Source organism: Papio anubis, chromosome 9 (assembly GCF_008728515.1).
Source record: "Papio anubis isolate 15944 chromosome 9, Panubis1.0, whole genome shotgun sequence".
NCBI classification, from domain to species: domain Eukaryota; kingdom Metazoa; phylum Chordata; class Mammalia; order Primates; family Cercopithecidae; genus Papio; species Papio anubis.
The window spans coordinates 42,562,166-42,704,996 of record NC_044984.1 but is presented as its reverse complement, the minus strand read 5'-3'; the positions used below and the strand labels follow the sequence as shown (position 1 = coordinate 42,704,996).

The 142,831-nt window shown below is 48.3% G+C and overlaps 1 protein-coding gene and 1 long non-coding RNA gene across 9 annotated transcripts; one reads left to right on the top strand and one right to left on the bottom strand.

Annotated features, from left to right (window-relative positions):
* Nucleotides 1-59,323: 59,323 nt before the first annotated feature.
* Nucleotides 59,324-123,533, top strand: VDR (vitamin D receptor). Of its 6 annotated transcripts, XM_003906268.3 has the most exons (11): nucleotides 59,346-59,385; nucleotides 64,699-64,820; nucleotides 81,619-81,699; nucleotides 85,303-85,450; nucleotides 98,669-98,799; nucleotides 106,231-106,415; nucleotides 106,671-106,791; nucleotides 109,464-109,635; nucleotides 118,202-118,353; nucleotides 118,554-118,670; nucleotides 120,007-122,378. In XM_003906268.3, exons 3-11 carry the CDS (start codon nucleotides 81,681-81,683, stop codon nucleotides 120,264-120,266), a joined length of 1,305 nt encoding a protein of 434 aa, XP_003906317.1. In that variant the 5' UTR covers nucleotides 59,346-59,385; nucleotides 64,699-64,820; nucleotides 81,619-81,680; the 3' UTR covers nucleotides 120,267-122,378. The 6 variants fall into 6 exon arrangements, with proteins under 6 accessions (XP_003906315.1, XP_003906317.1, XP_009178864.1 ...); XM_003906266.2 differs by lacking the exon at nucleotides 64,699-64,820 and having other exon boundaries at nucleotides 59,324-59,385; nucleotides 120,007-123,533; XM_031650438.1 differs by lacking the exons at nucleotides 59,346-59,385; nucleotides 64,699-64,820 and adding an exon at nucleotides 59,446-59,787 and having other exon boundaries at nucleotides 120,007-123,533.
* LOC103875734 lies at nucleotides 109,580-118,278 on the bottom strand. 3 transcript variants are annotated; one of them, XR_004176056.1, is made up of 3 exons: nucleotides 118,211-118,278; nucleotides 117,867-118,122; nucleotides 109,580-109,655 (listed from the first exon to the last, which is right to left on the bottom strand). It is a non-coding gene; the product is annotated as an uncharacterized LOC103875734 (long non-coding RNA). The 3 variants fall into 3 exon arrangements; XR_004176057.1 differs by lacking the exon at nucleotides 109,580-109,655 and adding an exon at nucleotides 112,328-112,830; XR_634657.4 differs by lacking the exon at nucleotides 109,580-109,655 and adding an exon at nucleotides 113,922-113,956.
* Nucleotides 123,534-142,831: the final 19,298 nt, after the last annotated feature.

The following is a 142,831-nucleotide window of genomic DNA, read 5'->3' as shown; positions in this document are numbered from 1 at the left end:
AGTAAGCCTAGATCGTGCCACTGCACTCCAGCCTGGGCAACAGAGCAAGACTCCGTCTCAAAAAAAAAGAACTGCCTGAGACTGCGTAATTATGAAGAAAAGAGGTTTAATTGAATCACAGTTCCACAGGCTGTACAGGAAGCATGGGTGGGAGGCCTCAGGAAACTTACAATCATGGCAGAAGGTACATGGGAAGCAAACACATCTTAGCATGGCAGAGCCGCAGAGAGTGAAGGGAAAAGTGCCACACACTTCTAAACCATCAGATCTTGTGAGAACTCACTCACTATCACGAGAACAGCCCCCATGATCCAATCACCTCCCATGAGTCCCCTCCTCCAATTCAACATGAGATTTGGGCAGGGATACAAATCCGAGCCATATCATTCTACTCTGACCCCTCCCAAATCTCATGTCTTTCTCACATTGCAAAATACAATTATCCCTTCTCAGCAGTCCCCCAAAGTCTTAACTCATCCCAGCATTAACTGAAAAGTCCAAGTCCAAAGTTGTTACAGGAAAGGGGTCCGTCCCGATCCAGACCCCAAGAGAGGGTTCTTGGATCTCGCTCAAGAAAGAATTCAGGGTGAGTCTGCAGTGCAAAGTGAAAGCAAGTTTATTAGGAAAGTAAAGGAATAAAAGAATGGCTACTTCATAGACAGGGCAGCCACGAGGGCTGCTGATTGCCCATTTTTATGGTTATTTCTTGATGATATGCTGAACAAGGGGTGGATTATTCATGTTTCCCCTTTTTAGACCATATAGGGTAACTTCCTGACATTGCCATGGCATTTGTAAACTATCAGGGCACTGGTGGGAGTGTAGCAGTGAGGACGACCAGAGGTCACTCTTGTGGCCATTTTGGTTTTGGTATGATTTAGCTGGCTTCTTTCCTGAAGCCTGTTATATCAGCAAGGTCTTTATGACCTGTATCTTGTGCCGACCTCCCATCTCATCCTGTGACTTAGAATGCCTTAACTGTCTGGGAATGCAACCCAGTAGGTTTCAGCCTCATTGTACCCAGCTCCTATTCAAGATGGAGTTGTTCTGGTTCAGATGCCTCTGACAGAGTCTCATTTGAGACTTCTGCCTATGAGCCTGTAAATTCAAAAACAATTTAGTTACTTGCAAGATACAATGGAGGTACTGGCATTGAATAAATGCTCCCATTCCAAATGGGAGAAATTGGCCAAAACAAAGGGGCTACAAGCCTCATGCAAGTTTGAAACACAATAGGGCAGTCATTAAATCTTTTTATTTTTTTGAGACAGGGTCTGGCTCCATTGCCCAGGCTGGAGTGCAGGGTTATGATCTCAGCTCACTGCATCCTCTGTCTCCTGGGCTCAAACCACCCTCCCTCCTCAGCCTCCCAAGTAGCTGGGACTACAGGAATGTACCACCATGCCTGGCTAATTTGTATGTGTGTATTTTTTTCCTTTTTGGTAGAAATGGTGTTTTGCCATGTTACCCAGGCTGGTCTCAAACTCCTGGCCTCAAGCAATCCTTATGTCTCGGCCTCCCAAAGTGCTAGGATTACAGGTGTGAGCTACCACACCCAGCCAAATTTTTTTTTTTTTTTTTTTTTTAAGACGGAGTCTGGCTCTGTGGCCCAGGCTGGAGTGCAGTGGCCGGACCTCAGCTCACTGCAAGCTCCGCCTCCCAGGTTTACGCCATTCTCCTGCCTCAGCCTCCCGAGTAGCTGGGACTACGGGCACCCGCCACCTCGCCCGGCTAGTTTTTTTGTATTTTTTAGTAGAGACGGGGTTTCACCGTATTAGCCAGGATAGTCTCGATCTCCTGACCTCGTGATCCGCCCGTCTCGGCCTCCCAAAGTGCTGGGATTACAGGCTTGAGCCACCGTGCCCGGCCACCAGCCAAATTTTAAAGCTCCAAAATAATCTCCTTTGACTCCATGTGTCACATTCAGAGCATGCTGATACAAGTGGTGGGCTCCTAAGGCTTTGGACAGCTCTGCCCTTAGGGCTCTGCGGGGTACAGCCCCTTTGGCTGCTTTCATGGGCTGGTGTTGAGTGCCTACTACTTTTCCAGGTGCACAGTGCAAGCTGTCAGTGGATCTACTATTCTAGGGTCTGGAGGATGGTGGCATTCTTCTCACAGCTCTACCAGGCAGTGCCCCAGTGGGGACTCTGTGGGGGCTCCAACCCCATATTTCCCCTCACAATGCCCTAGTAGAGGTTTTTCATGAGGGCTCTGCCCATGGAGCAGACTTCTGCCTGGACATCCAGGTATTTCCATACATCCTCTAAAATCTAGGTGAAGGCTTCCAAGCCTCAGCTCTTGCCTTCTGCACACCTGCAGACCCAACACCACATGGAAGCCACCAAGACTTGGGGCTTGAACCCTCTGAAGCAACAGCCTGAGCTGTACCTTGGCCCCTTTTAGCCACAGCTGGAGCTGGAGTGACTGGGAGGCAGGGTGCCATATCCTGATGCCGCCCAGAGCAGCAGGGGCCCTGGGCCTGGCACATAAGACCATTTTTCCCTCCAAGGCCTCCATGCCTATGATGGGAGGTGCTGCCACAAAGATCTCTGACATGCCCTGGAGACATTTTCCCCATTGTCTTGGTTATTAACATTCATCTCCTCTTTACTCATGTAGATTTCTGCAGCTGGTTTGAATTTTTTCCCTCCCAGCCCCCATGCCCTCACCAAATCAGATTCTCACTCTTGTTGCCCAGGCTGGAGTGCAGTGGAGCAATCGCGGCTCACTGCAACCTCTGCCTCCCAGGTTCAAGCAATTCTCCTGTCTCAGTCGCCTGAGTAGCTGGGATTACAGGTGCCCACCACCACGTCCAGCTAATTTTTGTATTATTAGTAGAGATAGGGTTTTGCCATGTTGTCCAGGCTGGTCTTGAACTCCTGACCTCAGGTGATCCACCCTCCTAAACCTCCCAAAGTGCTGGGATTACAGGCATGAGCCACCGTGCCTGGCATCCAGCTTGAATTTCTTCCCAGAAAATAGGTTTTTCTTTTCTACCACACGGTCAGGCTGCAAATTTTCCAAACGTGTATGTGCTGCTTCCCTTTTAAACAAAAGTTCTGATTTCAGATCATCACTTTGTGAACACATATGACTGTACACTGTTAGGAGCAGCCAGGTCAGGTCACCTCTTGAATGCTTTGCTGCTTACAAATGTCTTCCACCAGATACCCTCAATCATCTCTCTCAAGTTCAAAGTGCCACAGATCTCTAGGGCTGGGGCAAAATGCTGTTAGTCTGTTTGCTAAAGCATAGCAAGAATGACCTTTACTCCAGTTCCCAATAAGTTCCTCATCTCCATCTGAGACCACCTCAGCCTGGACTTCATTGTCCGTATCACTATCAGCATCTTGGTCAAAACCATTCAACAAGTCTCTAGGAAGTTCCAAATTTTCCCACATTTTCCTGTCTTCTTCTGAGCCATCCAAACTGTTCCAACCTCTGCCCATTACCCAGTTCCAAAATTGATTCCACATTTTCAGGTATCTTTATAGCAATGCCCCACTCCTGGCATCAGTTTTCTGTATTAATCCATTCTCACACTGCTATGAAGAACTACCTGAAACTGGTAATTATGAAGAATAGAGGTTTAATTGACTTACAGTTTTGCAGGCTGTGCAGGAAGCATGGGTAGGAGGCCTCAGGAGATTAGAATCATGGCAGAAGGTGAAGGGAAAGCAAGCACACCTAACCATGGTGAAGCAGGAGAGAGAGAGTGAAGGGAAAGTGCTACATGCTTTTAAACCATCAGATCTCGTGAGAACTCACTCACAATCATGAGAACAGCCCCCATGATCCAATCACTTCCCACCAGGCCCCTCCATCAATTCAACATGAGATTTGGGCAGGGACACAAATCCAAATCATATCGAGGGTGTATAAGCTTTTATACCGCATTGCAGGGTTGAGCTAATCACTCTATGATTCCCTCTTCCCCCACTCCCCTTCCATGCATATGAATAAAACTTGTATGCCTTTTCTTCTATTAATCTGCCTTTTTTCAGTTGGTTTTCAGCAAACTTCCCCTACAGTTTTGGCACTGTGAACAGCACATCAATGCAGCTCTGCTCCTCTGGAAGCTTCCGTGAAAAGAACTCAGGACCTCACAAGTCAGTAGAAGGGTAAGAAATTTTCACCAGCCAGGCTTTCAATCTCTCTTTCTGTGGAATCTGGTTGAGCAAATGGTAAAAATCACTGCCTTTTTCTCTCCCAAATCTTGATTAATGGGAGAAAAGCATTTGTGTGACTAGTCTTGGGTATGGCAACTCTGGTATACTTTTTGAATGAATATTCATGTTATCTGATCCTTTTTCCTCCCAGAAATCCTGTTTTCCTTTGTCTTTGTCTTTCTGTATTCTTATGCCATAAAGTGGGTACCATAAGGTAGAACATACACCTAAACCCCCAAAACCCTGCTGTTCAATTCAGTCTTGCAGACTGGTCAGTTTTGTGGTTCTGACCAGTCCAGTGTCTACTTAGAAAAACCACTGAGTCCCCAAAATAAAAACTGGACGAGGTCCCCCTCTCGTCTTGTCTTATGTCATTGAGAGTCTGACTTGTGACCAAGTGGGAGCCCCTTCACAGGAAAAGGGGGCAGTTTTCCCTTTGCTCCTACACATCTCTCTGCTTACAAGTTCTATACCAGTTTTTATTCCTCATTTAGCCAAATCTGATGTTGTTGGTGGCAGCAAATGATCAACTAAAAACACATTTCTCAGCCTCTATTTCTTGCAAATAGAGGTGGCTGTGTGACACAGTTCTGGCCGATGGGGTGTAAGAACTTGTGTGGAACTTCCAGGAAAGCTCCTTAAAAGGGATGGAGACTCAACTGATCCTTTGATCTTCATCTTCCTGCTTGGAATTTGAACTTGATGTTGGAGATGGGGCAGCCATCTTGTGACGATAAGAAGTACGTGCTAAGGGAGACTGGGTAGAAGGGTAAAAGGAGCCTGGAGCCCTGATGGCATTGGAGCTATGGTCAGAGCCTGACTGCCTAACCTCTGAGCTCTCATTAAATGAGACAAATAGCCCCTCAAAATCATGTAATCCTGGTCTTTGGGGTGTCTCTTTTTCCTGGTGGGATGCAATCCTAACATGCAGATATAGAGCTAGTAAAGATAAAAGACGATCTTATAACAAGAAGAATGACTGCTTTGACCACATACCATGCAGGCCATGCTGAGGTTTCTAACCTCTTCCAACTTCAGCCCTCAGGGCACATGCCCTTTGAGAGGGAGGCCCGTTGCCTAACTGAGGCCTATCTTCCAAGTTAGGCTTTCCTGCCTGAGGACCTGCCTCTATAGGTAATTAACCTGAAGAGCACCTCTAGTGAGAGCCCATCCTCTAGACACATGGGTGTTGCCTCACTTTATGGCCTCTCTTGGACACCCTGCCAAGGACAGGAAGCAATAAACCTAATGTCTGCGGATGGACAGTGGGTGGTTCAGACTGTCCCAGAAGCAGGAAAATGAGGAGGCAGCAGCCTGATTCATACAGCTTAAGATGAAGAGGAGCCTAGAAGGAGATTGAGAACTGTGGGTGCTTTGAAAAGAGAGGGAAACAAGTTAAGGGCTTGCAGCTGTGGTCAGGAAGTGGGAGGGCTTTGGGTTGATGGAGGTCTGGGGGCTTCACCAGTAGAGCTCTTAAGGCTCTCTGACAATCTGTCTCCGAAAGTGTGTCTGGGACAGACAGACTGTACTCTCCAGTGTGGCTTTTATTCCTCCTTGTTATGCCTGATGCATAGTAGGCCCTCAATAAATGCTCACCGAATGACTCAGCCTGGAGGCTGGCCAGCACCGCCCTGGGGGAGTAGTCCTAGCCTCCGCAGGAGCCATCTGGGAGGCAGTGTTAATTGGGCAGCACATTCCTGAGGAGACAGCCATCACTTCTCACCTGGGCTTGGCTTCCCAGGCGTGTCTCACCGTCGCAGTTATGAGAAGTGAGGTTACTGCAGACGTGAGCTCACTGGGGCTCTCCGGGTGGGCCTGGGCAGAGGGGGCCAGCTGTGTACTCCTGTGCTCCCAGCCTCCTCAATCTCTCCATGTGCGTGTACTCTTGGCCCTATAGGCCCAGGGCAGTGCAGGCTGGAAAGGGCTGCTGGTCCTAAAAGGCCCTGTGGGGCCAGGGGCAGGTCAGCGACTAGCTCTACCCAGCTCTGCATCCCTTCCTGGACTCGTGGGCAGGAACGGGATGAGGCAGGAGGATCTTCAGGGCTGTCTTGACCTGCCTTTGCACTGGTGGGGTGACTGAGGAATTCGAGTTGGAGGTGCTCTTCATGGTCTTCATTCTGTCCCCACTTTCTTGATTCCACGCTTGAGAAAGCTTGCTTGAGGTTAAATGACACCCAGTGAGTGAAAGAATCAGGACCGGAACCAAGTCAGTTGTTTCCTCATTGGGTGCACTTTCCCAAAAGATCGGGACTTGCTAAAGCTTGGAGAGTTGGAGGCTGAGCCAGGTCATAACCCCGTTGCTGCAGCCACTGTAGTACCTGAGTGGACTTAAGAGGCACACAGACCTTATTTAATGGATTCTGTGTTTATTCTTATGTGAATCAGCGATCTTAGAGCCCAAAGCTCTGGCTCATATGTCTAGAGTGAGGAAACAGTCTCACCCTCTGAAGTTCCGGGTTCACTTCTCTAAATGAATAGGGTCCCTTGCTTTTAAAAACTCCTTACAACCTTAGAGCATTTTACCACTTACATGGCACTTCCTTTGATGTGAGGCAGCTGTTACTCCCATTTTATGGGTGGAAAAACTGAGACGGAAGCTGATTTGTCTTAACTACTGTGGTGGGGTCCAAACTGGATCATTGGGATTTCTGCTCCCAAGTTGTCTCTTTTTTCCTTACCATGCTAATTTGTGTGAAGAATGGACACAGAAAGAGAGCTTACTGACTTTTTCTTGGAGGAGTAGCACATAGAGTGTCTATGTAGAGAAGGTCCCAGGCAGGGGTCTGCACCTGTGGGTGCAGTTGGAGGCAGAGAGCACTGCTCGGACAGGTTAGACACAGTGAGGGCGCAGGGAGCTTATGTGTTCAAGTGTATGGTAGACACACCTGAGAGTGATAACTCAAGCCTACCCTGAGAGTGATCCTGTACAGCAGATGCACCTGAAAGCAGTTCAGAAGTCTGAGCTAAAGATTCTGGGAGTGGCCGACCTGGAGACTAATTTCTTATCTATGAGAATGTCCGAGTTTCCCTGCTGTCCAGTGGGACATGGCCGTACAGGGGATCGAGCCCCTTTCTTTTGGATTAAGTGAAGGCTGCCAGGTGGAGGCTGTTAGGGGCAGGGTGAGAAGTGAAAATGCTGTATAAACTGCATGTTTTTCACAAGTGGCTGTGGTTCTTCTGCCCAGCGCGCCACCATGGGAACATCCCCATGTATAAGTTTCCCACTAATAACGCCCCTGGTCTCGTATGCTGGCTCGGGGTCTCTTCTTCGGTCTCTTGAACCTGGTGCCCTCCCTACTGAAGTTAATAGGGGTCTGGCACAACATCAAGGAACTGACAGTTCACCACGACCTTGTGAAGGGGACCCAGAAGCCAGTCAACCAAGGTGGTCCCCAAAACCACATTCTCAGCTCTTCCTTTGAGGGACCTGACGAGGCTGCCTGTGGGACCAGGGAAGGAGGGTCTCGCTTGCATTAGGCCCACATTCACCTGGCTCACAGATGCACCTGGAACAGCCAATAAGTGTCCTGGCTGCAGTTGGAGGGATGAATCTTCCTCCACAAATCCTGGAGGGCAAAAGAGGTCCTATTTTTAAAAAATTTAAACCAACCTAAATCTAACTCAGAGCCCCATCCTGACTGGCCCCAGGGGATTTAATCTCCTCCATTACTGAGGCTACCTCCCCCTCCCCATGGTCGCTCAGGAGTCCTGGAGAATTGCTTCTTGGAGCCCAGGAGGCAGGGTATGCAAGGGCCTCTCACCATGTCATGCTGATCTCCCCCTTGTCCCTTGTCCCACAGACCTCTGTGTGGGTCATGTTACTGCTCCTTGTGACCTGGGAAGCTTGGCCCAGGCTGGTAAAGCTGGTGTGCAGGGTCCAACATGCCCACGCAGCCATGCCCCTTAGTGACCCTGACCCTTCTCCACGGTGATGCCAGGGCAGGGTTCAGCTTCCTCTCCCCTCACCCTGCTCGCTCCTTGCTGTCCTCGCTCAACAGCATCTTGAACACCGATATCATCTCTTGAGTAAGCCCAGGAATTCATGAGAGACAGTTCAAGAGGTTGTCTTTGAATGATTTTTTAAAAAATTTCTACCCCAAAGAAATCTAAAGGGCTGAGTTATCCCTTTGGAACAGGGGACAGGTATTGGGGAAAAACCAAAACACAAACTAACATCTTGAAATGAACATAATCAAACTATCTTGGAGGGGGACCTGCAGACCACAGAGACTAACAGCTGCCTCTGACACTATTAACAACTGCCCCAGGCTCAGTACGGCCTGGAGAGGGTGACAACACCATGAGATGGCTTTGGGGGTCTTAGCCCTTCACAATTGCTGCAAGTCCCTCCGCCACTGGCAACCTCACATGAACACAGTCTAAGTAGGTTAAACAGTGATCCAGCTACACACACACAAACTGCTTGCCCTTTTTTGCCCTTCCTCTAGAGGGGCTGGAGCAGCCCCCGAATGATACCTGTGGTACTTATGTTAAGAGCTGGCACCCTGGAGGCAGGTGTGGAGGAAGGCTGCCTGGCTGGGGAGCTGGGGGAGCTGTGCCTGAGGGGTAGGCTGGAGATGGGCTTCCTAGATTTTCACTCTGCAATGCGTGTTTGATGAAACCCAGGCGCCAGCCAGCCAATCTCCATGGTCAACTTTCCCCGCACTTCCTTTCTCAATCTTAGCTTCCAGGATGAACGTGGTGGCTGGACAGATCCTCATCTGATTGTCATCCAAAACCTCCATGAATCTGTCCACTGCTGCCTGAGACATCCCTACCTAGAGGCTCAGCCAGCAGGGCCTTTGCCTGAACTCCAGGCATCCTGTGCCTGAGCCAGACAAACTGCAAATTGGACAAGCCTTGAACAAGCATATGTACACCTAATATAAAGCGAGCAGTAAAAAATGCGGGAAGGTGATGAAGTATGCAGGAGTCACGGATCAGTGCCTGAGGACAAAAGGCTGAGATGAACTCTGGGATGTTTTTAGAAAGACAAGATCCGTATCCAACCCCTTCCCAAAGGGCAACTGTCTGAAACAGCTCTTGACGTCCCCTTCTTCTCACCTTCCACAATGGTTGAATTCAGGTTCTCTGCATCTCTTGCCTAGGCAATTGCAATAGCCTTCTTGGTAGGCTCTCTGACATTATATATATATATACACACACACACATATATATAGTATACATATATATAGTATATACATATATATGTGTGTATATATATACACACACATGTATATGTATATAATTTACTGTGTGTCTATTATGTGTCAGATACCATAGTAGGCACTTCTGCATATTATCTCATTTACTCCTCTTAACAAGTCTATAGACTGAGTATCATCACCCCCATTTGACAGATGCACCCCCATTTAACAGATGAGGCCTCTGTGGCTCAAATAAGTGATGTGGCTTGCCTGATGTCACACAGCTGGGGTACAAGCACCATGCCATTTCCGGCCACTTGCCTTCCCAGCCCCGCTCCACACTCCACTGGTCTAGTGGTCTTTTTCTGAAAGCAGAAGCGTTTGTATCATTCTGTCTCTTAAAGCCTTCGGGGAGTCCTCACAGCTCCAGGATCAGACCCAAGGCCCTTATACAACTTGTGAGGCTTCTTCCACCCTCTTGCTGCCTCCTTGCCACTGACCACACACTTGTACCACAGCAAACTATTTGTAGCTTCCTAAACATGCTGGGACTTTGTGCCCTTCCTCTCTCTGTCCTCTTGGTGTGGGAAGTTCTTTCCGCCCTGCCCCACCCCATACCCTGTTTCCTGCACCTGGAGGGATCCTATACAGCTACTCGAGCCCAGCCCTGACGTGGCTCTGCCATCTCTGCAAATCCGTCTCCCACCATCCCGCAGCATGCACACACATGTACACGCATGCGCACCCACACCCTCTTCTGCTCCTCCAGCCCCCTGCTTGGTGTGAGGGCCGCTGTTGGTGCATCTGTCATGTCTCCTCTCGGCCTCTTCTCTGGCACCTGTGGCTCATCTACTGTATGATGATTGTTTGTTTAGCAGGCGATAGATCCTGTTAGACTAAACTCTGTGAGGGCAGGATGGTGTCCTTGCGGCCTTGAGATGAGCCTGGCAGAGAAGAGGAGCTCCATAAATATTTATTGAATGAATTGAACAGAGTTGAGTGAACAGAGAGGACCTTGGGACAGGGACAATTTCAGTCACTTCCATGCCCCATCTCGTGGCATGTGCCTGGCACCCAGAGCTTGTGCAGTTAAGGGTGAATGAATAAGGTCAGAGGAAAAGACCGGAGGGGTGGGAGGAGAGTGGTGGGAAGGTTGGCCACAGATTCCAGTGCAGGTCTGGACACAGCTCTGTTCCTTCCGCCAGGGGGCGTGGGAGGCCCAGCCCAGGCCTCCAGACTCCAGTAATTCTTTCCTTTCTTAAAATCCACAGGAGGATCCAGGCGTGCCTGTCCTCCCAGCTACTTGGCAGGCTGAGGCAGGAGGACGGCTTGAGCCCAGGAGTTCGAGGCTGCAGTGCACTATGACCGTACCCATGCATAGCCACTGCGTTCTGGCCTGGGCAACACAGAGAAACCCCATCTCTGAAAAAAAAAAAACAAACCCAAATCCACAAGAGGTTGGAGGTTGCTTCCCTCCACTGAAGGGATCAGGAGGCAGCCAGGATCAAAGGGAAGGAACCCACCCAAGGCTGGATTACCCAAAACAGTGGGCTGGGGTCTGGCCTGACCTGCTCTTGCCTGGTGGGACAGGAAGGGATCAGGACGCACCTTGGAACAGGTAGATGCCTGCAGTTGGAGGCTATGATTGGAGCTGTCGGTCTAGAGCCGGGAAAGGGCTCATATTTCTTCATCATCACATCTGAGAGAACTGAGGCCCAGAGATGTCAAATGACCTGGCATCTCAGCCAAGTACAGGCCGGACAGGGAGAGGCAGAGTCTGCCCACACACCCACCAGCCTATCTCCTGAGGCTTCAGGCCACTTGGCTCTGTGGCCACTCTACTGGACCCAACTGTCCAAATAAGACAGCTGGGTGATTTTTGTCTAAATTAGATGCCACCAAATATTTGTATTATAAGGAGTTTTTCAAGTGTTGTAGTTTTGTCTTTCACTCTCCCCATGAACAGGTTTGCAAGGGGACCCAGATGAGTGGTGAGAGTGAGAGAATGGAGCAGATAGGAGGTGCAGGGAGATGATACAGGCCAAGGGTGCTGGAGAGCTGGAGCACGAATCTGAATTGCTCTTCCACTGTGGCTGAGCCTGGCCTGCCTGGACATCTTCCTCTGGCCAGTGTCCCTTCTGGGCACTGGGCTGCCATGAGGACAGGCTTTTGGGTGGTGCTGTACACCAGCAGCTGACCTCTCAGGTGCTGTCTCTGCTCCTGCTTTAGTGATCTCTGCTGTAGACCTTCCGTCCCTGCCCCTGAGTACAGGCTCAGAAGCCCCACTATCCTTCCAAAGGCTGCTCTATGTTACTTCCTCCAGGGAGCACTCCTTGATTCTGACCCTCTGCCGGGGACAGACTCTGCCTTCTTTGAGTTCTTATGTTAATTTGTTTATGCTTCTTTCATGGGGTTTTGCCTCTCCCCTTGCGTGACTGTACAGAAGTGGCATAGCATAGCCGCTAAGATGGATTCAGGACAGATTCCCTGGGCCCAGATCCTGACTCCACTGTTTACTAGTTGTATTGTGGTGTGACAGTTTCTTGGCTGGGTGCGGTGGCTCACGCCTGTAATCCCAGCACTTTGGGAGGCTGATGTGGGCAGATCACTTGAACCCAGTGTTCGAGACCAGCCTGAACAACATGGTTAAACCCTGCCTGTACAAAAATAAAACATAAGTAAAAATTAGCCAGGCTTGGTGATGTGCACCTGTAGACCCAGCTACTTGGGAGTCTGAGGTGGAAGGATCGCCTGAGCCCAGGAGGTTGTGGCTGCAACAAGCTATGATTGCGCCACTGCACTTCAACCTGGGCAACAGAGTGCAACTCTTGTCTTTTTTTTTTTTTTAAAGAGTTTCTTACCTTCTGTGTGCCTCAGTTACCTCCTCTATAAGATGGGAATAATAAGAGTACCTTTCTTACAGGGCTGATGAGGGTTTTTAATGAATTACTACATGTAAAGTGCTTAGGTCAGGACCTTGTACATGGCAAACACCCTGTAAGTGCATGCTATGATTGCCACTGGAGTGTTTGTGTCTGTGCCTTACCTCCTTATTAAGCCTGTAACTTCTTGAGAATGGGGTCGGCCCCTTTTCCTTAAGGCGGTTTGTGTCCCTCAGGGTCCTGGCGCAGGGCCTGGTGCGCAGCTGGTTCTCGCTGACTGTTTGTAGAATGATGACGGTGCTCGGTGCCCTCTCCCTGCATCTGTGTCCCTGCTGCAAGCCCCTGCAGAGTGAGCCCGTCTCCGTGGCTCAGGCCCTTCCTCCCACAGCCTGAGCCCCAGCAATTTTCCCTGGCAGCTCCCACGTTCCGGACTAACTTTAGGGTTGGTTTCCAGCTGTGGTTGGATTTTTCTGTTTGAAAAATATTTTAAGCAGCTGGTGGGGAAGGGGTGGAGAGGTGGGAAAAGAATAATAAATAAACTTGTGAAAGGAAGATTGTCTAAACAGCCAGGAGCTGCCACTGCCAACAGCTTGGTCTCTGGGCCGTACCAAGGACTGGGGAGCTATCAGGTGGTTGGCGGTGGGGACAGGACACTGTGGTGGCTTCGCAGGCCAAGGAGAAAGACTCTCTGCCTTCACAAGCACTCCGGCGCTTCCTTTCACATTATGCCCCGCATGACTTTCCAGGATGCAAGAGCTACACGTGGAGAAAGCTAGTTCTGCCGCAGGCAGGACTGAAGTTAGACACTGAAAAGAACTTCTTAGTATCGGAGCCCATCCCTGTAATCCAACTTTATTTCCCCTAAGATCTTGTTTTTCTCCAGAACTCAACTCCTTTTCAGCTCTGATTATGTAACACCTCGGCCACCCCCACCTGCCTCCAATGCGCCCATTCAACTAACAGCGCACTTCCTTTCGCCCTTCCACGGCCTGTCCTCCAGCGCCCTGCTTTCATCAGCTGCTTCTTTCCTTTCAGCCCGGCTCTGCCACCGAGGCCCTCGGCTTCTTTCTTCACCTCAGCCACCTCCCTCGGTGGGGCTGGGGAGCCCGCCCGGACAGAGCGGACCTTGGCGCAGGCAGACTGCCAGGCCCAGAGGCCCAGGGTCCCCCCACACGCAGACGGAGGAAAGGCTCACGCTGCCCTTGTGCAGGCTGGGGACTGCGAAGACAGAGACCCACAGAAAATCAAGGATGGGAGAGAAACTAAATCACAGCGTCAAACAGAAGCTGAGTCAGAGGGACACGGAGCAAGTCAGATGTGAGGGGGGAGGGCGTTGATGACCACTGGGCAGCTCCCTGGCCAGGCCCTCATGGACATTCCTGTGGCCTCCGATGGCAGGGTGGGCTCAGTCCTGAGGGCTGCCCTGTGCCCAGGGTCCAGGGCCTGGGTGGGCAGGAGGCCCCGCCTCTGTCCTGGCTTCTCCTGAGAGCTCCCTCCACCTTCACTGTGGGGAGATTGCCGAGTCAGCGGGCCGATGAAAGGGGGTGATGCCTGTGCTCAGTGGCAGGGTGTTCCTCAAAGTCTAGGGGAACCCATAGCAGGGGAGGAAGGGCTGGGGATGTGGGGGGTTTGGGAGGCCGGGGAAGGCAGGGATCTTTGTCTGGGGCCAGCAAGGTGGGGTGCCGAGGCCCAAGGAAGGGGCTATGTTGAAGAGTAGGGTGGTGGGTAGTCGTGGAAAGGGGCCTGTCTGGGGTCCCCCTAGCTTTGCAGGGGTGAGGACCACCCCGGGCAGGAATTCAAAAGTGGAGAGATGAGGCCGCTGTCCTCAACAGTCTGTGGGGGAGAGAGACCACGGGAGGTCGGGCTGTTTGGAGTGGACTGACAGCCTCTCAGAAAGTCATCTGCCCTCCTGGGCACCCCCCAGCAAGGAAAACGACATTGGTCTGAATTTATAACTGGAATCTCTACTCATTAGCTGATCCTTGCCATCCAGCAAACTCAGCCACAGCCCTACCACTCTCTACCTGTTTTCAATTCCCTGGGAAACCAGGCGAAATTGAGAGTCCCAGATGCTCCTCTGAGGGTATGAAGATGGGAATTTGCACTTCCTATTACTACTTTTACATTTCTACTGAGTAGGAAAATGTCCAAAGTATTTACTTTTTTTTTTCTCACTGTGAAGCATAGCTTATGTATATTAAATATATATGTACAGATTAATAAATAATTATAAATCAAACATCTAGGTTTCCACTGCCTAGGTCAAGTCATAGCATACTGCTGGCACTCTAGAAGCCTTGTGTTCTTCCCTGATCACAACCCCTGCCCCACCCTGAGGGAACTGGGATCCTGAAGTTTGTGTCATCATTTCCTTGTTTGTCTTCTAAAGACTGTAGTTTCTTAGATATTATCATCTTGGAGTTTCACAATCACCTTATTATTCCCATTTTACTGTTGAGGAAACTGATGCTGAGGAAGGTTAAATAACTAGTCCAACACCAGAGAAGAAATGAGTGGCAGAACCAGGATCATGTTTTGGATTGACTGGGTGTTTCCCAGGGTGTTCCTTGGTCAAACTAGAATCCACAGGAAACTCTGGGACAGCCCAGCATTGCAGATAGCACCCCAGTGCCCTAGAGAAGAGGGAGGCCATCTTCATAGCCAGGAGGGGTGCTGTTCACCAGCAATTTTTGACTCTCCTGCCTTTATCAATAGGATCCTGGTTCCTGAGTACCTGGCAAGAAACGGCAAGGCTCCCAGGGAGATGAGTTGGAGGCTGGGGAAGCTAGAGGAGCTAAGCGGACCTGAGATAGGATCAGTGACTTGAGAGAGCCTTGGGCCCTTCCTGACACATGCCAAGGGAACCCAGGATTGTGGGTATGTGCCTGAGCCAAGTGCTGCCCAAGTTTTGCCAGATTCACTAGGTGTGCCCTCCTTGGTGGGCCAGGTGTGCTTGGTGTGTGTGTGCGTGTGTGGGAGTGCATGTGTGTGGATGTGGGGGTGTGTGCATGTGTGTGCACGTGTATGCATGTGTGTACATGTGTGTGCATATATGCATGTGTGTGAATGTATGTGCATGTAGGTGTGAATGTGTGTGCAGGTGTGTGTGCACATGTGTATGTATGTGCATGTGTGTGCATGTGTGTGTGCATGTGTACCTGGCATGTCCACATCTATCCACTGACTTGGATTGTTCCGAACCATTTTCTCTGCCCTCACCTTCTTTCTTTCTTATAAAATCATACATGCTTATTATAAAAATTCATATACAGATGTCTCTCTAAGTCTAAATTATCTCAGATATAATTTCTTTTAACTATTTCATATTTATCTTTGTATACTTCTTTCAAGTACATTCAAATATATAGTTACTTACATGATTTAGATACACATATCCAAATGTAGTAGTATTAGGTTTATTGTTAACAAAATGGTATCATAATCTACATATCATTTTTCACCTTTTTTTCCCACTTAATAAACCTTGGTCATTTTCTCCGCCAGCATCAATGGGTTTATGTCACTTTTAACAGCTGAAGAGTACTCCATTAAACAGATGTATCATCATCTGTTTACCTGGGTGGACTCATCACTACGTGCCTATCTCCCCCAGAAGCTGCGAGAATAGGGTGCCAGAGGGGTGGGAGGACAAGGAGACTAGTCAATGTCAGCCATACCTTGGGAAGCAGCCCAGTCTCAGCTGCCCTTTGACATCTTGCAAACGGATTCCAGAACTCTGCTCCCTTACCACCTCTACAACCCCACCCACCCCCAAGTCCATACCTCCAGTCCTCTGTCTGCTGTCCCCCTGCCCTTCTCCCTCTGACCATTGACCTCTGTACAGTGCTACGGGTTTGGGGGTCTCCTGGGTGGGCTCCCTGCTTCCCAGCTCTTGGCCTCTGAGGCTGGCTGATCTCCCAGAAATGGGAGGAACTGGGGCTTGAGGGACCCTGAATTCAGGAGACTCTGCGGAGACAGCCTGGCCTGGCCAACACAGCCACCCAGGCTGACCCAGGGGAGGCGCCATGCTAATGGAGAGGCTGGCACTGCCCACGCCCACATGGCAGTTTCCTGCTTCCCAGAGTGCATGGGGAATGGGGACTGTGCCAGGTAGGCATGGTGTCCCCGCCCCTGCACCAATGTCATGGAAAATGTGAAGCCTTGATCTTTGTTCTTGATTGTTCCTCCAACTTTTACAACTGGAAACTGGCGGCGTCTTTGTTCCCACCGGCTTAGGAAGGAGATGTTGAGGGCTGGGGACGGGAGGCAGCTGAGTCAGCAGCTGGAGGTGTTGAACTGGTTGCTTCCTCAGACCAACCATGACCCCTTCTCTCTCACTTACACGCACTCAGTTTACCCATCAAAGGACCGTACCTTAACAGCGCCAGTGGGAGAGGGGATGGGAACAGCCTTCACCGTCCTTCCTGGGGAAGCCATCTCCCCTTGCCCAGGATGGACGGCCAGGCTGTCTACAGCCCTGACCCCCACCCCCTGCTCCAGATACCTCTGGCTCCTCTAATGCCCGTGGTGGCAAGCAGTTCCCAACCTGCCTCCTTCCTCAGGGCAGGTCCGGTGTGTCTGTTTACCTCAAGATTCAATTAGAAATTGATGGTAGGGAAACCACTTTGCCAGGTGGCTCCCTCCGGCTGTGTGGGGCCCAGCCTCCTGGTCCTCCCCTGTTCCCTCATGGCCAGAGTTCATGGAAACTTCTCAGGTCACTGACTCTCACCTTCCTTTCCTCCTCAGGAGGGCAGGCCCAGCCCCACTCCCTACAGCCTGGCCCCTCCTTTCCCTGAAGGCCCTGCTGTCCTGGCGCAGTGTGGAGAAGGGCAGGCCTGGGGACTGGACAGCAGCAGGGCCAGGGTGGTCTGCTGCAGGGGGAGACGCACCTCTGCTTCCTGCGACCTTGGCGGTGAGCCTGGGGACAGGGGTGAGGCCAGAGAGGGACGCAGGGGCCCTGCCCAAAGCAAGGGAGGACAGAGGGACTGAGGCAGAAAGAGGGCAGTGTGTTCACCTGCAGCCCAACCTGTCACTCAGGGACTCCTAGACGCTGGTAAAGAAACTCCACCTCTGGGGAGCCTGCCATCTGATCATGGGTAAAGGTGTGGGGGTTTGCAGGGTGTGCAGGTGCACAGGTGCGGGGAGTCATGGAGTGCCTAGGGGTGCACAGGTGTGTGGGTGCACAGGTCATGAGGGGTGCTGGGTGTGTGGGGTGCAGATGGGGGTATTACAGGTGTGCATGGGTGTGTGCAGGTGTGAGGGTGCACAGGCGTGAGGGGTGCACAGGTGTGGGGGTGCACAGGTGTGTGGGGTGCTTGGAACCAGAGGGGTGCATAGGTGTGGGAGTGCACAGGTGTGAGGGTGTGAGCAGGTGCTTGGGGATGTGCAGGTGAGGGTCTGCGGAAGGTGTGAGGGATCACTTGGAGTGTATGTGGGAGTCTTGCAGGTGTGAGGGGTGCACTTGGGTGTGTCAGGAGTGCACAGGGTGTGAGAGGTGGAAACAGGTGTGAGGGTCCTTGGAGTCAGAGGGGTGCACAGGTGTGGCTGTGGAGTGCACACAGGAAGGTGTCAAGTGCATGGTGTGTGGGATCTTAAATGTCTGGGGAGTGCACTTGGAGTGTGTATGGGGTGTGCAGGTGTCAGGGGGTGCACAGGTTTGTGGGGTGCACAGGTGTGAGGGAGTGCACAGGTGTGTGGGGTGCACAGGTGGGGGTGCGCAGGTGTGTGTGTGGGTGCACAGGTGTGAAGTGCGCTTAAGATGTGTCCAATGGAGTGTGCATGAGTGTGAGGAGTGCTTGCCAGGTGTAGAGGGAGTGCGCGCCAGGTGTTAGGGGAGTGCACGCTGAGTGCGTGAGTCGCAGGTGTAGAAGTCACGCAGGGCAGCTAGGAGGTGTACACCGGGTGTGAGGGTGAGCAGAGTGTTTGTAAGGTGCTGCACTTGGGTGTAGGGTGTATGCAGAGTGTGTGTGGGTGCACTGGAGTGTGAGGTGGTAATGCAGAGTGTGGTGCTTAGTGTGAGGGGTGCACAGATGTGGGGTCGCATAAGGTGTGAGGGTGCAGGTGTGGGGTGTGGTGCAGGTGTGAGGGGTCGCGCCAGGTGTGTAAGAGTCTCTTGGAGTGTTTGGGGATTGCATGGAGTGTGAGGGTGTGCAGGTGTGAGGGTGTGCAGGTGTGTGGGGTGCAGGGGTGTGAGGGGGCAGGTGTGGGTGCTCAGGTGTGTGAGGTGCACAGGTGTGTGTGGGTGCACAGGGTGTGAGGGGTGCGCAGGTGTGTGGGTCGCAGGTGTGTGGGGCGCGCAGGTGTGTGGGGGTGCACGGGTGCGTGGGGTGCACAGGTGTGAGAGGTGTGCAGGTGTGTGGGGTGCACAGGTGTGTGGGGTGCGCAGATGTGTAGCCCGCGCTTTGGGGCCGCAGGTGAGGGAGGTTTGAGAGAGGATGGCAGTAAAGGCTGCCCCCTGCGGGTGGGAGGGGTGTGGGAGGGGAGATGGGATCCGGCCCTGCCGCGGTCAGTGAAGGGTGGGCGGTGGTTGGAGGGAGGCAGGGCATTGGCCTTGCTGGATCCCGCGCGCAGGCCTTCTCTGCTGGCGGAGGCTGCGAGGCCAGCCTCTGTCTGTCTGTCCGTCTGTCTGTTCGTCCGGGTGGTGCGCCAGGCTGCAGTCGGAGCAGGCAGTGGCGGTGGGTAGAGGAAATGGGACTTGACGGCCTGGGGCTGAGCGCCTGATCTTTTCTTGGCGATGCTCTGCCTCCCAGGAACCATCGCTTTTGGCAGGCAGGACTGGGAAGAGCCCTGTGGCCCCTGCAGGTCAGGCCGCTGCACCCCCTACATCCGATCCACCTCGCTGCCCAAGCGGGACAGCTTATTTGTGTTCCTTCAGATTTTGCCAGTGCCTTTGCACCCCTCTCCGAGAGTTACTCAGTTACCAGTGTTGGTTTTCTATTTCCAGAGCAAAGGCAGGTCCTCCCCTCCACGGCTTTCTCCACCCTTGCGGGGGCTGGGCCTCTGCCTTCCATCCAAGCCTGGGTCCAGGTCCCAGGGCCATGGCTCCCTCGCCTTTGTGGAGGGAGGAAGGCGGGCGGGGGGTGGGGGGGAGAGGGGGCACCTGACGGGGAGGGTGCCTCAGCTGTCCTTCATATCTTCTCCTGACCTCCAACCCCACCCTGCTTTCTCCTGGACCGTTCCCATCAGCATGCTCTACCTCTCATCTCTAAAAGTATCCCTCTCCAGGATCCATCTTTGCCAGTCCATCGCACTGACGCTTCCACAGCCGTCCTCCTCACAAGAGCAGGGCCACTTGCTGCCTCTACTTCCTCCCTCAGCCCCAGCCACTGCTCCACTGCAGCTCTTCACATGAAACTCGGCCTGAGGAGCCATTCTGTGCCTCCCACGTCCTCTCCCAGCAGCCTGGACTCAACTGACTCCCCTCCCGAGGCCTTCTCTTTTCCCTTCTGCTCCCCCCATGTGGCGCTGTCCTTCTGGTTCCTTCTTGACTTGTCTGTGATTCCTTCTCAGGCCTCTTGGCAGGTTTCTCTTCGAAGTGACTGGAAAGCCAGTACTGCATGGACTTGGTACTGCCATCCCCTCTGCCGTATTTCTGTGGTTTAGACACCATCTGTATGGTGGCAAACCCCATTCTTCCTCTGCGTTCTGACTCCCAGAAGCAGTTTCCCTGGACACTTCTGTTGGGGGCCTCGCAGACATTTCAACGTAATGCATCCAGATGACAACCCTTGATTCCCCTCTGTCACCCCCAATCTAACCTGCCTCACCTTCATCTTTCTAGTTGCTGAAGACTGTGGTCCTTGGTGCTGCCTTACCTTTCACATCCAATATACCGTCCAGTCCACCAGATTCCACACAAAATGCACTTGCTTTTCCACCATTCATCTCAATGGCCACCATGGCCCTGGTTTTTCTAAGCCACCATCCTCTCTTACCTGGACTCCACAGTGGCCTCATGACTGGCGTGCCTGCTGCCAACCCTCAGCTCCTCCATTTCAATTTCCAGAAAGTATGAAGAATTGTCTTTTGGGGAAGATCACTTGAGGCCAGGACTTTCAGACCAGCCTGGGCAACATAGCTTGACCTCACTTATTAAAAAAAAAAAAAAAAAATCAGCCAGGTGTGGTAGCGTGCACCTGTCGTCTCAGGTACTCAGGAGGCTGAGGTGGGTGGATCACTTAAGCCTGAGAGGTCCAAGCTGCAGTGAGCTGAGATTGCACCGCTGCACTCCAGCCTGGGTGACAGAGTAAGACCCTGTCTCAAGCAAACAAACAAACAACCAGAACTGTATTTTAATAGCATTCAGTTCATGATCTCTTTTCTCCTGAAGCTTTCAGTGTGCCCATGCCTATGTGTTGTGTGTGTGCACATGTGCACGTGCATGTGTGTGTGTTTGGAATGTTACCATAGCCTGTGAGGCCCTGAGTAATTCTGCACTTTTCCCATTTTCCCAGTCTTATCTTATACCCTTTATCATTGGCCAGGTGCTTGAGTCTTTCATTTCCCACTAGTCGAACTTCTTTCCCTACCATAGGGCCTAGAATCCCATCCTCCCCCAGCGTGCGCACGCACGCGCGCACACACACACACACTCACACACACACACACTGAACTGGCCCCATTTTCATTCTTCACATCCACCTGTGTGTCATCTCGGCAGAGAAGTTTTCCTCACTGCCCTGTCCAAACCAGCCCTCCTCTTCTAATTTCTATTTCAGTCCTCTATTTAGTTTCTTTTCATAATAGCATGGATTGTACTTAGTAGTAATTGTATTTATTTGTTTCTTCACTTTCACCTTTGCTGTTCACTCCAGAATGTAAACTCCACAGGGCAGGGGCTACGTCTGATGTTTCCGTCATGGTAACCCCAATGCTTAGTAGATGGCTTGGCGCTTGGTAGGTGTGCAATAAAAATGTGTTGGATGAGTGAATGAATAAATTAGTGAATGGTCCCAGCTGCTAAGGTCATTTAGGATCTGGTGAGACTGGAAGACAGGTATGGAGGAAGGGAAGACTGTGGTTGGTAGAAAGGCACTGCCTAAGTAGCCTTTCCAGACTTCGCAAATAAAACTACGGGATACCCGTTACATTTTAATTTCAGATAAACAATAATTTCTTTTAGTATAGGTACATCTGACATTCAAATTTAATTGGGCATCCTATATTTTATCTGGAGACTAGGTGAGTGAGGAGGGTGTGGTGGGAGGGGGTCCAGGCCTGATGGAGTAATGGGGCCCAGGGAGTGTGCAAAGCCCTGGGTTCAGGTGGAGCAGTTGTGGAAGCTAATCGGGCAAGAGCAGGACACATCATCACAGCACACCCGTATGGGACACTCCCAGGGTGATCCTTGGCCCAAGAGAGAAATGAGGGGAAGAGGAAGCGCTGAGAGACGCTGAGAGCTGGGTGGGACTGGGGGGAGGTGGGTCCTGGGGTGGGGGTGGGGACTCAGGTCCTTGCCCTTTGAAGGTGACAGACAGAACCTGTCAGATGCTTCCTTCTCCATGACCTTCTGACTTGCCAAATTTAGCTCAACACATGCATATGGGATACCATAGAATGAGCTTGGCATTGTGCCAGGTACCGAGGGCACAGAGATAAGTGAGACTTGTCCCTGCCCTCAAGTGCTTAGTGCTTGAGCACTGGGCAACATGATGTGGCCCTGGAGGAAGCCATAACCGGTTCCACTGTCCCCCAAACCAAAGTCAGGTACCCTCTATTTCATCCTAAAACAACCCCACAAAGTAGTCATTATTACTGCCATTCCCTAAACAAGGAAATGGGTGCTCAGGTGATTCTGCAACTTAGCAAAGGTTACACAAGAAGTCAGGGATGGAGCTGGGATGCAGTCTCCGTTTCTCGTTCCTTGAAGAACTCATCCCACTCGGAGGGGCACGGCTCTTCAAGCCAGGTCAGGATCTAGTGGGGCTGGAGGAGGTAAGTAGAGGGAGGATTCTCCTGGGCTTGGCAGTGCTGCCCTGCAACAAGGGCAGAGCACAGGCTTCAAGGGCCTCTTTATGCTGAGGCCCAGCAGGGCTGCCTGGACGTACAATAGGGAAGGCCATTAGCACATGTCCACTGACGTTCTGGTCTTGCCTACATCTCCATGTAACACGTGTGACATTGAACATATTGTCTACAGCCCTCACTCCTCTGGAGGCTCTAAACCCTGGGGAACATAAGCAGTGTGAGAGAAGGAGCTGGTGAAATGCTAACTCCATCAGGTGCAGTGATTTGCACTTGTAATCCCAGCATTTTGAGAGGGCGAGGCAGGAGGATCATTTAATCCCATGAATTTGAGACCAGCCTGGGCAATGGAGGGAGACCCCGTCTCGACAAAACATAAAAAAAAAAAAGTAGTCAGGCATGTTGGGGAGTGCTGCCCGTAGTCTCAGTTATTTGGGAGGCTAAGGCGCGAGGATTTCTTGAGCCCAGCTGGTTGAGACTGCAGTGAGTCGTAATTGTGCCACTCCACTCCTGCGTGGTGACAGAGCAAGAATCTGTCTCAAAATAAACAAACAAACAAACAAACAAATAAATAAAGCTAACCCCATCCTGTTCCCCGAACCTTCAAGAAGCCAATCCTTCTAACTCTGGGGGTGCAGCTGGGCTCATGTTCCTTTGCTTGGAAATCTCTTAAACTAGGTTTGGCTTTGAGAGCTCATCCTTGCCCTCCTTCTCCCTCCAGGAAGGCCAGGACCTGGCTCCATTTTTACTGGTGGACTATCTTGGGCCTCAGAGATCTCTGGGGAGGGAGAGGCTATATAGCTCACCTTGCTCCTCCTCCCCACGGTCTTCCATGCCCAAGAAGTAGAAACTCCTACCTAACTTTGTCCCTCCCAGTGGCATGTGTGGCAAGTCACTGTAGCCCAGGTCTCTGAGAATCAAGATGACCTTGGAACTTGCTGTTCAATGAATTCTTTTTCTGTCTTTCCAGTTCCCCGTGGCTCTCTCTCTTTATTTTCCTTTGCATCATCTCTATGTCATTTCACAATTAGCAGATGCAGTTTGGGTATAGAGAATCCTCTCCTTGGGACCCTCATAAGACTGACATGTGGGATTTCCTAGCTCTGGATCCAACACCTAACGAGTGAGTCTAAACATCTACTTTGTGCCTTTTCCCAATAACATTTGATCTAGTTCTTAGGGCTCTCCCTGTATGTGCACACACACAGTCACACGTGCACACACACAGTCACACATACACACACTTGTACATACATATGCTCTCACCCATGCTTGCACATACATTCACATGTACACACTAGCACACGGACTGCTGTCTGTAACACAAGGTGTTGGTGTGTTGGGAAAGGAGCCTCTGTCACTGACAGGGAAAATTCTTCCTCAAGCACTTTGTTGAACAAACACCATGATGGGCCATTTGGGTTGTGGAAGGCAGTCTTTGCATGGAATGAGCTTTGACTGAGACAGAGATAACCAACATAGGAATTTGTGGGTGAGGGATGGTTAGTTTAGAAGGAGACTGGAGAGGAAGGAGCCACAACATGGTAGGAGGCTTGAGTCCAAGTAGAATACAATTCCCCATGGTGGGAATATGGGGAGGGGAAATAGCTGAAAGACTTTTAAGGACAAAGCTTATAGTAATCAACATTATGACTGATTCTGTTATGCAGCAAAGAACTGCCCCTCAGTTACTTTCAGTTCTACGGTAGTCCACATGCAGTAGGCACCGCCTGGTCTTTGTGGTAACATCTTAGAGAAATTAAGAAATATGGGCTGAATTACATGTTTGAATCAATGGAGGTGGAGGTGGAAATGTCCACAAGAGGTAAGACATTAAAAAAAGAGATAAAATTCCATACAAGCAGGAACTTAGAGCCAGAAGTGACTGAAAGAAACATAAGCCCAACTCCATTCCCACCTCAAACATTCCTAGAGATATTAGGATTAGATACCCAGATTTCACACCATTTTTGGGATGAATGTCTGAGTACGTATTATCTCATTTCAACAAAGCTGAGTTACATGTAAATACACATATTAAATCACATGTGCGTTCACACTCACATGAGCATTACTTTTCTCTTCATAGAGCATGAATGAAGCTGTGATTTGGCAAGTATCAGGTTAATTTTACAAATGAAAACAGCCAAACCAGAATATTTAGGTTCAAAAATCACCACTGGCCTGAATGATCTGGTTTGGCCATCTGTATTTAGCAAGTTAACCAGAAAAGTGCCAAAGTCCTGCACTTGTGCTCGCCAGGTGCACTTTTAATCAGGTGGCCTAAATCCTTGCAGATACATAGGTATCTCTCCGCACGTTATTATTAAGTAGATCTCTCCACATATTATTACATCTAATGTATATTTGTAAGCAACTCCGTGATTGTCCCAGATTATCTAGGACTGATCTTTCATACTAGGCTGGTTTTCTGCAGCTACCTATCATGTGACTGACCCTAAAAAGGAGGTCATGCTAGAAAAGGCCATTATTGCTTCTGTTCGTGTTTATTGTTTCATTCTCTATTAATGCGTGCTCAGAAAATGCAATGAAATTTACTATTAGCCTAAATTGTACATAACTGGCCCGCCAGTTACAGAAAGAAAAAAATAAACACAATCCCAAATATAAAGCAATAAATGTGAAAATAAAGACAAACAAATAGGAAGAGAACAGTTACAATGGAAGCCTTTTGAGTCAAAAGAGAGATTTGGGGTTTTACCTTCGTTCTGCTAGGGACTTGTTTTTCAAATGTGTCAGTGTCATTATTTGTCCTACGACAGGGTGGGCCTAAGAGCTTTTGAGAATTGCCTTCCAGCTCTAAAATGCTAAGATGCCCTAAGAGTGTATGACCCAGGCAGATCATCCGGTACTTATGAGGAGTGGTCTGATATGGTAGAAACAATGCTTCTCAGGCTTTCATGTGCATGTAAAATGCGAATTGCCAGGGGATCTTGTTGAAATGTAGGCTCTGATTCATGAGGTCCAGGTTTGCAATTCCGTATTTCTAACAAGCTTCTAGGGTGGGCCAGTGCTGCTGGTCTGTGGATCACACATTGAAAAGCAAAGGCATGAAACATATTAGGTCTGGAGTTAGAAGTCCCAGGCCTGTCCCTAGTTTCTTATCTTTGCTGAGCCTCAATTTCCTCTTTTACAAAATAAAATAAAAAATTAAAATAAAATAAAATAAAAAAGTCTTAAATACATACATTCCAGAGGATGTTGTGAGACTCAAGGGAGATAACGCATTTGAAAGAACTTTATATCATAAAGTGCCTTACAAATGTTTGTTAGGATTGTTTTGAGGTTGCTGGGCTTTGCCGTCAAAGCCTCCTGGTGGCTGGGTGCTGCTGACATGGCGAGTGGGGCTGATGGAGTGATAGCAGCTCACAACCTTGCATCCGTTCCATAGTGCACTCACGTGAAGCTGTTTCTCTGGAAGCTGTTATTTACTGAGCCAGATGCTATGTGTCTCTCCCTCCACTCTCTGATTGCTAGTCTGCTTGTGCTCCTGGCCCTGACCCAGAGAGGCCACATGGCTTCCAGCTGTGCTGGGGCATCCAGAATGCATTCCTGCTTGTGGGCTCTCCCTTCAGCTGACCACATGCTCAGGGCTGGCCCTGGGTGGGACTCTACATTAGGCAGTTTTCCCTGCCAGTTTTTTCCCTCAGGCAGCCAATGCCTTCATGCCTTCCTGCCCCTGTGCCCTCAGCTCACTCCACCCAACCTGCCCCCATCAAATGCTCATGTCAGGAAATCATCTGATATATGGATTCACACCCAGTTAGCAATGCCTGATAAGACTTGAGGTGAACTCTCCACAGGGTACAAAGTCAAGATGGCAGTCAGAACCACAAGGGAATGGCTCAGGGCTAGGTGCCTGGAAAGGGTCACATTTTTGGAGATCCTAGTCTTCAGTGTCCTGGCTCTGTATGCCTTACCATTTTCCATTTGCATCCAGAAACACTCAGACTTTGCTGTGTTCCTGATCTTGCTCCTGACCCGTATGAGTGTATCTGTGAAAGCCAAGATTAAGTCCTTTGATTTTGTAGACTGATGTGAGAATCTGGCAGGTCCGACTTTCTTAGCCATGAAGATGCTTGGGCACAGCTACCATGATTGATCTGCTTTCTGCATGTGATAGTCATGGCAGCTGAAACTCATATGTGGGACCTGTGTGTCCTGGCACTGAACACCCTCCCTGGCAGCTATAACACTACCCCTTCCTTTCTTGTTCAAGCGAATTTCATCTAAGTAAATGAGAGTATTATTATAAAGATAATTTTGATTTGCTCTGATTATTATTTTTCAAGTTTTCTTAAACTTCGGTCCTTTTCTTTTTTTGAGACAGAGTCTCAATCTGTCACCCAAGCTAGAGTTCAGTAGTGAGACCTCGGCTCACTGCAACTTCTGCCTCCTGGGTTCAAGCCTCCTGGGTTCGAGCGCTTCTCATGTCACAGCCTCTCTAGTAGCTGGGATTACAGGTGTGTGTGCCACCATGCCCAGCTAATTCTTTTCTTTGTATTGTTGGTAGAGATGGAGTTTTGCCATATTGGCCAGGCTGGTCTGGAACTCCTGACCTCAGATGATCTGCCTGCCTCAGCTTCCCAAAGTCCTGGGATTACAGGTGTGAGCCACCGCGCCCAGCCAACTTTTGTTCTTTTCTTAATGTCAGTAACAAATAGCAGCATTTAATTCTTGACTCTCTGTTCACTCCAATATTGGGGCCATAGACAACCTACTCAAGAAGGGGATTTGATTCCATACACCAATCCCACTGAATACCTATTATGTACCAGGCTGCCAACCTTTGAAGATACAAAGATAATTAAGACATGGGCACCACATTGCCAACAGGAAAGGGAGAGGGGGACTTGCCTTCTATGGACATAATATCCTCTAGGCTTTTATCATATCAACAGTACCTCTAGGCCAGGCACAGTGGGTCACGCCTATAATCCCAGCACTTTGGGAGACCAAGGCAGGAGAATTGCTTGAGCACGGGAATTTGAGATCAGCTAGGCAGCATAGTGAGACTCTGTCTCTACAAAAACTTTAAAAATTAGCCGGATGTGGTGGCATGTGCCTGTGATCCCAGCTACTCGGGAGGCTGAGGCAGGATCATTGACTGAGCCCAGGAGGTTGAGGTTACAGTAAGCCATGATTACACCACTGCACTCCAGCCTGGGTGACAAAGCAAGATCCTATCTCAAAAAACAAAACAGAAAAATAGTACCTCTACTTGCCTTTAAGGCTCTTTCTGCCCATCTTTCATTCCTTTTCCTTCCTAGATAAATCTTGCTTTTTGCTTTTTTTAAGTTTGTCAGGTTTATTAATTCTCTCAGAACCCAACTTTCGAGTTTGTCATTATTGTTTCCTGATTCATTGTTTTGCTTTTTTGTTTCTTTCTACTTTCTTTGAACGTTCTCAGTTTTTGAATTGAATATGTAGCTCACTAACATTCAATCCTATTTTCTAATCACATTTAAAACCATACATTTTCCTATAAAAACTATTTTCAGCCTGGCGTGGTGGCTCATGCCTGTGATCCCAGCACTTTGGGAGGCCAAGGCGGGCAGATCACGTGGTCAGGAGATCCAGACTATCCTGGCTAATACAGTGAAACCCTATCTCTAGTAAAAATACAACAAATTAGCTGGACATGGTGATGCGTGCCTGTAGTCCCAGCTACTTGGGAGGCTGAGGCAGGAGAATTGCTTGAACCTGGGAGGCAGAGGTTGCAGTGAGCTGAGATTGCACCACTGCACTCCAGCCTGGGCGACACAGCGAGACTCCATCTCAAAATTTTAAAATAACACTATTTTCATGCATCCACAAATTTTGATGTGTATTGTTTTCATTATTATTTGGTTGTAACAATTTTGTAACCATAATTATATTTCTTTGGTTTAAATCATTTAGGGGAGCACTAGAAGTTTTCCAAATAAATACTTTATCTTCTTGAAATTGAATTTTTATTTCACTTTATTATGGTCACAGAACATATAAACTTTTTTGGGTGTTTTTTGAGAAGTGCTTTAGGATTTACTTTTATAAATATTTTGTCATCTGTTCTTAAAAAAAGTGTGTCTTGTCCATTTTGGGGAGTAAGATTCTATATACATCTAACAACTCAGGACTTAATAAGTTTTGTTCAAATTATTTCTATTCTTATTCGATTTTTAGCTTCTTAAGCTTCTTATTTCTAAAATGATAAATAGAAATCTCCTACTCCGTGTATTTGTTAATTTCTCCTTGTAATTATCTCAATTTTTGCTTAATATATTTCAAGCCTATATTGCTAAATGCATGCAGATTTAGTCTTATTGTATCTTCCTGATATAATATCTTTAAGTAATGATCTTCTTTATCCCTATAATGCTTGTGGGGTATTTTTTTGTTTGTTTTGCTTTAGACTCTGTTCTGGTATTAATATTGCTACAGCAACCTTTTTTTAAATATCATTTCCGCTAAGAACATTTTTGTGTTGTTACGGATTGTGAACAAAATAGATGGACTTTTTTAATCCAGTCTGAAAATCTCTATCCTTTAGCAGATACGTTATACACACAGTGACTCTCTTAGTATGCCTGGGTTTTAAGCCGGAAGTATCCAGAGGAACTGAAGATGTCATTGCCATTCCCAGGAAAATGAACATGAATTATTCTCTCATAATTCTCCTGAGAGAATTGCCTGGGAATTGTCAAATTCCCTGGCCTTGGAACTGACCTCATCTTGCACTTATTTTACCGTTCTCTTCCACTTCAAGTGCAGTCATCCAGTATGCCACCAGCATCTATTAGCCCTGGACGTGTCCCAGGTACTTCTATCGCCCACTGCTTGGCTCACACAATCCAAAGGAGGATTTTTTATTTATTTTTTTTTGAGACAGAGTCTTGCTCCATTGCCCAGGCTGAAGTACAGTGGCGTGATCTCGGCTCACTGCAACCTCCGCCTTCTGGGTTCAAGCGATTCTCGTGCCTTAGCCTCCCGAGTAGCTGGGATTACTGCCATGCCTGGCTAATTTTTGTAATTTTAGTAGAGACGGGGTTTCACTGTGTTGACCAGACTGGTCTTGAACTCCTGGCCTCAAGCGATCTGCCCACCTTGGCCTCCCAAAGTGTTGGGATTACAGGCATGGGCCACTGCGCACGGCCATAGGAGAATAATTTACTTGGGGTGTCCATGTCCTTCAGCATGTGGGAGGGATGGACAAAAGAGTTGACTCAGTTCAGTAGTCAACACCCAACTGGTTACTGAACCCCACTCAGTTCAGTAAGCAAAAGTAAGCCCTCTTGGCATCTACAAGTCTGAGCCAACCCTTTGCTCTCCCAGGCTTTGTCCACCTGAATCTTCCTCTGTCCTCTTCTCCCTGAGTTGCTGTGGTTTCTCTCATCCCATAGTTTCCTCCACAACCCTCCCTCCTTGCATGCACAGGCAAACATACACACACGTGTGCAGATTCCTATGCTGGCTTCAGTATAACTGGGTAGGGAGGAATTTGCTTTGAAGAGTCTCATTGGCAGGAATGTCTCTGCTTTTCTTTGAAGTCAGAAAAGCAAATATTTTTGTTTGGGGAGTAGGTAAGTGGGGAAAGGTGTAGTAAGTGGGGAAAGGTGAAGTGTAGGTAGATACCCTGATCAGGTGAGCTAATGGTGTGAGTGGGAGAGGTTCAAGCAGCACCATAGTTACTCCGTTGTGAGTCCTATGTTTCCTGCCCATAGCAGGGTTGCGTTTAGAGTCTCCAGCTCTCTTCCCAACCAACCTGAACTTGGACCTCAGAAGAGTAAGCTTGGACTTGACTGGGGAGGTGATATCGCTTCTCACATTCCCACCTTAGTGGCTTAGGAGCTTGAAACTGTGGAGGAGGCGTAAGAATCTGTGGTCTGGGGAAGATTGAGGCTGAAAGCCCTGAATGGTAGGAGGCAAGGGCCCTGGCGTTCGTGTAGCACCTGAGGAGTGTGCAGGGAGTGCAATACAGCTACATCAACAGAGGCCTGAGAGACCTTGGGAACAGAAGAGCACACACCTGTTCTCAATGCTGTACTACCTGTTAGCCCAGCAAGAGCTCTCTTAGGGCCTAATCAGATGCCAGGTGAAGTGCAGGGACCCAGGGAAACAGGAGTGACAGAGCCTGCATGTGGGAGTGATTTGAAGGGTGTAATGAAGGGGACTTTTTAGTATCATTAGGGCCATCACCATCACTCAACCACCACTGAACTGTTAGACTCCAAAGACCAGCTCATCAGAGACTCTCCTTGGGACCGTGGTTGGTTTCCATTCCTTCCTTTCCATTCCATGCCTTTCTGTTGGTGAGAAATGATGGAAAGGATCAGATTTACTTGATAAAAAGAGGGTTCTCAGAAACTATAACCTGTGCTTAGGAACCAGACAACCTCATTAAAAATACATGTTCACAAATCATTGACTGAAAATGATACCCTAAACAATGCTCTGTGGCCAATCATCCTAGTTTTCAGTACTCAAGGATAGGGTAAAAGGCAGTACTGGTGTGGGTGGGCGCATCTGTACAGCACTTTCCACTGCTTAAGCTGAGACCAAAGCTTCCACATGTGCTGTTACCTGGAGCAGGAACTCGTTAGCCTTCTCACCTAAAATGGGAACTGGGGCATCTTTTCACTTGGTAATGTCCTCCTTCACTTTGGTTCATCCCCAAGCATGCTGCGGTATAACCAAGCCACCTAGCACTACCTGGTTAAGGCTGGCCGGGATGGACAGAACCAGATAAGGATAGCATTCTTGGCCCTGGGAGCAGGGCAACAAGAACTCCAGGCGGGGGGCAGCAGCCCACAGCACAGAGTGGCATGCGTCTTGATTCCAGGATCCTTTTATCCCCCTGGATCTCAGGTTTTCCCCAGGCACCTAGAACACAAACCCAGATCTCCTGATGAACTCTGTGCAGACATCACCCTTGTGTTACCCACTTGCTCAGCTGAGAACAGACTCGAGGTTTGTCTGCAGCATCTTGGAGATGTGGAAGTGCTTTCTGTCCCCCCTTGACTTGCCTTGGGCCCTATCTCCTCTGGTGGGGATGGAAAGGCAAGTTGTCGGGAGCAGAAGGTACATTGAGTTCTCAGAGAGCACCTAGATATCAGTCCCACTCAAAGTAGGCAAACAGAGCTCTGGAAGAAAGCATCTCAGCAGCAGTGTGTGGGTGGGTCTCTTCCTCCTCAGCACCCGGTGGTTAGAGTAATTGGCACAATTACTGATTACCACCATGGCAGGTGAGATTGTAATTGGGCTTGGGCTGGCGGTGGGTGGGCAGACCTGAACCTAATGAAGGGGGTTTAGGAAACTGAAAGCTGGCTTGTTGATAGGGAAAGCTCCTGCACCTGGCACCTCCAGGCAGCAGAATCTGCTCCAGGGAACACCTTGGGGCTTGGAGTTAGGGGCTAGGGCAAGGATGGAGGGGTTGATGGTGGGCAGAGATCCTCAGCTTTTGGTCGCCTGTAGACAGTGCTTTGTCTTGCTGACAATGATACTAATAAACGCTAAGTCACATCTGGCCCTTGGTTTGTCTTTGGACATCAAACCTGGGAGGCTCTGATGATGGCTACCCATCGTCATTCAGGCCCCAGGCCCCTACCCACCTCTCCTGCCTTCACTAACGGGTCCAGAGGTCTCGCTGCAGGCTTTGTGCCAAGCTCAAAGGTCTGAGAGCCCTGGGGAGCCATGGAGGAAGTGGTTGGCCTGGGCAATGATGCCTATGTGTGCGTCTCGCCTGTGGTCTCAGGCAGGCTGCAGAGGCCACAGGGCAGCATGGTCTTGGGCTCAGCTCCCCCCCTCCCTGCTGGCCACACTGACCTGGGCCTCCCAATCCCATCTTGGTCTAGTGTCCCTGTGTCTGGAGACCCAATGAAGAGGGTCTGATTGTGAAAGTTTGGGGCCAGACTTCTATTGCGGGGGTTTCTTTGGGCTCAAGAGAGAATTTGGGCCACAGGGTAAACAAGTTGAGTTCCTGGGAAGAAGTGCCCTGAACCAGCTGTTTGAGGTTGAAGGAGAGGTCCCATTGTTCTGGGCCAGGCCACACAGAATTATCTGCAGGAAGCAGAGACTGCACTTTCGCCATAGGATATGTACTCCTTTTGCGGCTAACACGTCCTCTGGCTCTTTATTGAGGACTTCAGTCTGCCTCATCTCTGCCCCCAGTCATAGACCTGGTCCTTAATGTCCCACAGGGCTGAAGAAACACCACCTCAGTGAGCCCAGTGGCTGAGGCCAGCTATGGAGTTGAGCAAGAGATGAGAGATAATATGTAACCTTTTAGAGCCAAAAGGTTGAGAGGAGGCAGGGGGTTGTCCGAGTTGGACAAGGAAGCCTCGTGGTGTCTGTAGCAGGATTTGGGTCACTGAAGGGCTCCATCTGCCCTAATAGCACTAACTGCAGCTCTTCACCAAAATTAATTTTTAAGTGTCCATATGTGACCCAGGTCATGGCAAAGTCAACATCATGCCTAGGCCAATGAGCCTCTTGGTTCCCTTACCTCAGGTTATTCTCTGTTCCTCACTCCCATCTCCCTCTCGGATCCATTCTCACCTTTCTCTGTCCTGTTCTGTGTTCCAGGAGGCTGACTCTCTGGACTACGTCTGGGTTGGTCAGAACCTTTCCTAGGATCCTTCTAAGCCTAAGGAAGATATTTTGGGAAAAGAATGTCCTTATTTAAAGCTGGAAAAAAACCCAGTGTGATTCTTGCTGTTCTAGTAAATTTATCAATCCCCTATAATTTTCTTGACCCCAAAGATAACAAGCTGTGCTCTTAAAGAAGGGCTTAACCACATCCTTCCCTTTTGTGATCTCTTTGCTGCCCTTCTCCCTCCAAAATGCAGGCTTACAGACCTGGCAGAAATAGTCAGTCCAGCCCACAATTCCAAGCATGGTTTCCCACCACTCTGAACATGTAGATCCTAAATAGTTCAGACTCCGATCTCTGGGAAGCCCCTAATGTCCCTTGGCCAGAGGCTCCCACAATGACATATGATACCCTCGTTTATTCCTCCAAACCTTCTCCTGTTATGGGAGGTGGCTGTACTCACAGAGGGTCCCTAAATATAAAGGGCCAAGATATGAGCTTTGCTGTCGTGGGAGCCTTTCCTCTTTCAGATCATTCCTTTTTTGGGTACCACTGGCAAGGGTATAGCCATAGCAATGGTGCCAGCATCAAAAGTGGTCTTGGTTGAGTTCATACATGGCCCAGGTCATGGCAAAGTCAACATCATGGCAAGGCCAATGAGCCTGTTGGTTCCCTTACCTCAGGTTATTCTGTGTTCCTCACTCCCACCTCCCACTCGGATCCATTCTCATCTTTCTCTGTTCTGTTCTGTGTCCCAGAAGGCTGGCTCTCTGGACTATGCCTCTATGGACTCCCTCACTGAATGGCTTCGGATGGGGTCCAGCAGGGGAGGCACTTTCAGGGGATTCAAGGGCCAGAGAAAAGGGAGGCCAAGTATTCCTTCCTCCTTCTCCTTGCTGCAGGGCCAAGTCTCTGTGCAGTGACTGCAGTTCCTGCCAGGCATCCCATTCTCCATGGTTCCAGCTCTCTCTGGGCTCTGGTTGCTATTTCTTTCTTCATCCCTTGGGCCATTGAGATCAAGGTGGTAATGATTTCCTGACATTCCTACAGTCCATTTTCATTCCCTTAACCTTGCCTATGCCTCTGTCAATTGACTTTTCTTCAAGGTTTCTTCATTTGACCCCTCTGGGGTGAATTGTATTTTCTGTTAGGGCCTTGATGGATACATCTCACCTCCTTCATTTTCCAAACAGATAGCACTTGCATGACCACTGGGATCCTTGTGTCAGTGCTCAGAGCTTCACTACCATTGCTGTCTAAATGAAACATCCAGGCTCTGGTCCACTCCATTCCTCCCATTTGTAGACGTCGATTCCACTCTCTCTCCTCATCAGCCTCTCCTGTGGAGAGGAGAGCTGGTGGTGGATGCTGGTGGACTTGGGCAGGAGGACGTTGCCTTTGCCATGACTGCACAGCTGTCTTCCCACCATAGCTGTCTCGCCACATTGGCAGGCAGGGCTCCTGGGGATTCTCTTACCTCAAGGGGAAAAGTGCAAATAGTGAAGGGCAAGATGATACAGATAGATAAAAACAGAAATGAAAAAAAGAGAAAAGAAAGACAGATGATATTTCCATGCCAGGCAGGAGGTGATGTAACTTCCAAGGGGAAGGGGAGGTAGAACATGGTGCTCAAGGATAAAGCCCAAACTCCCTAACACACATGAAAATAAATGACTTCCCACTCTGACTCAAACAGCTTTGTAGACTCTCCATGCCACTCCTTTCCCACTAATACACTGATATGCCTGAAGATACTGAGCCCCTTGCTCTCCCCTAAAGTCTCTGAGTGCTCCATATCGTCATGCTCATGCTCTTCCCTCTGAATAGAAAACCGTTTGCATTTGTTTTCTAGTGCTGTATAATAAGTACCACAGCCTAATGATAAATAGCATCCATGTATTAAGTCACTGCTCTATAGGCCAGAAGTCCAGGTGGCCCCTGCTAGGTTATCTGCTTGGAGTCTCATAAGGCCAAAATTCATGTTGCCTGGGTAGGCTCTTTCTGGAGGCTGTGGGGAAGAATCTGCTTCCAAGTTCATTCAGGCTGTTGGCAGAATTCAGTTTCAGTGGCTGCAGGACTGAGGTTCTTGTTTCTCGGCTGGCTGTCACTGGGGTCTCCCTCGAGTCTGTAAAGCCATCCGCATTGCTTCTCCTGTGGTTCCTCCATCTTCAAATCAGCAATGGTATATCAAGCCCTTCTCATGCCTCAAGTCTCTCACTTATTCTTCTATCACCAGCCAGATACAATGCCTGCTTTCACAGGGCTCATGTGATTAGATAAGACCCACCTGGATAATCTCCATTTGCCATATAATCATGGGAGTTAGACCATGGGGTGAAGGTCATGGGGCCATCCTAAAATCTACTTATCTCACTTTCTCTCCTTAGTTCAAATGTTAACCCCTCCATGAAGCCTTCTTGGTCTCTTCACTCAGAATTAACAGCTCTCCTAGAGCTTCACTGACTCTTGACTAGACCTCTTATGATGTATTAATGAGGTACTTGAGAGTAGGAACTGTATGTTTCTCATCTTTGTATCTTCTATTGCACCAATGCCCATCACTTAGTAGGTATTCAATAAACATCTATTGAAAGAAAGGAAGGAAGGAAGGAGGGAGGGAAGGAATGAAGGAGTCAAGGAAGGAGTCAAGGAAGGAAGGGAAGAGAAAGAGGCTACCGAGACCCAAGACATAATGATAAGGACCTGAAAGGTCATCTGGTTTGAAGGGTCACATTTCTGTAAAGATATTGAGGGTACTTGAGGTCAATCCATTTTCTCCTTCCTTCCTTCCTTCCTTCCTTCCTTCCTTCCTTCCTTCCTTCCTTCCCTCCCTCCCTCCCTCCCTCCCTCTTTCTTTCTTCCTTCCTTTCTTTCTTTCTTTCTTTTTTTTTTTTTTTTGAGACAGAGTCTCGCTCTGTCGCCCAGGCTGGAGTGCAGTGGTGCGATCTCGGCTCACTGCAAGCTCCGCCTCCCGCCATTCTCCTGCCTCAACCTCCCGTGCTAGAGACTACTCCATTCCCTCCCCCCATGGCTGGCTTCATTTTGTATTTTAATGAGAACAGGGTTTCCCCGTGGTCTCGATCTCTAACACCAGATCCACTCGGCCTCCCAAAGTGCTAGGATTACAGGCATGCTCACTATGCCCGGCCTCTTCCTTCCTTCCCCTTCCCTTCTTCTTCCCTTCCTTCCTCCTTCTCGCTTCCCTTCCTTCCTCTCTTTCTCTTTCTCTCTCTTTCTCTCTTCTCTCTTTCTCTCTTTCTCTCTTTCCTCTTTCTTTCTCTCTCTCTCTCTTTCTTTCTTTCTTTCTGTCTTTCTCTCTCTCTCTCCTTTCTTTCTTTCTTTTTGACAGAGTCTCTCTCTGTCACTCAGGCTGGAGTGCAATGGTGCCATCTCAGCTCACTGTAACCTCTGCCTCCCGGGTTCAAGCAATTCTCCTGCCTCAGCCTCCCAAGTACCTGTGATTACAGGCACCCGCCCCCATGCCAGGCTAATTTTTTTTATTTAGTGGAGACAGGCAATCTTTCACCATGTTGGCCAGGCTGGTCTTGAACTCCTCACCTCAGGTGATTACCTGCCTCGGCCTCCCAAAGTGCTGGGATTACAGGCGTGAACCACTGCACCCGGCCTCAATCCATTTTCTTAAGCTGCTTCCTCCTCCTCCTCCTTCTCCTCTTTCTTCCTCTTCAAACTTGATTTGAAAAAGTTTCAGACTTGGCACTTATTGCTTACCACTCTCAGAGGCAGTACTACGCCCAAGAACTAATGTTTTATAACTTTGTTTCCCAGCAAAGTGCATGATCAGTTCAAAAGAGCCAATTCAAGAGGTTTGTCCTCAATAGGTAAGCCCAGTGGTCATTCCTTCTCTCGCAGGGCAGATGACAATAGGACAGGCCATGAAGGACAAATTCTGGAGGTATGGGAATGTTTTCAGTTTCAGGCAGATATGAACCAGGCGAGATCCCTGAGTTTAGCACCAAGGTTTTGAGGGGGATGAGAAGAGTCCAACCCTTTTCTATTTGGAAAAATCATACATTTTGATAATAGGTTGTTAGATTTCTTGCCTTTATGCCATCAACTGAGGAGTCGGAGCAATGATCCTATTAATACAATCCTTCTCTTTCTTTAGTAATAAGGCATGGCTAGACGCACTCCTTCAGATAAGGCAAGTAGCACCAATCAAGTGGCCCAGCTGGGCCCCATATGCAGCCCCTCTTGGAGGAGTTCTGAGCTGACCCTTGCTGGTTCTTTTCTCATGTTTCCAGTTTCTGCTTCTTCCTACCCCAGATCCAGGTACGAAAATGGAGATGGGTGACCTAGATAGGGAAGTACATTCTTTTCATGCATCAATATTTTTTAAAAAGTAATATGTGTATATGGTAAAAAGCCAAGTGAAACAGAAAGATGAGATGAAAAGTAAAAATCTCCCTCAACACATCCCTCACCTGACCCATGTTTCTCTCTCTAAAGCCCATCAGTGTTGATAGTTTCTTACATCTTTTTCTTTAAAAAAAAAAAAAATGTATCGTGCCTGCATTTTAAACTCAATCATAATACCTCTGCAGCTAGTACATGGTTTAATTGGAGGCTTATTTCCGCAAAGATCATGTTCTCTCCTCTGAACTATTAAGTCAATTTAGAAGCATTTAGAAAAGCTATTTTTCAAGCAAATTAAAGTATTGAACCTGTTTACAGTTCATCCAAGACAAAGACGAAATGTTATTTTAACTCCCCCAAGATAGCAGCTTCCTCTCCCTCCAGCCCATGAGCCTTTCTCAATTCCCAGTTCACCTTTCTCCTGCCCAGGTAAAAGCAGTTAAGACATTTAAAAAGACATATTTGCAAAGGCATATCAGTATCTCCCCCACAGAAGATAAAGTGGACGCAAAAATCTCCTCAGCACGTTCTCAGTCTGTCCTGATTTCAGTCCCTGTTGAGGGTGATAAGTTTTCTGTTTATAAATAAAACTTCAGCAGAAGCAAATGGGTCTAATGCCAGGTACAACTGGACTGAGAAAGACCTTAATTCAAAGACATATCTTTTTTTTTTTTTTTTTTGAGACAGGGTCTTGCTCTGTTGTCCAGGCTGGAGTACAGTGGTGTGAACACAACTCACTGCAGCCTCCACCCCTTGGGCTCAAGTGATCCTCCTACCTCAGCCTCCTGGGTAGCTGGGAGTACAGGTGTGCACCACCATGCCCGGCTAATTTCTGTATTTTTTGTAGAGATGGGATCCCACTATATTGTCCAGGCTGGTCTCGAACTCCTGGGTTCAAGCAACCCACCTGCCTTGGCCTCCCAAAGTCCTGGGGTTACAGGTGTGAGCCACTGTGCCCAGCCTCAGAGACATATCCCAAGAGAGATCTACTCATCTAGATATTGGGGCAATCTTGGGCAAAATTCTCCATCTACTTATTACTACTTACTTCCAGGATCTTTTCCATTCCCAGTCTCATTATCTATACATCTTTGCTCTGTTTATAGCCTCATGAGTCCTCCCAACTCTCTTATTCTCTAAACTAGCTTTCAGGCAGAATCTAAAATTCATTTAGCTACAAAGTCATGTATAAAACCTAAAGCAGTGTCTCCAAAAGTATGAGCAATGGAAAAATTTCCCACTTGATGCTTCAAGGTATACTTCCAATAGGTTTGGAAAACCCCACACACTATGTCTCTTGCTTGAAGTGTTCCGATACAGATTTGCTCATGGAAGACCCTGAGAAGTCCTGTATTGAAGAAATCTACTTAATATTGGTTCATCCATTCCTTCAAATATTTACAGAGTTCCTACAGAGTGCCGGGGTTATTCTAGACACCAGACTGACGGCAATAAATGAGATCTATATGGTTTTTAATTTAAATTGGAAGAGCAGATAATGCACAATTACAACTCATAGTTTCAAATAGTGTTAAAGACTGCCATAAAGAGTGATGTGGTAAGGGTGTCTACCTTAGATGGAGTGGGCAGGAAAGACCCTCTCTGGGATGTGACATCTGAGCAGAAACCTGAATGACAAGAAAAGGCCAGTTATGTGAAGATCTGGGAAGAGCATCCCAGGTGGAGGGACTGGCATATGCAAAGGTGCTGAAGCTCAAGTAAACTTTTGCATGTTTGGTGAGACCTGAGAGGTAGGAAGGGGTGAGATCAAACAGGGCTTTGTGGGCTACCGCAAGGTATTTACTTTCTCTATAATAAAATTTCCCAATCTTTTTGATCATGTAACTTTATTTCTGTTATGAAAGTATTTATTAACATCCCATAGAGCTAGTATGCTGTGGAACACAGTTTGCCAAACCAGAGTCAGCAGTATTATCCCTCTCCAAATGTTCGTATCCTCTTGAAGGAATTTGTGCTCTAACGGAGTCAAGCTCTGAAGCTAAATTGCAGACTTCATCTAGCAGATGGGAGAGTATTGGCTTTTCTTTCTTTCTTTCTTTCTTTTTTTTTTTTGATTTTTTAAATTCTGAATCACAAAACATGCCTGGGTGGGTCAAAGTTTATTTTAAAACTTTATAAAAGGCTATTTATGTAGATAACTGTTTTCGTAAGTTTTAAATATTTTAATGCCAATTTGCTTCTTGACTGTTGGCTTTTTTTATTACATAAGTTCGCAAGTCACTATGGCTGAATGACAGAAAAAGAGAAAGAAGGACAAACAAATTAAGAGTCCTCTGTGTGGGTAAAAGAAGAGCAGGGGAGACTGAAAGTTTTCAGCCATTATCATGGAGTTAAAGATAAAGGCCAGTTATTCCTTATGCTCACTGAAGGACCTAAGTGAACAGGGATGGGCATCCTAAAAGGAATTGAAATAAGCAAATGGGAAGACCCTCAGGACTAGCAGAAGAATGTGGGACTGTGAGGAATCACTGAAAAAGGGTATCGAAAATTCTGACCCTTCAGCAGCCTTTCAGGATGTGGACGGGCTTCTCATCTGCCTGGGTAGATTTTAGGTTAACTTCCTAGACTCTCATTTTTTATTCAAACCAGTGGAAGTGACAGTATAAGGGTAGGAATCTGGGTGAAGGACCATTTCAGGCTAGGAAAGTTAACAAGAAATCATTTCACTATGAGAGATAACTCAACTCCTGAAGCAAATTAAGATTTTAAAAAGTAGTAACTAACATATTGAGTGCTTTCCATGTTTCAGGCAACCTTCTAGGTGCTTTTTGTGCATTAATTAATTTAATCTTTATGACACCTCTATGAGGTAGAAAAATATTATCTCTATTATACAGAGGTAAAGTTGGGGATTCAAGTGGTTTAATAACTAGCTCAAGTTCTATAGTTGTTAATTGGCAGGCCTGAGATTTAAACCTAGGTCAGTTTGAGTCCAGAATCATAGATCTTCATTATTATCTTATACTTCCAAAAATGTGGAGGCAAAACGTTGATACTTAACTTGTTGAATTTGAAGATGATGAAGGGAAAAGGAATCTTTATCCTAGGTCTGGATGTAGACTTCTGAACTGAATTTTTTTCTTGTCTTGAGATGAAAAGAACACAAACAGCAGAGCAATAAGAAGACTTGGGTGCTTGTGAGTGGGCAAGATTCCCACAAGAGAAGGCGACCAGGAGTTCACATGAAACATGGAGAGCTTTAGCCTTGGATGACAGGACAGATATGAAAAATAGAGCCCGAGGCCTGGGAACCCAGAGAGAGGTCCAGGCATCAGCAAATGCAGTCCGGGTAGGGACACAGCAGAGCACATCTGATTGTGCAGCCTCCTCTGGAGCTTCCTCCTCTGGAGGAAGCATGAGTCTAGGAATGGCCAGGAAGGTCAGCGCATGACAACACAAAGGCCCATGCAGACAATTACCTGGAATAACTGGATGAAAAGTGAAAAGATCTTTAAATAAGAACTTAAAACGACAAGTTGGGTGGACTGGACAATAAAGTCAACCTTAGTGAGAAGAAACGGGAAAGGGATACTGCATATTAATTGTTCCCAGTTCACATCCGCCACAGCTATCTGTCTATATGGCTGGCTCCTCAGTATACCTTTTATTTAGCAAGTTCATTATCATTGAATATTGAGGCACACACATGATACACAAACAGGTATACTATGATTGCACACACAGTTAAATATGAATACGAATACTGCAATGAAAATCCATGTACCTAGATTAAGAAAGGGAGCACACCAGTACAGCAGAAGCACCCTGCATTTTCTCCTCCAACAGCTCACCATTATCCTAAGCTTTGTATTAATCATCCTCTTTATACTTTTGCCATCTGTGTGATTGAGTTTTAGACTAGTAAATTTCCTCAGTGTCTTTGAACTTGTACTTTTCCAGCCCTAAAACTGTCTATGGTCTCTGGGGATGCATGTGAAGAGTAGTGAAATCATGTTTAAGAATATTTGGAAATCATTACTTTCTTATAGCACTGAACACTATTTTGGCTCAGGAGAATTTGTATCCCTAAATACTAGACTCTCTAATCTTTCCTGTTTTTAACATTAAATAAATGAAACCATTCTGTGTATATTCCATCACTTGCCTCTTTTCTCAGTTTTATGTTTGTGAGATTCACCCATGTGGATGTGAGTTGTTGTAGTTCTTTCATTTTCCACTGCCATATAGTATTCCATTTCGGAACACACCACAACTTATCTATTCATTATTCCATTGACGAATATATTTTTAAGTTTTTTGGCTATTACAAACAATTTTTAAGTGAATGTTTTGTGCCTGTCTCTTGGTGCATGTGAACAACAGGTTTCTCCAGAGTACATAACTAGGAGTGAAATTTTTGGGTTATAAGGTCTGAGCACACTAAACTTCACTAGGCAGAGATAAGCTGTTCTTTATGGTGGGTCCAATTGACCTACCAGATGAGAGTTACGACTGCCCCACATCTCTGCTAAAACTTGAGTTGACTGACCTTTCAACTTGGGAGATGTGAAATGATATCTTGTTGTGGTTTTAATTTGCATTTCCCTGATTACTAATGAGGACTTTTGCCCCTCATATGTTTATGGACCATTTGTTTTTCCTTTACTGTGAAATGCCTACTCAAATCTTCTGCTCATCTTTTTATGTAATAGTTTATATTTTTATGATTGACTCATAGCCATCCTTTATATATCTTTGGTATTGATCTGTTGTTGGCTAACCATGTGGCAATTATCTTGTTTCACTCTTTGGCTTATCTTTTCACTTTTTTTTTTTTTTTTTTTTTTTGAGACAAAGTCTCACTCCACTCACTCTGTCAGCCAGGCTGGAGTGCAGTGTCACAGTGACGATCTCAGCTCACTGAAACCTCTGCCTCCCAGTTCAAATGGTTCTCTTGCCTCAGCCTCCTGAATAGCTAGGATTTACAGGTGCCCGCTACCATGCCAGGCTTATTTTTGTATTTTTAATAAAGCTGGGATTTCACCATGTTGGCCAGGCTGGTCTCAAACTCCTGACCTCAAGTGATCTGCCTGCCCCGGCCTCCCAAACTGTTGGGATTACAGGTGTGAGCCACTGCGCCTGGCCATTGTCTTTTTATAGCAGAGATTCTCCACTGTGATATAGTCAAATTGGTTAGTCTTTCGGTTTACTCCTTTTCTTTCTTGCTTAAGAAATCCCCCTTTTAAAACATTCAATAAATTTTTATTTTAGAATAGTTTAAGATTCATAGACAAGTTGAGGCCATGCCTCAACTGCTGGCTCATGCCTGGAATCCCAACACTTTGGGAGGCTGAAGTGGGTGGACTGTGTGAGCCCAGGAATTTGAGATCAGCCTGGGCAACATAGAAAGACACTGTTTCTGAAAAAAAAAAAAAAAGTTGCAAGAGTATTAAAGATAGTTCTTATATACACTTCACACCTAGTTTCCCCTGTTGTTACATCTTACATCATGATGGTGTATTTGTGACAACTAGTGACCAAATATTGCTATATGATTATTATCTGAAGTCCCTGCTTTATTTGCATTTCTTTAGCTTTCCTGTTTTAGGATCCCATCCAGGACACCACATTGTATTAACCATCATGTCTCCTTCGGCTCCTCTAGACTGTGACGGTTTCTCAAACTTTCCATGTTTTTTATGATCTTGGCAGTTTTGAGGAGGACTGGTCAGGTATTTTTTAGAATGTCCTTCGACTTGGGTTTGTCTGATCTCTTTTTCTCATAGTTACACAGGAAGTATGTGTTTTAGGGAAGAAGACTACAGAGGTAAATTGTCATTTTCATCATATCATATCAAAGGTATATGCTATTAATGTTAACTTATCACCAATAATGTTCACCTTGACCACCTGGCTGAGGTAGTGTTTGCTACTTCTCCTCGCTATAAAGTTACATTTCTCACCCTTGTCCATACTGTGCTTGTAAAAGGAAATAACAGCATGCACACCACACTTTCAGAGTAGGAAATGATGCTCCATCTCCTTGAGTGGGTTGGTATCTATGTAAGCTGTTTGAAATTCTCCTATAGAGGGGATTTATCTAATCTCCCCTACTCATTTGCTCATTCAGTCACTAACTGATATTTATTTGGGTTTATCATGAATATTGATTTATGAAACATGGGTGGTAGAAGCAAGTTTTCACTATTGGAGAGGAAGGTTACAGAAAAGCAAGAAAACAAGGCTAGAATGAACCTTGGGGTTCTGGATGACAGTTAAAAACATTAATACGCACTCATGAACTATGTTGCCCAGGTTGGTCTCAAAATCCTGAGTTCAAGTGATCCTTCCACTTTTGCCTCCCAAAGTGCTGGGATTACAGGTATGAGGCACCAAGCACAACCCTTTAACTTTTTCTTTTTTTCTGAGACAGAGTCTCACTCTGTCATGCAAGCTGTAGTGCAGTGGCATGATTTTGGCTTACTGCAGCCTCAACCTCCCAAGCTCAAGTTATCCTCCCACCTCAGCCTCCCAAGTAGCTGGGACCACAGGCGTGCACCACCACACCTGGCTAATTTTTGTATGTTTTGTAAAGATGGAGTTTCACCATGTTGCCCAGGCTGGTCTCGAAATCCTGGGCTCAAGCGATCCACCTGCCTCAGCCTCCCACAGTGCTAGGTTTATAGGCATGAGCCACTGCACCTGGCCCTAACTTTTAAAAATAGGATGCTTAGCATATTAATTTTGAACTTTAAAAAAAATTAATGTAAACATTCGCAACTGTAGCACGTGGACTCTAAAGCCTGATTTCCTGAGTCCAATTCCTAGCTCTGCTACTTCTAGCTGTGTGACTTCAGTTAGCTTTTTTGTGCTTCAGTTTCCTCATGTATACCTGCCTCAAGGGTTGTTATGAAAATTAAGGCTGGGTGTGGTGGCTCATGCCAGTGGTCCCAGCGCTTTTGGAGGCTTAGGTGGGTGGATCACTTGAGCTCAGAATTTCGAGACTAGCCTGGGCAACATGGCAAAACTCTGTTCTACAAAAATACAAAAATTAGCCAGGCATGGTGGCACATGCCTGTAGAGGCTGAGGTGGGAAGATCGTTTGAGCCCGGGGGATTTTAGGTTGCAATGAGCTATGATCAGTGCACTCCAGCCCAGGTAACAGAGTGAGACCCCATTTCAAAAAAGAAAACTTAAATGAGTAAAACATGGAGAGTACATAAAACAATGTCCGCCACATAGTAAATGCTAAGCAAGTGTTAGTATTATACACATCCCTCTAAGTACTATTTTAGTTGCATCCATAAATTTCAATATATAGTATTATTATTATTATATTCTGAGTATTTTCTCTTTTACTCTATAGTTTATTCTTCAGAAATACATTTAAAATTTCTGGTTGGAAAGGGTTTTTCCTGGACTCTTTATTATTGATTATTGTGATGTTCATCAGTATTTCCAGTTCTCCTCCCTTCCTGGACCTATGAAAGGATTACTCACTGACCCCTGAAGTTAGTTATGGCTAAGCGACTTACTCTGATCAATTAAATACATACAATTAAATGCTTTCACTACAGCATGTGATCTTCCATGCTCTTTCCCTTTCCACAGGGATTGGGGAAATACATGTTGACATGCAAGTGCCAGCAGTTCAGACTAGGCTAGAACACTGAGAACCAGGTGGAGAGCAGCTGCCCTGGAGGGCTGTCTGCATGTTGAGCAACGTATAAACCTCTGTTGTGTCAATCAAGCTACGCAAGTTTTGATGTTATTACCACAGCATCACCTGACCTATCCTGTTTGACATTATTTCTTTTTAGGTAAATTGGGGTCTAAGGATACAGTTAGGATGAAAGCAATCCTTTAAATTTGTTGAGAATAGCTTTATGGCAGAACATGTGGCCAATTTTCCTAAACATTTACACACATTCTATGTAGAGTTTGAAAAGAATGTTCTCTAATTTTTGTATGTTATGTTCCTTACATGAATATTAAATCAAGCTTGTTAATTGTCTTTTCTATCCTCACTCATTTTTTGTTCCCTTAATCTGTCACTTCTCTAGAGTTGTGTGTTAAAATCACTCATTATAATATTGAATTTCTCCTGTTATCATACTGTCACTTTGCCCCATACTTTTAATACTGTGTTATTAAACGTATACAAATTTAGAATTATTTTAGCTTCCTGGTTAATTGACTTAATAACATGTATTTGAACTTTAAAAAACCCAATCTATCTTCATTCTTTAATAGAACATTTACTTAATTATAATTTATTACATTTATTGACATATTTTGATTTATTGCTACCACCATCTTAAGTGCTTTGTCTTTTCTATTTTTCTTTAAATATACCTTCATTGACCTCTTTTTTTCCCCTTTACTTGGTTTGAAATTATATACTCTACATGTATTTGTTTGTTTCTTTGTTTGTTTGTTTGAGACTGAGTCTTGCTCTATCCCCCAGGCTGGAGTGCAGTGGCATGATCTTGGCTCACTGCAACCTCCACCTCAGCCTCCCAAGTTGTTGGGATTACAGGCACGAACCACCACACCTGGCTAATTTTTGTATTTTTCAGTAGAGATAGGATTTTGCAATATTGGCCAGGCTGGTCTCAAACTCCTGGCCTCAAGTAATCCACCTGCCTCGGCCTCCCAAAGTGTTGGGATTATAGACGTTAGCCATCGTGTCCGGCCTCTGTATCTATTTGTGATGATTTTCCTAGTTATTTTTATATTCATTCTTACCCTAATAAGGTCTGTAATTAATCAATACCTGCACCTGCCTCCTAAACACTACAAAGATTTTGGAATACTTTAACACCAATCTGTACAACCCAGATGATTTTAATATCTATTCTTTTAGTTCTAGCCTTTCCTTACCACACATAAATATTGGTTAGGTAAATGCTAACCAATATTAACCATTTAAAACAGTAATTATGACTTTTAAGCAGAAGGAAGATGATCTTAGAATAAAGATATTCGTCATTCCTTCTTGCATGTCAGATGGCCAATCTAAGATCATTTTCCTTCTGCTTAAATTATTTAGAATTTTCTTTAATAAAAACTCCAAAAATTCTTGAGAATTTTCTTTAATATCTGTTAGTTGTAAATGCTCTCAATTTTTATTAGAACATATTTTTGTTAAGCTCTTATTTTTAAAATATAGTCCCCCTAGATATAAAATTCTAAGTTCACAGTCATTTTCTTTTAGCACCTTGAAGATACTGCTATATCCTTCTCTCATGTGGCCCCATTATTGCTGTTGAGAAGTCAATCATAGTCTATTCACCATTCCTTTGTAGATGATCTTTCTCCTTAGTAGCTTGCTTTTTTTTTTTTTTTTTTTTTTTTGAGACAAAGTCTTGCTCTGTCACCAGGCCAGAGTGCAGTGGTGTGATCTCGGCTCACTGCAACCTCCGCCTCCCAGGTTCAAGTGATTCTCCTGCCTGGGACTATAGGCATGCACCACCACGCCCAGCTAATTTTTGTATTTTTAGTAGAGACGGGGTTTCATCATGTTGGCCAGGATGGCCTCAATCCCTTGACCTTGTGATCCACATGCCTCAGCCTCCCAAAGTGCTGGGATTACAGGCATGAGCCACCGCACCTGGCTCTCCTTAGTAGCTTTCAGTCTTCTCTTTTTTTCTTTGGTGTTTTGTTTCTCATGATGTTCCCAGATTTGAATTTCTCTTTATTCATTTTGTTGGATTCACTGTGCTTCCTAAAGCTAAAGATTCATGTTTTCCACAATTTCAGAAATACCTGAGTTATTGTCTTTTTTAATATTACCTCTTCCTCATTTTTCTATTTCCTTCTGGAACTCTATTTAGGAACAATTCAATTTTCTTACTTTCTCCTCTGTACTCCTTAACCTTTCATATTTCTATGGCTTTGTCTTTTTGGTCTACATTCTAGACAATTTTTTCTGCTCTAGCTTCCAGCTTACTAATTTTTTCCTCAGCTATGTCTAATCTGCTGTTTAATCTACCCACTGAGTTTTAAGATTCAACCCTGGCTGGGCATGGTGGCTCAAGCCTGTAATCCTAACACTTTGGGAGGCCAAGACAGGCGGATCATGAGGTCAGGAGATCGAGACCATTCTGGCTAAACAGTGAAACCCTTTCTCTACTAAAAATACAAAAAATTAGCCGGGTGTGGTGGCGGGTGCCTGTAGTCCTGGCTACTCGGGAGGCTGAGGCAGGAGAATGGTGTGAATCCGGGAGGTGGAGGTTGCAGTGAGCCGAGATCGCACCACCGCACTCCAGCCTGGGTGACAGATGGAGACTCTGTCTCAAACAAAACAAAACAAAACAAAAAGATTCAACCCTTATTACTTTTTATTTCTAGAAATCCTTTTTGGTTCTTTTCCAAGTCTTCTTGGTGATCTATATAATCTCTTGTTATCTGCCCATTTTGGGGACTTCTCTTTTATTTCTTTAAACCTATTAAAATTAATTATATTATACCTGAGAATTTAAATATCTGAATCTTTTGTGGGCTTGTTTCTGCTGAATCTTACTCATTGTGCTTTATTTTCATGTGTTTTGTGACTTTGACTGTGAGCTGTAATTATCTGCGAAATTTCATCTGTGGCAAATCTTTGAATACTGGGGTGATGTCCTGCAGAGATTTATTTTTGTATTTATTTTGTAGAGATGGAGTCTCACCTTATTTCCTAGGCTGGTCTTGAACTCCTAGGCTCAAGCAGTCCTCCCACCTCAGCCTCCTAAAGTGCTGGAACTACAGGCATGAGCTACTGTGCCTGGCCAGAGAAGATTTATATTTGATTCCACTAGTTATCTGAGTAGTAATAACCTGGGATCATTTTAAATTAAATTTTATGTTTGAGAGTGTTTTTTTTCTTTAATCACATAGCATATAAATTTGGACTGCAAATCCGGATAGACACCTTGTGGCTGTGAATTTTAAGGGGACATTTATTAGTTTTTCAACCATCCGGAATGGCCCAGCCCAGTTTCCCTGCTGTCCTCTTCTTTGTGCAGGTTTATTTCTCATTCTCCTTACACAGAGAGTCCTGGAGCCCAGCTTATGCAGATTGATCTTTATCTCCTGTCCCCATGCCCTGCAAAGCCATTAAAGTGAAAGAAAGCTCAAGGTTCCCAGGGTTCTACAGGAACTCACCAGGTGAAGGTGAACTTTGGTCCTGGATTACCGACCTGTCTTCCTGTTTTCGCTTCATTTTGAGCTCTGCAGATTTCTTTCTTTGGTGCCAGCCTGGTGATAAATTTAAGCTTTTAGAAAATTATTGCTTCAATTGGGAGGATCACTCAGGGTACCTAATCCACTCTACTATTAGAAATGAAACATCTTCTTCAAAGCTGAGTTTAAGATGAAGGTAATGCTATCTTGACACATCTTTGTCAGTTGTTCTGGTTCCAACACCATTTGACCCTAAATGCCCTCTACTTAAAGGGTGTATGCTGTTTGGGAGAAAGAAACATGGCAATAAATCCTTAATTACTACAGATTAAATGTCAACGGATCATCTAATGCAGTAAGATAACAAGAGATTAGAGGGAGACTACTAGTAACCACAAAGCAAGAATTGTGTCTCCTCACATTCAGAGCTTTGATAAGGAAGTAAACCAGCTGTAAGCACCAAATCAGCCTTTCTATTGGCCCAGATTGCACTGCTACAACCGACAGTGTAGACCGTATCAGTCCAAAGTTTAAGACTCCTGGAATTGGGGGAAAGATCGGTAAGGGAAAGGTGATGTCAAGACTCTTGATTCTCTAGGGCTTCAGCCCTAAATATGGCAGAAATGATTGAATTTCTTCAATTGTCTCCAAGAAGCAACAGTGGGAATTTTGACATTGCCTCTGGGATTCACTTGTAATTCCTATCAAGATTAAGCATAAGATTCCTGGGAAGAAGAAAAGAGGACAGGGAACTGGGATATCATTGAGATTACTTCAAAGATATAGAAAAAAGTTTCAGAGGCCAGGCGCGGTGGCTCATGCCTGTAATCCCAGCACTTTGGAAGGCCAAGGCAGGAGGATCGCTTGAGCTCAGGGGTTTGAGAACAACCTGGGCAACATGGTGAAACTCTGTCTCTACAAATAAATACAAAAAGTTAGCTGAGTGTGGTGATGCACACCTGTAGTCCCAGCTACTTGGGAGGCTGAGCTGGGAGGATTGCTTGAGTCTGGGAAGTAGAGGCTGCAGTGAGCTGAGATCACACCACTGTACTCAGCCTGGGAGACAGAGTGGGACCCTGTCTTGAAAAGAAAGAGAAAAGATTCAGTTGTTGTGATGCATTGTTCTAGGTCCAGCACATGACCCAGAATCTCCATCCTAGCGCTGCCAGGAACCAACAGTGGGTGTTTTCATGTCTGGGCACCTGAACTACTTGTTTAAATGTTCTTTCTCACCCCTCTTCACCTAGGTTTTAGGTTTCACTGCAGGGAAAGAAAGGGAGAATGTCAGGGACAGTACTGGAAACTGGGATGTTGACTTCTTACCTGAGCAGGTCCAAGTCATAGACTCATTGACCATCAGCTCTCCATGGCCCTTAAGCTCCACCACTCAACAGACAAGGATCATGCTGATGAATAAGGAGCAGAGGTAAAGGAGGTGAACGGGGGAGCAGAGGGAGGATGGAAGAGGGCTCTAAGAGGGAGAACTTGGCTTGTCTGCATAGAGCAGAACGATGGGGAGAGGCAGTTAAAAGGGTAAAATGGTCAACTGAGGTGAGGCCCGTGAAGAAGGGATGAAAACCCTCTTCATCACGTTCTTTGGCCTCTTCAACACATTCTTTCTGGACTTGGTAGTGGCCACTCAGAGTTCTGCCTGCTGAGGTTCCAGGAACCCCAACTGAGGGGCAGCTCTCCTGGAAATAGGGGTTGGCGGGAGGTCTATGGTGGTGGCCAGGTGAAGAATTGAAAGGCTCCTCTCCTAATGACCCAAAAGTGGCCAACACATCCTCTCCTGCAGATACCATGGCCAGGAGAGCCTGTCCTGTTTGTATGTCTGGTTTAATCTGATCAAAGACCTGTGGCATTAGACCCTTGGTAATCCCAGACCCAGAGCACCATTTGAATTCTACTTGGATCTTGTCTTAGATTCTACTTAAATAAGCTAGGTAGGTCAAAGAATTTAGCTTCTCAGCCTTCAGTTTCTTCAGCTGTCCTGAAAAGGATCTTGACCACCAAATAGTGTATGGAGCCCTTGTTACACAGACAGCACTGTCTTAGGCACTGGTGGATACAAAGACACAGTGCTCACCCTAAAGGAGCTTCTGACCCAGCTGTCGCTATGCCATCCATCACCCAGGGGTCATCTTTGCAGGGGACGGCCCAGCTCCTCATGCTGCCCCTGTGGGGAGGGTCACTCTGAACATCACTTTCCCCATTCTGTAAAATGAGAGGAATAAAATTCCTCTCCACATTGTGGAGTCAGTCTCTCGAGAATACTTCATAGACTAGATTATTTTAAGTGAGCTTTTAATGGAACTATCACACACAGAGAGAAAAGTGCACAAATGCTAAGTGTAGAACACGGTGGTGAATTATCATAAAGTCAACACATGTAGGTGTCCACTACAGCTCAACAAATGGAACATGGTAGAATGTGACCACTGCTGTGGAATCCCCCTCCTATTCTCTCCTAGTCATTATCTCCGGCCTCCTTCCCAGAAGTAAGCACTCTTCTGGCTTCTAACCCCCGAGATTCAGAGACTAGATTTTAACCGAACAACCTGTAAAACAATATGAGTTGGTAGATGCCAAGTAGGGCACTGTCACAGAGAATTGTGATGCTAATTTCCTGAGATCCTCTTTACTCTGGGGCTGCAGATCCATGGCAGATGTTTCTGGGAGCACTTTGGGAAGTTGTGAGGCATCCTCCCAAATAATTTGAGCATCTATTGCAAGAGCCGGAAGGCCAGACTGCAGCGTGGAGAGTTGATCCAGGTGTACGGCATTGTGGATATCAGCATCCTGCCTTCCACGATAATCCACAAATGCTACCTGGATCTGCTCACGCCACCAGGGCATCGTCAGGCCCTCCTCACGTCCCTGGTGTGCTCATTAGCTTGCTGCATGGAGCTGCTTAAAGAATTGATGTACCTTTTGGTGGAAGTGGACAATAGAAGTGTAGACGTCTTCACTATGATAGGTGTAAGCTGTAGCAAACTGGCCAGCAAACTGGCTCTGGTACCAAACAGGAGGACTCCTGGAGCTGCCTGAGAGGGGCCTTCTTAAGAAGGAAGCAGCCTGGACCTTTGCTAACTGCATTGATCCTAGCAGCCTCCTCACGTGATTTTTAAAGTACCAATTGCTGCTTATAAATGGCTTTCAAAAAGCAATCTGAATACAATCTTTAGTTGAAAGAAAACACAATTTTTCTGCAGTACAAACCACATTTCACATATCCTCAAGCCTTCACCTTCATCTTTGCCCTCAAAAAGGGACTATAAATCCCATGCATAACCCAGGCGTGGTGGCTCATGCTGGTAATCCCAGGACTTTGGGAGGCCAAAGCAGGTGGATTGCTTGAGCCCAGGAGTTCGAGACCAGCCTGTGCAACATAGTGAGACTCCATCTCTCTAAACAACAACAAAAACGCCATTCACCTTTTGTAATCAAGAGATAAGGCCCCCAAAGGACAGAGTTCTTCCTGGATATGGAATACAGTTGGCATAAAGCACAAAACATTATCTTAAATGCTTTACTCTAAAAATTTCAAATACTCCTGACTGGGTAGCCCTGGTGCAAACAGCTCCCACTGTTGGGTCTGACTCTGTGCCCCCACACAGCAATGGGCAACCCAGATCTCAGAGAGTTTGCAGACCTCCTGAGATACACAGTAGCTATACCCTTGGCAATTCTTTCCAGTTAATTCTCTTCTAGATCTTGTGAGATGGATTTGCCTCCCTTTTCCTACTTATCAAAAGAGGAAGTGGCCTGTTGGAGGCAATCAGTAAAGGCTTCATGATGCCAATATCTCAAGACCCTAGGGTCTGGAGGTCACCGGTTCTCTCAGCTGATCAGAGCCGCCCACCTCAAGTCAAGGACCTCCAAGAAATTAGGCTACGTCTAAAATATTTTGGGCAAAGGGCAAAAATAAATTGGGTCTGTGTATCAGAGGCAAAGCCATTTTAAGAATAGGTGACAGTATAGCAGATAGACCTACAGATATTTAAAAACATCACAGTCAGGCCAAGCACTCCCTTTCCTTTTACCTCTCATATCCCCTTCCTTTGCTCCCTCCTTCCACCCTAATCAGAGAGATGTGAAGTAATATATTGTTGAAACTCCAGGGGCCATGACAGTTTTAAGGGACTTTGCTAATTATTACGTAGAATACTTACTATGCACCAGCACAGTGCTAAAGGCTTTATATAGGCTATTTCACTTAATCTCTTCAACAACCTTAGGAAGTCAGCAACTCTATGACTATTTTTATCCCCATTTTACTGATGGCAAAACTGATGTTCAGAGAGATCAAATAATTTGCCCAACATCATTCAACCAATCAGAAGCAGTCCAAGCCCAAGCTCTTTACCACTACACTATAAACTTGACTTGCTGCCCCCACTCTCCCTGTAGTTTAAATCCCTGGAGCCTTGCAGAAATGTGATAGGGAAGGCTGGGTGTGGTGTCTCACACCTGTAATCCCAGCACTTTGGGAGGCCGAGGCAGGTGGATCATTTGATGTCAGGAGTTTGAGATCAGCCTGGCCAACATGATGAAACTCCATCTCTACTAAAAATACAAAAAAAAAAAAAAAAAAATTACCTGAGTGTGGTGGCACATGTCTGTAATCCCAGCTACTAGGGGAGGCTGAGGCAGGAGAATCGCCTGAACCTGGAGACAGAAGTTGTAGTGAGCTGAGATCATGCCACCGCGCTCCAGCCTGGGCAACAGAACGAGACTCTGTCTCAAAAAAAAAAAAAAAAACGGTGGACAGAGACATTGTCAGGTACATGGAGATTACCAATCCAATTCCTTTCTATTTCAAATGTAGGGATATTTCAAACCCAAGTGTAGATAGGCCCAGCTAAAGACAAGGCCCCTAGCCAGACTATACTAAATACAGAAGCTACAGCTCCTAGAATGAGACTTTCCAGAGAGGAAGAGAATGCAATGTGGTGTCTCTGAGCCAGTCTGTCTAGTTCCTGTTCCTAAGATGAATGTTTCCATGGAATTGAAGCCACTCATTACTGTTGATGATGAATCTCACCCTGTGTAGTGTGACTTCAGATATTAACTAATGATAGTACTTTGAAAATAATATTCATATATGGGATCACATTTTTTTTTTTGCAATAGGGTTTTTAAATTAAAAACATTTACAGACAACTTCTTGGCTGTTGGACACATGGATGATAACAAAGCAACACACCACCACTATCATGCAGTCCAGAGCAAATCCAGCTGGAAGTGGAGGTGGGCACCCGAAACAACAGTTTTAACAATGGCAACATTTTTAACGACACAGGACAATGAGGCAAACACAACCAAAAGGGCAGCCATGTTTGGTAGTACGTTTGTCTCAGGCCAGAGGTCAAAGGCAAAGGAGAAGGTCTGTCAACAGCCACATCTTTCTGGAGTTGGGGCCCCAGGGGAGAGTTGTTTAACGCATTCCTGGGCTGCTTACGGAATGTCCTTCCTGTTCTTCTGGAGAAACAAGCAGGCATGCCCAAGATGAGGCTTGTGGGGCTTCTGCTCATTGCTGTGAAGGAGGTCATTGCCCAATCGTCTTCCCCGAAAACTGTCCTCTGGGGATGGGGAGCTTCTTTCAAAAATAATCAGCTTTTCTCTACTGACCTATTCAACTGCAATGTGACACTAACTCCATTTTCACCTGCTCCCAAGATACTGACTCCCATGCCATGGAGCCCCTCCATTTATCTCCACCCCTGGGGTCCTCCACAAGACACTCTTCCCCAGAAGAGCAGAATAAGAATTCCCCAAAGGCCTTGGGAATGAGGCTTGCTTCATCTCCCTACAAGAGTAATCTTGGTGGTTGCAAAACCCACAGCCATAGTTAATCATAGATGGGAAAGGACCCTGAGCCTCTAGTCTATTTTGCTGGTCTCTATGGCTGGGGTTGGGGCTTGGAGAAGAGTCATCATTGTTTGCTTGGATTTGGACAGGAGCCCAGCAAATACCTAGGAGCCTGGGAGAGAGTTCTGAGCTGTGTTTGGTTGGAGGTGCAGGTGGGAGTTTAAACCTTTCTCTGTTCGGCCTCTAGGCTCTACTTTACCATGCCAGCAGACACTGTGTGCGGGCCAGCAGGCTGGCAGCCTGGGGCTCGAAGATGTGGGAGCAGGTGGGAAAGACAAATGCCAAAAGCCCCGAGGAAGAAGACATGAGCTGGGCTACTGGGAATGGAGCCCTGGAGCCAGATGGATTTGGAGTGAATAACTGGCGGTGCCCTACTCTTTCTAGGGCAGGCTGGGTCTGTGTGCATTCACTTCTCATGGCATTGCACAGGACTCCTTGGAGCTGTTCTGTTCTGCTCTGTTCTGGAGCAGTCAAGATTTCTGAGGTGCCATAGGCATCTTGAGGCTAAATGAACTCCCCAAACCTGGAAAATACTTGAGAGTGGTAATATATCAGTTGAGTAAAGGCCACAAAAGCAAACATTGGGTGGATACATTCTGCCTCAGTGACCTAACCCTGACCATATACTCTTGGAGGTAGAATCACCAGAATCATCATGTATCCCCTGCAGGGTTCTGAGGGTGCTACATGTAAGCCATTGATGGTCTCTCAAATGTATTTCTGTGAATTTTGTGTTCCAGGCTCTAAATGAGGGGGTCCTATGGTGAGAGGGACTTGTTCTGCCATTCAGAAAGGCAAGATTCCATCAATTCCCTGGATGGAGTCTTCTGTCGGTTGGCTACTCAAACAATAAAGTCAGCCTAGCCCATGATCTAGGGCAGGATTTTTTTTTTTTTTTTTTTTTAGATAAGGTCTCACTCTGCTGCCCAGGCCTCAAGCATAGTGGCATGATCATAGCTCACTGCAGCCTTGACCTCCCAGGCTCAAGCGATCCTCCCACTTCAGCCTCTCAAGCAGCTTGGACTACAAGCACACACCACCACGCCTGGATAATTTTTAAAGTTTTTGTAGAGATAGGGTCTCACTATGTTGCTCAGGCTGGTCTCAAACTCCTGGCCTCAAAGTAATCCTTCCACCTCAACCTCCTAAAGTACCGGGATTACAGGCCTGAACCACTGTGCAGGGTAGGATTTTTAATACTATATTTTGGGTCACAACCCATTAATGCGTGGTGAAGTAAATTTGGTGGATCCCAAAAGGAAGGAAGGAAGGAAGGAAGGAAGGAAGGAAGGAAGGAAGGAAGGAAGGAAGGAAGGAAGGAAGGAAGGAAGGAAGGAAGAGGAATGAAAGAGGGAAAGAGGGAGGGAGGAAGGAAGGAAAAGAGGATAGAGAAAATAATAGAAAACATTGTAGAACATCTTTTGTAGCGGGAAACTTATATATATTCCTGAGTAAACTAGGTCACAATAAAAACCTATTCTTATTATGGGTTGCAGTTAAAAATTTGAAAACACTGTCCTGGGAAGACCCCTTGGTTTGCTTTCATTGCTACAGCTTCTTACATTTATTCATTCTATTTTTACCATCTGGAACATAAATAAGGAGAGTCATCCTTGATCCTTTTCGTCTTAACAAGGGTTAGGAAATATAAAAGAATTAATCTTTCTGAATTTAATGTGTGTTTTTTAAAAATCTCTAAAACAAGGGAACAAACTGAAAAGATGGCCTGGTCCCTTCTGTCTTTCTAACTCCATGCCCATGTCTCTCAGAATGTTCTCTGGGTGTTTACTGAAGAGAGGCTTCCCTTCAGTCCCACTGTGCCCATAACCATAAAATATTTAAGGGGGAAAAATGGCCCTAAAAAGGGAAAAACAAACAGTTAGATGGGAGTGTTCCAGAGAGAGCTCAAAGGGCACATTTTTACCTGCAGAGCAGTCTTTAGGCAGCTCAAAAAACCTCTGTCCATGGGGACAGGGTCTCTGGGAGCCTCACAGGGACAAAGTGACCCACTCAAGCTCTGACACAACAGCAAGAGGTGCAGAGAGCATCAGCCAGCCTCGAGGACAGTGGCCAGGCTGCAGAAAAGGGAAGCCCAGAGATGAGGACAGGCTGCAGTCCTATGGCCTGACTGTAGCCACAACTGCCCAGGCCATCCCCAGGTACCTAGAGCCTGGCAGAGAGGTCAAGAGACCAGGCCCTGCCTTTCTTTGGAGTCTGTGGAATGAAATGCACAGGAATGAAATGAATGAAATGAAATCCTCAGCCTAGCGCCTCTGGAATCTTTCCATCAAAGTCAGATGCACCTGGAAGGACTCTTTTGTTTTTACACAGATTTTTGAGTCTATAGCACTATAGCAGGGTATCTAGCACACCACCAGACTTGGCTAATATTAGCCAAGCAAGTGCTTACTAGATATTCCCTGATGTAATTTGGCAGAGATGAGTACTGACAAAAAACAATCTGTACATCCCAATAAAGACCACTACCCATCCCAGGGATAAGTGAGAATATGAGAAATGTTAACTTCAGGGAAAAGAAAAATTAACGTCTTCTGCACAGGTTCTGGTACGTGGTTTATAGAGAAGTCAAGATAGAGGAATTTAAAACTATTAACTCTGTAGTGCAGGAATGGTGCTCGTCATCAAGGCATCAAGAGAACATGGTGTGGGACAGCAACCTCCCTTTCCAGTTGTATACCTGGCTAGGGAGAAGTAGGGTCCAGAGACGATTATGGATTACCACAGAACACAGGAGAAGTGAATCTCATATGATCTTGCTTTTCTACTTTCACAAAATAACCTTCCTTCTAAGAACAAAACAGGCAAAAAAAATCTATCTTTGTTCAATGTAAATACCAGATGGTTCATTATCAGGTGCAGAATCATGCAATATAGACAATGCATGCGCTACAAAGACCAGAGAATTGACAGTTCCTTTCAGCCTGGAGATGTTGGAAAAGCCTGATGGAACAGGCATGACCTGAAAGAGGAGAGGATCTGGAGAGGTGGATGAGAGAGAACAGTTAAGGTATTGGGGGAATATGAGAAGAGCATGGTTAGAGACAAGGTGATGGGGCTGATGACGGCATGTGCTGGGGACCGTGATGACATCTATAATCTTGCCAATCTGCCAAACGCAGAACCTCTGAGTTCTCCAACTCTGTGAAAAGTGCATGCATGGAAACATTTTTTTGTTTTTTAGAGGCAGCATGAAACAGTGGGATGTGCAGAGAGAAGACCTGGGTCCAGTAGCTCTGATACTCCTCAGCTGTAAAAACCTTGACAACTCTGCACATCAGTTGTACAATGGAACATTATTTTTTACTCTTCATGTCTGAAAAGGCTGTGATAAAGATCAAGTAAGATATTCCAAAGAATTCTTTTTATACTATAAAGCAGTTTACACATATGAATTACAAGTACCTCTCCTCCAACAAAGAGCTGTGAAAAAAGACTAACTGTCAATTACTATGGAACACTTAGTAAGCATCCACCATCTTTTGATAAGGTTTATTTGCAAGATGTCAGACCAATCAAGCACCACAAAAGTGACTTCTGAGTGCTCAACCTCTTTCAGAGGCTCATGGGACTTCCAGAGAATGTCCCAAGGTATTAGCAGTTGGAAATTTCCTCTTACGCTTTTCTTCCCACAAGAATCACCACTAGCTTTCCCACGATTTTTTGGGCAAGGGAATTCTTCCTATTACTTTCATTACGGGTAGAGAATCCATCCATCAGACTGGCAGGACCTCTAAAGGGGCACTTCATCTGTTTCTCAGAATAAATGGTCCATTCCCAAGTTCAGTCAAAGACTGTGCCTCTCTTCTGTCTTTTAAGTCTTCTCAGAAAGTTTCCATGATACCTCCATAATGAACTGTTTCAGCGCTTAACAAACTTCACTGTTGGAGGTTCTTCCTTCTGTTTAATCTCAGTCTATTTCTTTTAACCCCATTATTGAGTTGTGAGGGGCTGGTTATCATGTAGTCCAGCATGGCTGTCTCAGAAATGGTTCAGAGACCATTGCACCGGCAGATTTGCTGGGCTCTAGCACTAGTCCTTCATTGATTAGCTGAGTCATGTTGGGCATATTACTTAACCTTTCTATGCCTCAATTTTCCACCCTTTCATCTTGTCCCTCTGAGCCACGGTTTCCTCCTCTGTAAGAGGCGAATAGCAATATCTTCCCTGGCTAAAAGAGGTCATCCACTGCTGGATGATTTTGTGGGCATTTCTATTCCAGAAGATTATGTTGTGATTGCTATTTATTTATACACTCTCCCACTGCACAGCGAGTTCTTAGAAGAGGGAACCCCAGCTTTTTCAGCTCTCCTCTAGTAGCTAGAGCTGTGCCTATCACGTAGTCAAGGGAAGCAGAGAATAACTTTTAGCCAAAATTTTCTGTGGTGAATTTTCCACAGTCATCCACAATTCCAGGTCTCAGGACGTACTCTTTATCTTTTCCCTTCACGCCGATGCCATGGGAAGGAAGGGGGAACTGGGGACCAGGGACCAGGGAAGCTGAGACTCAGCTCCCTTGGGTGAGATTCGCGACAGACCGGGAACGTGGTAAGCCGCGGTCGCTACCAAGGTAATATCGGGTGGGAGCGATGATGCAACTCCGGTTTCCACTTCGGCCCCTAGGGGTCTTTTACCCTAATCTGTGGGAGCAGGCTGAGCTTCCTGGCGTTCTGCAGCAGTAACAGGATAGCGAGCGGAGCCCGGGATTTCCTACCCGTGCGGAGCTAGCCGCCGGTGCCAGTTGGCAGGCGCCCCCCAGCGTCCCGCGGACGACGAAGTCCTGGCCGGGTCAGCCCAGGAGGAGGGGACGCACCTGGCCCAGGCGTCCGCAGCAGGCTGGGTAGAACCACGGCAGGAAGGGTCGGGGGCTGCATCCCCGATTAACGCAGGCTGAAGCGGGAATCCGCACCTATAAACATCGACAACTCTGTCCCACAGAGGGCAGAAGCGTGCCTTGCACTATGGACGACAGTCGATGAAAGTTTCACGGGGTACAGTCTCTAAGGCTACAGCGTGCCCTGTAGGGTGGTTGATTCCAAGTCAAGATGGTTGCAGCGCCAACCGAGCTCCTGGCAGGAGAAGACTGGACCTGTGGGCGGGGCGGAGGGCCGGGCCGGGGCCGGGGCGGGGCCTGATCGAGAGGCGGGGCCAGGTGCTGGGCTGTCTCTGCTTGTCAAAAGGCGGCAGCCGAGCCGTGGGCGCCGGGAGCGCGGAACAGCTTGTCCAACCCGCGGCCGGACCAGGTGCGGACCCGGGAGCAGCGGGGAAGGGGGTTTCAGGATAGGGACTCGGTGTCGGGGCGTCGGGGATACCGGGGCCTGAGAGCCCGGGTGCGAGCATTAGAGTCTAAGTGCCAGCGGTAAACTTAGCCACTGAGGTCGGGGCTGTCGTGCCATGAGGCTGGGACACTAAGGGGCACTGAGGTTTGAGAAAGGTGAAGTTCGTGCCAGGCTGGCGAGGGGAGCGGCGACATCCTCGGTGCTTGGGCAGCTTAAAGGAGAAACGCTCCGCTAGCACAGTGCTCAGCCCTTGGGCAACAAGAAGCATTTGTTTCCTTCCTCTGTCCGGGCGCCTTGGCATGGAGTGGGGGAATAAGAAAAGGAGCGATTGGCTGTCGATGGTGTTCAAAACTGCTGGAGTGGAGGGCGTGTAGCCTTATTTATTTTCTTACAGGACTCAGGTATGTTCCACCTGTGATGGTGGAGTTGGGTCTTTTAAGTAATTTTTTTTTTTTTTAACTTTTCTTTGAACTACCAATGAGTTTAGACCTAATTGGCCCTAGTTTTTCAGGACAGCCTGTCAATAGATGTTCAGAGGAACTCAGGGGCAAGCATTTAAATGAGGAAGAGGCTCAAGGAGTAGTTTCTGTTTGGAAAGTGAGGTGCCCTGCATCTGTGGTGGTGGTGAGGAAGATTCAGAAGTATCTAGGAGGGAACAGCCTGTGATCTCCAGGGCCAGTGGACAACTGCCCCTTCTCTTCACCCAGGGACCAGAGTCTGAGACCCAGCCTGGGCTGGGGGAGCCTTGGGTCTCCAAGTCCAGGCCCTTCTCACAGCTCCTCCTCCTCCTCCTCCTCCTCCTCCTCCTCCTCTTGTTCCTCCTCCTTCTCTGTGCGTGCGGTGAGTGAGTCAGCCTCCTGTCTGGGCTCAGTTGAAGCCAAAGGGGCCAGAGCCCAGGCAAGCAGTTGGGCAGGCATTTTCTGAGCATTGCAGAAACTCCTGGGCAGAGTTTGGCTCTGCTCCAGCTACCTACTGGAAGGTGGTCTTCCTCATGGGCAGGGGCTCAGATACCCAACACAGCAGTGGTTATGGAATGGCTATGGGATGATTCTAGCAGGAGGTGACTGTGAAGGGATGGTGGCTTTATGATAAATCTACGTCTCATCTTTCTCCTAGGATCAGGAGGTACATCCCAGCACTGCAGGCTTTTCCAGCCCTTCATTCCATTTCTGCCTAGTGGTCTCATTAGCGGCCTGTCTCTGCTAGTGAAAGGGGTGAGCAAAAGAAATCGGGAAAGTCTGGGGCCAGAGAAGTCATGGTGTTGGCAAAGAAGGCTTTAACCCAGGCTGGGGATTGGGGGTGGTTTGCTGAGGTAGAGATGGGTTATCTGAACACTGGAGCCTGAATTCTATGAACTGAGAGTGTTGTGTGTTGAGAGACCTTCTGCCGTCCCTTCCCTGTCCAAGTGCTGGAGGGAACTGTGGGTCTTTCTGAAACAGTTTCAGGACTGGCATGCAGCCAGACCAGGAGGTAGTAAGACTGTACATTTCTCCCTGGCTTTTGTTTTGGGTGCTAGAAATCGTTGAGCAGAAGTAGCCCTCCCTGCAGAGTCCATGGCCCCCACTCAGTAGCCTCTCTGGACCCATTTGAGAAGAGTGCTGGGAGGCCAGTCCGGCTGTGGGGCTGACTCAAACTGCAAAAAGCTGGGGAATTCACAGTCTGTGCTCTGGCTGGGTCCCATGGCTTCGGGTTTGGCTGGTCCTGATCAGCTGTGACTTGGACCCTTACCAAGCTAAAGGAGGAACTAGAAAATGGGGTAAGAAAGGAGGGAAAAAAATGAGAGTTAGAAAGCCTTTCCAACCCTTTGCTCCTCTTCAGCAGAGGCCATCAGACTTTGTTTGTACAAACATTACGGAAGGTCGGGTGCTGTTTGGGGTCCCCTGATAATTTACGTTTATGATTTCTTTTTTTTTTTTTTTTTTTTTTTTTTTTTTTGAGACGGAGTCTTGCTCTGTCGCCCAGGCTGGAGTGCAGTGGCCGGATCTCAGCTCACTGCAAGCTCCGCCTCCCGGGTTCCCGCCATTCTCCTGCCTCAGCCTCCCGAGTGGCTGGGACTACAGGCGCCCGCCGCCTCGCCCGGCTAGTTTTTTGTATTTTTTAGTAGAAACGGGGTTTCACCGTGTTAGCCAGGATGGTCTCGATCTCCTGACCTCGTGATCCGCCCGTCTCGGCCTCCCAAAGTGCTGGGATTACAGGCTTGAGCCACCGCGCCCGGCATTTACGTTTATGATTTCTAAGTAGTATCACCTATTTGACCTCAGAACTGATCTCTTTTGTAACTAAGTCCCAGAGGAAACTCCAAGAGGACCTCCTGGACCCCTACACTCTACCGCCAGAACAGATAGCAGGTGTCCAAAGCCCAGGCTGTGAATGGAGAAAGGCCTGGGGCCGAGTGGGCTGTATCAGGTGGCTACTACATCAGGTGGTTATCTAAGACAGGAGAGGGAGTTCCCATTGTTTGATTCCTTACCCCACATCCTAAGGAGGCACCACTGTCCTGGCTGGGATGGGCATCTGGAATCTCTGCTAGAAACTCGCTGTTGCCTCTGCAGCAGTCAGGTCCTAGAAGCCAGAGAGCCAGAGACAGGAGGAGCACCTAGATGACATTTGGTGTGTTGCTGAATAAAGAATTACAGCGCTCCAGCTTCCATTTTTTCCTGCTGCAATTCTGTTTTGGATGCAGGTAGAGGAAAGTAAGGAATTGACGAGATTTGATTAAGAGCCTCTTGTGTGCCCAGCATGACTCCAGGCCCTCTGAGGGATGGCAGAAAGCAGAACCCACCAGACTAGGCCCCTGACTCCAAGACAATTTGAACCCCAGTGTGGGAAGCAGTTCTCAGGCTCCCCTTCCACTATTGTCCAGTTCTGAGAGGATCCAGCTCGGCTGAAGCCAGCCTGGCTGCCACTCTGGGTCACCAAGGCCTCGCTTGTTGTTCTGCTTCCCTCTGATTTGTCCCTAACCTTTTCCTGTGTCAGTGCCCTCCTGGATATGCTAGAAAGAGGTCCTGTGTAATGTATCTTGCAAACTGGGATACTTATGAGAGTGAAAGGGAATGCCATGCATGGTTATACCAGGACAATGGACATAAACCCAAACTCTCCAGGGAAAAATGGAATATTAATCATCCTGGTGATCATCACTCCAAACTCAGCAGAGGTCACAGCAGTGATGAGGGGATGATGAGGTTGGGGGAGGCTTAATGCTCAAGGGAAAGCAGGGGTAGCTTAATTCTGAGGACAGACCCCAACACCCTAGACTGCTGCCTGGTGTTATCAGCCAATTCTCGTCTTTTCCCTGAGGGCAGCACTGCTCGCAGCCACCCTGTCCTGAGACCCAGCCCACCACTCGTGTGACTTCCCTTCACCCTTGACTTGTGACTGGCCTCACCTTCGGTTTTCCTGCCCCACCCCGACCTCAGATAGGGAGAGGAAGGTCTGCCAGCTCCTCTTCAGCTTCCCCTGGGGAAACTGGGGTTCATAGTGGAGCCAAGACTGGGCCTCATGTTTCCTCTTCCTTCTTCCTCCATATCTGCAGCCTCCTTGTTTTGCTCATCCAGCTTCCCAGACCTCTCGGGACCACACTATCCCACAGAAAGTCTGGCTGTAAAGCAGGTAAGCAGCCAGGAAGGCAAGGGTAGGCAAACCTTGCCCACTCTGATAAAGGACATAGGTCGCCTGTAATCAGGTTCCGGGGAAACGATAAGCAAAGTGGAGGCCAAAGCCAGGGAGAAGCTGCGTTGCAGGAGACATTGTCAGTGCCCCAGGACGCTAGAGTTTGCCTCTTTGGTCTGGTCTGACTATTGGGGAAATGGTCCAGGGTGAGGACAGGTTGTTCTTGCTCAATTCAAGTGACAGGCATTGATGGCAGTGCCTGTATCCTGCTGTGGCGACATGTGGAAGAGAAACTGTCCTGCCTTCTGGGTCCTGGGTCCTCATGGCTCAGGTGCAAAGGATAGGCTCCCCAGAGGTCCAGCCTGTGGGTGATCAGGCATAGGAGTGGAGGGAGCAGAGCCACCACGATGACTCTCAGTTACTCTGCCAGGAAGGAAGTCATTCTCATTGTCAACAAATGAAAAGGGCAAGTGAAGATCTCTTGGGAAGTCATGTCTTTGAAGTGACTTGGGGGGAAGGGAGGTGGTGAGACCCCCACCCCAAGGCTGGCTGGGGGAGGATGGGGGTGTCTCGTCGACAAATAGCAGGAGTGGAAGGCAGAAGCAGTCAGTACTCTGTGAGTCGGAATGTGTGTCATGCTTTTGCAAACCTGCCCTGCAGGTCCTGTGCCAAGGAATAGACTAAGCAGTGTTCCCAGAACCAGATGCCATACAAAGTCCTCATTCTGCACAGGGGAGAGTCCTGGTCCTGAGCAGGGTGTGGGCAGCTGCAACTCGCGGGAAAGTGTAGTCTGGGCAGACTCGGTGGTTGGTTCCTGAGAAACTGCTGCCTCTCACTGGCCTTCTGATGACAACCTGAAGCTTGGAGGTGTTACGCAAGGTGGGACATTCCAGGCACTGTGGAATACCCATGAGGCCCAAGGCTTTGCTGATGACACATCCAGTGTGTGCCATCTGCTGGTGCTGGAGTTGTAGCTTCAGCTACTTACTGAGCAATCACTCGGTAACAGGTGCTGTGCTACGTGCCTCCCAGACCTACCACTAGGTCTTGTGAGGTAGGAACAAGTTATGTTCTCTTTACAAATGAGGAAATGGAGTCTCCGTGAGGTTAGTCAACATGCCAAGCTGTCATAGCCTGTGAGGAGGAAAGCCAGGACTCCCTCTCAGGTTTGCAGAAGCCCACGCTCTTCACCTGCATGGAACTCTCCCACCTCTGCCTTCATGGGATGGCCACAGGGCACTAGTGCCCTGCCTTGCACATTATAGGCCTGCAATAAATGTTTGTGAGCTGCGGGGTTAGATGTACTAACTAGTTTGAACAAGTTGACCTGAGAGCAAGCTTGGACTGCCCAAAGGTTACTCTGGGGACAGTGGCCTCTCAGAAGGAGGCTCCCTCTGCCAGCACTTTTAGATCTTGGTGCCTCTCTGGCAGTCTCGGTCACCTTACTTAGGTTAAGAATAGCAAACAAGAACCCAAGGGAGGTAGGACTGTGCAGAGAAATTGTATGGAATCAAATATGACTCTAATAGTCTGGAAGGCAAATAAGAAACAATCTTTCAAACAAGTCTCTTTATGGAAAACCTACTATGTGCTGATTGTCCCACTGGCCAATGGGGAGCTATTCTCACTTTGCCTACCTTTTCCCTCTCCTGGCTATCCCTTAAGGACTCCTGAACCTAGCCCAGCTGGAAGGAGAAACGGACTCTAGCCTCCTCTGATAGCCTCATGCCAGGCCCCGTGCTGATTGCTTTACTTGTCTCCTTCAATCCTCATAGCTTCTCTCTGGGGTAAGTACAGTTATCCTCTCCAGCACGCATAGTGGGGAAACCAAGGTCTAAAGAGATATAGTCACCTGCCCAGGGCTGCAGAGTCAGCCTGTAACCACTGCTTCACACGGCTTGCCAGCCCTGGGCCTGGCCATACAGACTGCTCTGTCAGAGCCTGGAGACAGAGGTCACAGGAAGAGAAAATGCTCAGCCTGCCCCACCCGCTGTGGGTCCCAGGGTTCCTTGGTAGATAACTAAAATTTTAGGTAGTGCTGTTAGAAGCTAGCAGCCTGGCAGAACAGGAGAAACCCAGGGTCTGAGTTAGACTCTTAGGTTCAAATCTTGGCATGATCACTTTGTAGCCTGTGACCTTGGGCAAGTTTCTTAATATCCCCAAATCTCAGTGTCCTTACCTGTAAATCGGGTATAATAATAGCTCCCTTGTAGGGCTGTGTGAGGATTAGGTGATGTAAGTCAAGTGCCTGGCACACAGTAGGCCCTTGAAAGGCATGTGTATTCAGTACCCATGGGCCAAGAGCCTACTGTGTGCCAGGTACTACTCAAGACACTGGGAATTTACAAGTGGGGAAAAAAAGACTCTTGCACTTCTTTTCAACATTTCTAGACCAGAAGCCTGTCCTTGTGAGGCCCGTTTAGAACTCAGGAATGGCTGTCCTGGCACCTGATTAAACTCAGATTTGGCAAATTGATTTCTCTGTCATTTGTTAGCTGATGAGCTTGTGAAAGTTACTTAGCTTCTCTGCAACTTGGGTTCTTCAATTCTTTTTTGTTCATTTTAAAAACTGTGATATATCATATACACAAGATTATATGTTTATGTATATATTAAAGAATCCTATACCCTGAACCTACCACCCAAGTTAAGAGTGGAGCATTCGCAGCACCTTAAAAGCCCCCTCTGCCTCTCCCCATTTGCGTTCCCCCTCCTTACTCCCCAACCCAAAGTGAATTTCGGTTAATTGTCTCCTTGCTTTCTTTGTAAGTTATCATTTATGTATGTTTTACAAAACACTATATTGTTTCATTTTACATGGCTTTGGAGTTCACATACATGTGTATTCTCTGTGATGCACTTCTTTGAGTCAATATGAGTTTTCTGAGGTTCATCCATGTCGATGCACACCACTGCAGTTCATTAGTTTGCACTGCTGTATAGTATTCCATTGGAAAAATACACCACGATTTGTACATCCTCCTCTCACTGCTGGACATTTGGGTTGTTTCCAGTTGAGCTATTACGATAGGACAGTACTGCTAGGGGTGTACATGTTATACTTGTCTTCTGGTGCATGAGAAACTCACAAGAATTTCTGTAGGGCACATACCTAGGGTTGGAATTGCTGCCTCCCATGGAATTCTATGTTCAGCATTGCTATAGGGTGCCAAACAGCTTTCCATAGTGGTTGTTCCAAAAAACACTTTCAGCAGTGGTTGAAAGTTTCCATTGTTCTCCATCCTTTCCAACACTTGATATAGGCTTCATTTCTAAAATGAAAAGGTTGTATTAGATGAGTTTCTACAGTTATAATGATTAGCTATAAGAGTTGTATTATTCATGACCTAGGGACCCAATTTCTGGCTCACGTGTGTGCCTGTCTGCTGCAGTGTGCACAGGTGACCACATACATGCCACAGCCTGACTCTGAGAGCTCTGTGCTGGGCCTCTATGTACAGTTGAAGCCCTTCCTCTCTGGGCTTCCATCAGCAGTGCTTGAGGTATCCCACGGTTCTACATCCTCCCCAACACTTGGTGGTCTCCTCAGTTCAACCAAGAGCCTGGTGTCAGCAGTGAGCCAATACTATGTGCTCAATTAATACCTACTGAATTGCATTTTCATAAGTGGATTAGGAGGAATATATATTTTGAGAAAAGGCAGTGAGATGGAGTGAAGTTTAGTAATCTCTACTGGCCATCTCTTCAGAGTCTGCCCTTGTTCTTTGGCCTTTTGACTTGTTTAACCTGAGAAGCAAGGGGTAGCTGGAGGGTTGGGGTGGAGGCAATAGAGGCGATGCCACGGGAAAAGGAGCCAAATGCCTGTAGCGAGTCCCTTTCCCTTTGAAGGTCGAATACCCTGCTGGGGCTACTGGGGAAAAGTGTTGACCACACTCACCATCCTGGTAGCCACATAAACAGCCAGATACTCACCACCCAGCCACCCATAGGACAAAGGAATGTGACTGGCTGGACAGTTGCATGGGCCACCCCAGCCCTCAACTTTGTAATTACCTATCCAGTCTGTGCCTGTCGGCTCCCGGCAGGCAGGTGCTTCTGGCCTGGGCCTCGCCTTGGCTCCCAGACCTGTGCTGGGATCAGGGACAGGGTTCTACCTTCTTCAGCCATCCCTCCACCCCAACTCCACCCAGCGTCTCTTTCTATACCAACCTTTGGCCTTTGTGGTTACCATATTATGTAATAGCTGACAATCGTAATAACCAATGGTTATGATAACTCACTATGTTCCAGGTACTGTGTTCAGTGCTTTTCATGCATTTTCTCATTTATGCCTCTCAATAATCCTGTGAGGCTGGTAATATTATACCCATTTTACAGAAGAGGAAACCAAGGTTCACAGAGATTAAGAGGCTAAATTCCCTGCCCGAAAACATTGAACTACTAAATCAGAACCAGAATTTAAATTCAGGCTTAAGTCCAGAATGCATGTTCTCTTCCTCACTTGCGCATTGCCTTTCCTGCAGTGTCCTGGTCATTCAGCTCAGTCTTCCCTCCTCTCCTTCCTGTCTAGGAGGGCTGGAAAAAACGCAGCAGGTGGTACGAGGGTGAATGGGGCAGTTCCAGTCTGGTCAGGGAGATGCTGGAAAACACCTTCGGGGCAGAGTTCTTTGTTCCAAACAGCTCTGAATTTCCAGACTTCTGCCAGGGGCAGGAAGTGACTTCTGCCCAGCCTCTTTGGCAAGCACACCCATATCTTGGGTGCCATGATGTTAAGAAGTGGGGGAGGGGCTGCCTCAGGTAAAATTCCATTATAATGAACTCCATTTGAGACCTGACCGACTTTGTTGAAATCACGTGCACAGTCTGGGAAACTGGAAATGGAGTGGAATTAATTCGAGGTTGGGTGTCCTTTAGCGAAGCCCCCCAAAAGGTTTGGAGCCTAGAAAGAGAAAAGAATCAGATCCACCCCCAGGTCCTCCTGAATGCCAAGCTCCTGTGTGGTCCTGGGCAGGGCTTGTGGGGAGAGCTCTGTGCGTAACTCCACCTGTCAGTGCTGTGAGTGTTCCATCGTCCATTCCCCCCACTCTACTGCGAGCCCCAGGAACAGGTCTGAATCCTATCTCTGAAGTGCCCCTGCTCCACATAATAACTAACATGTCACGGATATACTTACTAGATGGTTTTTGTCTGTAGACCGGGTCCCTGAGCAAGAAAGGAGGGTTGAAGGGCAAATTGTTTTGTGTTGTTAAATCATCTTCAAAAACTGGGCTGCAACTCAGATGGATTCTCCTTAAGTCATTACAGCAATTGTGCGCAATAATAAGCACTAACGTTTACTGAGCAGGTACTACGTGCCAGGCACTGTACTGAGCACTTGATGTGATTCTCTCATGGACTCCTCACAGACTATGCAGTAGGTGGTGTTATTTTTCTCATTTCACAGGTGAGGAAGCAGAGGCTTAGAGAGTGCATTTCATTGGTTCTGGTTGCACAGCTAGTGGTAGGGAGAATCCAGCGTTGGGCACACCCAGGCCAGCTGCCTCCAGAGCCTGCACTTCCAACCGTGAGCTCCGCTGTCACTGTGGGCTGGTCACGGGGCCAGGGCCAGGTAGGTCATGAGCAAGGCTGGAGGGATGCAGACCCTATGAGATGGACTGGAGGACACATGCTGGTTGATAGGAACAGCCCCTTTTGGCCCAGCAGGCTTCCAGCAGGAGCTTCGGCCTGGTGTGGTCAGATTACCCAACTTTTTCATAGAAAGCTGGACATTCAGAACTTTTTTTCAAAAATGTAACCTCTTGATTTATAAAACATTGGCAGCCAATTAAAAAAATGTGTAATCACTGTTGGTGATGGGGGAGGATGGGTGGCAAACAGCACACATCACAGTCAGGTCTGCCCTGCGGGCTCCACTGCATCCTCTGGTAGTTTCTTTTCACAGGTGACTGTTACACAGTGGGATGGGAAAAACCCTGTTCATGTAGAATTCCTTACTAATGTACTAGAAGGTACCCCTCCCAGTGTATGATAACAGCTTTATAATACAGAGTGTTTCTTCCTTGTGAGTTAGAAAGAAACCTTTCAGAATAAGACATTCCAAGAATACATTCCCCTCCTTTCCTTTCTCCCCTCCTCCTTCTCTGCCTCCCAAACTCTGTCTTCTCAGGAAGGTATTTCCCTGTAGGTATTAGAAGAAAAGTTGTGTGAGAAAAAATTAAAAGGAAACTAACAGAGGATAAAGTCTTAAGGCAAAAAATAAAAAATAAAAAAATAAAAAGTAGAAAGTTTGGGGGTGGGCTTGGTAGACAATGGATGAATGGATCATGCTCCATGCAATCGTTCACGGTGTTTTTTCACAGCCTTCCCCTTTTTACCTGAATTTATTCCTCCTCCTTTCCTATTCTTAAATACCTGGAAAAATAATAGTAAGGCAATAGCTAATATTTTTATAGAGTGTAATTTTACAGTGTAACAATTTTTATAACATATTTAAAATATTTATCTCAGCTGACACAAGAGTCTTATAGAACCTCCTTTTGGAGGCTTGGTAAAGTAGCAGTGTTTTCTTCTTCTTGCTTGCATTCTGTAAGAGCTGTAGCCATGGAGGATGGAAACCCCTGACTCCTGTGGGCCTTCCCTATCCTGCCACCCTCATGCCCCATGTGGATCCACAGGTGGAGGCAGGTGTGGCAGGCAGTTACCTCTATAAAATCTGGTGCCAGCAAGAGTGCGGGAGTGTACATGGGAAGGGCCCTAAATGGATAGTGGCCCTAGTTAGTGACCCGAGGCCAGCCTCCCCTGCCCCACTGTGCCTGTCACTCTGAGCTATGTTCCGAAAGCTGGGCAGAAAATAGCTCACTGGGGGAATTATTTTCATCTCTGTTAAAATTCAATCCTGGGCTACAGACCAGCCTAGCTACAGAGTTACTTTTCAGGTCAGGGGGAATTCTGGGAAAAGTAAGGGCGGGGGAGTGAAGGGAAGCAGTGGGCATCTCCCCCCGGGACGGAGATGGACCTTGGCCACTGACGTCCTCGCTAGGATGCTACCTGTCTGCAGCTCACCTGGCAGCAACTCCAACTGACCTAGTGGGGCCCAGCCCAGTCAGAGGAAATGGGGTTTCACCCACAAGTCCTTTAACTGAACCTAGGTTCTGAGTAACATCAAATTCCTTCTTGAGGGGTGTTTGCTCTGCCAGAAACAGTGTTGAGTGCAGGGAGTGGAACTTCTGCAGGCCGGGCTCAGGGCAACTCGGGGGCTGCAGAGAGCTGACCACCTGGAGGGAAAGAAGTTGCTCCTCTAGGGAAAGAAGTTGTTCCTCTAGGGACCCTGAGTTTAGCTCTTTCGCTGTCCTGGGGCAGCATTTATGGAAAGTACTCTGTGGTTTAAATCTGTTCTGTCTTTGCCCCCTGGCTACCAAAGAAAAACAAAGAAGAGGGAGATGACCAATGGGTAGGGCTGGGGAAGGGGAATCCTAACTTGGTTAGGGTTCAAGGGTTAGAACAGAGGCAGCTGTTTCCTACCACTTTGTGGCCCTGGGGAAGAATACTCCAGACAGATTCTGATATTTGATCTGAAACATTGAACCAAGAGGATTATCTTCAATTATAGCTCTGAGGGTAAGACAAGGCTTGTGTCATGTTGGCCAGCAGTGAATTTGGACAGCCAGACTCAGGATATGGACTGGCATGTGCCTATCTGCATATGAGATGTTCCACACCCGTCGGTGGTGCGTGTTTTCTGTGAGCATCATGTATTTTGCCTGATGCCCTTCCTTAGACAAATTCCTGGCAACGAGCAATTAACCTTGTTGACCAGAACAGAGTGGGCTGAGTGGACTGGTGGAGGCAGGTTTGAGGATCCTGCAGCTGTGGGCAACTCACCTCTCTCTGTGCCCATCAACCATATCTGGCCACCCTGGACAGACTGAGGAATTAAGTAAGGATTGCACTGGTGATATGGCAGCTGAGTCGTTCACTAACCTTCCTTCCATCTGCCCTTATTGAATCATTTGTTCTTTCTTTTGATTTTCTCCCACAAAACCTTTTTTTTTTTTTTTTTTTTTTTTTTAAATTCAGCTAGGCTGAATTTTTCAGGTCTCTCTCCTTTACCTCTCCCTTCTAGCTCAACTACTGATGGTCCTATTCTTCTCAGGGTTAAGGATCTCCCTGAAGGGCTATGGGGGACAGTGGCTTTGTGTGTACCCTGGCTGGGACTTCAGCTGTGCTGCAGAAGAGGCCTATGCATAGCTAACCTCTCAATGAAACAATGAGAGAGGCCCTGTTGTTATTTTCTTCACAACCCTCCAGGTGGATTCAGGTTGGAATGGGGATCTGAATGGGATCTGAAAGTCTTCAGTTTCAATAAATCATGGCAATAATTTAAAATTTCTGATATTCAAGACTCACTGGGTTTAACTTGAAGAAGCAAAGAAAAGAGTGGAATGTACTTCCTACAGGCCTTTGACATGAGCGTGGTCAGTTGGGGCATTTCTTCCTGGCACCCTCTCCCTCTCTCCAGCCATATTGAATGAGTTTCTCTGTCCCAAACACGTTCTTTCCCTTTCATTCTCAGCCTTTGCATGTGCAGTATCCTCTGCCTGGAGTGCTCCTTACGCCTCTTACGACTACCACATTAAACTCCTCTGCTCCTTCCTGTCTCCGTGGAGAGGTTGAGAGGGGACCGCCTCCAAAGAGCCTTCTCTTCTCTTCTCTCACTAAGATGAGGCAGAGGCTTTCGCATATGCTCCCTTTAGACCTGGCACTTACCTGGATTGTAGGACGTGTCATACTGAATTGGACGTTCCTGTTTGTCCCCCATCCCCACCCCCTAATCCACAGTAGACTGTAAGCTCCCAGAAGACAGGGTCTATGTCTTGCTCACCACTGCATCTCTCACTTCCAGTACAGGCCTTTCCGTGTGGCCGGCACTTAAACATAGGCAGCGTCCCCATCAGAGATAAGGCAGCAGAGGCCAGCACAGGCCAAGAAGAAATGCTGCCACATCCCATCCCTGGCCCTCCAGGGGTGTCCCCAAGAGGGACCCTACCCAGAAGGATGGCCAGAAGCCTGACCAAACCGCTCTGGAGAAGCTCTTTAGGGGGAGTCATTCAGATCAGAAATGGAGGAGCGGCCGATGTCACCTTGGGGTGCCTGCTGCTGCCCTTGAAAGTGAGTGGGAACTTCCCACATGGCCCAGGTCCCGAGAAGCTGCATGAACGCTGTACGGGGAAAGTATCCACCCCTCCCTAATAACCCAGAAGTTGGAGAGGATATGTTTGGGCAAATCAGCCCTGTACGGGACCGGAGCTGCCTGGTGGAGAGTTAACCCAGCCCTGCCCATCTCAGAGGACCCTGAGGATCCTTTCCTGATTCTGACACAGGCTTCAGAATCTATCCCAGGATAAGTGAATGGCCTTCCCAGGGCTTTAAGAGCTGGGGCAGCCAGGAGTCCAGGCCCACTGAGCCAGAGCCCACCCCATGTCTAGGTGAAGTGGAATGGTGGGGCCATTCTTCTGCCAGGGCTTCCACAGTTCTCACTGCCAGCTCCTGACTCCAGCCCCTCGGCACCCACCTCAGCCTTCTCCTGAGTTCTGCTTTCTGCTGCAGGTGGTGGTGGGTGGGAATGGGTGGTGGTAGTGCCGCTGCCCTGGTAACAGTCAGAGGGGCATCCTGTAGGTAGTCAAGCTTCAGGTCCCACTACAGTGATAACAGATGCAGGTACAGGACCAGCACTTGATAATGGGGGAGGTGGGGGATGGAGGTGACACTGGGTGAGAAGCGACAGGAAGGACGATGGGTATAAGGGTTGGTAATCAGTGACAACTTGGAAGCCACAGGCTTTATCTTTTACTTGGAGGAAAAGTCTAGATTTGTACCTCAGCTTCTCTGATTCCAAGAAGTTTTGGAAGAGTTTTAGAAGCCACAGACAGTGGGTGGGGTGGTCAGTTTTTTTCCCAGCTCAGCAAAATTGTGGCTTTCTGGGCAATGTTTGTTTGGGGTAGAGCTTTTGGGACTGAGAAGCAGGCATCCTGCCCTTCACAGCACCTCTATGGGGCCTGAAGATCTTCTCATTTTCCTGGATTCTCCAGTGATTATACTAAAGCCAGGTACAGTTCCAATAAAGTTAACATATAAAGCTTATGGTGTGCCAGGCACCCTTCTGAGGGCTACTCAGAGATCAGCTCATTTGATCCCACACAAGACCTGAGACTCGGGTATTATCATGTCCCTATTTGTAGATGAGGAGACAGGAATGGGCTCTGGGGGCATCTGAACAGTGGTCAGGTGGCCAGGGGCATAGGCTGGCCCAGGTGGCTGGACAAAGGCAAGGGGTCTGATCCCAAGGATCCCAAATATCTCAGAGCTGGTAGGACCTGGAGTTTGGATACTGACCTTTGACACAATGCAGGAAGAGTCTGAGTGATTCAGAGATCATGTTGGTCCCAGAAGGAAAATAAGGAGAATAAGCCTGGCCACCCTGGATAGGGGTAGGTGGTTGGGCCTCAAAGAGGTTTGCCTGAGCAAGAGTGGCTCAGACCTGGGCAGGCTACTGTCCCCAGGAGCACCCTCCCTGCCCGTCGGGTCCCTCTGCCCCTCCCTCCTGCACATGTCACACTGACCACATCTGTAGACATCTTGAGTTGTAGCTGCAGATGGGGACCAGTGGCTTCCATTTTCATTTTAGCCATTTTGTCTCCTGCACCCTCTCCCTTCATACAGTCTAGTCAGAATAGCACTTCTAGGGCACAGGTTCTCAGTCCAAGCTGTGGGAAAGCTCCCCTTATCCAAGAGAGTTTAAAAGTAGTGACTTGGGTTTTTGCGAGTGTTTTGTTTAGTAAGGGCTTGTGGGGAGGAACCATGCTAAGCCATAACCAATGAGGAGAAGCAAGACAGCCTGTCTGCCCCCAGGAGCCGGTCCTCTGCTCTTCTGCAGTCAGGTCACTGACTGGACGCTCTGGTCATTCCAGTGGAAGAAGAATGTAACCTGCATGGTAATGTGACAACTGTTTCCTCCCTGACCCCAAAGGAGCTGGCTCTAGAAGGTTGGGATCAGTCCTGAATATACTTTATGTGTTAGATTTACATATATATATATATAAAATACAAAACAATAACCCTTCCAGGGTTTCTCGTGGCAGTTGAAATAGTCCCACATGTGGTCATCAGAAAATAAGCCATTCCTCATACCAATATGGGGTAAGCTCCTTGACCTCTGAGGGGCAGGAGTGCTTCCTGCTGTGTGTTTTAGAATCCCTCCCTGCTCTGTTTCGTGGCAGTGAAATGCCTCGTGGCCCTGTCTAAGTGTGTCTTTCACGGATTTTTGAATCATGTTCTAGTTGCTTGGACCTGCCACATGGGCCCAGTGTTCATTTGAGCATAACTGTACTAAATCCTTTTTCCAGATCAGCATAATAAAGGAGTGATGTACAATTAAAAAAAAAAAAAAAAAGAGTGGTTCAGGCCGATGTGGACTCAGGCTGAGGGTCCCAGCATTAAGACAGATGCTTAGCCTGGAGGGACGCACGCAGCCACACTGGAAGCTGGGCTTGGGAATGGCTTGGAAGCAGCCCTCTTCTGCTGTCTTGAGTTGCTTTTTTGTTTTTGCTTTTATTTTTAGAGAAAATCCCATTGAGCCATCAGCTGCACTAACACTAGCAGTAGTTCGGGTCTCCCCAAAGAAGGGCTGGACCTATTCTCTCTCTTTGGGTCTGCCCAGTTTCTATTTCTTGGTCTTTAAGTCACTGAACAAATAGCCTCCTTGTCTCATCAACTTTTCCCTGTAGCAGATATCCTTGGGAAGTACTCCCATGCTAGTGTCCCAGGAAAATTCACTCAGAGTAGAGAAAGCTCAGGCCAGGCATATCCCACTTCCCTCTAAAGTACTCTCTGTCTTGAGTCCTTGTTCATGTCTCTGGCCATGGGAGCTGAAGCCAGGAGCTGGAGTTGGTCAGGGAGGAGCACGTAGGTGATCCTAGCGACTTTTTTGTTTCTCTGTGTTGATTGTAAGGATGTAGTCAGTGCTGGTGGTCCTGCTGCAGTCTGCATCAGGCCTCCTACAGGGAACTCTCAGCCCCAAAGGGAGAGTACACACCTGTTTCCATGGCCCATTCCTACCCCACACCACACTCTCGCCCTGAAGCTACTCAGGCAGGTGATTGGGGCTCCTGGACTAAGCCAGGCTGGAGATGAGAAAGTACACTTCCTTACTGTGTGGCCTTGGATATGTCACTTCCTCTCTGATTACCTCAGAGGAGACTGAGAAGAGACTGAGGCCATCAGAGAGGAAGTGACATGTCCAAGGCCACACAGTAAGGGAGTGTACTTCTCTTCTCTTGCTTTTATTGACTTTCTTAGAATTTTTTCTTTTTATTTGTAGTTGACACATAATAATTGTACATATGGAATACAGAGTGATATTTCAATATGGGTACACAATGTGCAGTGATCAAATCAGGGCAATTAGCTTATCTATTACCCCAAACATTTATCATTTCTTTGTGTTGTGAACATTCAAAATCCTCTGTCCTAGCTTTTGGGGAATATAAGGTAAGTTATAGTTAACCACAGTCACCCTGCAGTGTTGCAGAAAACCAGAATCTATTCTTCCTGTCCAGCTTTAATTTTGTATTTGTTAACCAACCTCTCCCCATTTTCCCCTCCATGCTACCCTTCCCAGCCTCTAAATACCCATGGTTCTACTTGTGTGGCCTCCATTTCTTCAGCTATAAAACCAGAGAGATTGGACTGTAGCTTCTAAATGGGCCAGTCCCCTATGCGTCACCGGCCACTCTCCAGCATAGCCTGCCTGTTACCTGGAGAGCAGTAATCAGCCCAGAAATCTTGTTGACAAAGCTGAGGGCAGAGTTTCCACTGGAAAAAAGCAGCTTGCGGGAAAAATTGTTGATAAGAAGTGGAAATCTATCTAAGTAAGCCGTGTATCTCCTGCCCCACTGCCTGAGGCCTCATGGGCTCCCTGCTCTGAGTCCTGCCACGCTCCAAGAAGCTGCTAGAGCTCCCCAGAGCGGCATTGGTGAATGAGTGTGTGTAGCCTGGTTTCCATGGAGTGACCCACGAGCCCTGTGATATGGTTTGGCTGTGTCCCCACCGAATCTCAACTTGAATTGTATCTCAGAATTCCCACGTGTTGTGGGAGGGACCCAGCAGGAGGTAATTAAATCATGGGGGCCCCTCTTCCCACGCTATTCTCGTGATAGTGAATAAACCTTACGAGATCTGATGGGTTTATCCGGGGTTTCCACTTTTGCTTCTTCCTCATTTTTCCCTTGCCACCGCCATGTAAGAAGTACCTTTCACCGTATTAATGAGGCCTTCCCAGCCATGTGGAACTATAATTCCATTTAAACCTCTTTTTCTTCCCAGTCCACATATGTCTTTATCAGCAGCTTGAAAATGGACTAATATATCCTGATACCGTAGGGGGTGTCAGTCCATGGCTTTTAGCAGATTCTCAAAGGTGATGCATAGTCCCAAAAGGGTTAATGAAGAACAAGCTTCAGGGGTAAACTCCTTCCTGCAACTCCGGTGTCATCAGCCACTGAATTTCCCATCATTCAGTCAGTCATGACTGGTGAGCCTCTTAAACGTTCTTAGAGGTGTTTAGAGCTGTGTTTCTGGGACCCAGCCTCCTCTGGAAAGAGCCAAGTGGCAGACAGAGGAGGCGGCAGCCCTGCTGGGAGCACATCCAGCACTCACGCTGCTCCACGGGCGCTTTCCGTGGAACAGACGCTGTTCTCTCCAGGTGCAGGCCACAAAGGCAGACGCTGTCTGTGCTACCACCTTACTCACTCTTCTTATGGGGATCATGATCAAACCTGGGAAGTTGACGGGGTCTAAATCAAAATTAAGTGTAACCCAGGCTATCTTCTGCAGCTTCTCCCCTGCAACCTCACTCAAGACATAAGCATTGTAGAGTGTTCTATTTTTATGATAATTTTCTGACTGATGGAAGTGAAGTGTCTTAGGGCTTAGTGCCTTAGAAAAGTCTAAGAGTCTTAGAAAAAGGGATCCTTTTTCTTTTTAATTTTTCTTTTCTTCTTCTTTTTTTTTTTTTTTTTTTTGAGATGGAGTTTCACTTTTGTCACCTAGGCTGGAGTGCAACGGTGCGATCTCGGCTCACTGCAACCTCTGCCTCCCTGGTTCAAGAGATTCTCCCGCCTCAGCCTCCTGAGTAGCTGGGATTACAGGCACACACCACCATCGCTGGCTAGTTTTTGTATTTTTTTTTTTTAGTAGAGATGGGGTTTTGCCATGTTAGCCAGGCTGGTCTCGAACTCCTGACCTCAAGAGATCCACCAGCCTGGGCCTCCCGAAGTGCTGGGATTACAGGCATGAGCCACCGCGCCTGGCCAGGGCTCATTTTGCTAATGTGCATATGGCACCATATGGTGACCCCCTAATCCCTCCTAGAGCTCCTGTGTGAATGGCCTAGTAGGTTTGTCTAACATGGCTGCAAAGAGCTGTCTAGGAGCAGCCATTGAAAGCTATGGGGGCTGTTCCATCTGTGCATGATACAGAGCTTTCTAAGCATAGAGTCATCCAAAGAGAGTGGATTGCCATGGGAGATCGTTCTCCACTAGGAAAATTATTCAAACGTGGGCTAGAAAGCCATTTGGCTAGAATATTATAGAAGAAATTTAAGATGATTGGACTAGGTGGTGCTGTTGCCTTCCAATCTTGAGATTTTCTGAGCTGAATGTTATCTATTGGGTTTTACTGTGGACATTGTGGTCTGTAGAAAATAATTCTAACTATTCTTACCCATGTTTAAAATGTGTGTGTATGAAGGAGCTGGGGAGACAGTCGGGGCAGGAAGTAGTTTGGATATGTTCTATTTACACAGTAAACCCTCTCCTCTCCCCCCTTATTATCACTCTGTTCCCTGTCAGCTTCTTCTGGGAGATACTGAGACTGTTCTGGACAAAGAAAATGGGTACATGTTGGGGATGGTGGAGAAGGAAGAGAGGGTATCACCTTAGCTGGCCATGATATTGCTGTGCCTGAGTTATGCACCAGGCAAAAAGAGATGACAAATAAAAAGTCAGGTAGGTCATGCAGTGCTCAGCACTCGATGGGGCAGAGTTTAAGGGATGATGAAATGAAAAATAGCAAGACAAGGGTGTGTGCGCACAAGTACATGTGCAGTTGTGGCTGGCGGACACACAGGTATATCTTCTCCTAGAAAAGCCCAACACGTGGTTGACTGTGTGTGTGGCAACTTTAGGAAGAAGAAGAATTGTCTCCCACTCTGTGGGGAAATAGCTTAGCTTTCCATTTCTTTCTAGAAGGAGTGGGAACTTTGAAACAATGTCAACAATTAGAAGGCCCAGTTTAGATCACCCCAGTCCCAAACTGGCAGAGAGAGAACCCCTCTCCTGGGGTTGATTAGGGGCCATATCTTTTGTGCCCTTCCTGCTCATTGGCATCTGAGGATGAGTGAGTCTCACTCACTGAGGCATGAATGTTGGGGTTCATCTGGCTAATGAGGGATTAGGGAGAAAGCTTCATCTCATTTAAGGCCTTCTTGCCTGGCGTGGCTTACACCTGTCACCCCAGCTACTGGAGAGTCTGAGGTGGAAGATTGCTTGAGCCTAGGAATTAGAGGCTGCAGTGAGCTGTGATTGTGCAACTGCACTCTAGCTTGGGTAACAGAGGAGACCTTGTCTCTTAAAAAGAAAAAAAAAAAAATAGTGCTTCTCATGATGGGAATTCCAGTCTTGGAGTTGCATGCTCTCAGAGCTAGAAAAGACATTAGTGGTCAGACTTCTTGTCCACTCCACGGTCCTTCTCAGAGTCACAGCTTTACCACCCTTAGGAGGGTCCAGTCAATGCGGTGTTAAACTGAGCCATGAGGGACTTTGATTTTTGCCTTCCCAGGGCTCTGCCCAGGACACCTGGCAGTCATCACCCTGCAAGACTGCCGTAGGCGAGACTGCCCTGGGGATGCCCATTTAACAGAAGCTGTCGTAAGATGGGGCCGCCTGTGGTGTGGGCTGACAGGCAGATGTGTAGGAGAGGCAATGGTTGTGGCTTCAGTGACTGGAAGGAAATATGTTATCTTCTCATTTCTTGCTAAGGCAAGGTCAGGCCTGGGGTCAGGGTCAGGCAGGGTTTTGATGTGGGATGCAGGCCCTGGAGGGATGGAAGCCAGGGGCTTTCTACACAGTCGAGCTCCTCCCGCTCTGCTTCTCTGAGGCTCAGTGCTGGGGGTTTCGTATTTCTAAAGCAGGGTCAGGAGAGGGTTGCTCTGGGGACGGTCCCAGCAAAAGCAGTGGGATGTTCTGTGTACTCAGAACATGAATTGCTGGTGGGGTGGGCGTGTGACGTGGCAGAGAGCAGGTATTAAGCAGTTTTTCCACCTGTCCTCTTTTCCACCTTGTGTCTTTGCCCCACTTTCCTATAGGTTTGCACTTGGACTCAGAGGCCGAATCTAGGATATCTCTCCTAAAAGGACCATCCAGTACTGGAAAGTCGACTGAGGAGGAGAGGCTCATCTATTGGATGGGATTTTCCCAGATGAGAGGGGCTGGGTGACAGAAAGTGGATGGATCCTGGCTGAGGCCTGCCGTCCCTTGGCCTGGGATCCTTGGAAGGACAAGAACCTAATCCCCGGGTTCTTCCCTCGTGACCTGGGGATTGTTCTCTGCATTGCTCCCGACTTAGTGGAAGTGAAAGGTGTCCAGGGCTTAGGGATGCAGAAATGACTCAGAGCTAAGCTACCTAGATTCAAATCCAGCTCCAAAGACGATCACCTTCCCTGCACCTCAGTTTCCACCCCTAACCTGGGCAGTAAAGTATCCACTGGAGGAGGCTGTTGTGAGAGTGAAGTAAGTGAGTATACAGAAAAGCCGTGGAGCAGGGCCCAGTGCGGAGCAGTAGGCATCTGCTCTGATGATTGTCATTGGAAAAGGACCCAGTTGGGCACTACAATCAGCCGTCCTTGTTTGGCCCCAGGCACCACCGCCTGCCTGGCTGTGGGACCCTGGGCAAGTCACTCAGAGTGCTCTGAACTTTGGCTTTGCTACCTGTAAAGTAGGACTGCTCTCTGCCTCACAGAACTGTTGTGAGGGCTAAATGAAACAATATTTGCAGAGCTTAGCAGGCCTGGCATGTAGTAAATACTCCAGAAACATTTTTTTAAGTTCCAGGATGGTGGTCTACCTGGATGTCACCTCTGATCTCTGAAAACCACAGGGATTGAGGATAGGAAAGCAGTGCTCCTTTCTGCGTCCACCTTGTCCCCACCTCACCTTCCTGCGCACCAGGAAAGGAGCCTGAGGAGTCAATAAGGCCAGAGGGGGAACCCCGCAGAGCGTGGTCAGCTGGGAAGGACTTGGGCAGTAGGAGCAGTGCAGGCAAAGGAGGGCCTGGCTCGGGAGTACGTGGCAGCACGCCTGTCCTCAGCAGACACCTCCCACTGCCTATGCCCCTGGTGGGGGCCAGCCCAGCTTAGGTTATCTCGGCTCATTGTCCACTGGTGTTTTCCTCGATGCTCCCTGGGAACTGGTAGTACTGGAAGGGGTGGCAAGTGGCCTCAGCCAGCTCACAGTTCTGGGACTGGGCCCAGGTCTTGAAAGCCCCTTGAGCTCTCCTCCTTCCCTGCTTAGGCTACTGGAAGACAGAGGTCTCCAAAGAAAAACAAAAGCTGGGGTCTAGACATACGCCATCTGGGGTCTGACTTAAAGGCCTTTGCCAGGGTCACCTTCTGTTGGCGTCAGAGAAGGAAACTCTGTGTGTGTGTGTGTGTGTGTGTGTCTGTCTGTCTGTCTGTCTGTCTGTCTACGTCTGCAGGTGGACAAGCAGGGCTGGGTGTGAGTGGAAGTGGAAAGGGTACAATTCTGCCCGTCCCTCGTTGCTGGCCCCCCCTGCCAGCTGCTCAGATCCAGAGTCTGGGCACCAGAGTCAGCCCTACTGCAGCTGGGGGTGTTGAGCGTGTCTGGGGAAGAGCTAAAAGTGGCAGAAAACATCCTGTTTGAAAGCAATACATTGCTGTATTTAACCCCTGCAGCACCTGCTCCGCCTACACCCAGTCTCCACAGACAGGAGATCTCAGACACCTGCCTTTGAAGCTGTCCCAAGAGGCCAAGGCTGTGGGCTGCCATCCAAACCCGCCCCATTCCCAGCTCCTGTGCGGCTCCTCCACTGCCCTGCCTCGGGCAGCTGTCTTCCCGCTCTTAGCAGTGGGCCACGTGGCCCAGTTGCTCTGCTTCCTGAGCTGCCTACAATCTGGAGATGGAGGGGGTAGTGTGGGTCTCCCTAAGGAAAGGCCCTTCTTCCCTCCTGACAGCCTGGGCTGTGAGAGGAGGAGGAGTGCCTAGGCGGGAGGTTGTTTCCTTCTGCCCGGGGCTGGTTGCCGCCACCCCTTCCCACGGCTCCTGCTACTCCCTGCCTCGAGGGAGGGCCATCCTGGCTGCTGCCCAGCCTCCACCCCCACACCCCTGCCAGCGATGACATGGCATGCCTGCCCCCAACAAGCCACTTCTGTTTGTAGTCCCTGATCTGGGGACTAAAGTCCCTGGAAAGATCCTCTCGTGCCCACTTCCTTAGAGACTGGTGAGGCGGTCCGTGCTCCGCTTTAGATAAAAGGTTTCCCCTTCTTCATTTCAGAAGGCTTTGGGTCTGAAGTATCTGTGAGACCTCATAGAAGAGCACCCCTGGGCTCCACTTACATGCCCTGTGCTCCTTCAGGTAGGTGTTTCCTCATCAGCCACAACTTCCCTGGCTTTCTGTTTTCAAGGGGCAAGGGTGGACCATAAGAAGGTGGTGGGCAGGGGAAGGAAGGGATACCACCCAGGATCTTGCAAGGTGGGTCCCGGACCAGCAGAGTCTGCAGCTGAGATGCATGAGTGTGTGGGGTGCGGGTGGGAGTTCAGAGAAAGGCTCAGGAGATGGGGCTTGCTGACTCCGGCTATGACCCTGGCTGGGCTCTCCTGTGCGTCTATTTCCTATTCAGCCCCATCTCCTCTTTCTCTTTCCTGCCTTCTGTAGTCTCTGCCTGTCATTCCTGGGACTTTCAGCTTTCAAGCCGCAGAGGCTTGGGCATCTTCTCCACATGTGGACTCTGGTCCTGGGCGCTGGCTTCTTGATAGCAGCAAATAACCTTAAGCAGGGTTGGGTCCTCTGTCAGCTCCCCTGAAATGGGCCTCTGGCTGCTCAATCCAGTCTTTCCAGCCTTCACCCCCAGCATGGAGACTTCCTGATGTCAGGGCAGCACCCCACCCCATTGCAGGACTGCCCTGTTGCTGTGCTGTGGTAGTATGTTGTTCCAACTCGCTTGTATCATAGCATGTGATGCTGAACATGTGTTGGACTGATTTAACAGATATTCCTTCCTACCCCCCATTTGATTTCTCTGTTTTCCACGAAATCCACCGGATACTTGGGAGCCTGGATGACCCAGACTCTGTAGCAACACCATGATGACTCGGAGCTGCAGCATCTCAGCTGACCCGGGGTTAAGCCACAAGCATCCTGGATGGTTTCCCCCTATTACTCCACAATGATATTGGGCCTCCGGGATGCTGGCAACATCTTGACTGTGTGCTATGTTCTAAACCCTGCAGGCGTCAGCTTGGACTTGGGATGGTCTTTGGGGACAATGTTGATAGACCCACAAGCACTTTTCTATTTCTAATTGTTTTTAAATTATGAAATGTTTATATATTCAGAAGGGCATGCAAACACAGATGTACAAAACATAGATGTAGTGTTTTGATAATAGTAATAATAAGAAGATACCATATGCTCACTACTCAAAGAAATAGAATATGGCTACTACATAACGCATACCCCTCCCCAATCTTATCTCTCCAAAGGTTTCTGTTAATCATTCCTTTGTTCTTTTTTTCTGAAATTTTCTTATAGGTTAAGGGGGTGCCTGTGCAGGTTTGTTACAAAGGTATATTGCATGATACTGAGATTTTGAGTATGAATGAATTGTCTCCCAGGTTGAGAGCATAGTACCCAATAGGTTGTTTTTCAGCCCCTGCCCCTGTCCACTTGTATTCCCAGTGTCCATTGTTCTCATCTTTATGTCCATATGTACATGATGTTTAGCTCCCACTTATAAGTGAGAACATGGGCTATTTGGTTTTCTGTTTCTGGCTTAGTTTCCTTAGGATAATGGTCTCCAGCTGTATCCATGTTGCTGCAAAGGACAAAGGACTCGATTTTGTTCTTTTTTATGGTTGCATAGCATTTCAGTGTGTGTGTGGGTATGTGTGTATACATGTATATGTGTGTGTATGTGTATATATACGCACATATATATACATATATTACATATACATATATATGTACATATACATATATACACACACACATATACACACACACACACACACACACATATATACTGCATTTTCTTTATCAGTCCAGAGTTGATGGGCACCTGGGTTGATTCCATGTCTTTGCTATCACTACAATGATCTTTGTTCTTTTTCTGAAAGTGCTTCTCTCTTTATATGTAGGTATATATTTATACTTGCTAAACTTTAATGTATATATACTTGCTAAACTGTATATAAAAGTATGTATTAATGTATATTTAATATGTACTTAATGTTTATATTATATATACATTAGAGTTTAACAAGTATAAGTCTAGCTGTGAATGAAATTAGCAATAGTGTCACTATTATTATTAGGATGGTTCAAAAGTAATTACGATCTTTGCCATTATTTTCAATGGCCAAAACCACAATTACTTTTGCACCAACCTGATACATTAAGGTTTCCAGAAAAAGAAAAGCTAAATGAGGTTAGGGAATCTCCGAGGTCTGTCTGTGACCGGGATTCCCTCTGTCCCTTTGGGACTGGCGATACTATATTCTTGCTTATCTGCACCACTTGTTTCCCTTGGTGTGAAGCTCTTTGGGGAATTTTTAGATAGTATTTGTTTTATTCATTTGTCAGTAGTAGTTTCTAGACATATCTTAAAGTCTGGGCTTCTCTGGGCCTCATTTGTAAAGGGGATGATGATAATAGCATCTACACCATGGAGTGGTATGAAGGTGAAATAAGACTTAATGAGCTTCGATATTCCACACCCTCGATCAGAGATCATGGGCCTAGTCATTGAAAAGTAGCTCAGAGCCTCCCAAGGGCCCCCAGAATCTGCCTCTGTCACCCAGGGGCAGGAGGAAATGGTACCCTGGGATGGAGTGGATTCTTGTTTCTTCTTTCCTGGCTTGCTTTCTTATTTTTCTTCTGACATGAAGGACCCTTTGCCTTGGGTCAAAGGGGTCACTGAAACCTGTAATGACCCTTTTGAGGATTCGGATAAAGTTGGGAGAACTGGGAGGCAGTGGGGTCTGAAAGCATTTTAGGGCAGTCTGAGGTATTCCAGAATCATCTCTGAGCCTAACAGTAGACAGGATTAGACGCAGCAGGCAAAGCCGAGGGCCCAGTTTTGGCTAATGAAAGAGTCACGCCAGCTGCTTCCTGAGAAGGCCCTCTCAAAGCTGTGGCCTTTTGTTTCTTCTGTCTCTTCTCCTTTTCCTCAAGTGTGAAATCCGTCTCTAGATGATAATGCCTATTTATAAAAACCATCTCTGAAAACACAGTTAATTGTATAGGACTCACATGACTCAGAAGAACATTCAAAATAATGTTTTAAGTATTATTGCCCAAAAAAGGGGGGATGTATCTTGAAATTTTGATCATCTTGGTACCAGAACAAAAGGGGCATAAGCCTATTAGCCCTGAGCTTTATGGTTGCAAGGAGCTGGGGCTGGAATGACCAGGGCACCTAAACCACCAAAATCACTCCTCACCCTCAAGAGGAGGAGGCCTAAGGGTTTCTCTTCACATGTAGGTGCTGAGGCTGAGGGAGGACTCTCGTTTTCCCTTGGAGAGGGCATTGGGCAGGATAGAAGCCCCCGACCTGGTTCAGGTCTGTGCCTGAGGCAGAGCTAGTGCCAGTAGTATGCATGGGTTCATTCATATGATCCTTGCACCCTGGAAGTAAAACACCTTTTCCAATGCAGACAGTGGGGGCATGCAGAGATGAACCACTAAACCCAAGTTAGCCTGACAGATGCAACATCTGAAACCAGGCAGCTGATTCCAAGCCATGCTCTGAGCCAGCTTTGTAGGGAGAATCATATATGAGGGCTCAAAAGGCACTGTGCTCAGGCCTGGGCCCTGGGGAGATGCCCACCCTGGCTGAGCTCCCTGGGGGTGGGAGATGGGGGCGGTGGGATGAGGCTAGGGGGTGGGTGGCACCAAGGATGCCAGCTGGCCCTGACACTGATTCTGGCTCTGACCGTGGCCTGCTTGCTGTTCTTACAGGGATGGAGGCAATGGCAGCCAGCACTTCCCTGCCTGACCCTGGAGACTTCGACCGGAATGTGCCCCGGATCTGTGGGGTGTGTGGAGATCGAGCCACGGGCTTTCACTTCAATGCTATGACCTGTGAAGGCTGCAAAGGCTTCTTCAGGTGAGGCTTCTTCCCAGGCTCTCCCCAAGGGAAAGGGAGGGAGAAGAAGCAAGGTGTTTCCATGAAGGGAGCCCTTGAATTTTTCACGTCTCCTTCCTTGTAATGTCCATGGAACATGCGGCGCTCACAGCCATAGGAGCAGGAAGGTCTTGGTGAGTGCTTTCTTCTTTTCCCTCCTCTCAGCTCCAGATGTGTCCCCTGACTCACTTGGAAGTTGCTTTCCTGAGGTTGCTGTGTGGGTCTCTGTCTTTCCATTACACCTGTGACCCACAGCCCCCTGCACCAACCCATGTGTCCGTCCTTCCAGAGTGAACCTCCTCCCTGTTGATGATCATAGCTTCCTCACTCAAGACACAGGCATGTCTTTGGCAAGAACATGGCTTCAGAGCTTGCCTTTCCATCCAATCCAAACTGTTCCTTGGAACATAGGAAATGGCACCTCTTGTCGGGTCATCATGATCTGTACCCGTGTCTTCACCCAAGGATTGTTTGTCCTGGTCTGAAAGTCAACCTTGGAACACCCAGGCAGTGTCAGGAATATACCTGCATTCCTGTATCAGGGCCAGTTTCTTTATCAACACACTCCCCTTACATGAGCCCAGGATTACAGGTGTGATAGGTGTGGGAAAAGCACTGGAGGTTCCCATCCAAAGCCAGGGTGGGAAGGTGGGAAAGGGGTGAATTGGAGCAGGAACTGGGAATCATGAGAAATTAGCGTTTGGCATGTATTGGAGAGACAGAGACAGTAGCCTGAAAGAAGGCAGCCAAAACAGAGCTTCTGTCTAGCAGTCTAGACTGGAGGTGACTATGGCAGGGCTCTAACCATCAAATGAGGAAAGCACAAATCAAGTCCAGAGGAGGATGCTGAGGTCGGCTTGGTTGTCTAAACTGGAGTGCTCTCCTCGCCTTGGGAGCACAGTGAATTCAAGTCCAGGTGCTTGTGTGGGACTCTTACTCAAGGACTTGGGGGCTCTCTGTCAACACAAGCTCCCAATTCACCTGCCCTCTGCCCCAGGAATCAGCAGGCCCAGAGTTTCATGGCCTTGAGCAATTGCTGGGCAGCGGGATTTCTGTGGGTGCTAATTGCCTGTTTGGCCTGGCACTAACTGCCCGCTTGGCTTCCTGGCAACCTACTCCCCAGCTCGGGGAACCAGACAAGCAGCATCGCTGGCTCTAAGTCCTGTTGCTACATTTGCCAATCCTCGGGCCAGAGGTCCACACATCCTGCAGGGTGGGCCTTCTAGAGCCCTGATTGTGTGTCCCAGGTGACACATGAACCCTTTTCTGCCAGGTCCTGGGACTTGGGGGGCTGCCTTGAGTGCTAAGGAAGGGGGAATCTAATGCACACCTCAGAGCCGGCTTACTACCATGAAACCTATCAGAAAGGCGTGGTCTGGGGTGCTGGCCATGGCAATAATTTTGGGGATATCCTTGCTCAAATGGATGTCCTTGACATCTCTAGGCTTTAATTAACTCAACTAATGTCATGCATGTATTGATATCCAGCCCCTCTGCTACATAGTGTTAATCTGAGGATTAATGAGATGACATGTAAAAAAGTGCTTTGAAAAACACTTTTTCAGTCTGATGAAAAAAGCTGAGATTTTTTAGCCTGATGGGCCACTACTACTGCCCTTCATGGAACCATGCTCTCATAAAATAAACAAAAGTCGCGCAGCCAGCCAGCAAGCCAGTCACTTTCCTCGTGTGTGTGTGTGTGTGTGTGTGTGTGTTTAATTTTTTTATAGTGATGGGGCCTCCCTATGTTGCCCAGGCTGGTCTCAAACTCCTGGGCCCAAACGATCCTTCCATCTTGGCCTCCCAAAGTTCTACGATTAATGGCATGAGCCACCATGTCTGGCCTTGTGTTTCTTTCACTCATTCCCTCACCAGACTTGAATCAGCATTTATGATCTGGCATTGGGCTAGGAGCTGTCAATATGGAGTTTCTCACCGAAAGTCATATCTTGTCAATCTGCAACCAAAACATTTGGTTATGGAGTCTCTACCCTCAAATCCACTCTCTCCTCCTAGGCCTCCTTCCCCCTGAGATCCAGTTCTAGGAAATGAGAATCTTAGATGGCAGCTGGTTGAGTGGTGACATATTGAATGCCAGTTCCTCACTGGAGTGGCTCTGACTGCTATGCATCTGTAGTTGCTTCCCTTGGACACACCACTAGGCTGGGAATCCTCAGGACAGGAATGTGTGAGGCATCTGGGTGGAGGGAGGACAGGTCCTGTCATGCCCCGGGCTGAGTGTGGAAGATGGCAGAATGAACAAGGATGGTATGTTTGTAGTCTGTGTCACCACAGACTGACAGAGTGACTGTGTTGCTTGTGGGCACATGATGCCACCTTAACCCACCATCAATCCACCTCCACAAGAGCCCTTAGAGTCTGTTGCTGGCTGTTGGTCACAACCACTGCCTGCAATACCTGGCACTATGGGCTGCAGACTGGTTTTGTCTTGTTACCCTGTCCTCAGTCTACCTTACTTAGATCTTTACTGTCCCTGTCTTGATGACTAAGTCAGGCTGCTACATTCTAAAGGGCCAACATGTCTGTCACTTGCTTGAGGATGTGGATGAAAGAGAATGAGTGGGGTTGTCTATGGATTGTCCAAGAGTAATGTTCAGAAACTTGAGGGAAGGTCACTGAAGCTGTCAAGAAAGACAGCTGCAAGGTTCTGAATTTTGTTTGATATGTAAATAAACACACGTGCACACACACACACACACACACACACGCAGACAGTCAATCTTCATTATTCATGGATTCTGTATTTGCAAATCTGCCCTCTTGCTAAAATTTACCGAAATCAATACTTGCAGCCCCTTTGTGGTCATTTGTGAACATGTGCAGAGCAGTGAAAAACTCGCGTGGCTTGGCACCTATCTTCCCAGCCAGGGTCTTCACAATCTATTTAGTGCTACTTTTTTTGCCTTTTTGTGATTTTTGTTGGTGACTTTGCTGTTTAAAACAGTTCCCAAGTGTAGTGCTGCACTGCTGTCTGGTGTTCCTAAGTGCAAGGCTGTGATGTGCCTTACAGGGAAACTAGGTGTGTTAGACAAGCTTCCTGCAGACAACATTGCTGCTGGCTGTTTGTTCAATGTTAACAAATCAACAGTATCTATTGAATAAGATGTCGTTAAACAGAAAACTCACATAAGACAAGGTGATGTGTTGATCAGTTGATGAAAATTTTGTGACCAGAGACTTGCAGAAACCTCACCCTGTGTTTCCCCCAAGAACAATGTTTCAATATTCACTAATCCAGTGTCCACAGTGACTTTATAGACCATTACTACCATGAATAATGAGAATCAGCTATACATACATCATTTCTCCTCTTCTTCCACCCTTGATGCCTGCTTCTCCTTCTTTGCTTCATCCAAATTTTATTTGGAAGTTTTCCATTTTGGTCTGGTCTACATAGTTGCTTGAGAACCCTGTGGTCGCTTACATCTGTTTGTGAAACTCTGATCCCAGGAAGCAAGGACAATATCAGTGGTCTGTACCTTCTCTATGGTGGGCGCTGCATCCTTGCATCCTTGGGAACACAGAGATGACAGCAACTAAGTCCTTGCTCTCAAGGAGCTTGCTTGGCCCTTTCCTGTTAATTATTGATAGACAGCATTGCTTGAATGTTGGGTCACCAGCTGTTTTCCAAGCCCTGGAAACCAGGAATTCAATCCCATTTGACCATCTAGTACTTGGTTTGGCTTCTAAGATAGTTAACTAAACTGCTCTAGGAGCTAGTTGTTATCATCAAAACTAGTCTAAGACTCATAATCTAGCTGAAGTGTGATGATGGTTAGAAGATTAGAGAGGGATCACACTTCTATTGATCTATGATCGGGCATTAGAGGCCATTGCTGGTCAATTCCTTCGGCCAGCTCTTTCATGTTGCTTGTGCTTCTTGATATTCTGGAATACAGGGACATCCTCAGAGAAAGATTATATTTCCAGTGTGAATATAAGGTTGGCACAGGCAGGCTTGTAGATGGCCAGACACCTCTTGGCTATATGTTAACAACTAAAGCATAAGTAAGAGCCAGAGGAGGAAAAACATTTGGAATAGGTCTATTCCAAATGATATATATAGTGGATAATCCATATATGTATATGCATGTGGATGAATATGGTCATGGATGGCTTTGTCCGGGATCTGATATAAAGGAAAGGTGTAATGGACAGAGAAGAAAATCAGAGGAACCCCTTTGATGAAGAGAATGAAGGTGGATGGTGAGGTTTAAGAGCTGATCCTGGAAGGCAGGATGAGAAACAGGTCATCGTTTGCCTGCTTATCTTGTCTTCTTCCTCCCTGTTGGGATGCTTTAATCAGGACGCTGTGCAGCTGTGTGCTACAAGCTACAAGCTAACAAAGACAGTACAGAGAAGTGCGTTTTCGCTTCCTAGCTCCATGAAGACTTTGTTAATTATGGGTCATGCAGAGTGCAGGGGGCAAAAGGTAGGCTGGCGAGGATCCAGGAACATGAGGAATGTTCTGGCATTCAGGAAGGTCACCCCACTGAAATTTGTGGCTCTTCTAGCAACCTGATGTGAAGGGAAGCAGAGAAATAGGGCAGATGTCCAGGAATTTAAAACCTAAACTGCTTAAAGGAGAGAAAATAGAGAAAAAAGGGAGGAACAGCCACACGGGATATTCTATGGGCACAAGTAAATGAGTGACCAAGAAGTCAGTGTTGCTGGAGAGACTTTGTCCAGGTCCAGTTTGGCAGCCAGCCTCCATTCACAGATGTTCATGGATGTGAATGAAAGAGAATGAGTGGGGTGATCTATGGATGGTCCAAGAGTAATGGTTCAGAAGCTTGGGTCGAGGAGGCCAGAATATTTGGAGAGGGAAGGTCACTGAAGCTATCAAGAAAGACAACTGCAAGGATAGGATTTAACATTACCTTTTTGTCATTCTTTTATTTCTTTTGAAATTCAGCAGTCTAATCAGGGCTCATTTGCATGACTTTGCACTCAGCACACACTTGAGATCTTCCCTGTGCTTGGGTTATACAGGGCCAGTGGAGAGCATGGTCAGATGTGACCCCACACTTCCAAAGCATCCTTCTAGAGACTGCTTGAATCCCTAGGGGGATTTGTCCTGGAGGAGTCCTTCAAACAGCCTCTACTTCATGCTCCTGGACTTTGGGAAAGCATGTTTTTGACTGCTGCTGTAGCTTGGATTGAGAGATGGTACATTCCTGATGAGGACCATAGTATATATGAAGATCAGTGTATTAGTCCATATTCACACTGCTATGTAGAACTACCCAAGACTGACTAATTTATAAAGAAAGAGGTTTAATTGACTTATGGTTCTGTATGGATGGGGAAGCCTCAGGAAACTTACAATCATGGTGGAAGGGAAAGGGGAAGCAAGGCCTGTCTTACATGGCAGCAGGAGAGAGAGAGAGAGAGCAAGTGAAGGGGGAAGTGCTACACTTTAAAACCATCAGATCTTGAGAAAATTCACTCAGTATCACAAGAACAAGGAGGAAGTCTGTCCCCATGATCCACTCATGTCCCAGCAGGCCCCTCCTTTGACACATGGGGATTATAATTCAAGATGGGATTTGGGTGGGGACACAGAGCCAAACTATATCAATCAGATTCCTTGGAGTCAAACAGATCTTGATTCTAATTCCAGCTTTCACACTTGCTAGCTGTGTGACTTAAAGCAAGTTATTTAACTTTCCTGTGCCTTTTTGTGTCACTTGTAAAACAGGGATAATACCTACCCAAAAGGTTGTCGAGAACATTGGCGATAGCATGTAAAATACTGACCTAGAAAGCTTCCAATGGTGATCACTAATATCATTATCCCTTTTTAGTGTCTTAGTTTTGTGGACAGACGATCCTTTCTTCCTTTCCTCTAACATGGAACTTGGAAAGTGTAACTATGTGATGTGTTGGCAGTGGTCTCTGAAAAGAGGTTCCTAAACAGAAGGAGGTATGAAGAGGGAAGGGCTGGGCCAGAGGCTCTGAGAGAGCTTCATGTCAGTCAAAGGCTGGCTGGTGCTCAACAGAACTGGACTGGTGCTCAACAGAACTCAAAGGCTGGCTGGTAGAACTGGCTGGTGCTCAACAGAACTGGACAGTGGTTGCTGTAACTAGCACAGGGGGCTGTGGCTCTAGACATCAGGAGCTATAGCATTTAAAACAGCAATATGGTTTCAAACTCTGCTGCCTGCAGGCTCCCATGCTAGGCACCCAGAGAGCAGGCCTAAGACATGGTGTCTGCTTCCAGGGTCTCAAATTCTTAATAAGATGGTTAAAATCTACTCTAAAATCTACTTTCACTCTCAGCACTCCCTCCCACTGCCTCTTTCTGCTAGTTTCTCTTCTTTCCCTCTATTTAGGGTTTCCTTTGTCCAGGTCCTGTTCCTTTTTCCTTTATTTAGTCCTTACAACCCTCTCTGAAATGTTGCTCCCATTTTACAGATGTGGAAACTAAAGCATGGGAAGGTTAAGTAACTTGGCCAAGGTTGTGCTTCAAGATTTAAACTCAAACAGATCAATCTAACTGAATATTGTATTATTTTTGTAGTGGATATCAGTCAACAGCCTCGTCCTCATTAAAATACAAAAAATTTTTAGTTTTTTTGTATTTTAATAGAGACAGGGAGGTTATTTTGCACATATTATGACACATTACATTTTAAAAAATCCACCACCCACTGCTACAACTACCCAAACATACAAAAATGAAATACAAAACTAGGGGCTGGCTAGGCGGGCGGGCGCCTGTAGTCCCAGCTACCGGGAGGCTGGAGGAGAATGGCGAAACCCGAGGCGGCGGCGGAGCTTGCAGTGAGCCGAGAGATCCGGCCACACTGCACTCCAGCCCGGCGACAGAGCCAGACTGGCTCAAAAAAAAAAAAAAAAAAAAAATACAAGCAAAAATTAGCCGGGTGTGTGGTGGCGGGCGCCTGTGTCCCAGCTACTGTGGAGGCTGGAGGCAGGAGAATGGCGTGGAACCCGGGAGGCGGAGCTTGCAGTGAGCCAAGATCGCTGACCGTACTCCAGCCTGGGCTTGTGACAGAGCAAGGTCTGGCCCTCAAAAAAAAAAAGAGCCAACAGCTTAAGAAGATATATAAGTGAAAAGTAAATCACCTATTCAACCCAATTGTTAGTTCCCTGCCTCCTCTGGGAAGCTGTCGCTGTTGCCAGCTCATCGTGTTCGCTTCCAGATTCTTTATGTGAAAGTGTGTGTGTGTGTGTGTGTGTGTGTTTGTGTGTATGTGTGTGTGTTTGCATGTAGGTATGTGTGCACACCCGTCACCATTCTGCATCTTGGTTTTATCTACTAAAGAACACTTCTTCAAGCTCATTCCCATTTCAGTATTCTTCCTATTTCTTTTTCATAGTCACAGCGTATTATATGGAGGTTCCCTAAGAAAAGAAACCAGTCCTGACTGGGTGCAGTGGCTCATGCCTATAATCCCAGCACTTTGGGAGGCCGAGGTGGGTGGATCACTTGAAGTCAGGAGTTTGAGACCAGTCTGGCCAACATGGTGAAACCCCATCTCTACTAAAAATACAAAAAATTGACCAGGTGTGGTGGCACATGCCTCTAATCCCAGGTACTGGGGAGGCTGAAGCAGGAGAACTGATTGAACCTGGGAGGCAGAGGCTGCAGTGAGCCCAGATTGTGCTGCTGCACTCCAGCTTGGGTGACAGAGTGAAATTCCGTCTCAAGAAAAAAGAAAGAAAGAAAAAAACAGTCCTCTGTCATGGGCATTTAGGTTCAGTCTTTGGCTTCTCCAGACAGAGCTGCAGTAACCACCGTTGGGCCCATGGAAAGATCTACCCACAGGATAAATACCTGGAAGTGGCTTTACTGCGTTAAAATGTCTGTGCGTTTAACATGCTTGATTCACATTGCCAGTTGCCCTCAAAAAAAACACAAAAGTCTGTGCTCTTTTCTACAGTGTAAACTGTCCTTTAATGTTTTTCTAAACCTATCTGAGGAGAACCCCCTGATGCTGCCTCTCACATACATGTAGGCCCCTATCAAATGATATAGGTCTTTTTATTCCTTTAGATTCACTGGGGTATAATTGACAGATAGACATGGTCTGTATTTCAGGTGCACAACTCAATGTTCTGCTATACATATACATTGTGAAATGATCACCATAATCAATCCAGTTAGCATTCCCAGCACCTCACATAGCTCTTTCAGATCAGGAGCTTTCACTAGTTCCTGTATCCTGAGCAGGTGCTGGGATCTCTGTGACACTCAGTGCAGTGGAGACAGAGCCCAGAGGGGATAGTTGACCCTACGACTGGGTTATGCAACGTGTGTCTCTGCTGGCAGAGGCCACTTACTGGAGAAAGGCCCAACTGTCCCAGGCCTGAGGCCCTGGCCCCAGGCTCTTGATGCTTTTGTGAGGTTTTTGTCTCTTTCTGTTTTGATAAATTGGTCTCTGGCATGAGAATCAGTCAATGTCCTCTCTCACCCCTGGCTTTCTAGAAACTGCATCTATATTTAGCTTGGTTGCCCCACCCCTACCCCTCTTCCTGAGCTGGGGTATAAATGCCAACCAACCAGAGGATGACAGGGTCCAGGCTCAGAGAGCAGCTGAGGCAATGGGCTCTCATGGAAACCTGAAGCTCTTGTTTCTCAAATCCAAACCAGCTCACAGGCAATTAGTATTGGGAGGAAGGCAGGGTAGGGTGTGGACCTTCAGGACAAAGCATAGAGCCAGGGCTGGGCAGTCTGGCTGTCCTGACTCCTCGTGGGCAGAGAGTAAATGACAGCCACACACGTGGAAGTGCCCTTGGAAGGCGGGAGAACAGGGAAGAACAGGACTTCTGAGCCAAGAGGATCTGTGGCCCTGCAAACAGACATGTTGGGCCAGACACACCTCAAAGGCCAGCTCTGGGATCTGAGTTCCAGGGAGCCCCTGGGTCTGGCAGTTGGAGCTGGCGAGCAAGCTTTCTGTACCCTGAACACCGACCCCACGCTCCAGAGCCTAACGGTGTTCTCTTCTTTTTCAGTGTTCTCGGGCTTCTTATGACAACTCTTAAGCAGAAGCAAGAGTACCAAACTTTTTTTTTTTACCCCCAGTACTTTCTCTTTTATTTTTTATTTTTAGAGATAGGATCTCACTTCATCACCCACACTGAAGTGCAGTGGCGCAATCTTGGTTCACTGCAGCCTTGACCTTACCGGCTTAAGCCATCCTTCCACTTTAGCCTCCCAAGTAGCTGGGACCACAGGCGCATGCCACCATGCCTGGCTAAATTTTTTTTATCTTATACAGGGTTTCACCATGTTGACCAGGTTGGTCTCAAACTCCTGAGCTCAAGCCATCTGCCCACCTCAGCCTCCCAAAGTGCTGGGCTTGCAGGCGTGCTCACGCCACCATGCCCAGTCCCAGTACTTTCTCTTAACTCAGCTCTGCACTGTTTTCTCTTCCCATTCCTAGCCTCATTCCTGTTGTCAGGAAAAGTGGGGCTGAGTGGCAATCTCCAACCCTCCTGTGTATAGACGTCTGAGATGGAGCTTCATATTTAAAGCAACATGAGAAAGATGAGAGAAAGATGGGGAAGCAGTGGAATCTCTTTTCAGGCAACCCTGCAGCTGGCTCCACTTGGAGCTGCCCCCAAATGAGGGTCAAATGCAGGCTCCCTGGAGCCTGGGGAAGGACAGACGGGGCCCCTGATAGGCCCTGGGGCCTCAGGAAGCTCTCAGCCCCGGGTCCGGTCTGCTGAGAGGCTTTGGTTCACATCACTGGAGGTGGTGGCTGCGCTAGGCTGACGATGTGCTGTCTTCTTGGTGCCCATGGCCTTGCAGGTTTAACAGGAAGAGCTCTGAACCAGACAAGACAGCCAGTGGGAGGACAGAGCAGCCCTTCAGTGACCAGAGCGAAATGCCTGGTTGTTTAAAAAAAAAAAAAAAAAAAAAGGAAATGAGAGTTTCTTCTGAAATAGAAACTTCTGGTCCTTGAGTAAGTTTAGAGAATTATGGGCATTCTGAAGCCTGAGCATTTGTGGTGACGGACGAAGCCTCAAGAACCACAAGGTTGGTGGGAGGGACGCCAATCTCATGTCCTGGAATATACAGATGTGCCCTGTGGGGATGATTGTATCTCGTTTCTGGGGAAGGCTAACAGTTCTCAAGGTACTTCCATAGTCTCTTGTCCCTCCAGAAAAGCGACAGTAAACAAATACAGGTGCAAGGCAAAAGGCTTTTTGTTTCCACAAAGATGGAAAAAAGCCTGGCATATAACTTCTCTCTTGTTAGCTATTGCAGGGTTAGGACTGGGCCTGAGGCAGGCTTGACTTGGAGCTAAGGAGCCCCTGACAGCCTGGTGCTGCTCCACCTCCCTGACAACCCCGGCTCTGCGGTAGGCCCCTTGGGTGATGAGGGTCGTCACAGCAGGGTACCAGAGTCAAGGTCCAAAACCAACAGCAGCTGCTTCCTTGACTGTTGGGTCATTCTTGGCCTTGAGCCACCTGGGGCTGTTTGGGACGTCAACTTCACTGAGCACTTTAAGTTTCTGGGGTTGAAAACAATCCAGGAAGCTAAAGGCTAAGCCTCAGATCCCTAAGACTTCCAGACCTAGAAGCCTGCACTTCTTGCTGAATATCCTCATCCGTAAGTTGCTTAACCTCAGTGTTCCCACGTATAAAGGGAGGGAGTTACACTGACAGTCTCTTGGGCCCTTTATGGATCTAAGAGTCTGGGCCTGCCTGGGACTGCCAGCAGAACTCTACTCTTACCTCTTCTCTGTCCCAGGGGCTGAGTCGGTGTGGTCCGCAGCTGTCCCTTTGCTAGAGCAAGCTTGTCAATTGATGAGTGCGATTGCCCTCAACCCCGTGTGTGTGCTAATGAACATGAACAGTGAGTCATGTTTTACCAAGAATCCTAACTAACGCGTGGTCCCTGAGCGGATGTCAGCAGCTCATTTCCAGGAAGGAAATGGTTGGGGCTGGGCTTTGGCTGGGAAGGCTTAGGCATCTTCACACTCAGCAGTTCCTTGGAAGATGCTGCTGCTCATGCAAACGGTGATTCCGCCACCATCTTTCCCCAACTAACTATGTCAGAAAAGTGGGGCCCACTCCTGCTGGGGCTGGGAGGAGGGCAGGACTCTCAGGATACGGATGATGAAAAGCCTCTAGGGGCATGCCTCAGGAAGGTGTCCTTTATACAGCCTCCCAAAGTCCACGTGGTGTGACTGGCAGTGGGAGAGAATGTTCAAATTAGGAAAATGAGCCCTTAAACTTGCACACTTGTGCACACACACACACACAAAACTCACATAGGCTACAAGGGTGCCACTTTTCTTTTCTTTTTTTCTTTTCTTTTGAGACAGAGTCTCATTCTGTTGCCTAGGCTGGAGTGCAGTGGTGTGATCTCGGCTCACTACAACCGCCACCTCCCAAATTCAAGCGATTCTCCTGCCACAGCCTCCCGAGTAGCTGGAACTATAGGCATGTGCCACCGTGCCCTGCTAATTTTTGTATTTTTAGCAGAGATGGGGTTTCACTATGTTGACCAGGCTGGTCTTGAACTCCTGACCTCGCGATCCACCCACCTCGGCCTCCCAAAATGCTGGGATTACAGGCCTGAGCCACCACGCCCAGCCTCAAGGGTGCCACCTTTCTAGCTAAGAACACTTTAGTAGTTTTCTGGGGTTTTTTGTTTTTTTTTTTTTTTCAGACAGGATCTTGTTCAGTTGCCCAGGCTAGAGTGGAGTGGCATGATCTCTGCCCACTGCAACCTCTGCCTCCTGGGTTCAAGCAATTCTCCTGCCTCAGCCCCCAGCCCCCAAGTAGCGGGGACTACAGGCATGCACCATCATGGCCAACTAATTTTTGTATTTTTAGTAGAGACGGGGTTTTGGCATGTTGGCCAGGCTGGTCTTGAACTCCCGACCTCAGATGATCTGCCCACCTCGGCCTCTCAAAGTGCTAGGATTACAGGCGTGAGCCACCGTGCCCAGCTCTAGTTTTCTGTTCCTGCAGAGCTCCTGCTTCCTCTTCCTTTCAAAAATCCAAGGCCAGGCCTCAGAATTTCCACCTGCTTGTCTGGCCCCTTCTATTTCTGGGCAGGCTCTGGGATGTCTAGAGCTATGGTTTGGGCCTTTTCTCCCTTCCATGTACACATCTATCCCCAGAACAGGAACTATTCTAGTCACAGGTCTCTAGACTCTAGAAGACTTCATGCTGAGACTAGCATCCTTACTTCTCATAGCAGCTCGTTAAATGTTATTATGCTGGCTACTCTGGAGATTTCAATATTTAAAAAGGTTTTTTCTAGGGAAATGCAGTTGCGTTATTTCCTGTGTAATTTTTTAAAATGGGAAGGGGAACAGAGTACTGTAAAAGTAAGTATAAGAGTTGGGGTGCGACCCGGCATGGTGGCTCACGCCTGTAATCCCAGCACTTTGGGAGGCCGAGGCGGGTGGATCATGAGGTTAGGAGATTGAGACCATCCTGGCTAACATGGTGAAACCCCATCTCTACTAAAAATACAAAAGAAAATTAGCCGGGCGTGGTGGCGAGTGCCTGTAGTCCCAGCTACTCAGGAGGCTGAGGCAGGAGAATGGTGTGAACCAGGGAGGTGGAGCTTTCAATGAGCTGAGTGAGCCACTACACTGCAGCCTGGGTGACAGAGTGAGACTCCATCTCAAAAAAAAAAAAAAAAAAAAAAAAGAGTCGGGGCACAGTAGCTCACACTTGTAATCCCAGCACTGTGGGAGGCCTAGGAGAGGGGATTGCTTCAGCCCAGGAGTTCCAGACTAGCCTGGACAACATAGTGAGACCCCATCTTTATAAAAAATCAAAAATTAGCCAGGCATGGTGGTATGCACCTGTAGTCCCAGCCACACTGGAGGCTGAAGCAGGAGGATTACTTGAACCCAGGAGGTCTAGACTGCAGTGAGCTGAGATCATGCCACTGCACTTCAGCCTGGGCTACAAAGCAACACCCTGTTCCCGCAAAAAAAAAAAAAAATTTAAAAGAAAAAAAGTAAGTACAAGCCATGATGGGAGCTGGGCAGGCAATGAAAGGAGAAGTAAGAATCGTTTGGTGCCCAACCTAGAGGTAAGAGTGGCTGGCAGCTGGGGTGGGCCCCATGTCCTCTGTTGGAGAAATGGAGACCAGGGGGCCCAGAAGACAGGTCTCCGTGGTCACAGGGCGAGGAGCCAGAAGTTCAGTGACCCAGGGCAGGCTGTGTCCTCTCTCGGCAGGCGAAGCATGAAGCGGAAGGCACTATTCACCTGCCCTTTCAACGGGGACTGCCGCATCACCAAGGACAACCGGCGCCACTGCCAGGCCTGCCGGCTCAAACGCTGTGTGGACATCGGCATGATGAAGGAGTGTGAGTGTCCAGGGGCTGGGTGGGGTTTGGGCCTGAGCTGGAGTCAGGGAAAGGCCTTGGCCATTCTCCTGCAAGTTTGGGCGAAGGGTCTGCCTGGCCCTTCCTCTGTAGCTGCCAGCGTCTGGGGCCAGGGCCTCATGGGACCAGCAGCTGGTGACAGGGCAGCTGGAAGTCCAGGGTCAGATGCACTCAGTGGCCCTGTGCACCTCTCGAGGATCTGTGTATTGGTGTCAGAGGCCCTGGAAGGGTCCCTCCAGAGTGGGACCTGAGAGGAAGGAGAGGCAGGACACTGCCTTCAAGAGTCCCTTCTACTCCTGGGTCAGGGTCTTCCTCCAGGATGCCATTCTTTTTTCATAGCTCCCTGTTACTTGGACCGAGAGGGAAGAATGAGATTCAAGGAACCCCAGGTTCTCTGGGCTTGGGGAGAGAGGGCTGCTGTGGGTTGGGAAGGGCAGGAGTGATGGGGAGAATTAGTATTTAGAGCATAGCTGGCATCCACGTTCTGTCCCACCCCAGCCTCCCAGCCTCTCTGGTGCCTTGAACAGATCTGAGGGCTTGTGCCAGGGAGAGACCAGGAGGAAAGAGTCTGCCAGAGGAAGCACTGGGTTCTAGGACGACCCTCTGAATCCAGATGGAGAAAGAGGAGTGATTCTATAGGACTTCCTGTCCCACTCTGTGGTTGGAGAAGATCAACGTGGCATATTTACATGGATATTCTGACCCACCACTGAAAACAACACTTGAACTTTGCATCGGAGCTCTAGGACAGTTATTTGGTAACTAGAGTAGCCACTGAATTCAGCAGATGCTGGGAGGGGCCAGCCAGGCCGTCTCTGGGCTGGAGCACGGCCAGCTGGGCATGGATGCCCTCTGCACACTCATTCCTTGCTCTCCTTCTCTTGCTCACTCCTGTCTGCTGTCTGCATCCAGACCCCCACTGGGCCCTAGGACAGAACCCAGGCCCTCCTGGCTGTGGGTCTGAGGAGTCGGAGTGGGGTGGGGATGTTGCTGAGATGCAGACCCTCCTGGCTATGGGACCATTTGGGGTGGTGGGGGATGGGGAGAGGTCAGGTAACAGGAAGATGTGTCAGGGACAGAGGAAGAGTCACAGCACAGGGCTTAGAGGATAGCAAATTTCTCCCTTAATGGGAAGAAAAAGTCTCTGTTTTTGGGACACAGAGGCAGAGCTGAGGCCCTCACCCTGGGCCTCCTCTTTGGGCCTTGACATAGGATCCTCTTCTGTGGGTCACGATTCCTCCCTCCTCGTCTGGTGGCTCCCCAGCCAACACTGGCAGCCCTGGAAGGTGTTTCCAGGGCTGTGGTTTCTCCGCACCTCCACAGGGTGCAAGCTTGGGCACGCTGATCTCTCCTACCCTAGTCCCTGCCACGCCCTGGCTCCTGTGTTTATCCTGAAGAGAGTAAGAAGTGGAGGCTGGAGGCCTGGGTGCCTTATGGGGCTTCACACACATTCTCAGTGGGCCCTGCTCAGGGTGAGGCATTAGGGAGGGCACCAACAAGGTGTGCTCAGCACAGTCCCGTCTCCGCAGAGAAGATAGCCTCTGCAAAGCAGAGGGCCTGGTTTCTAAAGCTCCAGCTAACCAAGACTGGCACGAGATTCCGCTGCTGCAGTTCGTAAGGCACTGCTGCAAGAGTTCCCCTCAGGGCCAGGCTCACTGATGCCCAAGAGGCCCCTCTCCTACCTCAGGAGGAAGAGGATGTCCTACTGACTTAGAATAGAAGGATCATCTGAGATTCAGAAAGGTAAAGACCTCAGGACTGGGATCAGAAAGCAAGTTGGTAGTCAAGCTGGGACTAGAATCAGACTTCACGTCCCCTCCTACCTGCTTCCTGGTCCCCATAGACAGCGCTGCATCCATGGTGAAGAGCAGCACCAGCCTGGAGTAAATCAGGGGGCCCTGCCTAGGAGCACCCTACCACGTGGGAACCCAGCAGCCCAGAAGCGATGCCCATCCCATCCCTAAATCAGCGCTCTTCCCTAAGTCAGCCACCCCCACCCCAGCCTAATTCTCTCCTGTGGAGTCCTATGTCCCCATTCTGCTGTATGCCCAAGGCAGCTTCTCACCACACCACCCTCCTCATCCCAGTGCAGGGAGCGGTACTGAGTTCCAGATGGGCTGGTGGAGCGGGGATCCAGTTAAAACAGGAATGTCCTGGTGCTTTTTACTTTCCCAAAGGGAAGATCGTCCAGGAAGAGACATCATTCCCAGCTTCAGGTTAGCCCAGCTTTAGGAGGCCTTGCCAGTGGGAAGTCCCCCAGCCTCAGAACCCTGGGAGAGCTGCTCATTTCTTATCTGGGCTGGGTTTTGTCGCCAAGGCATAGCATCCCAGAGACAATTGAGTGTCTCAATATTTGTAAAACCACAGGAAGGAAGCTAAAAGCCCAGGCTCCTGATGGCAGGGCAGGGAGATGGGCTTTCCATAGAAGAGGCACAGGAAGGGAAAGGATGAGGACAGAAACCCTGTGTATTGACCATCTACTATGCATCAGATAACACGTCAGGCACATGCATTTTCTTCTGAAATTCTCACAATACTCCCTAAATATGTAAATACTTTTATTTTTTCAATAGCTGAGGAAGCTCAGAGGAATTAAAATATCATGGCTCTGAGCTATTAAGATGATGGTATCAGCATTCATTCTAATCTAGGTCTGTCTGCTTCCAAAGCTCAGGCTTGTGGGCCACACCCGAGGCAGCCTCTCGTGGCCCCAGTGGGTCGGAGCTCACTCCATTGTGCATTTCCAGGCACTTTCACATGCTCTAAGAGATGGACTGAAGAGAGCTTGGTCCCACCAAAGACTCATCTTCTCTCTTTTCCGTTCTTAGTTGACTTTATACCCTGGGAACCCAAGAAATGTCCTGAGTTCTTGCTTTTTGCTTATACTATACCTGTCCTGCACAGAACCACACATTATGGTAACTTGTTTGATGTTTTTACAGACGTGTGTCTTTTCTCCCTGGTGTTAGCAAAGTACCTGGCATATAGTGCTCAATAAATGTGTGGACTAAATTAATATTAGCTCCTCATTATGCTTCTTTCTCTCTGTATATCTTCCACAGGTCTATAGATCAGTAAGATTCTCCCAAACCTGTCTGTGCCATTCATTTGGAAAAATTTTATGTTGTCTTCCTGTGGTTGTTCTTAGGCCATCCTTGGCATCTCGAAATGTTTTCAAATTGTTTATGTTGCAGATCTTGACTTCGTTAGGGAGAGAACATGTCTTGCATGGGAATAACTTGCGCAAAATTATTTCACACTGAGCAAGGAGCTTAAAAGGAAGTCAAAAAAAGCTTCTGAGCAACCATGTAGGTTTTACAAAGTCCATATGCCAAAACTTATGCTCTTCAGACACCTAATCACCAGAGAGTCCAACACTCTTTCAGAATCTGTTTACTCTTATTCTAGGTCAATGGCTTCATATATTATATAGTGTCTTCCTACATGATAGTAATGACATTTTAGGTTCAATCCATTGAAAAAATGATAAGAAGTTTCCTATGAAATTAACAAGCTCTCTAAACAAATTATTTCATAAATCACAGTGAATTTGCATATGTGGAAGACTTTAGACTTATTCAGTCCTCAAGCAATGTTGCCTTGCAGAAGGCTTACGGATTGGGCCTGTTTGAAACTGATGGATCTCAGCATTTCTTCCTCTACTACCTGCATAGAAGATGATGGTTGCTATTTGATGCAAGTGACTTGGAGGAATCATGTTATAGGGTTAAACTTGAACTCTCTTTGTCTCTTTAAAGTAGGTAATTTACAAGCTTTGTGATTTAATTTTATTTTCTCACTCTTCAGATGGATTGGAACACAATGTGTGTCAAAACTCCAGGGCTGAAAGCCAAGGTCCGCTTATAACCAGATGTAATCAGACACAGTAGAGGCTAGTGGTTATGACCTTCCAGTCCAGAACCAGACTGCCCAGGTCTAAATACCAGTTTCACCACTGTTAGCTGTGTGACTTTGAGAAAGGTAGAAAGCCTCTCTGGGCCTCAGCTCCCTCATCTGCTAAATGGGAGTAACAATAGCACCTGCCTTAAAGGGTTGTCATGAGGACTCACTATATGAGTTAATATACAAAAAGCTCTTAGAATAGTGCCTCATAGATAGAAAAAGTCTATATGTGCTATCCAGCATTAAGAATATTTTCCTTTTATTACATCAAACTTGATCACCAGAACTTCTAGCTCCCAAGAGATCAAAAGTAAGTCTTAAGGGGTGGAAAGGCACACTCCCGGAGGCAGACACCAATAAGAAGAGACAACGCATAGCTTAACAGAGAGGTGGACACTGGAAGCAAGAAAAGTAGCCCAAGAACTCCAAAGCCCAGCACGCCGAGCCGTGCAACGCGGGGCATACAGCCTCCGACAACTCCGAGGCCGTAACCTTGTCCTGCAATGTTCAGTAATTATTCAGAATGATACCTCTGAATCATCAGGGAAAGGTTATATGACGTTAAAAGTGTTCCGTTACAAGGTTTTCTGTCTTGAAAATCTTTCCATAACAATTGTTTCAATAAAAGAGGTCAGCTTTGCTCAGCTCTCTGGTGTGCCAGGTGCCATTCCCTACATTGCAAGAGACAAGCAGCACTGGAGTACTCACTAGCCTTTCCTGAGCCAGGAAAATGATTTGCACACAGTTGGTGTAATCTGTGTGGATGCATTTGATGTTTGGTGCCAGACTATTGAGCAGACACCACAGCCAGGTAGCCCATCCGGTCTAGCCTTTATGGGGAAAATATAAGAATTATAAAACAAAGGCCAGGAGTGGTAGCTCGTGCCTGTAATTTCAGCACTTTGGGAGGCCAAGGCGGGCGGATCACTTGAGGTCAGGAGTTCGAGACCAGCCTGGCCAACATGGTGAAACCCCGTCTCTACTAAAAATACAAAAAAATCAGCCGGACGTGGTGTTGTGTGCCTATAAACACAGGTACCCTGGAGCCTGAGGCAGGAGAATAGCTTAGAACTCCAGGGGTGGAGGTTGCAGTGAGCCAAGATGGTGCCACTGTACTCCAGCCTGGGTAATAGAGCAAGACTCTGTGAAAGGAAGAAAGGAAGAAAGGAAGGAAGGAAGAGAGAGAGAGAGAGAGAGAGAGAGAGAGAGAGAAAGAAAGAAAGAAAGAAAGAAAGAAAGAAAGAAAGAAAGAAAGAAAGAAAGAAAGAAAGAAAGAAAGAAAGAAAGAAAGAAAGGAGGGAGGGAGGGAGGGAGGGAGGGAGGAAAGGAAGGAAGGAATGAAGGAAGGAAGGAAGGAAAGAATTGTAAGACATGGACCCTGCCCTTAAGTAACTTGTAATCTAGAGAAAGAGACCTTGAACTTCTTGGTCTCCCTCCATAGGTAATGAATTGAAACCTGTGCTAACCATGAGTCTTACAGAGCAGAAGATAATTGGGTGTCAATGTGTGTGGGAAAGACTAAATATGTCACAGGCATAGGAAATGAGGCTCAGCAGAAGAAAACGAGGCTCGGTGCAGTTCAGGGCAATCAAAAAATGCTTCACAGAAAAAGATGGCTATGATGTAGGCACTGAAGAACTGATAGAACTCATACAGGTATTGGGGAGAGGAGACCCAGCTGGACAGGCACCCAGCACAACTGGAAATGCAGGGGCAAGTATGAGCAGGCCATGTTCCCAGGCCAGCAGCAATGCCAGTGTGCCCAGAACAGAGGCTGTGTCCAGAAGCACTAAGACATGTAGTAGGAAAGTTAGTAAGAAGCCAACTTTAGTTTGGACGTGGTCAGCAGTAGGGGCCGGGAAAAGTATCTGGGCAGGAGAATGGCCTCACAGAATCACTGGAAAGTTAGCAAAGTCCAGTCAGGCTGAGCTACATGCCTGTAGACACCATGGTGTGGCTGGCAGAAACAGGCCTCCCTAACTCCTCTGGTCCCCAGGTGAGCAGGAAAGACAAGACACCTAATCTTGGGCTCCCCAAGTGAGGGCTTACCCCCATTGCCTTCCCTGGATGCTCCCTGCCCCTTCCTCTCCCACCCTGCCTGACCTGGTAGGGTCTGTGCAGACACCCACTGTGGGAGGAGAGTTGGCAGCTGTTAGGGCAGGTGAGTCAGTCACCTGGGCGTGGTCTACTCCCAGGCTCCCCGTAGAGGGAAGCGTCATCTCTTGCAGTAACACTCGCTTTCCTGCCATGCCTGTGGCACTGGCTGTCCACTCCCACCCAGCATAGGCTCTTCCTCACTCCCCACCAACTTATCTCGTCCTCCCCCTACCTGAGGGCCTGGGCCAATGGACCTTTCTCGAAGCCTGGAACTCACCCACCCTGGGCTTCTGGTTCCTTTTCCTGCTCTTGTGAAACTCCCCAGTTCTGTGGGCAGATGCCCTGGCAGCACCAGCACCGAGCAAGTAGCTACAGGCCAAGGGCCCCGGTGCCCACTCCTGCCATCAGCGCTCAGCAAGCCACAACCAGGAGGTCTGTTTGCCCAGCCGCTGTGCCAGGCACCTCTGCTCCCAGCATCCCCCCAACCCCCACAGCCACCCCAGCACAGGGAGGCAGGCACAAGCCTGCAGGTGGTGTTGGAGCTCTCTACAGCCCAACACCCTGATTAGTGGCTGTAAAGAACTTCCAAGATTAGAGCTGCAAGGCCTCACCCTTTGGGGCCTTCAAGAGGACTTGAAAGCTTCCATAGACAGAAATGTCAAGGCTGTACAGGCTGGAGGAGGAGTGGTTTTGCAGAGAACCAAAGAGGCCTAATCTTTCTATATTCCACAGTCCCATGTCTGGAAACTTGGATGTGGAGATAGCCACACAGAGGCGTCCTCTCCACATCTCACTTCCAGCGCTGTGAGAGCTCTGGCATCCTTTCTCCACTCTGATGTCTCCTTCAGGTTCATGGAACATCAGGATAGGGGAGAGATGAGAACTAACATTTCGTGAGCATCTGCTCTGGGCCGGGCATGCATCCAGTTCTCAAATCAGTTGATCCTTTGAGGCAGGTGTTATTACTTCTCCCACCGGCATGTACACACACACACACACACACACACACACACAGACACACACACACACTTTATGGAGGAAGGTACAAGAAAGTAACCTTGGAAGAGCTTATATGGTCCAAATCTCTCATTTTACAAACAAGAGAACAAAAGCCCAGAGAGTTTGCCCAAGGTCCCACAACTCATTCTTGAGAACTCCCGACTCCCTAAAGCCCAGACCATCCCGCCTCTCAAATCGTCTTTTTCTTCTTCTTGCGTGTACCTTCCTTTCCACCATAGCAAACCCAATTTTTCTTCACACAGTGGAGTGGGAGCCCCCGTGGCAGAAGGACCCCCGAGGGAGCCCCGAGTCTTAAAGCCCCTCCTATCTCGGACCTTTACCCACAACCACAGGAGGAAGGTTTTCTGGAGGAGCTGCTGGCTGGCCCTCCTGACTCCCCTTCCCACCCCACAGTCATCCTGACAGATGAGGAGGTGCAGAGGAAGCGGGAGATGATCCTGAAGCGGAAGGAGGAGGAGGCCTTGAAGGACAGTCTGCGGCCCAAGCTGTCTGAGGAGCAGCAGCGCATCATTGCCATCCTGCTGGACGCCCACCATAAGACCTACGACCCCACCTACTCTGACTTCTGCCAGTTCCGGGTATGTCTGCCTGCTGGGAGGATGAATCGGTCCAGAGGAGAAGCACTAGTGGAACCAGGGCCCAGGGAGTAGGGACAGAGGGCAGGGGACATCCTGAACAGAACTGGGGTAGGGACGGAGGCTGCTCTAACCGCTGGCACTGAGAGGCTTCGCCTTTCCATAGACCTTTCTCAAAGCCATTCCTATCAGAGATCAGGGCCAAGGTAGGAAAGTGACCCCAAAATGTGGGTCTGAGACCCCATCTTTCCCTTCCAGCCTCCAGTTCGTGTGAATGATGGTGGAGGGAGCCATCCTTCCAGGCCCAACTCGAGCCACACTCCCAGCTTCTCTGGGGACTCCTCCTCCTGCTGCTCAGATCACTATATCACCTCTCCAGGTAAGCAGGACTTCAGTCCTCCACGGAGTAAGGGAGCGGGGGTGAGGAGTCCACCCCACCTGCCCTGGGGCTGCTGGATGGAAGGAGGTGGAAGGCTCCCTAATGGAAACTTACATACATACTGTGTGCCATGCAGTGTCCTCAAAACAGCCTGTCTGTTACAGAAGGGGGTGACTTGCCCAAAGGCCCACACTGGGGAAGAGGCCAAGCTGGGATTCCAGCTGTACAGCATCGGGCTCCTGGGCCCATGCTCTTTCCTCTAAGCCAGGCTTCAGCCCATGGCCCCCTCCCTGGAGGTGACCTGCTTCCTTTAAGTGATATTTTAATCCTGGGCCCTTCAGAAGGTGAAATTTGGAGTGGGAAGGAGAATGTGTTGGTCCCATTGCGGCCCACCTTCCACCTGAGCTCTGGGGACCACTCTGGCCCTGGAGGACCTGTCCCCTCCAGCTTGACTGAGAGTCTGGGAGGCATCATGCTTTCCTTCCTTCCTTTTTTTTTTTTTTTTTTTTTTGAGATGGAGTCTCGCTCTGTCGCCTAGACTGAAGTGCAGTGGCACCATCTCGGCTCACTGCAACCTTTGCCTCCTGGGTTCAAGCGATTCTCCTGCCTCAGCCTCCTGAGTTGCTGGGACTATAGGCACGTACCGCCACACCTGGCTAATTTTTGTATTTTTAGTAGAGATGGGGTTTCACCATGTTGGCTAGGCTGGTCTCCATCTCCTGACATTGTGATCTGCCCCCTTGGCCTCCCAAAGCGCTGGGATTACAGGCGTGAGCCACCGCGCCCCGCCCATGCTTTCCTTCTTATGGCCTTTTTCTTCCTTCCTCTTCATCACCCTGCCTCATCTGCCCCCTGCTCTTGTCCTTCCTCCCTCTACCCCTAACCTGACCCTGCTGTCCTCTGCTTGGGGTCTGCAGGAGGGCAGGGATGGGAAAAAACTTTCCCCTCCAGGCAATTAGAACCTTAGATAAAGCAATTCCATACTCAGTGATGAATCTCTGCCCAGATCCAGAATAGATGGAAAGGGTCCCAGTGCCCCTGGACAGAGATACTAGTTAGAACACTTGCTCCCTGCATGATCAGCTGACCCTCCCAGCCCCTCACCTCGTAGGAATCCCTCCCACTTGTCACTTTTCTGTACTCACCTTCCTGCTCTTTTCAGTTGATAGCATATTTATTTATATCAATTAAGGCCAGTCTGTTTAATCCATAGGTTGTTCTGTATTTCAGCTTTCAATAGTAATTCCATACTACTTAGGAGGCTTTTTGTTGTTGTTTTTTGCTTTTGTTTGTGTTTTGTTTTGTTTTGAGACAGAATCTCACTCTGTCACCCAGGCTGGAGTGCAGTGGCGCAGTCTCTGCTTCCCCGGTTCAAGCCATTTTCCTGCCTCAGCCTCCAGAGTAGCTGGGATTACAGGCACCCACCACCACACCTGGCTAATTTTTGTATTTTTAGTAGAAATGGGGTTTCACCATGTTTGCCAGGCTGGTCTTGAACTCCTGACCTCAGATGATCTGCCTGCCTTGGCCTCACAAAGTATTGGGATTACAGGCATGAGCCACTGCGCCCTGCCTATTTAGGAGTTTTTTGATACCCTCTTGTAAGTTCACTGATTCAAGGTGCTTAAACCGCCCTCCCCACAAGTGGTGTGTTCAGTATAGCATATATTTATTTAAAAATTCAAACAATTTAACCTTTTTATTTTTAAAAAAATTATTATACAAAAGTAATACATGTTCATCTTAGACATTTGGAAAACATAAACTAAATTATATATATATATATATACACTTTAATCCTGCTACCCAAAGATAATCACTGTTAGCATTGTAATATATCTCTTGCCTCTTTTTTTAAAAACACATATGTACATTCAGAAAAGAAATTTTGCTGTATACAATCTGATGACTTGTTTTTTTAATATTGCATTGTTTTTCCTTACAATTTAGTATGCATCCAGAACATAATTTTTAAAGGCTGCACAGTATTTTGGAATACAATAATGTACCTAAATCCCCTACCATTGGATATCTGGATTATTTCCCAGTGTTTTAGTAAGACAACAGTATACTTATAGCTAAATATTTACACTTATCTGAAATTTTCCCTTACAATGAATTCCGGGAAGTGGGATTACTGGTCAAAGAGTACACACAATTGTTTCACTAATGTCAAATAGCTTTCTAGATTACCTGCAGTAATGTGCATCTCCTTTAGCACCCCAGCCCTCATAGGCATTGCCTATTTCCTACATCTTTATAAATACTGGCATCAGTATTTAAACATTTTTGTTTCTGGTTTATAGGTGAAAAGTGTAGATGTTCTACATTGCAGTTCTTTGATCATTAGCAAGGTTGAACTTTTTTTTCCATGGGTTGATGGGTCCCAAATTCATTTCTGATTGAGATCCGTAGGAACAGCACATGGTCTGCTTGAGGAAGTCTCATTGCTCTGCGTGTCTCTGGCTCCTTGCTTTTACTGTCTCATGCTGCTGAAAGAGGCAGAGAGAGTCCCAGAGGGAAGCCTGGGCTGAAGGGTGACCTCTGGAATCACTGCGGGATTCCCAGCTGGCTCTCCTGCCAGGGCACACCAGGTCTTTGCAGGGGCTGGCAGGAGTGGTCCTGGTCCAAGTACCCTTAAATAGCTCCTTCTCTTCCCTCATCTCCCCCAGACATGATGGACTCGTCCAGCTTCTCCAACCTGGATCTGAGTGAAGAAGATTCAGATGACCCTTCTCTGACTCTAGAGCTGTCCCAGCTTTCCATGCTGCCCCACCTGGCTGACCTGGTCAGTTACAGCATCCAGAAGGTCATTGGCTTTGCTAAGATGATCCCAGGATTCAGGTAAGAAACTTCTGCAATATCTAGGGAACAGAGTCAGAGTCCTAGACTGAGCTATAAGAAGGGCTGGAGATCACCCATCCACCACTCCTTTTTTTTATTTTTTATTTTTTTAAATGGAGTCTCACTCTGTCACCCAGGCTGGAGTGCAGTGGCGCCATCTTGGCTCACTGCAACCTCTGCCTCCCAGATTCAAGCGATTCTCCTGCCTCAACCTCCCAAGTAGCTGAGATTACAGGTAACCACAACCATGCCCAGCTAATGTATGTATGTATGTATGTATGTATGTATGTATTTTTATTTTTCCAGATGGAGTCTCGCTCTGACACCCAGGCTGGAGTGCAGTGGCGCTATCTCGGCTCACTGCAACCGCCGCCTCCCAGGTTCAAGCGATTCTCCTGCCTCAGCCTTCTAAGTAGCTGGGATTACAGGTGCATGCCACCATGCCCGGCTAATTTTTGTATTTTCAGTAGGGGGTTCAGGAGTTTCACCATGTTGGCCAGGCTGTTCTCGATCACCTGACCTCATGATCTACCCGCATCGGCCTCCCAAAGTGCTGGGATTATAGGCATGAGCCATCACACCCTGCCCTAATTTTTTTATTTTAGTAGAGATGGAGTTTCGCCATGTTGGCCAGGCTGGTCTCAAACTCCTGACCTCAAATGATCCACCCGCCTCAGCATCCCAAAGTGCTGGGATTACAGGCATGAGCCACCACACCCAGCCTCCATTGCTTTTTTAAAATAGAGATTCAGGCCCTACCCTAGACCCGCTAAATCAGAACCTCTGGCGTAGGACCAGAAATCTGTATTATGAAGTGCAGCCTATCCTGCGTTACTCTGCAGGCCAGCAATGGAGAGCTAGTCCATCCCCTCACTTTCTGGATGATGGTGTGGAAGCCCAGAAACGTCCAACGGCCAGCCAGGATCCCTTCCTGGTGTTGGAGCCAGCACGTCAGAGCCAGGCCTAGAACTCCCAGCTCACTGTTGTGTTACTCCAGCTGGCTTGACTGGCATCCTCATATTATCTCTTTAAATTCAACGACATGATTCCTCCACACCCCAATTCTGAGAGTAGAATGAAGTGATAGAGAGGAGAAGGGTTGGCCATGTAGACTTATGAAACAGTCTGGGAATCCTGGAGAAAGACAGGTTTCCTGGCATATATGACCCCGGCATCCTTCACCAAAATGAAGACCATTTAAAGACCATTTCCTGGCCAGGCGTGGTGGCACATGCCTATAATCCCAACACTTTGAGAGGCTGAGGTAGGAGTTCAGCCCAGGAATTCCAGACCAGCTTGAGCAACATAGTGAGACTTCTTCTCTACAAAAAAAAAAAAAAAAAATTTATAAATTAGCTGGGTGTGGTGGCACATGCCTGTAGTCCCACCTACTAGGGAGGCTGAGGCAGGAGGATCACTTGAGCCCAGGAGGTCAAGGCTGCAGTTAGCCATGATTGTACCACTGCACTCCAGCCTGGGCAACAGAACAAGATCCCGTCTCAGAAAAGAAAAAAATAAAGACCATTTCCTAACCATACTGAAACATTTTTTGACAAAATAGATAAGTATAAGGAGTTCTACTGGAGAAGGGATCCTCCTTTATCAATTCACTCATATAAATTTCATTCATTTATTCCCATGTTTTATTGTTGTAACACTAACAGTGTATATAATACTTATATTTAAATACTCATACAGTGTTAATATTCTTTTTTTTCCTTTTCTTGTTTGAGACGGAGTTTCGCTCTTGTCACCCAGGCTGGAGTGCAATGGTGCGATCTCACTGCAACCTCCACCTTATGGGTTGAAGCAATTCTCCTGCCTCAGCCTCCCAAGTAGCTGGAACTACAGGAGTGTGCCACCATGCCAGACTAATTTTTTGTATTTTATTTTGAGACAAGACTTTCCCTCTTGTTGCCCAGACCAGAGTACAATGACACAGTCTCAACTCACTGCAACCTCTACCTCCCGGGTTCAAGCAATTCTCCTGCCTTAGCCTCCCAAGTAGCTGAAATTACAGGCACGCACCACCACGCCCGGCTAGTTTTGTATTTTTAGTAGTAGAGACGGGGTTTTACCATGTTGTCCAGGCTGGTCTCGAACTCCTGACCTCAAGTGATCTGCTGGCCTCAGCTTCCCAAAGTCCTGGGATTACAGGCGTGAACCACCACGCCCAGCCAATATTCTTAAAACAATAGAGTACTGACACATTTAGTAGATGTGTTGGGAGATGGCTATATTTATGTATGTTTGTACCTTAATTCTTCCCAAAAGTTCATTTGGCATATTGCCATAAAATACATAAACAATATGGTTGAGAAAGAGAAGTAAATCAATCTTAAGCAATGTTATTATCATTTTAAGTAGCAGCAATAGCTGTATTTCCGGTAGAAGGAGCAAAATGCTTCCTAGATACTAATGCTCAGATTCAGTGCTGGAATACGGGGAGCTGGAAAGTGAGTTAACATTGCTGGCTCTGGATGCAAGCAGATATGAGGTGCCATATATCCGTTTATGAACCTCTTGGCTGTGTAGAAAAGCCATCAGTTATTGCCTAAATTATTGCCTTGCCAGTGAGATGATGGTCATTCACAGGGTTAGACCCAGAACTTTCCAGTTCGTTTCTGCCCTGAGAAAACTGGCTCTGTGTTATTTTATGCTTCTCACCAATCCAAATACCAGAAATTTTTCAATGCTCTTCCTCTGGAATTAATGTGAAAATGGCGAAGAAAAGAAAACTGGCAGACAGTGCTGAGACACTTCTACCGCATTGCACATTTTGGTTGTAGCGATAGGAGCGAGGGCCCCTCTGGCAGGCAGGCACGCAGGCAGGAGCAAGCGACAGATCTCATGTGAGTCAGGCATTGCTCTGAGCACAGGGTTTACCCTCAGAGCCTTTCCTTGGAACTGACAACACATTCCATAGAGCACAAGTTCCAACTCCCTCCTCCACGCTTCACGTTACTGTTTGCAAACTCCACATATACCAAAGTCTTGTTTTGTGTAAACGGCTAGGGAAAAAAACACGGAAGCACTCGACTTCCATCCTCATGTCAGGCAGCAGGACTCATCTACACAGGCTTCATCTTTCGCTGCTCTAGTGGGGAGTAGGACAGAGGGCCCTCATGACCCTTTCCAATACTGAGGTTCAGTGATTCCAATGGGGGCTGAGATTGCACACACGGGAAAGCTGTCCTAAAAAGAAAGTTACTCATTGAATCAGTTACTCCAATGCTGCCCCCTTCACTAAGGAACCCCAGCCTCCACTTTTCTCCCATGCTCAAGGCCCCTATCCCTTGCCCTCCCACATGGACCCTGACACAAATAGTACTACTCTCAGTTTCTCTTCATGAGGTTAAATTGAAGTCTGCCCTCTTCCTTTCATCATGTTCCCCTCTGTCCCCTAGTCTGTCCTTGCAACTCATGGCTAAAGTGAGGTGCATATGGGCAGGTACAGGAGCTGCCCAGCCACTGATGCAAAATGGGTTAAACTGATCCTGAACATGCTAGGGTTGGCTTCTCTGTCTTCAGCATGACTTGAGAAGTCCCAGAGCAGAAGGTATGCCAATGAAAATGGAGCAGGCCTTGCTAAGAGAGCTTGCAGGGACACTGGTATGGACACTCTCTGTGGCTGGACAGAGGTGATGCTGAGCCTGGACTGGAGCCCAAACCTAGGCTCCAACTGGGCCCAGCGTGGGCCAGCCCAGCAGCTCTCTGGTTCTGCTGCTTTCCACACTTAGGGGTTCTGTTGTTCCAAGACATAGAAGAACAGTGGCTGCGTCCCTGGTGGCTTTGATCTTGCTGCCTGTAGGCAGGGGCGGAGGGTGTGGGGAAGCCAGGATGAGACTTCTGTGTGGGTGTGTGGGGGCACAGGATGAGTCTCCAATGTGGGCATGAGACCAACGTGGGGTGGGGCTGGATGGGCTGCTCTGGGTGTGAACTGCACTACAGTGTGGCCTTGGCCTGCTCTCTCCTCCCACCTCTCCTCCCTTAGTCTCTCAGTCTCATCCCACAAATCTCCCTCCCTGCTGGCACTACAAATGAAATGCACAGAGGAGGTGGCGTCAGCAGCAGCATCTAAATGGCCAGGAGCAGCCTTAGATCCCAGGACTTAGGACCCCCAGGCTTCACTGCCAAGTAAAGTGCACAAGAGACCAGGCCACATCAGCTGCAGCCCTGCCCTCTTCTGCTAAATGCCTTCACCTTCATTGCCATTCCATACCCAGGGAAGAGCCCTGGGGGTTATCACGCTTCCTTCGTGCTGTGCCCTTTCTCCACATTCATTTCTTCATCCATCCAACAAATAGCTTTCTTACATAAACTGTGAGGGACAAAAGTTGTTGAGAAGACAGTCCCTGGCATCCAGGGATTTGGTGTCTGATGAAAGAGATAGACATGTAAACAATTGCTGCAAGGAGATAAGAGCCCTGCTAGAAGCCTGCTGGAGGAACCGTGGGAATGCGGGAGGGGAGGGGCCGAGCTCTGCCTGTGGGGGTGGGAAAGATGAAACAGCAACACAATTCCAGTCACATCTCGGGTGCCCAGAAGTGGCTGCAGGAAGACGGAGGAGGGTGTAAATGTCGCACAGGTGAGGGAGGGGGAACGGAGCTGTGTTGGTGTCTATCATCGTGGAACAAGCTCTCTTGTGGCTTCCCCTGTAACTCCACCTCTACTCCCACCCCGCCACCATCCCTGGTCCTGGCTGTGAGCTGTATTTAGAAATGCCCTGTATTTCCAGGCTGTGGGCCGTCATTTGGGGTCGTTTTGGGCTTCTGTTCCTAGCAGCAGGATGTCTGGATCACAAAAGCAGTGATCCCACTGAAGTCTCTGGTCCGCACCCGTGGAAGGTGTGTTCACTGCTGGCCATCTGTTTGAGTGGGGCATTGAACAAAAGCCTATGTATAAAGATATTCCTCCCAGAATTACCTATCATAGCAAAAATTGGAAGCAATCAAAATGTTCAAAAATAGATAAATGGAAGACTGGCTCAATAACTTAGAGTATACTGTTATGATGTAACAGTATGCAACCCTCTAAGAACTGGGCTAAAGAATTTTGAGTGAGGCCGGGCGCGGTGGCTCAAGCCTGTAATCCCAGCACTCTGGGAGGCCGAGACGGGCGGATCACGAGGTCAGGAGATCAAGACCATCCTGGCTAACACGGTGAAACCCCGTCTCTACTAAAAATACAAAAAACTAGCCGGGCGAGGTGGCGGGCGCCTGTAGTCCCAGCTACTCGGGAGGCTGAGGCAGGAGAATGGCGTAAACCCAGGAGGCGGAGCTTGCAGTGAGCTGAGATCCGGCCACTGCACTCCAGCCTGGGCGACAGAGCGAGACTCCGCCTCAAAAAAAAAAAAAAAAAAAAAAGAATTTTGAGTGATATAGGAAGTAGGATAAAGAATTAGTATAAGCTCCAGTATATTAAAGATATACTCCCTCTCTCTATGTATATGTGTGGAGATATATATATATATATATATTTGCATAGAAAAAAGATAGGAAGGTGCCAGGCACAGCGGCTCACAGCTATAATCCCAGAACTTTGGGAGGCCGAGGCGGGCAGATCACTTGAGGTCAGGAGTTCAAGACCAGCCTGGCCAACATGGTGAAACTCCATCTCTACTAAAAATACCAAAATTAGCCGGGTGTGGTGGCTCATGCCTGTAGTCCCAGCTCTTCCGCAGGCTGAGACAGGAGAATTGCCTGAACCCAAGAGGCAGAGGTTGCAGTGAGCCGAGATTGCGCCACTGCACTCCAGCCTGAGCGACAGAGCAAGACTCTATCTCAAAAAAAAAAAAAAAAAAAATTAAAATAAATAAAAACAAAAATAAGAAAAAAAAGACAGGAAGAAAATACACCGAAATGTAAAGTGTGGTTATGAGCAATTTTAATTTGTTTTTACATTTTTATGTATTTTCCAAAGATTTGATAATGAGTATGTTTTACTTGTATAATAAGTCAAATCAAAAATGGGGATGGTGTTCATTTTTGTTTTTTAAATGTGGATTGAGTATCTAGAGAAAAGTGACAAGGATGGTGAGATGTTTAGACATTGTGTCATTAGATCTGAAGGAGGACACAGTAGTTTTCCTTTTTTAAAAACTCCATTAGCTATGATTCAAAGGAAGTCCCATGGCTAGTGAAGAAGTCTGGTTCTGGGTTTCTTGAGTACAAAACTGTAAACCACAAATGAGTGTACCATCACGTGGGTTGTAGCTCAATAGAAGAGGCCATTAATCTCGGCGCTAACAACTCCATGGCTGTGTCCAGAGGCCCTGAGCTCCCTGACCCTAGGACAGTCCTACAGTGGTTATGTAGGAGCCACCTCTAAGAGCTCCTAAGAGGGGCCCTCCAACTCTAGCACTTTGTGATTTTTTTCAATATAGATCCTTTGCTGGCCATCCTGATCATGCAAGCCTTCTCATTCCCCACCATCTATCACCCATTGATACAACACTCTCATCAGTCAATATCGGCTTCCTGACTTTATATACAAACATGCAGCCATCGAGGGGATGACAGCCTATCTACAGGATATCCAGAAGGAAGTAGACAGTCAGGAAGAGAAAGAGAGTAAAAGCCAGAAGCAAGTTGATTTGTGAGCCCTGCCTTTTCCTCGCCGTTGTTCAGACAAGCCCAATCATGACTCAGAATAGTGGAACTAGTCATTGGCCTCTCAACTCATCAACGCATCTCTATTAATCCTCTTGTTGTGCTGAGGGCTCAATGATCATTGTGTGGGCAGCAGTAAGGTGATTAAGAGGAGGTGCTGGCCCCCAAGTAACTTACAAATAAGAGTAGAAAACAAGTGGCTGGGTGCAGTGGCTCACGCCATAATCCCAGCACTTTGGGAGACTGAGGTGGGCAGATCATCTGAGGTCAGGAGTTTGAGACCAGCCTGACTAACATGGCGAAACCCTGTCTCTACTAAAAATACAAAAATTGGCTAGGCGTGGTGGTGGGTGCCTGTAATCCCAGCTACTCAGGAGGCTGAGGTAGGACAACTGCTTGAACCTGCGAGGTGGAGGGTGCAGTGAGCCAAGACTGCACCACTGCACTCCGACCTGGGCAACAGAGCAAGACTCTGTCTTAAAAAAAAAAAAAAAGTAGAAAACAAGCATGTAAAGAGCAGAACTGGAGGAGAAGGGCAAAATAAGAGCACCAGCAGTGTTCAATGCGTCACAACGACATGGCCCTAACTGTGCTGAAGAGTCAGAGGGTGCGGGGCTCCAAGGGAAAACACAGTGGATTCAGGACCAGAAAAACAAAATGGAGCATTAGAAAGGTATTCCTGGCTGGAGCTGTAGTATGCTCAAAGGCGTGGTGATGGCTGGGTACAGTGGCTCACACCTGTAACCCCAGTGCTTTGGGAGGTCACGATGAGAGGATCACATGAGGCCAGGAGTTTGAGGCCAGCCTGGGCCACATAGTGAGACGCCATCTCTACAAAAAAAAACCTAAAAATTAGCTAGGTGTGGTGGTATGCACCTGTAGTCCCAGCTACTTAAGAGGCTGAGGCAGGAGGATTGCTCGAGCCCAGGAGTTTGAGGCTGCAGTGAGCCATAATCATTCTGTTGCACTCCAGCTTGTGTGACAGAACAGGACACTGTCTCTAAAAATAATAATAAAAGAAAATTAGCTGAGCGTGGTGGTGCATGCTTGTAGTCTTAGCTATTTGGAAGGCTGAGATGGGAGACTCACTTGAGCCCAGGAGTTTGAGGCTATAACATGCTATTATCAAACACCGTACTCTAACCTCAGCAACAGAGTGAGATCCTGTCTCAAGAAAAACAAAAAAGGCACAGTGAGAACACACAGCATCTGAATGTGGAGTGGCATGATGCCGCTAGAATGGAAGGTTGGTGGAGTTTACCATGGGAAAGGGAGTTGGAATGAGAGGTTGGAGCCAAGTTAGGGAGTATGGGCCTGAACCTAGGGTGTTGAGAGTCAGTGAGGATTTCTGAGCACAAGAGGACATTGACCTGCAGCAGTGGTAAGAAAGATGAATGACAGACTGGAGAGACACAAGTCTGAGATTCCCATAAGAGGCTATTGGAAAACACGCTGGAGCTCTGAACCAGAGCACTCCTGGCAGGAGTGGAAATAAGATCAGCAGCTCGAGAGACATCCTGGAGACAAAGCTGGCTGAATTTACTACTGAGAAGGACTGGAGGACAGGAGGAGGGAGAGGAGGAGAAAACTTGGGTGCTTTTGAAGATACTGTGGTCCTACCTTTTGCAGACCGCCATATTCATGCCTCAATGCTGGGAGCTTCCCTGGGCTCCGTCTTCCTGTGCCTCACAGCTCTGGCTGCTTGGCCTCTGTGTTTTCCTTGTCTTAGTAACTGAGCTACTTCACTTCCGGCCTTGGCACATGATCACAGTGTTGAACTGTTCTCTTTCAAGGAACACTCTTGTCCCTTCCAGCCAGGCTGCAAGCTCCTCGATGAAAGACCCAGGGCACATGTTGGCGCCCAGCAGGTGTATACCTGTCAAAACGCTAAACTGATTTGTGTGTCTGGAAGGCCTTGACTGGTAACCTGACCTCCTTCCCTCCCTCCCCTGCAGAGACCTCACCTCTGAGGACCAGATCGTGCTGCTGAAGTCAAGTGCCATTGAGGTCATCATGTTACGCTCCAATGAATCCTTCACCATGGACGACATGTCCTGGACCTGTGGCAACCAGGACTACAAGTACCGCGTCAGTGACGTGACCAAAGGTATGCCTGGACTCCACCTCCACCTTTTCCAGCGCCCAGAGTCTGTGTCTACCCCTCCTGGGGTTTGGGCTCCAATCAGACACATGGGAGGGAGTTACGCACCAACAGGGAGAGAAGGGTGAGGGTCTGACCCATGGGGTTGGAGGTGGGTGGGCGGCTCCTCAGCTCTGCCCACAGTACCTGGCCATTGTCTCTCACAGCTGGACACAACCTGGAGCTGATTGAGCCCCTCATCAAGTTCCAGGTGGGACTGAAGAAGCTGAACTTGCATGAGGAGGAGCATGTTCTGCTCATGGCCATCTGCATCGTCTCCCCAGGTATGGGGCCAGGCTGGGAGGAGCTTGGGGACCTGGGGAGCAGGGAGCGTGAAGGACGAAGACCTGCTGAGGGCCAGCTGGGCAACCTGAAGGGAGATGTAGCAAAAGGAGAGGCAGAGAAGGAAATGCCTACTTTGCTGATTTGCAGAGCCCCAGTGGTGAGTGGATGCTGAGGTGCCCCTCACCGCCCTTGGCTCTGCCTTACAGAGTTTGCAGGCGATTCGTAGGGGGGATTCTGAGAAACTAGATAAGCAGGGTTCCTCGAGCCACAGACGGGCCTGCGTGTTCCCAATACTCAGGCTCCGCTCTTGTGTGAACTGGGCTCAACATTCCTGTTATTTGAGGTTTCTCGTGGGCAGGGTACAAAACCCTGGAGCCTGAGAGATAGTTCTGCCTATACAGTTTACCTGATTGATTTTGGAGGCAGTGTGCTGTGACCCTTGACCTCTTCTGCTGGTTAGAGGTGAGAAGAGGGGGAAAAGGCAGAAGAGGAAGTTATTGTAACCTTGGGGACATGATGTTGGTGATGAGGTCCAAAGAGGGATGGCCCTGCCTCAGCCAGTGCTGTGTTCAGGGGACAAGCTAGTGGCCTCTGCCCAGGGATGCTTTCCTGGACTGGAGGCTCAAGGAATGGAGGTGGGCTCCCCTACACCTGCCCAGCCAGCCTTCACTCATTCATTCATCCACTTAGCAACAATTTACTGAGCACCTATTGGGTGCCAGGCACTATGCTAGGTACTGGGGTTCAACAGCAAACAGGACACAGGCTCCTCTCCCATGAAGCTTAGATGGAAACATTAAACAAATGCTATTTAACAACTAATTCCTAACATGGCAAGAGTTTTAAAAATAAAGTAAGTGACACTAGAGAATGGTAGAAGGAGGGAAGCTGACATGGTCTGGGTCACGGAGGTAGAGTGTTGCCAGGAGTCTTTTGGAGGAAGACCTTTTAAGCTGTTACCCGAAGGATCAGTAAGAGTCTGGCAAAGATAGCAGAACAGAGTTCCAAGCAGTGGGAACACAGATGTGAAGGCTGGTGACCAGAGAGCACGGCGCATCGGAACGCTGAGGGATGGACGGAGCAGGGACAGAGAGCAAGGCCAGGCAGAGACAGGCCCAGGTGGGCCCACGGAAGGACCTGGGACTGGATCCTAAATACAAGAAGTCACTGGAGGGCTTTGGGGCCATGCAGTGGTATCACCAGTCAGCAGTCATAGAGGGGTGGCCTAGGGGGTGCTGCCATTGAGTGTCTGTGTGGGTGGGAAGTGGGGGGATTGAGCAGTGAGGGGCCCAGCTCAGAGCTCCTGTGCCTTCTCCTCTACCACCCTGTCCACAGATCGTCCCGGGGTGCAGGACGCCGCGCTGATCGAGGCCATCCAGGACCGCCTGTCCAACACTTTGCAGACCTACATCCGTTGCCGCCACCCGCCCCCGGGCAGCCACCTGCTCTATGCCAAGATGATCCAGAAGCTGGCCGACTTGCGCAGCCTCAACGAGGAGCACTCCAAGCAGTACCGCTGCCTCTCCTTCCAGCCTGAATGCAGCATGAAGCTCACGCCCCTCGTGCTCGAAGTGTTTGGCAATGAGATCTCCTGACTAGGACAGCCCAAGGCGGTGCCTGGGTGGGGCTGCTCCTCCAGGGCCACGTGCCGGGCCCGGGGCTGGCAGCTACTCAGCAGCCCTCCTCACCCTGTCTGGGGTTCAGCCTCTCCTCTGCCACCTCCCCTGTCCACCCAGCCCATTCTCTCTCCTGTTCAACCTAACCCTTCTCCTGCAGGCCTTTCCCCGGTCCCTTGAGACCTCAGCCATGAGGAGTTGCTGTTTGTTTGACAAAGAAACTCAAGTGGGGGCAGAGGGCAGAGGCTGGAGGCAGGGCCTTGCCCAGAGACGGCCCCACTACTGCATAAGTGGCTGCTGACTGGTGTTGAGGGAACAGGCAAGGGAAATGCATCCATTCCTCAGGGACAGAGACACCTGCACCTCCCCCTACTGCAGGCCCCCCATGTCCCGAGCCTAGTGGGGTCTCCCTCTCCTGCTTACTCATGATAATCGGCCCACAGCTCCCAACCCACCCGCTTCAGTGCCCACTGACATCCCATTGCCCTGGTTATATTCTCACGGGCAGTAGCTGTGGTGAGGTGGGTTTTCTTCCCATCACTGGAGCACCAGGCACGAACCCACCTGCTGAGAGACCCAAGGAGGAAAACAGACAAAAACAGCCTCACAGAAGAATAGTGGATGGTGGCCATAGCTATCCCTGTCACCAAGCCCACAGTTTCTCACCCTGGATCTAAGGGGTTGGTTGAGGTGGAAGCCCTCCTTTCACGGATCCATGTAGCAGGACTGAATTGTCCCCAATTTGCAGAATAGCACCTGCCGTCCTCGTCCTCCCCCTGCCAGTGCCTTACCTCCTGCTCAGGAGAGCCAGCCCTCCCTATCCTCCTCGGATCACCGAGGGTAACCCAGAGCCTGCTCCCCCCACCCCCTCCCCACTTCCAGTCTGAAGCAGCAGTGAGCCGCGTCTTCTCCACCTGGCAGGGTGGGATGGAGGAGAAGTACTTTCAGACCCCAGCGGCTGCGTCATGATCTCCCTGCCGACTCGGTGTGGTTCCAAGGTCGCTGTTCACCCACGGGGCTAAGAGCTAGCGCTCCCGCACCCCAGAGTGTGGGAAGGGAGAGCGGGGCAGCCTCGGGTGGCTAGTCAGAGAGAGCGTTTGGGGGTTCCATGATGTAGAGTAACGTCCCTTCTATTCTCACTCCACCACCCAAAAGTCAAAAGGAGCCTGTGAGGCAGGGGCGGAGTGATACTTCGAGTGCATGCTCTCCTCTGCAGCCGGCCCAGCCCCGCCGGTGGGAACCGTCTGTCCGTTTACTCCAGGGTGGGGTCCTTGTGAGAGTGAGCTGTAGGTGTGCGGGACCAGTAGGGAAAGGCGTTCTTCGAGGTGGATCACGGAGGCTGCTTCAGATCAGTGGTTGAGTTTGGGGAATGCGACCGCATTTGCTGTGTCTCCAGAAACGTTAAAGTCAGTGGGAACGTGACCGCCCAGCTCCCGGAAGCTGTGTCCTTCCACCTGTATCCGTTGTTCCCTGAAAACCCAGGGAGGAATCAGACTTCACACTGCAAGAGCCTCGGTGTCCACCTGGCCCCATGTCTCTCAGAATTCTTCAGGTGGAAAAACATCTGAAAGCTGCGTTCCTTACTGCAGAATAGCATGTGTATCTCTTAATCTGTAAATGTATTAGATATGAGTTGTTTTCAGACTCAGACTCCATTTGTATTATATTCTAATATACAGGGGAGCAGGTACCACTGATTTGGAGATATTTATGGGGGGAGAACTTACATTGTGAAACTTCTGTACATTAATTATTGTTGCTGTTGTTGTTATTCTACAAGGGTCTAGGGAGAGACTCTTGTTTGATTTTAGCTGCGGAACGTATTGGTCCAGCTTGCTCTTCAGTAGGAGAAAACACTTGAAAGTTGCTAAATGAGTCAATCCCCTCATTAAGGAAAACTGACAGAGGAGGGCGTGACTCACCCAAGCGTATATAACTAGTTAGAAGCGGGCCAGGACAGACCGGGCGCAGTGGCTCACGCCTGTAATCCCAGCACTTTGGGAGGCCGAGGCGGGAGGATCACCTGGGGTCTCGAGTTCGAGAGCAGCCTGACCAACATGGAGAAACCCTGTCTCTATTAAAAATACAAAACAAACAAACAAACAAAAAAACAAGCTGGGCGTGGTGGCACATGCCTTTAATCCCAGCTACTTGGGAGGCTGAGGCAGGAGAATTGAACCCAGGAGGTGGAGCTTGCAGTAAGCCAAGATCCTGCCGTTGCTCTCTAGCTCTGGGCAATAAGAGTGAAATTCTGTCTTTAAAAAAAAAAAAAAAAAAAAGAGTGGACTAGGACAGGACCAGACTTTGGAGTCATGGTCTGGTGTCCTGTTCACTACACTATGTTTGAGCTCAGACCCCACCATGTTTGAGCTCAGACCCCCATTCCCATTTCCCAGGTGGCTGACCCAGTCCCTGGGGGAAGCCCTGGATTTCAGACAGAGCAAGTCTGGATCTGGGACCCCTTCCTTCCTTCCTTCCATGGCTTGTAACTCCACCAACCCATCAGAAGGAGAAGGAAGGAGACTCACCTCTGCCTCATCGTGAATCAGACCCTGCCCCACCACAAGGTGGCCCACGCCTGCTGGGGTCTCCGCCTCAGCCTTGTATAATGCTGTTGCCTCATCTATAACATGCATTTGTCTTTGTAATGTCACCACCTTCCCAGCTCTCCCTCTGGCCCTGTCTTCTCCAGGGAACTCCTGGGAGTATCAGTTACTCAGCCCTGGGCCCCACCACCTAGGCCACTCCTCCAAAGGAAGTCTAGGAGCTGGGAGGAAAAGAAAAGAGGGAAAAGTGAGTTTTCATGGGGCTGAACTGGGAGAAAAGGTCATCATCGATTCTATTTTAGAATGAAAGTGTGAAAATAGACATTTGTAAATGTAAAACTTTTAAGGTATATCATTATAACTGAAGAAGGGTGTGCACCAAAATGCAAGATTTTCCACAAGATTCCCAGAGACAGGAAAATCCTCTAGCTGGCTAACTGGAAGCATGTAGGAGAATCGAAGTGAGGCCAACAGAGAAGGCAGGAATGTGTGGCAGATTTGGTGAAAGCTAGAGATATGGCAGTGAAAGGATGTAAACAGTGCCTGCTGAATGATTTCCAAAGAGAAAAAAGTTTGCCCTGCAGTGTGTCAAGTCAACCAATGTAGAAAGCTTTGCTTATGGTAATAAAAATGGCTCATACTTATATAGCACTTACTTTGTTGCAAGTACTGCTGTAAATAAATGCTTTATGCAAACCAATTTGGCTTATCCTTATAAGGACCCTAAGGGAGATGAATCATTATTACCCCCATTCGACAGAAGGGAAAGCTTGAGCAATGCCACACTAGCAAGGGATGGGATTTGAACCTTCATCAGCTAGCTTCAGAAGCCACAAATTAACTGCTACATTGTCCTGCTTCCTACTGAGTTGGGGGACCTGACCGGTTACTGATGGGCTTGCTAGCTCTCTCCTAGAGAGGAGATAAAAGAGGTTCCCATTCCTAAGGCAGGCCCTGAGCTGGGGAAATTAGAGGTGCTGGATCAAACTGTGCTCTACTCCCAGGAAGTGTGCAGTCCATATGTGACACCTACGTGAGACCCTCAAAAATGAAAACCAAGCAGCTATTGGCAAAACTGTGTCTGCCATTAGGGATGGCGGCTGTGCCAGTGACCTGGAGGATTACAAATGACTGCTGTGCAGAAACAGGACTCTTAAGGGGCCCAACTTACGCCGATGCACTCCACTCTGCTTCCCAAGGAAGTGGGATTTATGATGAAGGGAAGCGTTGCTAAGCACAGTAAACAAGAATAACCAACCAAGGACACAGCATTGAGATCTGAAAATAAGGAAATCATGCCAGCCAATATATTGATTTAGGATAAGTTGGCCTGGGGATGTGATTCACTCTAATTTTTCAGAAATATCTGAAAATATTTCAAACCAAAGGCTAAAATGTGTTTCAGTGGGATGAGATGAACTTAGGGGAATCGGGGTTAGAACTTGAGGGTTATTTTGTGAAACATGAAGGGACTTAAGAGAAAGGAAATCAACAGCTGCATAAATGGGTGTGTCTCTGGCTGGAGAAATGTGGAGAATGGAGTCTGATACACTGTTAGGAGGATCTTATGTAGCATTTTTATAGCTGACCTAGAAGAACACAACATTTCCAAGGCTGTGTTATAATGAACTTTTCCAGTAAACCAAGAGGAACATACCCCAGGAAGATTGCATAATTAGGATCAAGTGATTTTAAGTTTTCACATTCCAAGCTTTGGTTCTATGCCTACACTGTTCAATCAAGTAGCCACTAGCCACACATGAGTATTTAAATGAAATAAAGGTAAACATCTAGCTTCTCAGCCGCACAAGACGCAGTTCCAGTGTTTGATAACCTCAGGGTTACTGTAACGGACAGTGCAAATACACAACATTTTCTTTCTTTCTTTCTTTCCTTCTTTCTTTCCTTCCTTCCTTCCTTCCTTCCTTCCTTCCTTCCTTCCTTTCTTTCTTTCCTTGCTTTCTTGCTTTCTTGACAGAGTCTTGCTCTGTCACCCAGGCTAGAGTACAGTGGCACAATCTCGGCTCACTGCAACCTCTGCCTCCCAGGTTTAAACCATTCTCCTGCCTCAGCCTGCAGAGTATATAGGATTACAGGCACCTGCCACCACACCTGGCTAATTTTTGTATTTTTAGTAGAGACGGGGTTTCACCATGTTGTCCAGGCTGGTCTTGAACTCCTGACCTCAAGTGATCTGCCCGCCTCGGCCTCCCAAAGTGCTGGGATTACAGGCATGACATTTTCATCATCACAGAATAGTCTATGGGGCAGCACTGGTCTATACAATGCATTCTTATCTGGTACAAATTGTGAATGACTCCATGAGGATGCTGGCCTAATGTGCTTCTCTTGATCTGTTGGGCAGAATGGCCACTAACCTGACATCATATGGAAGCTCTATAGGGAACATCTTCCCCTTACAATGGCTGTGCCACACCTGGGGTAGTGTGAACGAGTCTGCTCCTTAATAGAGACATAAAGCAAAAACACTGCACAGACCGTGGGGTTGATAGACTCAAAGCATCATGTGGTATAAATAAGTCACTGGTGTGCTAGGAAGTATTGATTCCTTTAGCCCTGGAGCAAGCAAACAGGGCATGCTAGGAGTAGCCAGAGCCCTTCAATTTCCCCAGCTTCTACCACGCTCCTTGCAGGCTGCCTGTGCAGTGTGGGTCAGTCTGCCTACCCCATGGCCTCTGCAGATGACAAGAAGGATGGATGCTGTCTGACACCTCCAGCGTGGCCAAGGAGATGGCTCATCATGCTGACATCCTATAAGCAACTAGTCCTCATTGTGGTCAGGGAGCCCGTGAGGCTGCTGGGGAGTGTGTGTTCCTCGAGACCCAGAAGCACAGCAGGGTGTGGAGCCTGTGGCTGGTAGGGGGAATCTGAGAGTTCGCTGCTCCAGACAGCTGCTCCGAATCTCTGTACGCACGCATGTCATATATGATATACAGGATGGTGTTGCAAGCTGGATTCCAGGGACGTAGACCCTGAAATACAGGTTGAAGTGCAGGGAGTTTGTTGGGGAGCAGTCTCAGGATTATCAGCCCTGGTGGAAGGGAAAGAAGTAGAATCAGCAGTGGGAGAAGTTGGGCTGCAATACGGTCTCAATGAAGGTCTCAATCAACCCGTGTGGGGATCTCTGAAGCTGGGATGGCCCTTTGGATGGCCCCAAGATGAAGCGGGGGAGACACTTCTATATTCCTGCACCAGGTAGTTGTTAGATGCAGGCCGTTCCCTGAAGAGGGTGTGATTTCATTGACCTGACCTCAGCTGGGCGGCCCTTTTCAGCCTGGGGCCCATAGGACGTGTCCATAGGGAGTATTTTCTTCACATTTTGTGCAACCTGGTGAGCACTTCTGGAGTGAGCTGCTCTGGCTTGGGGAGACGCTGGAAGAGTTCCAGGTCCTTTCCTGTGGCTCCATCCAAGGAGAGTGCGCTCTCCAAAGGAGGGGATTCCCAGCCTCCCCTCAGCTATGGATTAGCCGGGTATTTTTCCTAAATCATCTTGAGCTTTACCACTAGGTGGTGCTACTGCCCTACGGGGATAGCTTTGAGCGACTTGCCTGGCCTCCCCGCCCCCAAAGCCCCAATCACATCCCCTTCCACCCTTTCTCTATCTCCATGCTGTGACTGAGTCTCTGCTACTGAGGGCACCTGGTGGTGCTTACCTCTCCTCATGCCAGCGACATGGGGTCAGGGACTTGCTCTCTGGCTTCTCCTCCCAGGCAACAGGGAGTATCTGACCCTCTCACACCTCAGCCAAGGGCCTCCCAGGGTCAAGATCTTGTGCCCAGGGCCTCTGAGCATAGTCCGTGCTGAGAGTGAGCAAGGCTGCAGATTCCCTCTGAGGTCCACCCAAGTTGTGTAGTCCTTCCAATGTTTCTAACCAAACACACCACCGAGCCCAGTGCTGGGGATACGGTGATGAATGAGACACTCGCCGCCCCCAAGAAAGACACTGTGCAGTGGGAGAAGATAGCCCTACAGACAGATGAGTGCAAGGTATGCCAAGTGGAAGCTGCAAAGTGTTAACAAGTTACAAGTAACAGTTAACAAGTAAACTGCTGTCTCCCAGGTCTGGCTCTGCCATTTGCTGCTTGTATGACCCTGGGCAAGTTATTTAATGTTTTTGAGCCTCAGTTTCTTCATCCACAAAATGTTAACAATAATAGTACCTACCTCATAGATTTGCTGCTGTTGTGATATAATCTGTGTAAAGCATTTATAACAGTACCTGGCACATAGTTATCAATCATAAATGTTGGCCAGCATCACTATTGGGTTGCTGAGATGGCCAAATAAATTTTTATCAAGGAGGTGACATTGCTCCCACATTCCGACCTCCAATCCCTGACCAGCCCTCTAGACTTACTCCAGGCTGATTTTTTGGGGCCCTTCCGGATCTCAGCTTCTGGTGCTAGGGACTCCTGCTCCATGCTATCTGCCGGAATGGAGAGAAGGTGTCATTGTACCACCTGGCCACCAGGGGGCAGGTGTGCCACTTAATAAACCAAATTGGCCCCAAACGAATGCTGCTTGGGGAGAAAAGTGTGGGAAAGAGGTGGGAAGGTAGGAATATAAATCTGAAATACATGGAACTCTAGTGACTACTGTCCCCAGCTTCTTTCAGTCATGTTCTTTCTTTGTCAATGTCACTCCTTCAACAATCGCCAACACCTGAACTTCACCACATGCATATTTACTGACCTATAATTAATGTCAGTGTTCTCTGGCAAGGGTTGGCTTATGCCCAGAGAAAAGGGAATCAAGACAAGTTTCAAGAACCGGGTTTGATCGATTCATTTATCCCGGTGTTTGTTGGAACCCTGCTTCTCTGATGAGGTATAAACCCCACCATGATCTCTTCAGTGTCATTTGTCTTTGTTCCAGACATTGAAACTCAACCCACCACCGTGTCCGGGTATGTACTGTTCTCTGAATGTGCACCTCTATGGCCTGCCTCTAGACCAGTTTCTCAAGCATTTTGGTCCTGGCATCCTTTTACTCTCTTAAAAATAAGGACCCCAAAGGACTTTTGTGTATGTGGGTTAGATCCATCAATATGTACCATTAGAAATTAAAACAGAAACTTTTAAAGTGTATTCTTTAAATGTGGCAATAATGAATCTATTAAAAGTTAGGATAAATAACACATTTTTTCTTTAAAATAACCACTTTCCAAAGTGAAACTAATTTAATGACAAGACAGTATTGTTTCACAGTTTTGCAAATCTCTTTAATGTCTGATTTAATAGAAGGCAGCCAGATTATCATATTGGCTTCTGCATTCAACTGGTTATGATATCATGTGTCAAGAAGCCTCTGGAAAACTCCACTGTACACTTGTGAGAAAATGAGAGTCAAAAAGGCTAATAATGTCCCTGCTAGAAAATGAAATGCAAAGAGACTTATGCAAATTTAAACACCTTCATTTGAACTTCAGAACCTGTGAAGTTAATTCCATGTGGCTTCAGAAACTTCATACTAACTCCTCTCCCTAAAGTGTCTGCCACATCCCCCTCATTCTGTACTTGGCTGAGTGTGTGTGTGTGCACGCGCGCGTGTGTGAGAGAGAGAGAGAGAGAAAGAGAGAGAGAGAAAGAGAGAGAGATGGTCCCTCTGTGGCCTAGGCCAGAGTGCATGATCATAGCTCACTGCAGCCTCAAACTCCTGGGCTCAAGCAATCCTCTCATCTCAGCCTCCTGAGCAGCTGGGACCACCGGCACACTCAGCTAATTTTTTTGTGTTTTGTAAAGATGAGGTCCCTCTATGTTGCTTTGATTAGTCCTGAACTCGTGACGTAAAGCAATCCCCCCTCCCTTCCTCCCAAGTCTTGGCCTCTCAAAGTGCTGGGGTTACAGGTGTGAGCCACCGTGCCTGGCCACCAATTTGTTTTGACTAAATGCAGAATGTAGCATTTATCCCTCTTTATATTTATCTGATTTGATTCTCCCATATTGGCTTACTCGAATGTTTTGAATCCTCATTTTGTCATACAGTATTCTGACCATCCCTCCTGCTCTTGCATCTTCCAAAACCTAGGTCTGCTTACCATATTCAGAGTTGACTGAGACAGAGCCAAAGACTGTGTCCTCTTGCAGGTTAACATTAGCGCATGAACCAGAAGCTCTTTGGTTCAGTTGTTCAAGACCTCACTGATAAGGTAGGGAAGCGGGTGGGTAATGAGAGATTGAGCCTCAGGTGAGGGGAGGCATTGGAAAGACTCAGGTACCACAGGAATGTGGGGAACTTGTCAATGCTGCCACAGCCCCTCCCTCCTCAGGACTCAACAGCCTCACTCCAAGTCTGAACAGACTCTAAGAATTAGACAGATCTGAGCCAAGGGTCACAGATCCAGGGTTATTTGATCTAGGGGATGCACGGAGGGGTGGATCAAGTATCAAATTTCAAGCTAGATTGTTCTGCAAATTGTTTGAGCTGGACTCTGGAAAGGAAGGCATGACCTCCTGGATACTGGTTGCTGAGAGGAGGAAGGCAGGAAGAAGCTCCCATGAGCTCCTGGGGGTAGTGGGCAGAGCTCCCCTTAGACATCCAGATCTTGGTGGTGAATGGAAAATTCATACATAGCCTGGTTGACAGCCCTTATTTAGTTACGTAGGGCCTCCCCACTGCACTCTTCACTTGCATTCAGAAGCGTACTGGGTCTCTGGAAAGGCCCGTGCCACCCCGAGCCTATCCCAAATCCTAGCTGGGCATGGTGGCTCATGCCTGTAATCCCAACACTTTGGGAGGCCGGGGCAGGAGGATTACTTGAGGCCAGGAGTTCAAGACCGGCCTGGGCAACATAGAGAGACAGCATCTCTACAAACAAATTTTAAAAATAAATTAGCTGGGCCTGGTGGCGTGTGCCTGTAGTCCTAGCTACCTGGGGGGCCAAGGTGGGAGGACTGCCTAAGCCCGGGAGGTTGAGGCTGCAACGAGCCATGATCGCACCACTGCACTCCAGCCTGGGCAATAGAGCGAGAGCCTATCTCAAAAAACAACAAAAACAAAACAATCCTGCAGACACCTGTGAACATCTGTGGCAGCCGGCATGGGGCTAGGGCTGAAGTGAGGGCAGGTGCCCCAACTTTGTCAGCTCCTGACTACCATTTCCCCATTTGCCTACTAGGCCAGCCAGATAGATCAAGCGCCCTATCAGAAAGGGTTTGGTCCTCTACGCCACTGGCCCAGCCTGGCAAAGACTGTGAGCCCCAGGTTAAATGTGTCGGGGAAATGCTCCTGGTATCCTTTCTGCTTCCTCCGCTTCCCCCAGCCCCACTGATTTCCATGGCTTTCCCTCTCCTACCCAGGAGCCCCCGGAGAGGGACAGGGAGGGGATTGTGGAGGCCCTGGGTGATAAAGTAGGGATGGGGGAGAAGTGATAACGGGGGTGGGGGAGAAGCCAGCTGCACTTCCTCCCTGATAGGGACCCCACCCCAAGGGGCTCCTGCCTCTGCTGTGTTCACAGGAAGGACTGGAGGTGGTAGAGGAGTGGATGGGGAGGGCGGTGGGCAGGATATCAGTGGCTTCTGCAATCCTTGGTCTTGGAAGATGACAGTTCATTATTTTGTCCTTCGGTTGTTCATTCATCAGCAAATACTAACCACACTCCTCCTACCACTGCTGGCAGAGCTCTGGGCTGCGGGGGTCACGGAGGCAGATGGAGCTCAGTTGCTCTCCTGGTCTCCTCTCCACCCCACTCCTCAACCTTGAGGGAGGCAAGGAGTGATTAAGAGATGAACTTTAAGAGCAGGTCATCAGAATCCTGATAGTGTCTCTTACTGACTGTGTAACCTTGGGGGAAATGTGTGAGCTCTCTGAGCCTCGGCTTTCTCATCTGTGAATGACAGTGTAGAGCTGGTAAAGATAACGGAAGGAAGGCTTGCAGCACGCCGCAGGGCCCGGCCTTGTCTAGGGCAGCAGTGAAGAGCAGCAGAAGTGGCATCTAGCAGGAGCCGGACTTGAACCCTGGCACTCCCCTGAGTCTCTGTGGGACTGCTGGCTATTCGTCTCTCTTCTGTAAAGCAAAGAGAGTAATGGTACTTACTTCCTAGGTGTTGTGAAGACCACCTGAGCTACTATGTAGTATTTACAATTGCGCTTGGCATGGAGTTTGGTGCTCGGTAAATGTAATTGTATTACTGTAACTTTATTACTGTAATTTTCATCATCCTCTGGGGACCCTCTCCTCTAAAGAGATAACCTCTGACCTGATATTATCTTCCTTACAAGCAGCTCTTCCAACACATTCCAAGTCAGGGATAGACAGGGTAGAAGCGAGGACTCACAGGTAGACCCCTCTGTGAAAGGCCAGGTTGGCCCTCAACCCAGCTCCAAGGATGGCAGACACACCCCTGGCCTGGCCCATGGTGCCGACAACCCCGCTCACTCCCCCAGCTCCACGGTGGTGTGCTGGTGGGTAGTGCGGAGGACCTGAGGTCCGCCCCATTATCTCCTCCTGCAAAGCCTCCTCCACCCGTTAACCCCCAACCGAGATTATAGAGCCTCAACTGTCTCCAACTGCTCTGATTCAGGGATAAGGCTGGACCTTCGAGCCCATCAACTCTGCAGTGTTGAGGGGAGGCTGCCTGGTTCCCTGGGAGCTGGGGAGCTGGCAAAGTTGGGCCATGGCAGAGGCAGGGGACACCCCCCTGCCCACCTGCCTGTCTGCTCTGGTGTTGCCTCCAGAGCTTGAGGAGAAAAGCGCTCCTCCTCTGGGGAGAGGCCTTCCTGGGTTCACTAAGGCTCTCTTCTCCCACCTCTGTCTTTCCTGTCTACCTCGCTGGCTCCAGGCTGCTTCTGCCGTTTCTACTTCTCTCTCAGGCTGCTCTTCCCCCACCCCCAGAGCCTCGAAGCTGCACACCTGGCTCATCACATCAGATAACCCGACCACAGCAGCTCCCCTCACCCCAGCCCAGCTCCCAACAGCCCCCCAGCCCCCTCGCTCCTCACCCTCTTCCTCTCCTGCCACCCCCTCCTTCTAGCTCCCTGACACACCTACACAGCCCTGGGGAGGGCCCGGGAGGGGAACCCCAAAGCCTTACTGGGTAATGAGGGTGTGAGAAGACAGCTTTTCCTACTCCCCGACACACACACACACACACACACACACACCGTGGAAACTCTATACCCCTGTGCCTAGTCAGAAACAGTGATGGGGAGGGACCCAGGGACCAGGTCTGGAGGTATGAGGAAAATCCAGCCTCCCCAAGTGAGGGGGTTGGGGAGTCACAGAAAGGGGCAGCTTCTGGGTCTGAAGGTTCCACTGCCTCCTGTTTTTAGGCAAAGAGAGTTTTCTTCCCTTTCCAGGGCTTCATCTCCAAGTCCTAAGGCTAGAGGCCTTCCCAGCAGGGCATTCCTCCGGTGGAGCTGGGCTGGGGAGGTGGGTGGGTGCCATCTGGACCTGCCCTAGCCCCTTCCCACTGTTCCCCAAGGGGTCAAGTGAGGAGGAGAGGGGTGGGGGTGGGGGTGTGTGAGGTGGCGCTGAGTTTGGGATGCTGGGGCTCAGGAAGACAGGGTAAGAGCTGGGCAGGACACAGTGGAAAGGGGAGTGGTGGGACCTAGGAGGGAGGGGTACAAAGACCAGGGTGCCTGGGAGCTGGAGGTTTTAATACCTCTTGACAACAAATGAATCATAGGCAAATTCTGTGGAAATGATGGCGTAAAGAAAGATGTGTTATTTCAAGGCCTCAGTGTGTTGTTGTGGGAAGAGAGTGGAGGGGGGAGGAGCAGGAGGCCCAATGGCACTGTAGGTGGGGGCCTGGGTAGAGTTCCTGGGGGCGCCGTGGAGGTGATGGCCCCTGCATCTCATGTCCCCTTCGGGGTGATGTGAAGCAGCAGGTGGCCAACCACAGCCCACCAACCCCCACCCCAGAGCAGAGAGGCCCTCACACCCGCTGAGCTCCTCACCTCACTGTGGCCACTACTGCAGACACTCTGTTCCTCCTGCAGCCGGCCCTGTCCTCTGGGGGCTGTCCCCACAGGCACCTGCCACGGCCTGCTCCCCAACAATAGTAGAGGAGACTATGGGGCTCCAGGAGCTTCCCATGCACGGGAGGGAATCCGTGGTGAGCACCTGGCTGTCGTCCCTCACGGTGGGCTTTTTCCTATCAGGAGAGTGCTAAGCTGATACCCACAGTGACCGCACCTGCCTTGCAGTCGGAGCTCAGTCCATTAAGTTGCCAGATAAACATATTCATGGCCTCTGGAAGGTTGTCAGGTCCTTCCCTATAGCTGAGACCCAAATCTCAGCTTCTGGTCAACCCTCATTCCCGCTCTCCACAATGTTAAGACTCATTAAGTGAGACCAAAACCATATATACCCATTCCACGCTACATAATCATTACCTATGGCACATACTTCCTCTTCACCTTCTCCTCCATGCGTATATGTTTTTTAATACAGTTGCAGTCATAGGGTATGCACCAATCTATGTTCTCTTGTGATGCTAGGTTGCATATAAACATCTTCTTAACAGTTTCGTAGTTTTCTGTTAAGTGGAGATATAATATCATAATTTACCTCCACAATTTTCCAATCATAGTGTTCAAATTGTCTCTAATTTTCTATATTATAAGCAGTGTGATGGGGGACATCATTAGGCACATATTCTGCTCCTCCTCCTCCCCCAATTGTGGCTACAGAAATCTAGTTTAGGATATACTGGGTGGGGTTATTGAGCCAAAGGGTAACAGCACGTTATAGCTCTTACTATATATTGCCAAACTGATTTCAAAAGAGGTTACGCCATTACCGACAGCACACACACTTCACCGAGCTCTCGCTAATGTTTCAAAAAGGCACCTACCTTTGTCTCATTTTAATTGGCATTACTTTGATGACAATCAGGTTAAACATAACCCTACCTTTACTTGTGAGTTGTATTTCCTCTGTTCCAGAAGAGTCTGTTTCTGGGCTTTGAACTTTAGTCTCCACTGTTCCAGTGCTTCTTAACAGTTTGTGTGAGCTCTCTTTATAAGAATGATTTTAGGGCCAGGTGCGGTGGCTCACACCTGTAATCCCAGCACTTTGGGAGGCCGAGGCAGGCAGATTGCCTGTGGTCAGACCAGCCTGGCCAACATGGTAAAACCTTGTCTCTACTAAAAATGTAAAAATTAGCTGGGCCTGGTGGCTGGTGCCTGTAATCCCAGCTACTCAGGAGGCTGAGGCAGGAGAATCACTTGAACCCGGGAGGTGGAGGTTGCAGTGAGCGGAGATCACACCACTGCACTCCAGCCTGGGTGACAGAGCACGACTTCATCTCAAAAAAAAAAAAAAAAAAGGAATGATTTTAAAGCATTGTCAACTGCAACCAAGTGTGAGTCTCTCCTTCTTGACATTCTCTTCCACTTGGGATTCCAATGTACTTCCTCTTGCTTCACTGAAATCTGTGACTGCTCCTGACCTCCTCCAGCTTCCACTCCTCGCCCATCCGAGAAAACTTTGTTTTCTCACGTTTCTGTATTTAGCCATCTTCCCTGCCCTCCCCTTCTCTCCTCTCTTCTCCCCTGCTCTTGTGATGTCATTCACTCTTACAATTTCATCTCTCACTGATGACCTCCAAATTCTTCCCTGAGCTCCAGATACCAACAGTCCACTCAACAGCCCCTCTTGTTCATCCCACCAGCACCTCAAACTCCACCTGTGCAAAGCTCCATTCTGCATTTTCCTCCAAATTTGCTTCTCCTCCCATATTCCCTAACTCAGCTACTCAAATACCTTTGGGTTTGGAGTCGCTTTTGGGAGAGGAAAGAGGAAGGTGGAGGCTAATGAGCCTGAAGAGGCAATCGGATTCTATCAACCTTCTGCTCAGAGAAAGAGTGCTGGGAAGGGCAGGAAAAGGCCAGCTGTCAGGGAAGATGCTGCTCCATGCCTCAATTTCCTTGCCTGCCTGGACACTAGAACTGATCCAGGTCTAGAGACAGATGCTTGAAAGCCAAAGTGAGTGGTCAACCTCCTAGAGCAAATTAACCCTTTACACTGACCTCACCAGCGTTTTCCTTCACCTCTTGAGCCTCTTCTCCAACAAGAGACTGGAAGGGATGCAGAAGAGGCGAAGCTGTAAGTCTAAACTTGTGCTGTTCATACAGTAGCCAGTGGCCACATGTGACTACTAAGCACTTGAAATGTGGCCAGTCAGAATTGAAATGTGCTATAAGTATAAAATATACACTGGCTTTCAAACACTGAGTATGGAGAAAAAAAGTAAAAGGTTTCATTAGTAATTTTTTATTTTGATTGCATATCAAAATAATGTTTTAGATTTACTCTATTAAGTTACGTAAATATACTACTAAAATGAATTTCACCTGTTTATTTTTCCTTTTTTTGATGTGGCTAACAGAAAATAAGTTACATATGTGGCTCACATTCTGTTTCCATTGGACAGCGCTGATCTAGACCCTCCCAGCAGGTGAAATGTGGGGCTCCAGGTTCAGGAGACAAGGGCAGTCCATGACAGACACAGGTACAGACCCTACTAGAGGTGTGGGCCAGCCAGAGCTCCAACCAGATGTCTCCAGACACTGAAGGACAGATTTTCGGTGTCCAGCCTCACTCAGGCAAAGCAAAGCCAGGCAACATTTCCTGGATAATTCCTTCAGTCTTTGACTTTATGAGGGTCTCTGGACTGAAGCTTAGCTCTCCTGAGCTTGTCCCTGTAGATGCCCCATTTTTCTGGAAAAGCACTCACCCAGGACCACCACCCAGACCTTTGGATTGCCTCACCTTGATAGTTCATTGGAAGATTTTTCTATCATTCCACCTGGGCCAGGTCCTGGATCTCTTTCCAGAAGCCCAGAGGTGTCCTTCCCCCGTCTAGAGCCCTCCCTCCTACCCACTTGGGCTCAGGCTCAGCTCCCCGCAGGCTGGGAGGGGATGAGAGATGGAGGTGTACTCAACTTGACTTTGAACCTCCCTGTACACTACCTGGGTCACAGGCACATTTTGAGCTCCATTTCTAATGCCTGTCCTTCCTGGAGAACAGAAGGGAACAGGAGGGGACCAGGGTGGCAGATATACTCCATTGGGCTGCCCTTCTCTGTCTCATTCTCCTTTTCCTGTGCCCGGGCTGCGCCATTTGAGGGCACTGAAGCTGGGGCCCAGTCTGCGTGGGTCTGCCCCTCCCTCTTCTTGCCTAGATGACTCCACCTCTCCCAGGTCCTGGCTGGGATCCGAAGGCCCCAGGCAAGTGGGGGAAGGGGAGCCACTCCCACTTTCCCAGAAGCTGCTGCTGCCTCTTCCTGTTTTGCTAAAACTCTGGCTCTGGACTCAAGCAAGGAGGGGGAAGTCACCAGCTCCTGCCCCCCAAAGGTCAACGTTGGCCCCCTGGTTCTCTTAGTTATTTATAGCCCCCCCCCCCACTCCCCAACCCCAGGCACTGGCTAAGGAGCTGGATGTTTCCTCCCTCAAATAACAGCTGTGGCCATTGCCCCAGGGATGTAGCCAGATGGGCAGATCACTCCAGATGTGCAGTGTTTTGGGAGGGGAGGCCAGGCCCTTTCTGCAGTCCCTGTGGCATTCCCTGCAGCCTGGTCCAGGTTCCCCTCAACTTCAAGACAACACTTGAGGATCTCAGGAGGATCAGGAAAGTTGCACCTATTTTCTCATTTCTGTAGCCTGGCTGTACACCCTAGAAAGGTCAGCTTGGGCGATAGGCCCTATTGGATTCATTTGCATAAATCTGCTCAGTACTCACTTTGAGACCTCAAATTATAGAGGAAAACAGGCTTAGGGAGACAAAAGAGACAGGACACTGTCTTTCTTCTATTACTGATGTAAGCATTGGAGCTCTGTCCCTAACAGCCCAGTGTGTGTCAGGCACTGTAGTTAAGTATTTCATGTTCCGATCTCATCAGTCCTTGCAACAACCCTAATATAGCAGGCACTTCATCCCCTAATCTGCAGATGGGAAACCAAGACTCCTCGAGGTTAAATAATATCATCAGGTCAAGCAGTGGGGAAGCAACAAGCTCCAGCCCAAGCAGCTCGACACCAAATCCTTGCTCGCAACCACAGTACAACACCTCCTCACTCTGTCCACTCCTCTGGGTGCTTCTAAATGATCTCTTTTTTTTTTTTTTTTCTTTTTGACTTGGAGTCTGGCTCTGTCACCCAGGCTGGAATGCAGTGGCACAATCTCAGCTCACTGCAACCTCCGCCTCCTGGGTTCATGCCATTCTCCTGCCTCAGCCTCCCAAGTAGTGGGGATTACAGGCGCCCGCTACCATGCCTGGCTAATTTTTGTGTTTTTAGTAAAGACAGAGTTTTGCCATGTTGGCCAGGCTGGTCTCGAACTCCTGACCTCAGGTAATCTGCCCGCTTCAGCCTCCCAAAGTGCTGGATTTACAGGTGTGAGCCACCGTGCCGGCCTAAATGATCTCTTAAAAGCTCAGTGCAGGGGGCCGGGCGTGGTGGCTCATGCCTGTAATCCCAGCACTTTGGGAGGCCGAGGCACGTGGATCACCTGAGGTCAGGAGTTCGAGACCAGCCTGGCTAACACGGTGAAACCCCGTTTCTACTAAAAATTCAAAAAATTAACCAGGCGTGGTGGTGCGTGCCTGTAATCTCAGCAACTTGGGAGGCTGAGGCAGGAGAATTGCTTGAACCCAGGAGGCGGAGGTTGCAGTGAGCTGAGATTGCATCATTGCACTCCGGCTTGGGCAACAAGAGTGAAACTCTGTCTAAAAAAAAAAAAAAGAGAGAGAGAAAGAGAGAGAAAGCTCAGTGCAGGGAACCCTGGAGCCCAGGACTCAGGGCCTGCCCAAGGGAGATGTCTGCACATTGTCTCTGCCTCCTCTACCTTCCCACTCCTAGTCATTTAGGCCAAGCTGGAGTGAGGGATCTGATGAGACAGACTTCTAGAATCACTGTTCTGGGTTTCCTCAGACCCCAAGCACAGAGGAGAGCAGGTGAGGGCAGAACCATCTCCCCAACCCACATTGATCCATTAGGTCTCTTCCTGCTTGGAACTCTGGTGACTCTGAATCCACCCTCTCCTTTGTGGCATATGTTATTTGAATCCCTCATCCAACAGTTTTCTCCACTCCAGGTTCTGTTCTTAGACTGTATCCTGCTCCCCAGGAGGTGATGAATTCCTCACTGTGGCTTTTTTTTTTTTTTTTTTTTTGTGCCTCTGTGCCTGTGATGCGACACGGTGCCTCACATCACAGTAGATGCTCAACAAATGTGTGTTGGTGAAGAGGAGTATAATGGTGATGATCACGGGTGGAGTTTTTCTTTTCTTTTTTTTTTTTTTGAGATGGCATCTCACTCTGTCACCCAGGCTGGAGTTCAGTGGCACGATCTTGGCTCACTGCAAGCTCCGCCTCCCGGGTTCACGCCATTCTCCTGGCTCAGCCTCCCTAGTAGCTGGGACTACAGGCGCCCGCCACCACGCCCAGCTAATTTTTTTTTGTATTTTTAGTAGAGACAGGGTTTCACCGAGTTAGCCAGGATGGTCTCTATCTCCTGACCTCGTGATCCGCCCGCCTCGGCCTCCCAAAGTGCTGGGATTACAGGCGTGAGCCACTGCGCCCGGCCACGGGTGGAGTTTTTCAGGGTCTCAGCCAGGACACCCCTGCTCGCCTCCCAGCTTAGCCGCCCTCAGCTCATTGCTCTCTTTCTTGCCTCTAATCTCCTGATTCACAGGCGCATAATCCAAACCCACCCTAAAAGACACTCCTGGGGAAAGAGAGGTGAGTGTCCTCAGGCCAAGACCTTCTCAGGGGTCTCTCCTGGAGATTCTGGAGTCAGAGGTACGTGCCTCCAAATAGGAAGCACGTTGAGATTTGTAGTAAAGTGGGATCCTGTCTGCCAACCAGTATCGCCCCTGGGCAACTGGAGGGTTGTGCTGGGGCATATGGCAAGGCCGAAGCTCAAGCCTGCCAGCGGGAGGACCACAGTACCCCTGCAGGGGCCCACTGGAGCAAGTAATGGTGAGCTGGCTGCAGAAAGGCATTTTGCAACTCAGACGAATTTCTTCTCACTCATGATTAGAATATGGCCCAGTGGCTGCCTCCCTGACCATAATCTCTGCTGGCACAGGCATCTCCGGGCTGGGCAGTGCGGGATGTGGAAGGAGCGCTGACCTAGAAGCGTGGGGGCCCGAGTTCTCTGCCTGCCCCGGCCCTGATTAACCGTGTCATCTCTGGCAATTTACATCCTCCTCATGTCCTCCGTTTCCTCATCTGTAAAAGGAATGGTTTGGATTAGACCAGGGAGTCCCAAACTTAACCACACTTTAGAATTACCTGTGGTGCTGCAGGTTCCTGGGTACTATCCAACCTTCTCAAAGAGTCTGATGGGGTCTGGGATAGGACTCAGGAATCTTTTTTTTCACAGGTTCTTTTAAGTGGTTTTTATTTACTTATTTATTTTTTGAGTCAGTCTTGCTCTGTCGCCCAGGCTGGAGTGCAGTGGCGCAATCTCAGCTCACTGCAACCTCGACCCCCTGGGTTCAAGCAATTCTCCTGCCTCGGCCTCCCGGGTAACTGAGATTAATGGCATGTGCCACCACACCTGGCTAATTTTTGTATTTTTAGGTGAGGTGGGGTTTCCCCATGCTGGCCATGCTGGTCTCAAATTCCTGACCTCAGATGATCCACCTGCCTTGGCCTCTCAAAGTACTGGGATTATAGGCGACAGCCACTGCACCCGGCCTATGTGGTTTTGATATAGTGTTAGGTTTAGGGGATCCTGGAGACTAGATAATCTTATAAAACACTTGCAGCTTTTGGGAGCAAATATTCTAGTAAATGCAATGGGTACATCGTGAGGTTTTGCTGCTGAGGGGTTTTATCAGAGAGCAGGCGATGGGTAGTTTATTTCATCATTATCATTATTATTATTTTGCTGCTGGCATTATTGTTATAGAAGGATGTGGTGGCTGCCCATCTGTGTGTTTCTGCCATGAACAAGGTTCTGGCCTAAGCGGGGCCTTGCTTACCTCAGGGTTGGGAGTGAAGCTGGGAGAGGAGGGTAGGGAGGGAAGGGCTTTCCCTGGTGGGTGGGGCCTCTTGGCAAGGGGACCCTGCTTTCCCTCTCTCCTGGGTGGAGTTTGGCTCCACAGGCTTTGGCACCGAACTCGGGCTGAGAGCGTCTCTCCCCACCCATATTCCTCCCCCACTTTCACATCTTAGCCACTCAGCCCTGGGACTGCCCCCTTCTAGTCTTCCTTTCCCGACTTCCTCCCCAGGCCCCTCCAATCCTGCCAACCTCATTCCTGAGCCTGGCTAATCTGTTTGCCACCCTCTGCTTCCTTGCCTCGCCCTTGCACATGCCATTCCCTCTACCTGGAATGTCACCCCCTCTTCTCTCCCCACTCTGATTCACATCTCTGGGCTCTTTCAAAACCCAGCTTGACCGACACTTGCCAGCTTCATTGAGGCCATGTTCTGCCCTGATGTACTCAAGTCTTCCCTCTTTGCGATGCACTCATTTACACTTGGAATAACAGAATCAGAAAACTGCTTTAGACTCAGAAAAACAAATAGAGATGATCTAAAGCAGCCCCCTCATTTGACAGATGAGAAAACTGAGGCCCAGGGTGGTTGCAACTTGGCCAAGATCACATAGTGAGATTTTTAAAATAGTTGGCGTTGCAAGAGGCTTTCAAGTATTTTGTGTGTTTGTTTTGTTTCCTCCACACTCTGTGACCAATAGAAGGGCAGGGGCTTTGTTTTTGTTTTTGTTTTTAATGTTCTCATCTCCACACTCTGGGTGTGTTGTGGATCCAGGAACTAAAGTAAGCAATTGTAATATTTGTTATGCCATCAGGACAATCATTCTAAAACTCACAGTGGTACAAATCTTTTTATGTATTATTCATCTGATTTCAGGCCAGCCCTGTGAGGTTAAGTAGCCAAGATATTGCTATTTACAAAGCAGGAAACTGAGACTTAGAAAGGTGTGACCCAGGAAGTTAATGGCAGAACTGGGCCTAAAACTCAAGTTCCCTGACTACCAGCCCAGGCTCCTGATCCCCACAATGTCTCCTTTCTAGCTCTCTCCTGATGCTCCTGGCTGGGGACCTGGCATAGTCAAAGGGGTGACCGTTGCCATCTTTTCATTCATGGTACCTTCTCTGTCTTGGGCTTGAGGAGACTGTCTGGCTTCCTGCCCCTCCCCATCCTGTCCCAGTGCTTTCTCCTTGTGTCCCCTGCCACATAGTTGGCACATAGACATATACATGTATATTCAGAACTGCAGGTGTCTAGGGCAACAGACCACAGGGGAAACCACATCACCTTTGTTGACTCTGTAGGGAGATGGGGGTAAAGGGAAGGGACCAGCTTAGTTCTCTCCACCTGCCCCAGTCCCCGCAGTCATCTACCCTCCCAACCTGAGGCCCTGGTACTTATAGCCACACTGCAGCCTCTTCTTGATCTAGCCATCCAATTCTGGCCCAGAAGGATTTGGCACCTCTTCCCTCAGATCATGAAATCCTAGATAGGGGACTGCCTGCCTGTACCCCAAAGCCACACCCCCAACCCTACCCAGAATACTTATACGGTTCCTCTGATTCTGCCTGTGCTGTGCAACAGGTAAAGGTGGGAAACAGGGATGAGACCACATGGTTGGGGTCAGAAACTTGGCATCTGGAATGAGATGTATAGGGACCTCAAGGAAGCAGGCTATACTGGAACAGGAGACCCTGGCAATGGCTTCTTCATTGTTTTGACCTGCTATGAAATTGTACAGGCTCTGAATCAGACATACTTGGGATTAAGTAACTTACTGGCTCTGTGGCCTTGGGCAGATCATTTTGTCTTTCTGAGTTTTACTTTGCTCATGGAAACAATGGGGATAATAATGAGATTTAAGTGAAAGGGCTTTGAACAGCATGTGATATGTAGAACATGCTCAATAAATCCTAAATTATCTTTCTTTCCTTCTTTTTCTTCCAGGCCTTCCTTCCCTCTTTCCTTTCCTTTGCTATCCCTTCCTTCCTTTTTTTTCCCATTTCTTCTTTCCTTTCTTTTTTCCTTCCTCTACTTCTTATATCTCTTATGTCTGGTCCCATTAAACCCTTTATTCGGAGTTGGGGACCTAATCTCCCCTACTAATCTGCAAGTCCCAAACCCTATGAACTGGCATTTGATTCCAGATCCAGAAACTGAAATGCAAGATCCAAACTAACCCAACACAATAGGTGTCCACTGAGATCTCACTGAGGCCTTGGGGAAGGAGCACTTTCTGGTTGGCTTTGTGGAAAGTGTGTGAGGAGAAGCGCAGGCTAGGGGAGGAATTGTGGCTGTGGCCTCCACATCTAGAAGGTTGGGAACAGAGGGTATCAGAAAGTTTGGATAATTTTCTGGGGCTTTAAATCCTGGCACAAAGTAGGCACCCAATAATATTTGTTGAATGAATGAATGGCCCCGTCACTTACTAGTTGTGCAACTTTGGTCAGGTTTCTTAAACATAAAGGCCATGCTTACTCATGAGCATAACAAGAATTATTGTTCAGAATAAATGATCTAATGTTTGTCCAGGGGATAGCAAGGACTACTACGCAGTGAATGGTAAACAGTAGCTAACTAAGGAAAGAAGGAGAGGAAAAGGAGAAAGAGAAGGTCAAGTAGGCCCAGAGTCCCAAAGGGAAGCAGATAGGGGTGTCTTCAGGCTTTGTGCTGGCCAAAGACTCTAGGGAAGGCTCAGGAAGCCAAGGCAGGTCCTCTGGGGCCAGTCTCTTCTGCTAGGTGTTCAGCTGAGCAAGCTATGAGAGGCCTGGACTCAAGAGCTTTTTAAAAAAAAGCCTCCCCATAGTAACCAGGCTACAGGAGACAGAGGTAGCTTGCATTTCTCTGTCTCATGTCTCTAAGGTTCTTGGAGGCTTTCTAATTTATCCTGGTAAGGGACATGTGACTTAGAAACTGGCTTAGGATTCTGCCATGAGGCGGGGTCTGGTAGGTAAATCTGGCAGGGGAAGGAGAGACACAGTCCAGCTTTCCCAGATGCAGGTTGCACATGCTGTCTTTTTCTCTGACTAT

What these genes read in the sequence shown, in the direction of transcription:
- VDR (XM_031650438.1), top strand. Translation starts at nt 59,721, where the DNA reads ATGGAGTGGGGGAATAAGAAAAGGAGCGATTGGCTGTCGATGGTGTTC. An exon ending in GGCTGCAAAGGCTTCTTCAG is followed by an intron (nt 85,451 to 98,668) that starts GTGAGGCTTCTT and finishes CTCTCTCGGCAG; the next exon opens with GCGAAGCATGAAGCGGAAGG. An exon ending in CATCTGCATCGTCTCCCCAG is followed by an intron (nt 118,671 to 120,006) that starts GTATGGGGCCAG and finishes CCCTGTCCACAG; the next exon opens with ATCGTCCCGGGGTGCAGGAC.